This window comes from Solanum lycopersicum, chromosome 3 (assembly GCF_036512215.1).
Source record: "Solanum lycopersicum chromosome 3, SLM_r2.1".
Lineage (NCBI taxonomy): Eukaryota > Viridiplantae > Streptophyta > Magnoliopsida > Solanales > Solanaceae > Solanum > Solanum lycopersicum.
The window spans coordinates 8,909,342-9,048,219 of NC_090802.1; the positions used below are offsets into that span (position 1 = coordinate 8,909,342).

A 138,878-nucleotide genomic window follows, 5' to 3' on the forward strand; every position below is an offset into this window, starting at 1 on the left:
AATTAGAATCCTTGTTTAATTAGGTTTTTATTTTTTATAAATAGTTCGAAAAACCTCATTTTTGAGGTTAGACTCTGCTAGATTAGACATCATATTATTAGACTTTGTGTATTAGTATTTGATTTTTGGAGATTCTTACAAGTGATTTTTGGTGATTAATCAAGCAAATTTTCGGACTTTATTCTTTATCATTGAAGTAAGTACATGAATTCTTATTTAATATATTTGAATATTATGTTTATGGCTATGAGTAACTAAACTCCATAACTAGCGTTGTGGGAACCATAGGCAAATAATGAGATAAACCCTAGCTAAAATAACAATTCTAGAATAGTGTCTTGCATGTATTAATAATTCTTTCGCTTAGAAGTCTTTTTAACGGATGATCAACGTTAGAACTCGCCTTAATGCTACTTGCCGGACCAAGGAGGTAGATAATAGGAAAAGAATTATTAACATAGATTTAGTGTATACTATCTAATAGGCTAGTATTGATTGGTACAAGGTAATAACTTAGTCAAATATCAAATACGATGTTTAATATGAGGTAAAGATAAGGGTTAGGAAAGCAACACACGCAGCCGGACCAAGGTGCGGAGTGAGATTTTCTAGATGTCGGACCAAGGATTTAGAAATACATAATTTATCACTTTGCATGCAAGATACTAGGAAAGAATTGTTATAGTTAGAATTATCAAGTTATGAACATGTGGGGAACATGTAAACCGTAGTTACTTTGATTAATTGATTAAAATTCAACTTTCAAAACTGTTAAGTGTCTCTTTCAATTTTGTTAGTTATTTTTACTCATTAGGAAATACAAACCCCCATTTTTATGTTCTTACTTTCTAAGGAAGTCATCAACCGAACAATAGTAATAACAAATTGAAGATAAGTCTAGACTATTTTCCTTGTGGGAACGAACCCAACCTCACTAGTTGGGTTATTTACTTGACGGGACCGCTTTACTTCTCATTTGAGAAGTAAGTTTGAGCGTATCAATTACATTGGGTATGTAGTTGTTGTTGTTATAGTTATTACCTATGCTGAGGGTCTAGCTAAAATTGCATCTCTTATCTCTACGAGGTAGGGATAAGGTATGCATACAATATACCTACCTTATCCCGACTTCACTTGTAGGATTACACGGGGTAAGTAGTTGTTCTAGTTATTCCCTATGTTGCTTGACTCTCCTAAAATATTGCCGCATCCATGTCTGATCCTCCACAAATGCACTGTTACGTTTTTAAAGAACCCGAGCTACATAGGTTATTCCTATAGGGATGAAAAGTGCATACTGTAGATGATATTCTTGGTTAGTTTATCTTTATCGAAATGAAAAAGGAAGAAAGAAAAATTGGTAACAAGAGATAAATTTAGTCCAACCCATAGAATTTGGGGTTGATTTTGGTGATGTTTCTCATCTGGTTATCGTTTGCTTGGACCAAAGCTGATTGAAATGTGTATACTTGGATGCTATTTATGCTCCAGAGTTGGATAGATCAATTCTCCTAAATATAAAGGGACCATTTTGGTCAAAAGCTGGATGGTTTAACTTGAACATTGTGTTGTAAATGTCTCATCAAATGACTTCTCAGACTTTAGTACTCTCGAATCACTTCACATATTGTGTTATAAATATCTCTCTATCTCTTCAAGGTAGGGTAAGGTCTTCGTACAATCTATACTCTACAAATTTCATTTGTGTGATTACATTGGGTATGTTGTTGTTATGTGTGTTGTTATAGTTATTCCCTATGCTATGCGTCTAGCTAAATTTGCATCTCTTGTAGAGGTAGAGATAAGATATGTGTAACCTTATCCCGACTCCACTTGTAGCCTGTTAGATTACACGGGGTACGTTGTTGTTGTAGTTATTCCCTATGTTGCTCAACTCTTCTAAAATGTAGCCGCAACCAGGTCGGACCTCCAAAAATGCACACTATTTTTGCATCCACTGACATGTTTGAAGAATCCAAGCAACATAGGTTGTTCCTGTAGGGATCAAAAGTGCATACTGTGGGTGATATTCATCGTTAGTGTAATATCTTTACTGAAATAAAAAAGGAAGAAAAGAAAATTGGTAAGTGTAATGTTGGAGAGATAAATTTAGTCCAATCCGTAGAATTTGGGTTTGATTTTGGTGATGTTTCTCATCTGGTTATAGTTTGCTTGGACCAAAGCTTATTGAAATGTATAAACTTGGAGGCTATTTATGCTTCAATATCGGAAAGACCATTTCTCATAAATTTAAAGGGACCATTTTGGCTAAAATCGGATGGTTAAACTTGAAAATTGTGTTATAAATGTCTCATCAAATGATTTCTTAGACTTTAGGACTCTCAAATCACTTCACACATTTTTTTTCCTGTTATCTTTCTTGTTCATATAAGTTGCACTTTCAAATATTGATAAACTAGTTACGAGATATATGTTTGTATGCAGATGTATCCATACGTTGTGAGCATGTGCTTCTTGTCTCAATTATGCTCCACATATACCTTCTTGTAGTTGTGACTTTAGTTTGAATTTCTGTACCTTTTCAAGATAGCAAAGATATAAAATGAGGGTCAAGAAAAAATTTAAGGAATCATTCATTTTACATTGTGATGCAGGGGACAGATTATTTCCAGTTGTTGTAGGGTGCCTTCTTTTCCTTTACCTTTTCTCCTTTGCTCATCAAAGAAATGCGCAAAGTGGGGAGACTCACTTAAGTACAAACCAGCGCGCACAGTTTAGCATACTTGAAGAGGTCGAGGAGGAAAATATACAGCTTCCACAGCCTAGGAAGCGATCCACGCGTGCTGCCAAACAAAAGCCTAAACAGCCAACCACCTTCATTGATGAATTCCTTGACGAGTCTTCCCAGATAAGGCATGTGTTTTTCCCTGATCAGAGGACTTTTGTGGATCCTAGGAAGGATTATGGGAATGATACCTACTATTACTACCTAAGAAGAATATGGTTTGATACAGAGGGGAACCCGATACAGGCTCATGAGGGAGGCATTCTTTATGATTCAAGGACAAAAATGTATTATTGGTATGGAGAGTATAAAAATGGCCCCACTTATCATGCTCACAAAAGAGGAGCAGCAAGGGTAAGTTTCGGACTTGATGCATGGGTTACAAGTTCAATTTTTTTTTGTAACACCATCATTGTGTTTCCTATCACTGCTTCTCTACATCTTGTAGTCTAGGTGATTCTCCTCACTTCTTGTCTGTTATATACGATGTGCTTGAATAAATGATTCTTTAGAATGGGAAAATGTAAAGAGATCTTCAGCCCCTCTACACTCTTTAACAAAATATCTGCATGACGTCTTGCCTGTGTTCTTCTTTAGATAGTGAAGAACATAATTTTAGTCACCTGTGAGGCCTCGTCTGTGCTAGAACACTTGCAGTCCTTTTCTCCATTCATTGCTTATGCATCTGCATCCTTTCTGACTACCTTTCCATCGTTCTATATGTTAATCATTCATTTGTGTCCATAGTGAAATTAAGACAATTATGCAGCAGAGAATACTATTATTTTTTTGTGCGTGTGAGATAAAATCACTATCTATTGGTTCTCTCAGTTCTGCATTTCTTCACTTGGCTCTTCAACAGAGCTAGAGCTAACCCCTGTCCAGTTCCTGGCAGAGCAAAGGAGGCTTCAATCGTTACTCTTTATCCCTATCTTCGTGGTTCTTTTCCCTGGTGTTCTTTGGTCTCAAATGGTTTTGTCAATGACTAATTTCTTGCAACAGTATTAAGGAACTGAAAACATTTCCAATACAGACAGCAGCTCCTGCTGAAGCAATTGTATTAGCTCCTGTGCTGATTAATTTTAAACCTTCTAATCTTACATAATAGTAAAGAAAGTTAGCTGTCAACCCAGCTCTGCTTTAGTTGGTTCCATCAATAATGAACTTACATTATGAAAGCTGTTTAATTGACACACCAATGTGGCCTTCTATTCTCAATATGGGGCTGTTATAAATAATCATAGTGCTGTGTGGAAAAGAAAGATCCATTTGCCCACCAAAATTGAGGATAAGCTAAATAGGAAGGAAAAATAACGAGAAAAAAAAGGAGAAGAAGAAAGTAATGATAGACGGAGCAAGTATGAAGAGACATTTATGCATCTAGGATCCGTGGTCTACGATTTTAGTGTTCTGATCAAATGATAAATGGTGCTAGGATGATAAGACAAGGAAAAAATTGACAATGGAGTGAGAAGGAAGTGATATTGGTGCGTCTAGGATCACATGATCTACAATTTCAGTATCTTGATCTAATAATTCATGAGAGGTAAGGAGATCATTTGTTGTCTTGATCTCTGAAATTTTAAAATACTGTCCCATTCCTGTTTAACTACTGAAATTTAAGAGATGTAACATTTAAATTCGGAAGATAAATTCTATTACCTCTTCTCCTCGTTGATATATTTATCCTATGAATTCTTATGTTGTAACGTGATTATGTAAGGCTTGTACATCTTCTGAAAATTCACTTCTAACTGCTGCTGTGTCTATGTCTACAATTATAGTGTGATAATATTGAGGAAAAAAATTACGGGAGCTTGTATATGATGATAAAGGCTAGCACTTTATAGTCAAAAAGAAAGGAAGCTTGTACTAGTTTTTTGCTTGCTGGGTCATTTTTCATGCTTCGTTTTATAATGGTATAAAGTATTATCTCATTTCCTGCTAAAATGAGATTATTTTGTAATCCAAGAGTAGGTATATCTTGTTGTGCCAGTTGGAACTTTAGGAATCATTGGCAGGCAGGATGCGAATATTGGTAGCTGAGTTTAGGAATCTCAAACATTGTACAGATATAGTTTACAGGCAAATATCACGTACATAAAACGTGGCCTAGGTGTTGCTAATGTTGATTATTATTAGACTAGATTTTGCTATTCTAATGATGACGAAAGTTTTGCATGGCATTAAGTGCTTTGGTGAAATTATGAGAATGTATCTCATGTTTGTAGTCCAGTGAACAAATTCTTCGTATCATTTTCCTCAAATATTGTTAAATCAGGTAGATACTGGGAATTTTGTTAGTTCTCTCACAGCTCATCTCTAATTGATTACTCAACATTGGTGCTCTTATAAGTTGTTTTGACGAAGGCCAAATATTTTTTCTTGGTTGGCACTCACTAAGTATTCAGCTTTTCATCTCCATTCTTTTGTCCTTGCAGGTTGATGTCATTGGTGTCAATTGCTATTGATATATGTTTTATCGAAAAAAATCGAAAGAGTTATTTCGTTTTAAAAGATCTCGACTTTTAGGAGTCGCCACTTAATTTTTAAGAAAGATTAAGAAAACTTGTTTTCAAATAACTTAAACAGAATAATTGTTTTGAACATTTTAAAAGGGTTCGGGATTCTTATTAACGTCTTAGGAAGGTTTTGAAGGCACCTAAGACGTTCCGCTTAATGCGGCTTTTCGGCAACTAACCATTTGACTAATATTTTTTAAGATTTGCGAATTTGAAGTTAAACATCCTAAAGTTTTTACTTAGGCGAACTTGCGAATTTGAAACATTATCGTTTCGAAATTTAGTTTAATTTTAAGTTTGATAAAAACAGTAAGACGTATAATGAGGGGTTCGGAGTTTTTCTAATCCTAAGCTAACGACAATCAACGAAAGCTTATAAACAAGTAAAAGAGGGAGAGAGAGAGAGTGAGAGAGATTGGGTCCAATCTCGGGTTCTGTCCGCCTTGACCGAAATTTGGACCCACCTGCTTTTGGGTTTTAACCCATTTTCTCGTTTGGGTTTTCGACCCATTTCACCTGTCCTAGTCTAGGCATACAAAATAAATACGAGAAAAGTAAAAATGACAAGGGCTTATGCCCATTACAAATAAAAATACAAAAATATAAAAATAAAGAAGTCTTCTAATCCGTCTTATTCAAATTTCTTCAATCTTCATGAAATTTAATTTTGTACATCATGCCTCGGTGGGCTGACTTGATAAAATTTCCAAGCCTTTATGGCTCTTTGGGATGCGAGAAAGAAGTCCACGGGGGACTTGTATGCAATTTATATGCCACCGAAATAAGAGGAGGGAAAAAATGAATTAGCAAAATAGGGTAACTAACTTGGAATATAGAGAGTATGAACAAAGTACACTAACTGGAAGGCTTCATAAAAGCATAGGAAGTAAAACATTTATACACGTAGATACATAACAAAAGGCAAATAAAGAAATCACAACACTTTATTAACATTTAGGCAAGATGAATGAACTTTATAAATCATGCTAATTAAACCTTTATGGCATAAAAATGACATCAATATTGTGCGAACAATAAAAAGAAAATTTAAACCCATTCATGGCAATAATTCATGGAAAACATAGTAAAAAAAATGTTAACAAAAATAAAAAAGAATGTCTTAATAACTACTCAAACATCGATCAATACTAGGGCCACTTGAAACATAGTGAAGAAACAGGTACTTGAAGGTAAAAATAAGCAAATAATATCCCTCAAAACAGACTTTTTATAAATATCCATATTCATTTTTTCTTGAAATAAAGCGTATGACTAAACGAGATCCTAACAATTCAAACAACTAAGGAAATGAATATGAAACTTGAAACTCAAACGAAAATGATTTCCAATCAAATAAATTTGGAACAGAGGAGATGTATTTTATATTGTGATAGATGTGCTGATTGTATGATGTGATGAAGCAACATAATTTGGGAATTATGCTCCATTTCTAAAAAAAATTCTAAATAAAAAAACAGAAGCAAATTAACTATGATGCAAGAACAGAAACAAAATCTTACGCCTAAGTGAAAATGCAAAGTGAGTGGAATTCCTATGGCCATACTACCATTAGACATTTAGTGATAATGCAAGTATGCAAAATAACATATGCCAAAGAATGCTTATTCATATGTATGTGCACAACAAAGTCATACATTTAATTGAAATATAAAATAAAAAGAAAACCATTACAACTGCCACCAGTAACTATAATTATATATATATATATATATATATAAACATAAACTAGGAAACAAACAAAATAAATGTGCACACAAACTTAGAAGATTGAAGCACCGCTCTTATATTTTAACTATGGTAAAGAGAAAAAGATCATAACGAATACCCCAAACAGTAAGGAATCAAAAGGCATGCCAGAAATAAACTCGAGGAAAGAAAGACGAACATACAGGAAACTTCAAGCGTCAAACAGAGGTCAACAAACATAAAAATCTATCAATCGATACTAGGCTATCTTGTTCATTCATCTAACTCTAGGGGAGGGAAACAAAGGATGCAACATCGTATTATCAATCCATGGATCTTCGGAAACATAGAAAACTAAGCCTACTACGATAAGACGATGGTTGCTACGCCATGACAAACTCGGAACAGAGAGCAATACAAAACCAGCAAACATAATGGCACAAAATCATAACACACGATACATCTCGAACTCGAGCCAAACCAACAGATGTTACATATTATATTTACGACAACACAGGCCATGTATACTCAACATTCGAATATTTTAACACATTTGATCCAGAACAAATGAAAGACCAGCCAAATTGATTAACAGCAAACCCAAAGCACTAAAGCAACGGAAAAACCATTTCGAAATGGAAGAAAACGAGGAGATAGTATGAGGTAGGGGGGATTACCTGTTTGAAAGCAGCAACTGGAACTACAACGAGCTAACGACTTCCCCACTTCACACAAAGACTCGAGTTTCCGACAAAGCAACGGAATCCGGCCGAGAACTTAGACCCAAACGTAGAACACTGCCAAGTCTCCCGTCTACCAATCGTTTTCACAATATTTGAAGTATTTTCTCGAATCTCTTAGTGTTTTGACGCTAGGTAAAGCTGTCCAACTCAAAAAAAAGGTTCCCCCCTAAGTAAAATATCTTCTTTGTTTTTCTGTGAAGACAAACCAGACCGGAAATTTTGACTAAAGAAAAAATCCTTACAATGAAATCTCCCCTAAAGTTTTTCCAACCCCCTTTTCTGAAGAAGACGGGGTTTAAATAGAGGAAAAATTTAGGGTTCTTGCGGGAGAGGGCTGGCAAAAGCTTTCAGGCCCATTTGAAATTCAAATTCCAAACCCTTATCCAAAGCTGAGGGAATATACGATTTGATACCAAATTCTAACGGATTGGGAGGCGAGGTGGAGGGACGAGATCAATCTTTTGTACTGGTGAGGCGACGTGGCTCGATCTCGTGCTACAACGACGAATATGCAGCTGCAAGGACGATTTGCTGTCGGCTGGCAAAGTTGAACGATCCAGCCTGCCCTGCTGCGAGACATACTGGAGAGGGAGAGCTCGCATGGGGGAGACGCGGGGGAAGGAGACAAGAACAGGACTGTCTTCTGAGAATTTTGTGCGTAGGGATCGTTTCTGGGGAATTTCACGTTCGAGCTACGCGGGAGAAAAGACAAGAACAGGCTGGGCGTTTCTGGGAATTTCTCTTGCAAATGGGTGCTGGGGGTCGCGGTTTAGTGCGTGGGTTCTGGGGTAAGGGAATTTCGCGTGACTGTGGAAATTTTCTAGTTTCGCAGTGGAAGAGGAAGAAGGAGGGGGGATCGGGTTTGGGGTTGGGTGTTGGGCCTGGGGAATGTTGGGTGTTGGGCCTGGGGAAATTATAGAATTGGGTTGGAATTAAAAATGGAAATTGGGTTAGATTACTAAATAGGAGGGGAATGTTTGGGTTGGGTTTCTGATGGGCTGAAGATTTAAGATGGAAAAGGGAATTTTGGGCTGGGAATTAAATAATTCGGGTTTTGATGTTTTAGCTTAGTGGGCCAGATAGGGAGAAAAATAAAGTAAAAATTTAAGGAATCCCATAGTGTAATTCAATAATTACATTCTGTCCCGATAAAATTAGTATTTACAAAAAATCCCTTAAATTTGTTGTTTCGTGATACTTTAGACTCTAGTGATACATGGTAAATGATACATGGTAAGTTTAAACTGTTGAGAAAAAAATTGAGAAAAAACGGTACAATTAATGTTGTTACTAAAACAACTTAATTTAAGGTAACAGATCATTAATCACCTTAAAATCAGCACGTAATTGGATAACATTCTCCCCTATGTATAAGGTAACATATCATTAAACATTTGGATAATATTTTCCCCTATATATTTTTCAAAGTCCTTTAGGAAATTGTTGTTAAAATTGTCAGCAAACCTTATGAGATGTGTTGATATCTTTTTAATCTTGTACTTCAGTGGCTGCAATTTAAAAATAAAACAACAAATTATAATGATATTGAAATATAAATACTAAATAAAACAACTAATAACTTACTGATACATGGTTTCAGTTTTGAGAAATTCATACTACATGAAAAACATGTGATACATGTCTACTACATGTATCAGTGAATTAACTAAAACATCATAACATGTGATACATATCTAATACATGTATCAGAAACATCGCCTAAACAATATACACATTGATTCTATATGTATCATCAAGTACAGTGGATGAAACATTTATTAAACTTAGTGAATGATACATTATAACAATTTTCAAAACATGTATCAGTTCATCTGCTTGCCTCCAAGAACAAGAAGATTACCAAATTCATCTGCTTTTTGATTGTTCGTTTAATCTTTCCTCTGATTAGAATTTATTTATTCGGTAACTGAACTTGGGGGTTTAGGGTTTTTATTTTGGGAGTTGTTAAGCATGTGGGTTTACGTTGAAGTTGCAATGGCGGAGTAAGTAATCTTTAAGAGAAGGAAGATGATTATGGAAAAAAAAGAACTGAAACTTGATGGAGTAAGAACAAAACGGGAGAAGTTAAGAGAAGTTCTGATTTTTGAAATTTCAAAATTTTTGAATTTTGAAATTCAAAATTTCAAAATTGGGTCTTTTATTTAAAATTAATTAAAATTAATAATTCAAAATCAAAAAAACTGATTTAAAAGGTTGAGTGTTTAAATGGAGAAAATTCAAAATTCAAAAACTGATTTAAAAGAACAAAACGGGAGAAGTTAAGAGAAGTTGTTCTGATTTTTGAAATTTCAAAATTTTTGAATTTTGAAATTCAAAATTTCAAAATTGGGTCTTTTATTTAAAATTAATTAAAACTAATAATTCAAAATCAAAAAACTGATTTAAAAGGTTGAGTGTTTAAATGGAGAAAATTCAAAATCCAAAAACTGATTTAAAAGGTTGAGTGTTTTAATGGAGAAAAAATAGGCATTAAAATGGATAATTGTGTATTATAGGAGAGAGAATGTAATGTATCTATAAACTTACATTAAAATTAAAAAAAAAAGGGAATTATGTAATATTTAAAAAAAGAAGGGAAAATTAGAGAATATAAAACTTATAGTTGTGTATTTAAGTTATTTTTCCAAAAATAAAGGGAAAGAGTTGATGTGGGCTGCTGAAAGGGAGAAATTGGAGTGGGCTTGGGAATTAATTAAAATGGAGTGGGTTGGAAGGGAATAAAAGGGAGAAGGGAATTAGGTTAATTTAATAAATAGTCAAATAGAGTTAAGATGATAAATTTGGCTAAACCTTAAATAAAACGAATTTGTATTAATTAATTAACGAGTTTCTTTATTTAGTAATTTATTTAAATTGTAAAATAGTTATTTTAAAAATATAACCATGTTTTAAATTAAACTAGCTTAATAGAATACTTACCAAACTTAAAATATTCTTTTTAAAATGGTTTTTGAATAATCATAAAATATATCAATTATATACATAACAATGTAAAATATATATATTATCTAAAGTTATGATAAAAGTATCCGAAGTAACATAAAGTTCATGCATTATATTATTATATTTTCGTAAAATTTATAAAACTAATTAATTTAAATTGTTTGGAAAATTTACGAAACTCGATAATTAATTTATACCGACGTGGGTCAAAATTGGGTGTCAACAATATAAAGATTTGTGGACTTGGAAAAATGAAGGCATTGTTTTAGCAGCTGAAGAAAAAAATGAGACACATGATTTATACAAATTGAATGTGCTAGAGAGGCCGAAAGTAATTCACAATGAGAAGACAGATAAATATGTGATGTGAATGCATATTGATGATGCAAACTATGCCAAAGCTTCGTAGGTGTTGCTATTACTAATTTGCCTACTGGCCCTTTTAATTATTTGTATAGCAAGCAGCCTCAAGGATATGATAGCAGGGACATGACACTGTTCAAAGACGACGACGGTGTAGCATATCTGATTTACTCATCGGAACACAACAAGGACCTTCATATTGGTCCACTGAACGAAGAATATACAGATGTTACGGACAACATGAGAAAGATTCTTATCGGACAACACAGGAAACACCTGCTCTATTTAAGCACCAGGAACATATTACATGATCACATCTGGCTGCACTAGTTGGTCTCCAAATGAGGCCCTTGCTCATGCATCTGAATCAATTATGTGGCCTTGGGAGACCATTGGAAACCCATGCATTGGCGGGAACAAGATTTTTCGACTAACTACTTTCTTTGCTCAGGGTACATTTGTGGTTCCTTTATCTGGGGTACCTGGTCTTTTTATTTTTATGGCAGATAGGTGGAATCCAGTTGACTTGAAGGATTCGAGGTATGTGTGGCTACTGTTAACAGTGGGCAGACAATTAGACCATCATCCCGAGTATAGTTTCGGGCTCCCTTTGTGGTCTAGAGTATCTATATATTGGCATAAGAAATGGAGACTTCCTTATAGGTAACAATGAAAAGTGTAAATAGAGGTATTAAACTCTAATTATTATTTTTTTGTAAAACATGTTCTGTATTCATCCACAACATGTGTTGGAGTTACTACTGTTGATTTAAAAAAAGGATCATTATTGGTGTAAATTTGTAGAGTTTGAGCTGATGGACCCAAATTTTTTTCTATGAAATATACACACTGCAATTCTTGAGCTAGAATCACTTTTTTTTTTCTTAGTGTTGGATTTGTTTTCTATAACAACATAATATACGATATGGTCCCACAGCCACAAGTATAAATAGTTACAACAACTAATTCTTTTAGACGCTCGAACTAGTTATTACATATACACGATCTAACTTAGCAATGTCCCGTAAAAAAAGTGGAAAAAATTACTTCTCTCAATTTCAATTCATGTGACTTTTTCTTTTTTTCTGTCAATTTTAAAGCGAATGACATCTTCAATGAAGTTTTGCAAAAGTAATCTTTAATGTTTACATGACTTGAAGAATAAGGAGGTTTTGTTGCGGGGAGAAGTGATTTTGTTAATATATTCATTCCAACTATCTTGTCAAATTTCATATATATATATATTACTTTTTGTAATTATTATTATTTTTTTCTTCAAATGGACAGATTTTAGGTGGGGTGGGGTTCAACCACAAATTCTATACTATTTTATTTTATTTATTTTGTCATATTATTCACGACTTTTAATGAATGAGTAAATCTTACATCCATAATATTAGGACAGTTGAAGTTGGTCCCTACTTGTTAAGTAGTAAACCAATGGATTACATTAATAAACAAATAACATCCCAAAATAGCCACCATGTTTGAGAAATTACTTAAGAATATCACTTATGTTTTTTTTAGGACTACAATATCATCCAACTTTACCTATTTTTCTCAAACTATACTTGACACAAAAAAATATATCATCTCTCTCCTACTAGGATGTCATGTCACATTATTTATTTTTTTATTATTAAAAAAATATGCTCTAAACCTATTTAAACATTAGGTGCAATATTTTTTTTTAAAATTTTTTTTTTTTTTCTATTTATGTTTTTTAAAAAGTGTTTTGTTTTTTAGATATATAAAGATAAATTCTAAAAATGAATAAAAAAGAATTACCCCATTTCTATAACTAACTAGTAGTGGATTGTTTTAAATATTTTTTTTAAAAAAGTTTTTTAATTTTTTAATGATAATTATTATTTTTTAATATAAGTTTTTAAATTAATTTTTTAAATAATAATTATAGGTTTTTTATGGTGCACTTTTTTTCTACTCCTATTTAGATAGATATTTCTACATTCCATTTTGTTGGAGCATTCCCTAAAATCACTGAAAGTGTGATAAATATAAATAGATGTTAGTTTCCATTTTTTAACCTTAAAAATTAAAATTTGAAGCATTTGAAGATCTTTCATTTTCCCCCCTGTAATAGCCATTATTGTTTTTATAAAAAAAAAGTTCAATTTCAATTTTTTTTCTTTTAAAATTGAAATTAGAGGCATTTAAAAATCATCCATTTTTTTGTCGTTACAGTTTTTTTTAACAAAAGAACTTTTATTTTCTATTTAAAATAGTTGTATTAAAAATTCTATTTTTTTAATTATATTTTTAGAGCATATTTAAAATACTTTTTGAAAAATTAAAATTCTTAAATATTTGTGGTGCTGACATGTAACACTTTTTACTTCTCCTATTATATATAGATAGATATTTTTATAAAAAAATAGACAAACCCACATATTATACCCAGTAAAAAAAATTACATCAAGAATTATAATATGAGCTCCTTCGCTTCTTCAAGAAAATATGTGGGTTCCTCCTATTCTTTAAAAGAATTAGAAAAATATTAATAATAAGTTAAAAAATGTGACATGACACCCTAGTAGGAGAGAAATAACGTATTTTCTTGTGTCAAGTATATTTTGAGGAAAATAGGCAAAGTTGGGTGATGTTGTAGACCTAAAACAAACATAAGTGATATTCCTAGGTAATTTTCCAAACATGGGTGACTATCTAGGGAAATTACTCAACTTTTGAACCGCGAGCTAAACTTTAGTACTCCCCCCCGTCTAGTATTGTTTGTCATGGTTTCTATTTTTAGAGTCAAAATATAAAAACTTTGACTAATATTTTAAGATGTACTTTTTCATCATATTAATATGCAAAAAATTGTAATTTATAATACTTTTCATATAATTTTAGAATATCTAATTTTTTTTTGTTTAAAATATCGAATTAATATGATCTAATTTTTCTTTAAAAATTAGTCAAATTGACTTGCGATAATCGTAACATGACAAATAATTCTGGACGGAGAGAGTATCATCTCACTATTCAAATTTAGACACTTTTTAACGTAATTTTTTTTAACAAAAATATTCTTATCTAAATCATGAAAATCCTTATGTACAAATAATATGTCGAAGTTTAAATTTTTTACAAGTGAACTCCACCATACTATACCCTATTACCGTATATCGAAGTTACAACTTGATTTTTAAATAAATTTTCTACTTAAACTCCAGAAATTAATAAACATAAAAGGTTAGAACTCATGACATTATTTTGAACTTAAAAGAAATAGGGTAACTTTCACATATATCAAATAAAAAATTCATATTTGTATGTTATGACAAAGTTTGCATAATTGCGCTCCATAGCAAACATAGAAACTGTATGGTTCGCTATACATATACAGTTGAAGCAAGTTGTATAAAACGAAGTGTATAAAACAAGAAAGAGAAAGACACTTAGGCAGAGAACTATATAAAAACGAATTGTATTATTATAAGTGTATAACAATTATATACAATTTGAATTTGTATAAAATGAGAAAGAGAGAAAGACAAAAGAGACTTGACAAGGAATATACAATTGAATCGAATTATATAAAACGAGAAAGAGAGATCTTAGATACAATTTAAAAATTGTATAAAACGAGAAAGAGAGAAAAACAAAAGAAATTGGGCAGGGGAGTATTTTTATTGTATAATTATAAGTGTATAGGACGAAAATATACGTACTTGCATGTGTATATACAATTTTCCCTCGATTTATACAAACAGAAACACAATTTATACATTTCGCTTCTGTTTGTATAAGTGAGAAAGGCGAGGATGGCGAGCGAAATTTGGGAGAGTAACGAGTGAGATCTGGAAAAAGGGAGAGAGGGGAACAAAAATATATGTATTTATACAATTTTCTCTGCTTTATACAATTAGAAACAATTTTTATACACTTGTGTTTGTATAAAAAGTGAGGAAGTGAGCGAGAGACTGGAGGAGAGTGGCGAGCGAGATATTTGGGAGAGAGGCACCTGACAATTTTTTGCAAACGTTTGCTATGAAGCACAATTAAATCAAATCCTAACTACTCCATTATTTAAGGTTATTAGTTTGCAATTATATACATTTTTCCCCAAAGAAATATCACGAGTGAAATAATAAAAGTTATTATTTCACTCGTGACATTTCTTTCAAATTCCCAGAGTTTTCAAACCCCAATCTTTTAAATGGGCCGAGTCCAATAATGGGTAAATCAAAACAAAGGCCCAATACATAACCCTAGTCCCCAATCTTCTCCCTATAAGAACCAAAAAAACCCCTAAATTCATCTTCTTCATCAGCCGCATTTACAGAGAAAAAGGTGTAGTGTGAGAATCCAATTCTGCAACAATGAAGTACAATCCAAGGGTTTCCTCATCTCGCCGCAAGAGCAGAAAGGCCCATTTCACTGCTCCATCAAGCGTTCGCAGGGTGTTGATGAGCGCACCGCTTTCATCTGAGTTACGTGCCAAGTACAACGTCAGATCTATCCCGGTAAGGAAAGACGATGAAGTTCAAGTAGTAAGAGGAACCTACAAGGGCCGTGAAGGAAAAGTTATGCAAGTGTACCGTAAGAAATGGGTTATTCACATTGAACGTATAACTAGAGAGAAGGTTAACGGATCTACTGTTAATGTTGGCATTAATCCATCTAAGGTTGTTGTTACCAAACTCAGACTCGATAAGGATCGTAAGTCTTTGTTGGATCGTAAGGCTAAGGGTCGTGCTGCTGCTGACAAGGATAAGGGTACAAAGTTCACTGCTGAGGAGGTCATGCAGACTATTGATTAGATTTAAAGTCATCTTTCTTCTATCTCTGCTGAAGAGAGGTTATATCAGTACGTTTTTGGTTTATTAGGGTTTTTGACATCTCTGAATTTTTGGGTTTATTTGATGTTATAATTGAATGTTGCTGAAAGTTGTTAATTTTGGGTTGATTAATATAACTCAAGTTTAATATTTTAACTTGTCTGTCTGTTTCACTTTATTTCTAGTTCTTTCTGCTAGAATGATCGCTTCAACCAGTTTGTGCTTTGAATATAACTTGTGCAATGTTTAGTGACTGAAATGCTTGTTGTTTATTTGGAGGTTCTAGACATGTAGTTTCCGAGGTAGTTAATGAACTGCATAGCTTCTAAACTTGAAGAGATGTTCGTAGTGTATTCTTAGTTTGTACTTTATGAAAATTATGTTAAGCTGCATGTTCAGTTTTGTTCAAGATATGTAGATTTATCTATAGTCCTGTGAGGTTCATTGTAAGCGTTGTAAATTCTTTGTTGTTCACTATCTTGTGATTGAAGTTCTGCATCCTATTCTGTTATAGGATAACCCAAAAAGAGTGGGAGGGATAAATAGGATAGATAGTGTGGCAATGCTAGCTAGTTTGGGATTAAGTCCTGGTGTCTTGACTCCATTAATAGCTTGATATCTCAGGTTTGTGGGATTCTTCCTCTGAAGAAATGACAGGAAGTTAATAGAGTAGGTTTTGTAGTTGTTCCATTAATAGGGTCCTCGAAATAGAGGGGAGGGATAAATAGGATTCGTAGTGCTGATCCTAACTAGTTTGGGATTGAGTCCTAGTGTCCTGAATATATAAGGAGGTTATATCTCTGGCTCATAATGTTCTTCTTAAGAAATGGCTGGAAGCAATTAGAGCAAGTGAAACAATTGTTGGGAAGAGAAAGGAAAACTGATAGAAAAGATGTGTAAATGAGAGTGCACATCATATCTGATCTTTTTTTGCCCGCATCCAACCTGAACATTTTAGTTCCAATGGAGAAAGTGGAAAAGATGGTTTAGGTTGCTTTGAAATTTGACTTTTTAATAGAAAATAGAGCTATGAGTCTGAGAACTACAGCATTGTTTAGTCTGTCTTAAAGTTGAAGGTCTAGGTTCTGGATTTGGAACCGCAGGTGGTTGTTGGTGTAACACTGCTGAAGTACCAGGCGACTTGTAAGGATAAGGGTACACAAATTTCACTGCTGAGGATGTCATGCAGACTGTTGATTAGATTTAAAGCCTTCTTTGTTCTATCTCAGCTGAAGAGTGTATCAGTACATAGTTGGTTTATTAGGGTTCTTGAGATCTTTGAATCTTTTGGTTTTTTCTTCTTTAATTAAATGATGCTAAAAATTGCTAATTTTGGTTGTGATCAATATAAATTTAAAGACTTAAACTTCTGTATCTGTTTCACTTTATTTATGTTTCTTTCGGCAAGAATGATTGCTTTAACCAGTTTGTGCTTTGAATATATATATCTGTGAAATGTTTAGTGATTAAAATTGTTAAGAATGCCTTCTTATTAGTTACTAGATATGTAGTTCCGAGGTGATTAAGAAATAGCGTTAGAGTTGTTTGTAGTGTATCCTTGGCTTGTAAGTAACGAAAGTTAAGTTCAGCCTATGTGTTTTGGTTCAGGGGAATATGTAGATTTAGCTCCAGTCCATGTGGCTGATTGTGCAAGCATTGTAGTTATTTTTGTTTACTGTATTGTGTTCTTAGGTTTGTATTTGTTCTATTAATAGGATCAGCCAAATAGAGGTGAAAGGATAAATGCGATTGAGTTGTAGTGTCTTTTGAATCTAGTAATAGGTTTATATCTTGTGCTTATGAGATTCTTTTTCTGAAGAAATGGCTGGAAGGTCCAATGAGCAAGTTTTGCATTTGTTCTAGTAAAGGTTCAGCCAAATAGGATTCATAGTGTTGACTCTTAACTAGTTAGTGTTTTGAATCTATTAGGAGGTTTATATCTTGGGCTCATAGGATTCTTCTTAAACGAGGCAGGAAGTGAATAGAGCAAGTCAAACACTATAGTTGGGAAGAGAAGACACAGATGGAAAATATGTGTGAATGTGAAGACGCAGCACCATATGTTTTGAATAACAATGTTCCATGTTGTATTTAATCTTTTCTGCCTGCATCCAACCATTTTGTTCTAAAGGATATTGGTAAGTTTAGTTTTTTTTGTTCATATTAGATTTCTTTCAATGAAAAATGGTGCGAACTTTAAGTCGATGACAACTTGATCATTGTTTGAATTGTCTGGTTAACTGAAAAAGTGAGTTTAGGGTGAGATTTGGAAGCAGAAGTGCCTGAGAATTATAGCAAAAGGTGGTGTGTCTTTTGAAATGTGATGCTAAAGCCCTCTCTCTGATCCAATATGAATATTTTCGTTCTGAATCCATGGAGCTGGGGAATGTTAGTGCCCTTTAAAATTTAGGTTACCGATTTATCATCCCACTGATGTATCAAATATCGCGTATTATGTGTTTGACAAAATGATGAGAGTAGTCCTTAATTTTTGTGGGTCTCGGAGTCAAAACACAAAATCATAAACGACATATCAAAAAATTAAAACCAAAAGAGTGAAATTGCTAGCCATGTCTTTGAACAACATTAAGATCGTTAAGATATTCAATTAAAATCACTGTTTTTTTTTTTTTGAAAAAACTGAAATCCTACCCTTTTTCCTCAATTTTTTTTGATAAACTTAAATCGCTGCATGCACAGCAATTTTCCTCAAATTTGATTGTTGATATAATGAATAGAACCCTCACACTTCCATCCCTTTCCTCCTCTTTCGTCCTAAGTTTTCTTTAAAAAAAGAAAGTAGCAATAATTTTAAAAAGCAGAGAGAAATGTCAAATGTGAAGAGTGAGCTATTTCAGTTTTCCAAAGAAAAAAAAATTGGAGGCAAAATGCTCTGCTTATGCAGCGATTTCAGTTTCTTAAAAAAGACAAATAATAAATTGATCAAATTGATGCTCCAACAGCAATTTTAATAGAACTTTTTAACAGCAAGAAGGTGTTAATTTTGTTAGAAAAATATCGCTCTGCCCCTTTTTGTTTTTTATATACAGGTTATGTTTTTTGAGGAAAAAAATTGTTGATTTGTCTCCGGAAAATAAGGCTGTTTGGTTTTGATAAAATGTCATCTAATTTGAACCAAAATAAGGTTGTTTTTCTCTTTTTGATTTTGTTTATTGTTTTGGTGCGGTATTTTTTCGGTTGTATCATATACAAAAACCACATCTTTTGTATTGTATAGTTATATTGGAACGATAAAAAAAGAGTCCATAAGTGTATGTCAAATTGGTAACACATTCACATCACCTGATTTAAAAAGGATGTGCCATATTCGAGGACAATTTCTGTATTGAGGACATACATACCCACCCTCCTAAAGATTTGTTGATCTCTTAATGTATACAAAATAATGTGTAACATTTGCAAAAAAATATGACACTTTTGGTTTCCACATTCTTAAAACTATACGGCTTCCTACCAGGAGCAGAGAGAATGTTCAATTTGATTTTCATTTTTAAGTAAAGATAAATAAAACAAACACGTACTCAAAAGTTGAACAAAATACGTCCACCTCCATATTTGTTTGGATATTTGTGCTCAATTTCAGCAAAAAACTTCTCTTTAAAAGATATTAGCTAATCGCACTTGTTTACTTTTGAAGACAAGTACCAAATATTTTCTTTCATACCAAACAGCACTACGTTTTTCTCCGCTAGGAGGATGAGAGACTAATGCTGTTTATTTGCATTATAACCTATGAGAACTATTGCCTGAAGGTCTCTAAATAATCTTTCATTTAACCAATCAATGTAATTAGATGGATATGACTACCCGACGAAAACAAAAACACTTACTCAGGTAACTGGACTTCTTACGTTAAAAAAAAATTGCTCTCTCAAAAAAGGGTAAAGACAAATAGAAAACTGTGAAATGCCACAAGCTGGTCTATTTTGGGAACCACCTATAGGAACAGATCCATTCCTGAAAAAAAAAAGTGTCTATGAACTTACTTATTGAGCGCCTCCTTTCACGTGCCACCCCAAAGAATTTCCTTTGTGTGAGTTCACGAATGGCAGGCTGCTGTCTTATCAAGGCTTAAGAGCTAGTGCCACGCCAAACTTGGGAGTCTTATCCAAGGCTTTGGTGTCGAATTCACTAGAAATGGTCAACAATGACTTTGGAATCACCTCATGCTGCAACACAGCCCCCAAACTTCCATGATTGTTGAGCTTGAGTTTCACAATTGTCAAGCAATCCACAGCATAGGACCCTCCAACTGTAAATGTGTTCTCATTTGTGGAGAATCGTCTAGTGATTTCACCTGTAGCAGCTGTCGTCTTCAGTGCATCCATATGATGTATATACGATGCCTTTATGGTGTCCCCTTTGTCTCCTCTTAAGGCCAAAAAAAGAGCAACAAATATCACAAACTCAAATCTTTTTTATCAAGTGTGCTTCTAATGGCACAAGTTATGGACATTTATGCTTAAACTTACAAGATTATAGCAGCACAGGAATCTGGTTTTGTCACGCTAATGCCAGCAGTATACTTTGTTAGTTTACTTGTTGCAGTCTCATAACTTGCCTCTGCACCAAGAGCAAAAGTTGGAGTACCAAGTGTGATTGAAAGATCTACTGCAGGACATTGTTTCAGAGCAACAGCAGTGGTGAAGGTTGCGTGATGGTGAAAATATTGAGTCTCTAGCTGAAAAAAAAAGAAAGAGCAAGACAAGTTTTGAGAAGGGAGAACTCTTTTATCATTTCCAGCAATGGACCCAAGAAATGAGCCCAAAAGAGATGGAAAGATCTTACCCTGCCAGAACTGTAGTCAGGGAATTTCAGAGAGGCAATGGTTTTTGTGGATGGGACGATGTCAGTCAAAGTAAGAGTTGTTAAAATCTGCAGGAAGATAGAAATGTGAAGGATATCCAGCAAAAACAAACATCATTAAGAACATCAAGGCGTGAGCAACACACATTTGATCCTGTATCAACTTTGACATCAATCAAAGTGTTCTTATATTTGTAAAGCGCTCCTACATCTCCAGTTGAAAGCCCTCCTTTCTTCACTGCGGTTGATGTAAGGGCCTGCACTAAAAAATCGTGATTAGAGAACATGAAATTTGGTCTCCATAGATCTATTGCTAAAATAATTTAATAAGAAGATAACTACTGCACATAAGAAATAAATGATTGACGGAAAAGATCTGAAACTATGTATTTTTTTTTTTTTTGATAAAGTGAAGTATTATTGAAACAGTACCTAGAAGGTACTGAAGGATACATGACATGAAGCAAGACCCAGCCAGACAATCTGCTATTGTTCTCTACTTAACTCCAGAAAATCCATGTACTGATCTGGATTAACTACATATTGCTATTACACCAGAAGTATAGGTTCTGTACACACTTATATTTTACTCTAGGAATGTGCTCTATGCCCTTCAAAACAAGCGTTGTTCCTTTCCAACCAGATTGTCCAGAAGTTGTAGAGTGAGATAGTCCTCCATCTCTGTTTCAGCCTACTAGGTACCTTTTGAACTTGCCAGTTTTCTATACCTTAAATCTTTTGACATCACCCAAGAGATGCCACAAATACTTTGGAGAAGACATAAATAATCAATCAAACATAAGGCATCACTGTAAGGACAAAACACTAGCAAGGTTTTTGCAATTTCAGAATCATGTCTTGAAGAAAGCGATTATAGTGGAGTTCTTCAATGTGTTGCGCAAAAAGATTTGAATTGAGAAGCTTCTTCTTGGTTTCTAGCAGTAATTACTTGTTAACTTTTTAAGCATGAATTTGCCCATCAAGATCATATTTTTCAAGAAACTATATCAATGGGATTATAAGATCAAATACCAATGTGAGTAGGGCACACATCATGACAACCTTTCTGCTGACTGAAACATGGTATTTAAGTGAAAGCAGGGTAAAGAGGAGGGCCAATATTCCCTGGGTTTCAAACATGTGGACCAACTATGGATGGGAATCTTAAGAATTACTATAAATGCAAACTTCATTACGTATGGGAAAAAAGATCTTATATGAATGCACATTTTCTTCCATGTATGTCTCTAATTCAAATTGGACGACTTGTACAAACTCTAAAATAATGCTGGTTTCATTGAACAAAATGGAATGAGTTGAGTTTTCAAGATAGGAGAAGCAACCTTAAACACAAATATGCCCAGCAAAGATTTGGCAGATAAACAATGAAGAGACAATGGAAGATATTCTCTGTCTCATCAAACAAGGATTACTACTAAAACATCTCGCAGAACACATCAGAGTTCTTTGTCTCTGTTTTAAATTTAGAAGGTGATAACTATAACCAATGCTTCTTCCAAATGAAACTTGGTGAATGAAAAGTTGAAAACTACTGCCAAGTTACTTTTCAAACAAATGGAGGTACAACTAATGGTCTACGTCCCAGGCTCCAACAGGTTTTAAGTATGCAGTCAGTATTAGCTGTTTTTCCTCATAAAAAAGGAACCGATTGATGCACCAACAGTAAGGAAAAATATGCTCTGCATGACATCTAAGTTTAATACAACAAAAACACAGGAATAGAGTGACTGGACCTCACTTTTGAGGAAAAGTGCAATTATTTCTCAAGGTAAGTCCAAGAGAACAACCGAAACTTATATATGATAAAGATTGAAAAGTAATGTATCTAATTACTCTGTCCGTAGTCAAATTGAGAATACTCCTTGAAAGAATCACTCGTATCCTCCAAACAGAAAACTAGAATTCAATTCATTTTGACATAATCAGTTCCCTGGTTATGAAGATCGATTATCTAGTATTACACTATTACTAAACGACACTTCCTATATATCCTCATAGTGTTCTCTTTATTGAGCTTACCAGCTGAATACAATTTTCTATGCATTATTTTAATAGCAATATGGCACAGTTAATTTTCATTTGGCATATACTATCATTACCAAAATGGAGAAAAAGTAACACAATGAAACCAACACAAATATGCTTGATATAAACAAAAATTATTCACATCAATTAACGCACCAAACATCTCGAGATTTTTTCTCGTCAATCTCATAAGATTCCACACATAAATTAGACAAAAGAAAATGCCATATACTGATATATACATTCGAAAGTAGCCATTCCCTTCACAAAATTTGAAAAAAGGAAAAAACACTTGGAATTTCGAAATCTGGACAGATAGACCTCTAATAGCAACTCAAATTGCATATAAAAACTCTCAAAAAAAAAATGAAAACTAATATGCAACAAATAGAGATAAAACAGAACAAACTCATACCACTCCTGTGTCACTGTAGGTAGAGATGGACAATTTCTGATCGGCGATATAATCCTTCGTCAGCAGATCTATCAATTTAAACATCACAAAATTTTATCTTTTGATTCTTCAAAAACATTCCTAGTTGTAGAACATCAATTAAAAATCGAGAAAAAAATACCTTTGGCCTTCTTGCCGATATCAGAGAACAATCCAGGTCCCATAATCGTGAGCAAAGTGAAAATCCAATTCCAATTCGATCGAGAGAGAATTGGTGTTAGCGTTGTGGAAATGCGAAGAAGAAAGCAGAGAGAATGGAAGCTTATTTTAATTTAACACAAGAACCGTGACCCGTTATGCTCGCCATCGTCAACTACTGACCGTCCATCACTCCTATTCCCATTTTTCTATTTTATTAGATTCTATTTTTCCAAAAATATTTTTCAAAATTTTCCTTCACTTTTATTCTTATAAAATAAGAACTTGACTTCACGGTGACTCCACTTACAACCTTAACCTTGACCCCAACTCAAAAACTTGAACGGTGCTATACAAAGTAAGCAGCTAAGCATGATAATAGACATAAATGTCCTTTTGCTTTATACAGGAGAGTACTTTAAGTTGCAACTAAGATACTTAGGGATCGGATCGTGGTTGGCTCCTATGATAAGATAAATTATTTTGGGATAATTTATTTATTATTATGTATATGAGATAACTTATCTCATCACTATGATATAAATGATGGGGTAATTTATCTCAAGCATAGCTACCAAACAACATAAATAATTTTTATTCCATTACTATTATTTTGAATCCCTCAAATCAAACGAGCTCTTAGAGTTCAATGAGTCAAAATTATTTAGCCTAATATATAGGTGTTGAGTTGAATTTAGACGAGTTAAAATGAATTGAGCTGATAAATGAGTGGGTTAATAATTAATCCAAACTCAAACTCAAACAAATTGAACAAATTATGATTTTATGAGTTAATTTTATCACCTCAAATTGACAAGATCTAGCTTAATGACCCAAAAAGTGATATTTCCCTATACCCTTGAATGCAAAGAGATTAGGGTCTACATAAATAAATGTAAAAGAAAAGAGTTCAAAGTTGATCTCGAACTTGGTGAATGAATTTGTTCTACTATGGACCAACATAAGAACAACTCTTACCATTACGCAAACATCTCACTTTTGCTCTTATTTTTCAATTCAACATATGAATCCACACAAGGCATGTTATGTGTAGAAAAAAAAAACAACCAAGATCATCATCAACGTTGTTCTTGTCCGTTACTAGTCTGATCTGGGAAATTGGTTGCTTATCCTCCTGAGTGGATGCTTAAGCAACCTAAATCTCGAGATAAGACACAGGAGTAACACGATGAAGATTAAAATCCTAGTTGTCTTCCCCACAAAACACACTTTATTTGAATCCTGTTAGCTTTGCTTGCTATATTAGTGCAAGTCAGCTGAATACCGTGATTGATTGTGAAAAAAAAGGCAAATGTATGAGGACCTTTTGTTGCAAACTCCAAAGGATATATAGTTAAACAGTTTCACATAGTTGATAGGCAAAGTTGGACTTCTCCCCAAACAAATACATTCAACACTCTTTTTGCCCTTTCATACTCTGGAAAAGTAAAACTAAAAGTTAAAATTTTGAGGAAATTCTACATTATCAGAAAATATTAAATGGCTTATTGGCACCACTGGATCTTGAAAGGAATAACAATCCATCTGGTTTATGACTGCCCCATTTGCAACATGATAATTGGTCTGCACACTTTTCTTTCCTTTCTGTACAACATGAATCCTGCATCTGCAATCTTTAAGAGGTGCACTGTTGGTATGTTCACCTTGACAAGAGACGAGGAGTCTGATATCTTTACCGCTGTCGCAATCTGAATAAATACATCCATATAAAATACATATATTTGGTTAATCTACACTAATATCCAGCACTACTATCCATTCTGCAATGCCCATTTATCCATGACCTCATGTTCTAGGGTTTTGCTAGACATTTCCACAAATCCGTTTAAGATGAGAAAGCAACAACCTACTCTTCTTCATAAGAATTCCTCGCATCGTCACATAAATAACATTTCCAAACAGGTTCAACCAATGCTCTTGCACGATGCAACTCCTGTCTTGCATCCTCATCATTACATGAGTCTTCTAACTCCAGTTGAGGGTAGATCTGCTGGAGGGATGTCAACATCAATGTAAGTTCCTTCCACTCTCTTTCATCATGTCTGACTAGCTTAACACACACAAAATGCAGGAGCCCAAACACAAGATCAAAACTCTTTCTTTTAAGCCCAACCAGCACATTATTCAATATAGTCAGCCCAACTGCATCCAGCACATTATAGTTAGCTCTCAACAGCTGAACCATTAAATTCACAAGTTTCTTGAATGTTTTGAAGTCCCCCGTCTTAGAAATTCTACCAGGCTCCTCATCAGAATTTGTATCTTGCTGTTCAGCCAGCTCAGTCCTGGCTAATGTGGATACCCACAATGGAAGATCATCTTCTGGATTAAAGGAACTAGTTCTGCCTCCTGGAATCTTCTTCATCAGGTCTACAGATCCTAATGCCAGAATTAAATCAGGAACCCATGGTTTGACTGCAGGAAAAAGACGAACTGCATATCCATAGCCCAAGTGCTCTTCAATAGAAACATAAAGGTTTAACAATTCATTGGCAATGTCAAAAGCTCCCCATAGAGGTTGTGATGCCTCAGAGAAACTCTTGAGCGCTGCATTCATCAACTTGGCTACATACGTGAAGGAACTCTTCAGACAGAGATATATCTGTTTCAACATGTCTTCTGTAAATTGCAGCTCCTCATCAGAACTTCTCCTCAAATTTGAGATGATAAATTTCATGTATTGCAGAGCAAAGGATAGGCATTCCTCCTGGCTTTTATGGAAAAGATCCATTGTATGAGCATCAGCAATGAACTTCAGCACTGCAGTTAGCATCTTGACCACATTTAATATCCTCTGTTGTTTAGTAAAATCAGATCCTGGATACATGTTGTATACATAGATCAATTCAGATCATGCATTGGCCAAAAAGAGGAAAAAGAACTAAACTGCCAAAAGGGTTGTAAGTTAAGACATAAATCTTGATGTTATACAGTAATTCCGCAGACAAGGTGGTTCAACAAACTAAAAAGTACAAGCAGGGCCACATCCTGATCTAATGGAGCAGCTAATATTTTTAACAACCTAAGAGTTCAAATGTTGGCCCACTAAGAACATAACAGTGGAAAGAAGAAACACTATGAACATTTTGCACTATTGAAACTTCCATACCATAGAGGTTACCTAAAGCAAACAGGACAACTCAAACTCCTTATCACAAACTGAGCCTAGTCTTTTCTTCAATAAAATTCACCAGATATATCATAATAATCAAGGCAATGGGCAGCATTGACAACTAAGAAGCATCATTATTGATAGATCAAAAAGAATTAAATACTCATCACATTATATTCCCCACACATGAAAAGAAAGCTCTACTTTAAAGTGCATCTCAAAAGGAAAACCAGATGGAAAGGAAAAGCTAACCATTACTGGTGAGGTCAGATATTTCACAAGATGGTGCTCTGAGTAGCTTATTTGTGCAGCGAAGAAGATGATGAATTGTCATTTCCAATGCAGTTCCCTGGAAGATAAGATGGAGCAAATTACCAAAAGATAAATAAGTGCCAAAACCAAATCTCCAATATGTAAAGGTAAAAGCAGTCATTTCTGTGTGTGAAGTATATAGTTTCTCATGAACAAAATACATAGAACAAGAATGATAAACTTTCTCATGTTGTGAAATGAACCTAATTTGCTCGGATTGGGCGTCCGATACGGGTGCAAATCTAGAGATCAGATCCTTCATGATCTAACTTTTAAGATTCGGGGGAACGAATTTAGATACGGATATGGGTGCGGGGATTCAGCTATAAATAATTCAAATATAAAAATTAGTCGTAAAAAAAATATGCCTAAATTATGAAGCACTATTTGGAAGTAAGGGAATGCACATATATTTGAGAGCACATTTGAATTTGGAATCATGATTAAGTACAAGTAATAATATCTCAAATGGTCACTCAACTTTGAATATTTCACTTAGAATGCCACTCAACTCTATTTTATGACTCAAAAGTCACTCAACTTAGAGCAATTCACTTAGAAAGTCACTCAACTTCGTTTTATAACTCAACTTATTGGTATTTCACTTAGAAAGTCACTCGACCAATAAAAACAACTTTTTCCTTTAAGTTATGTTGAAATGTAATTTTTATTTCAAACTAGATTTTTAAGAAACAATAAAATATCCATTTAAATTATTTTATCGAGAACCCACTCCAATTATTTAATCATAAAAATTCCTTGAAAAACGCACAACAACAATTGGCAAAAATTCTTTCCTTTTATATTCTAGTATTTTCTTCATTACTTTCCTCTTATGTCGACAAAATTCCTTTTTCCTTTACTTTCTAGTGTCTTTATCTTTTTTGTTTCTTTACATCGAAAAATTCTTATTCTTTTTATGAATTTAAAATTTTAATACAACACATTTTCCTAGTATGCAAATTTGATTGGTGAAGTGAAACAAGTCGATAAGATAATTTAAATTGGCATCTTATTATTTCTTTAAAAATTTTAATATAAAAATTACTTTTCAACAAAATTTAATTGAAAAAATCATTAAATTGGTTCTGTGACTTTCTAAGTGAAATACTATTAGTTGAGTTACTTTTGAGTTATAAAATAAAGTTGAGAGACTTTTTTGTTTGATGACAAGGGAACCCGCAGCCGCTACCCTTTTGGGTGCGCACAGGGTAAAACCCCCGCTCCTATGCAATAACTCGCAAACCACATAGGAGAGGTAACCGCACTAGGCAAGCCTGGAGCGACGAGCTCGACCTAGAAGGCAAACCCCTTGCTTTCACTGGCAAGGGGTTTTGAACTTGAGACCTCCAACATGGAAGTCCCAAGTAAAGTTGAGCGACTTTCTAAATGAACTACTCTAAGTTGAATGACTTTTGGGTAATAAAACAAAGTTGAGTGACTTTCTAAGTGCACCATCAAAATTGAGTGACCGTCCGAGATATAAACTCTTAAGTACAAATGCATCTCCCTATTGTTTATTATTAAGTTAGAATAAGAAATCATTGTATCTCTCTCAAATTTCTCTATCGATTTTAGTCAAAGTACCCAAAATCTTTTGACTATAGCCGGTATGAATATCACATCCACACCCACACCCACGTTGTGTCGACCCACTATAAGTGAAGAGTCCGCACAACTTAGAGCCTCTTTGGATTGGTTTATTTTAAGTAATTTTTAAGTCCAAATAGCTTTTTAAGTAGTTTTGTAGTATTTAGGTAAAAAAAGTGTTTATAAGCACGTGTTTTAAACCCAAAATAACATAAATAACTCTTCAGGATGGCCTAGTGGTTAAGACTTGTGACTTTCATATTGAAGATCTCAAGTTCGAAACCCCTGGCCAACAAAAGCAAGGAGTTTGCCTCTGGGTCAAGTTCATTCCACCAAGCTTGCCTAATGAGGTTTCCTTTATTATGAAGTTAATGAACTATTGCATACGAGCAGGGGTTTTACCCTATGTGCACCCAAAGGGTAGCAACTGCGGGCTTTTCTTGTAAGAAAATTTTTTAACATAAATAAGCCAAAAGTCATAAGTAGAAATTTCTAACTTATGTCTTTTGGCTTATAAGTCATAATTCAAAAGTCAAAAGTCAATCCAAACAGGCTATTAGTATTGAACTAACAACTAACAAGAAAATTTAACCTATAGCAGGAAGATTTTCACCAAGAAGAGAACTCCAAACAGTGCTACCACAAAATAATCTCCATAAACATGAACAGCATTCCTTAAATAAAGTTACGCATTGATATTATTTTGGTTCAATAATTTAAATCAATAATATCTCTAAGAATATTAATATATGCTGCATAGATAACATAATTGGAAGCCTTGAAGGGTTGAAACCAATCAATTTAAGACAATTACTTTTGCATCTATAGAACCTAACTGTAACAGAAAACAGAATATTTCTGCATCCAGAAACAGGTTATTGAAATCCTAAAGGAAACATAAATATGAGATCTGTTGCGCCAGCCGCCAACAAATAATATCTCAATTATTTTCGCTGGAAAAGTTTGATGCCTCCTTATCCCTTAAGCCTAGTACAATTATATGAACCCCTTCGATACCGAGGATGCACAGAAGACGGAACTCTGTTTTAAATAAAAGATTAACAAAAAAAAGGTAAAACTGGTTTTAATCTTTTGAACATAATATTGAAAGTTGAAGCAGCGATCAATAGGAAAAGACTACTCACCTCTGATGTTTCATTTGCAGATTCCATTCTACGCTTCCTCTTGTTGACATTTTTGCCTCCACCTAAGTTGTTCTCCTGCAAAGATCTGTGAAGAGCAAGAGCTGTGTATGCCAAAATTGGGGACACACTCATATATTCACGTTGTGTACATTGTAAAATGCTAACTTCAGAGATGGCCTTCAAAGAAAGGAGTATAGTTTCTAAGTTTCCACTCTGTAGAAGAGCAGTCCTTGTATTTTCAGACAAAAGGAGGTCCTTAATCTGCCAAGCCACTCCTATAGCGATTTCGTACTCCTCCTTGAAGCTACATTTAACCTTATTGGACATCTTTTTCTCCCTCAGATTCTTTGATTTAGAGGAGAGCTTGACGGAGGACTTATTCTTTACCCCTTTAGTTGATGGAACACTAAAGTTTACCAGTTCCGTCCCAAATATCTCGTGGCACTGAGATGCTGTTCTTTGCAGATGCCTAGCTAGATTTTCAAACATCTCATCCAACCAATTGCAAGATAGCATCATTTTGTGAACAGACCTCACCTCAGCCTGCTTTTCTAAAGAATTGGATAAATCTCCACAATTAGTTACCAAGGTCAAGCAGTCATTGAAAAGGCCATCCACTGCATCTGGACAGACACTTGAAATAATGTTACAGACAGAGACCTGGGCACATGCTGAGGTTGCAGCAGCAAACAAGTGCTTCAGTCTTTCACCAGACAATTCCTCTTTAAGTTTAGTCTGATAAGACCCGTCATGTACAAGATAGATACAGAGATGGGAAGCTGCAATGATTGAACCATCAATCTGCTCCGCCTCCAATTTGCCAGATGATATAATCAAACTGATGAGGTTTTTCAAGAGTTCCATCCATGACTGCATCGAGGTTCCTTCTGATACGGCAAATTCACAGAACCTTGCACCAGCCAAAGGAGACCTTTTTATAAGTGTGACACAGCGATTGCATGCTTCTTTCAGGTTTACTTTTGAGGGGAAGTATGACGGAAGGAGAAGCTTAGTGATTTTCTGACCAATCATTGGTTGATCATTTGCAAGTGTAGACAACAACAGGTCTATATGCACAACCTGCATAAGAAAATGTTAAATTGACATGAGCAGAAACTCAATTGTCCAGGCTTGTGTATGTTTTAGGTTATACAGTTCAGACCATACCTTGTGAAACTGAAATTTTCTTAAATCTGTTAAAGTGAGAAGGAGATCTACAACTGCAGCACGAACTGGAGGAGAAATATCATGAATCAAATGACCCATTCTTGGTAATAGTACTTTGAGGATCTCGTGAGAATGGGGGTTTCCAAGAAGGTATATCACAGCATTTACTGTTGACAACCTGACCTCAGGGCATGAGTCATGTATCATATGTTCAAAGATTTTGGTTAGAGATTTTGTGATTGTTGGTGAAGGGATAACTTCCCAAAACAAACGAAGAATGCGGCAACAACCTTCAACTGCTACAACCCGCACATCAGGACATTCATCCACAAGTAATTTATCCAGAAGAAAGAACTGCTTATCAAGGAGTGTGTCTTTCACCTCTTTTGTTGCATCAGGATCTTCAAGAGGGAATAGATCTAGAAATAAGTGCAATGAATTTTGTCGCACATTTGAGTTTGCAACCTACCAGAAAAGCAGAGGTGTTATAAGTCACAATTATTTGTAGGCATAAGACTGGATAAAAAAGTAGGGATGCCAAAAGGGGAAAAAAATACTAATGCTAAAGATATTATGCATTCTTTAACCAACCCCATTTGGTAATGTAGTAAGCATCAAAGAATTAGCATGTATGGAGAAGAACCTAATAAAGAGATGCATTGCCAATAGCTTCATTTAAGATTACACAAATAAATTCGAAGTGACTTCCACAATCCTAGAGGGCAATCTGAAAAAAAGAATTAGCATGTTGTATTCTTTTATTTTTAGTTGTCTTAAACAGAATATCTCAATTACCCCTTGATTTTCTTATGGCCTCGGTTCATTTTTGAGGGGGACACCTTTGAACTAGATAATTTTTTCATTTTCAGTAGTAGTTTTTATTTTTTAAAGAAAAAGACTCTGCCCAATAATGGATGAAGATAGCCCTTAGGAATTAGGTAGGGAACCTTAGACTTAGGCCCATTTGAATTCGAGGTGCAAGGGTTTAGGAGCTAAATCAACTTAATGGTGCAAGTTTTGTTTTTAATTCAAAAACATGCTGTAAAAAAGTGAATGACTTCTATTGAGACACCTACGCTCATTTTCTTGACTCTTGTGTGATTATATTGGCTTAGTATTGAACTCTTATTGTTGATTGCTTAATCGAGGTTTGATATGGATCTGTTTCTGTCAAACATGTGTCATGTGTGTATTAGAAATTTTGTGATATTTTGTGTTTGCACATTGATATCTAGAACCTTCCCGCATGTTTGCAAAGCAGAATGGTGAACGTTGATTTTAAGAGATGATAATAGTCGTCTCTTAGATTAACCATACTTTTGTACTTCTACTTACCTACCCAGATGTGATATTCCTAATTAACCTTGTTGAGCTTTTATCCTATTTTGTTGGTAGCCACATCTGAAGGTTAATCCCTTGTTTCTAATTGACATTATGTTTGGTCCCAAAACTCCTAAAGCACTTTGACTGAGAAATCAGAGTTTGAAAGGAGTATGAATGAAATAAAAAGGGATAGTTGAAGATGGAAGCATACAGAAAAACTAAGAGTGCAGTTTGAAATCCTTGAAATGACAGTTCTTTGGAAAAACAAGACGGAAACTGTAGATTGAGCTCATATATCTCATTATAAGAATTAGAAATCCAGAAAGTTCCGTGCTTTCAGCAAAGTTTTCTGGTTATTGAACTCAACCCCAATGAAACTAAGTGAATCAATGATGCAAGACACCTTATATCTGAATGGAGAAAACTTCTCTAGTAGAAATCTAGGGGAGGAAGATAAGTTAACAGTTGAGTACGATATACAAGAAGTGGAAGGGTATCATAGAACATGAGACCAAAGGTAAGACAGTTCCAACAGTTCCTGAAACTTGAAAATAAGGAGTAAAACTATGTCCAGTTACCTGCAAGGAGCGGAAAACAACAGGCTCAGCAAGACGAAAAATGAGCTTCTCAACCCCCTCTGTGGTTCTCTGATTAATAAAACCCCCTAAAACCCTTCTAATGGACACAGCAAGTGCCGCTGAACTTGCATGTACACAGCTATCTATCATCCCCTGCAAGAAGTTATTCTCAATCTCATCCTTAGCCAGCCCTTCGGATAGCTTCCATGCCCGAAAAACAATCTCCCCAAATGCCTCCAAGATAGACTTACGCCCGAATGGAATCTGTGATTTAAGCATAGCCAATGCCTCTTTCAGAAGCTGAGCGCTCAAACAAAATGTAAATGCAATAAATTTCCTCCCATCCTCGGTCTTCAGAAACAGAGGCGAAATCACACAGCGCATAATCAAATGCTTCAAATCCTCAATACTCTCATCCTCAAAATCCAACAACGTAAACGCCTCTCTTAACATATAAACCCTATGCACATCCACCTTCTTCTTCAATGTCAAAGCTCTCGACAACAGAAACGGCAATGCCTGAGAAATTAGAGTTTCTTTCCCATACAAACCGTCCTTCCACCACTCCTCACATAAATTAGCAATTTCAGATAACAAAACAGAATCAGACTCAAATAAAATCAAACAATCATGTAACGCCCTAACCGCCGGCAATAATTCAGAATCCCTAAAAGCCTTTCTCGGATGAGAAACACAGAGAAACGAGATATAAACATATATACGAATACCCTCAACGATTAATTGCTTTGCATCATCCTTTTCTTGTTCACTCTTCTTGTTCCGGGTAGACCTACGGACCCTCTTCGTCGGCGGCGTTTGAGGAGATAAAACGACATCGGTTGAGTTGGAATCAGTTAGGGTTTTGTATCTCCTGATGGATTGTGAAATGGAGTGGTGGAGAGCGAGAGGAAGCGTAGTGGTGAGATCTGAAGAAGGACTGAGAGTGTGAATTAGGGTTTTGAGAGAGGGTTTAATGGATTTAAACCCTAGTTTTGCTGTTGAAGAAAGGAATTCTTCGGCTGAAGTTTGCAGAGAAGAACGAAGCCGCTTCTCCATTGAAGCGATGAAAAAGCTCGGAATTTTACCAATGGCCTTTTCTTGATTTTGCGAGAGAGGAGAGGGAGAAGAGTTAACAGTGAATTTTGAATTTGAAGAAAACGGGCATTGGCGCTTCAAGTGTATATTTGCCAAAAAAGTATCAAGTTCCTAAATACAAATATTTGGGAATATTACAAAATTAAAATTATTTAAAATTTTATATTTTATAAAAATAACTCATTATATATTAATTTCAACTAATATTTATTACTATCTCTTTTGAAATAGTTTGATAACTAATTTGAGTAATAAACTTGAGGGGAAAAAAAAGAATAATTTGTGTTTAATGGATTATAATTATAATTGAATTAGTGACAAGTTTGAGTATGTAATTAATGTATTGTCTTGTCTATATTGTTATTTTGTTTTTGTTGATTGTTATCAATTATATTAGGCTATTTTTAAAGAAATACATTCATTATAAAATAATAACATAAATTTATAGAATTTTAAATAATTTTTAGAACTTATGGCATATAAATCATTTTTTTTTGAAATAGTCAATTTTTTTATTTAGAGGAATTTTTAATATTTTTTAGAATTTATGGCGTATAAATGTCACGACCCAAATCGGACCGCGACTGGCACCCACACTTATCCTCCTATGTGAGCGAACCAACCAATCTAACCCCAATCGTTTACCAATAATAACAGAAAATAATGCGGAAGACTTAAACTCATTAATGAAAATCAATTAAATAACTTCTAAAAACTCAACAACTATTATTATCCCCAAAATCTGGAAATCATCATCACAAGAACATCTATCCTCTAATTACTAAAGCTAAGAGTATCTAGAAAGCTTAGAATAAATAAAAAGCTAGTCCATGCCGGAACTTCAAGGCATCAAGACATGAAGAGGAAGATCCAGTCCAAGCTAGAAGCATTAGCTCACTCTGAAATCCGGTGTAATGAAGACTGGCTAGAGTTGCGGTTGAGTTGAAGACGACGACACGTTTGCTGCACTCCACAAATAATCAAAAAGAAAACATACAAGTAGGGGTCAGCACAAAACACAGGTACTGAGTAAATATCATCGGCCAACTCAAAATAGAAAACAGTATATATCAGATAATATCATAAAATCAACTATAATACTCAACATGCGGCATTTACAATTACCATAACCCTTGGTCACAACACCAAGCTCATCAATGAGGACTCACGCCTCTATTCTATCCTGGTGTCGGAACGTGACACTCCGATCCTCATATACTATCCTGGTACCGGAACGTGGCACCCGATCCATATTCTATCCTGGTGTCGGAACGTGACACTCCGATCCTCATATACTATCCTGGTATCGGAACGTGGCACCCGATCCATATTCTATCCTGGTGTCGGAACGTGACACTCCGATCCTCATATACTATCCTGGTATCGGAACGTGGCACCCGATCCATATTCTATCCTGATGTCAGAACATGACACTCCGATCCTCATATACTATCCTGGTACCGGAACGTGGCACCCGATCCATATTCTATCCTGGTGTCGGAACGTGATACTCCGATCCTCATATACTATTCCTGGTACCGGAACGTGGCACCCGATCCCCTAATCTCACTACTTTCGTTCGTCAAGCCTTCTTTTATACCAATGCATCATCATTAACAAAGTAGATTAGGGTTTCTTTTTCAAGATTTAGGATTCAATAGCTTCATCATGCTTATTTTATCACAATTATATAATCACAATATGCAAACACACAATTAAGCATATAGAAGGGTTTACAACACTACCCAATACATATCATTTGCTATTAAGAGTTTACTACGAATAGTGTAAAAATCATAACCTACCTCCACCGAAGATTCGTGATCAAGCAAGCAATTTCCTCAAGATCTTTGCTTTCCTCTTCGTTCCTCTCTCTCTCTCGATCGTTTCTCCCTCTCTTTCTGTTCTTTTCTTTTTCTTATTCAAACCCTCTTTCTTTTACCCTAATTAACATATAATTAAGTATAAAAGATGACAAAATAACCCACTAATTAATTTAAGGTTATCTCCTTTAACCCCTAAGTAATTGAATTATTAATATTCAACCACCAACTTTATAATTATAAGCAGGAATAGTCCAAAACGTCCCTTAAAACATTTAAAGAAATCCGACCCAGCCTGGGATTACGCAGCCTGTGACGGTCTGTCCTGCCATTCCGTCACGAAGTTCAGAGAGTCGATTTCAGTACCCAAATTTTAGAATTCTAAGTGTTTTGGAACGAGACCCCCTCGACGGTCCGTCGTGCCCATGACTATCCGTCGTCTCAGCCAGTTTTTCCAGAAATAAAATCTGCTGCTCAAAACGACTTAACAGGTCGTTATAATCGATACCAATTTACCCATCGTTCGTCCCCGAACGATCACAAGAAGAAAAATAAGGACGAAAAGGAGTACCTGAATCTGTAAACAGGTGTGGGTATCTTTCTCGCATATCAGCCTCCTTCTCCCACGTGGACTCTTCAACTGGTCGATTCTTCCATTGAACTTTGATGGATGCAATCTCCCTTGATCTCAACTTGCGAATTTCTCTATCTAGAATGGCAACAGGTTCCTCCTCATAAGACAAATTCTCATCAAGCAAAACGGAATCCCAACGGATAATGTAGTTTCCATTTCCATGGTATCTTTTCAACATGGACACATGAAATACCGGATGCACTCCTGACAGTCCTGGAGGCAAGGCTAATTCATAAGCCACCTCCCCTACTCGCTTAAGTACTTCAAATGGTCCAATATACCTTGGGCTTAACTTACCTCTTTTTCCAAACTGCATCACCCCTTTCATTGGCGAAACCTTCAGCAAGACTTGCTCACCCTCCATGAACTCCAAATCTCTAACCTTTCGATCTGCATATTCCTTTTGCCTGCTTTGGGCCGCTAAAAGCTATTCTAGAATAGATTTCACCTTCTCTAATGAATCCCTTAAAAGATCAGTACCCCAAGGTCTAACCTCAAATGCATCAAACCAACCAATGGGAGACCTACATCTCCTCCCATACAATGCTTCGAAAGGAGCCATATCAATACTTGAGTGATAGCTATTGTTGTATGAGAACTCTGCTAAGGGTAAGAAGTTATCCCAATGTCCTCCAAATTCTATCACACATGCACGAAGCATATCCTCCAACACTTGAATTGTTCGCTCAGACTGACCATCGGTCTGAGGGTGAAATGCAGTACTAAGTTCCAACCTAGTACCTAATTCAGCATGCAATGTTCTCCAAAACTTAGAAGTAAACTGTGTACCTCTATCTGATATGATGGAAAGTGGAACTCCATGCAATCGAACAATTTCTGAGATGTAGAGCCTGTCTAACTTCTCTGCATTATAAGTCACCTTGACTGGAATGAAATGAGCAGACTTAGTTAATCTGTCCACAATTACCCAAATAGAGTCAAACTTCCCCAATGTCTTTGGAAGACCAACCACGAAGTCCATTGCAATTCTCTCTCACTTCCATTCAAGAATGGGCATTCTCTGAAGTGTTCCTCCGGGCCTCTGGTGTTCATACTTTACTTGCTGACAATTTGGACATTTGGCAACAACATCAATAATGTCGCGCTTCATTCTACTCCACCAAAAGTGTTGCTTTAGGTCACGGTATATCTTGGTTGCACCAGGATGTATAGAATATCCGGAACTATGAGCCTCTGTAAGAATAGTGTGAATCAAATCATCAACACAGGGCACACATACCCTTCCCTTAATCCTCAAAACACCTTTCTTATCCATTATTGCTTCTTTAGCCTCTCCTCGCAACACCATATCCCGAATTCGGCTTAGTTTCTCATCATCAAACTATTTCCCCTTGATCTTGTCAAGAAAAGAAGATCTCGCCTCCACACTGGCCAAAAATCCTCCCTTCTCATTTAATTCTAACCTCATAAAGTCGTTAGCCAGAGTTTGAACCTCTCTAGCCAATGGGCGTCTAGAAACTTGTAAGTGGGCTAAACTACCCATGCTCCCTGCTTTTCTACTTAAGGCGTCTGCCACAACATTAGCCTTTCCTGGGTGATACAAGATGGTAACATCATAATCCTTCAGTAGTTCCATCCATCTCCTCTGTCTCAAGTTCAAATCTCTCTGAGTAAAGACATACTGTAGGCTACGATGATCTGTGTATACTTCACACTTAACTCCATATAGATAGTGTCTCCATTGCTTTAATGCAAACACAACTGCGGCCAATTCCAAATCGTGGGTTGGATAGTTACGTTCATGCACCTTTAACTGCCTTGAAGCATAAGCAATTACGTTCTTCTCTTGCATTAGCACTACGCCCAAACCCGAATAGGATGCATCACAATAGACAATGAAATTCTTACCTTCCACTAGCAGGGTAAGGATTGGTGCAGTAGTCAACAAGATCTTGAGTTTCTGAAAGCTTTCCTCACATTCATCCGACCATAAAAATGGAACATTCTGCTTAGTCAAGTTCGTCAATTGGGAAGAAATGGAAGAGAATCCCTTGACAAATCGACGGTAATAACTAGCTAAACCAACAAAGCTCCTTATTTCTAACACATTAGCAGGTCTTACCCAATTTCTCACTGTTTCAATCTTAAAAGGATCCACCATCACTCCATCCTTAGAAACCACGTGCCCCAAAAAGGACACTGAATCTAGCCAAAACTCACACTAAGAGAATTTGGCATAAAGCTTTTTCTCCCTCAACATATACAATACCATTCTCAAGTGTTCCTCATGTTCTTTCTTGCTCTTCGAGTATACCAATATGTCATCAATGAATACAATGACAAAGAGATCCAGATATGGCTTGAAAATCCCATTCATCAAGCTCATGAAAGCAGTAGGGGCATTCGTAAGCCCAAAAGACATTACTAAGAACTCATAATGCCCATACCTGGTCCGAAAGGCAGTCTTGGGCACATCTGCTGCCCTTATTTTCAATTGATGATAACCAGATCTCAAGTCGATTTTTGAGAAGGTACAAGCACCTTGTAACTGATCGAACAAATCATCAATGCGAGGTAGAGGATACTTGTTCTTAACCGTTACCTTATTCAGTTGTCTGTAGTCTATGCACATCCGAAAGCTTCCATCCTTCTTCTTCACAAATAACACCGGAGCACCCCAAGGGGATGCACTTGGTCTAATAAAGTCCTTGCTTAACAACTCTTGAAGTTGGGCCTTTAACTCTCTTAACTCAGAGGGAGCCATCTTATAAGGGGGTATAGAAATGAGGAGAGTACCCGGTTCAAGATCGATGCAGAAGTCAATATCTCTATCCGGTGGCATAAAAGGAAGGTCTGCAGGAAACACATCTAAAAACTCACGGACCACGAAAACCGACTCAATTGAAGGTACTTGGGTAGTATCATCTCTGAGGTGTGCCAAGAAAGATAAGCATCCTTTGCTAACCATTCTCTTAGCACGAAGAAAGGAGAAGATACGAACCGGATTAGAAGTGTAGTCACCCTCCCACACTAACGGATCTGTCCCAGGCTTGGCTAACGTCACAGTTTTAGCATTACAATCCAAGATTGCAAAGTTTGGAGAAAGCCAAGTCATACCCAGAATCACATCGAAGTCAACCATTTCTAAGATAACCAAGTCTATATGAGTATTGCTCCCCACAAAAGTTACAAGACAAGACCTATACACCTTTCAACTATCACAGACTCACCCACCGGAGTAGAAACACGAATAGGCATGTCAAGCAATTCACAATGTAAATTAAGACCAGTAGCGAATGAGGAAGATACATATGAAAATGTGGAGCCAGGGTCAAATAATACAGAAGCCATACAATCACAAACCAAAAGATTACCTGTGATAACAACATCTGATGTCTCCGCTTCTGACTGCCCAGGGAAAGCGTAACAATGGGCCCTATCACCTGTCCGCCCGTTGCCTCTACCAAGCTGCGTTGCAGTAGTTCCCATTTGTCCATCACCCCAACCGTTTTGGTGACCACCATTACCTCGGCCACCACGCCCTCCAGAATGACGGCCTCTTCCATGATCACCTCTACCTCTGACTATTTGAGGTCTGTAACTCTGTTTTGGACAATACCTCTTAATGTGTCCAGTCTCCCCACATCCATAACACTCTCTGGATTCAAGCATAGGTCTCTGTGAGAATGACAAAGTCTGGGGATAACCTCCAAACTTAGAGAAGTGTTGACCAGTCTGCGGTGGACCCCCAACTACAGTCTGTAATGAAGACTGAATTGGTCGGACTGAGTAACCAACCTCCTGAACCCTATCCTCTAGAGTAAGAACCATTAAACTCACCTCCCTTTCGAAACCTTTTTGATGTCGATGCCATGGTGAAGTCATCTGGCTTCACTCCTTCCACCTCTATCACGAAGTCTACCACTTCTTGAAAGGATTTGGCCGTAGCCGCTATCTGTAAGACCGAAATCCGCAATTCTGACCTCAACCCCTTCACAAAACGGCGAATCCGCTCTTGTGGACTGAAACAAAGTTGGGTGGCATACCGGGATAATGCACGAAACTTAGCCTCATATGCAGTAACCGACATCCTACCTTGCTCTAGGCTCAAGAACTCATCTCTTTTCCTATCCCTCAAGGTCCGGGGGATATACTTCTCCATAAACAAGCTAGAGAATGATGCCCAAGTCATAGGTGGTGCCTCTGTTGGTTGACACTCAACATGTGACCGCCACCACATTTTGGCGTTCCCTTGAAACTGATAAGTCACAAACTCAACACCAAACCGTTCTACTATACCCATCTTGTGTAGTAGCTCGTGACAGTCAACCAGAAAATCATAGGCATCTTCAGATTCAGCACCCTTGAAGACTGGAGGTTTCAATTTCAAGAACTTACTGAAAAGTTCATACTGATAATTTGTCATTGTAGGCCCTGTAGTCAGATGAGGAAACGTGTCTATTTCCAATGAGGCATCCATGCGGGGAGCCGCAGTAGTTGCCTGTTGTACTTTCGGAACCTGAGGTGCTGGTGCAGAAAACACTGGAGGTGTTTGACCTTGATCAGATAACCCACTAAGATAAGCAAGAACCTGATTTATCATCTCTGGGGTAGGTTGGGGTGGTAGTTCCTCATTCTGCACTTGCTCAGTTTCCCCTTCCTCACCCTCTCTTACTACTTCTTCAGTCGGTGGAGGAGTCACTGCCCTAGTACTAGATGGGACGGGCGCTTGTCCTCTTCCCCTAGAGGACGTCCTCCCACGACCTCTACCATGGCCTCTTGCCGCTACTCTTCCTCGAGCTACAGCCCCAGTGGCTGGCTCAGACGCTTCTTGTCTTGCCGGTGTTGGTGTTTGTGCAGTCGTTGCTCTAGTTCTAACCATCTGCGAAATAGAGTGAAGATGGTCAGATACCAATTTGTATCGCCTAGATACCAATTGGACCCAAGTAATAGCACGAAAGCAAGAAAGAATGGAATTTTCCTAAAGTTTTATAGCCTCTCAAAGAAAAGTAAAGGCGTCCCTCTACCGTTCCTTAAGACTCTACTAGACTCGTTCTTGTGTGATGAGACCAACGAACCTAATGCTCTGATACCAAGTTTGTCACGACCCAAATCGGGCCGCGGCTGACACCCACACTTATCCTCCTATGTGAGCGAACCAACCAATCTAACCCCAATCGTTTACCAATAATAACAGAAAATAATGCGGAAGACTTAAACTCATTAATGAAAATCAATTAAATAACTTCTAAAACTCAACAACTATTATTATCCCCAAAATCTGGAAGTCATCACAAGAACATCTATCCTCTAATTACTAAAGCTAAGAGTATCTAGAAAGCTTAGAATAAATAAAAAGCTAGTCCATGCCGGAACTTCAAGGCATCAAGACATGAAGAGGAAGATCCAGTCCAAGCTAGAAGCATTAGCTCACCCTGAAATCCGGTGTAATGAAGACTGGCTAGAGTTGCGGTTGAGTTGAAGACGACGGCACGTTTGCTGCACTCCACAAATAATCAAAAAGAAAACATACAAGTAGGGGTCAGTACAAAACACAGGTACTGAGTAGATATCATCGACCAACTCAAAATTGAAAACAGTATATATCAGATAATATCATAAAATCAACTATAATACTCAACATGCGGCATTTACAATTACCATAACCCTTGGTCACAACACCAAGCTCATCAATGAGGACTCACGCCTCTATTCTATCCTGGTGTCGGAACGTGACACTCCGATCCTCATATACTATCCTGGTACCGGAACATGGCACCCGATCCATATTCTATCCTGGTGTCGGAACGTGACACTCCGATGCTCATATACTATCCTGGTACCGGAACGTGGCACTCGATCCATATTCTATCCTGGTGTCGGAACGTGACACTCCGATCCTCATATACTATCCTGGTACCGGAACGTGGCACCCGATCCATATTCTATCCTGGTGTCGGAACGTGACACTCCGATCCTCATATACTATTCCTGGTACCGGAACGTGGCACCCGATCCCCTAATCTCACTACTTTCATTCGTCAAGCCTTCTTTTATACCAAGGCATCATCATTAACAAAGTAGATTAGGGTTTCTTTTTCAAGATTTAGGATTCAATAGCTTCATCATGCTTATTTTATCACAATTATATAATCACAACATGCAAACACACAATTAAGCATATAGAAGGGTTTACAACACTACCCAATACATATCATTCACTATTAAGAGTTTACTACGAATAGTGTAAAAACCATAACCTACCTCCACCGAAGATTCGTGATCAAGCAAGCAATTTCCTCAAGATCTTTGCTTTCCTCTTCGTTCCTCTCTCTCTCGATCGTTTCTCCCTCTCTTTCTGTTCTTTTCTTTTTCTTATTCAAACCCTCTTTCTTTTACCCTAATTAACATATAATTAAGTATAAAAGATGACAAAATAACCCACTAATTAATTTAAGGTTATCTCCTTTAACCCCTAAGTAATTGAATTATTAATATTCAACCACCAACTTTATAATTATAAGCAGGAATAGTCCAAAACGTCCCTTAAAACATTTAAAGAAATCCGACCCAGCCTGGGATTACGCAGCCTGTGACGGTCCGTCCTGCCATTCCGTCACGAAGTTCAGAGAGTCGATTTCAGTATCCAAATTTCAGAATTCTAAGTGTTTTGGAACGAGACTCCCTCGACGGTCCGTCGTGCCCATGACGGTCCGTCGTGGGATCCGTCGTCTCAGCCAGTTTTTCCAGAAATAAAATCTGCTGCTCAAAACGACTAAACAGGTCGTTACAATAAATCATTTTTTTGAAAATCTTTTTGGGGCCAAACACATAGTAGAACTTCACGAAAAACTTAATGCAAATACGATTTGCCAAGAATATTTGACAACTTGGGATCAAACGTTAACCTAGTTATTTTCATTTTTAGTTGTTTATTTTATCACATCAAGAAAAGGATAATTTATTTTTTTGTAATTATATTTCACTCTAATTATTTATTCTAAATTATTTATCAAATACTGCATGTATATTCAACTAAAAATAAATAATTGTTACAAAATTATTTAATTTCAGATGTTTCAATTCTTTCCATCAACAACCTAACGTAATAAACCTATTTAATGTAGTCTTAATGTTAAACTAACGTATTCGATAAAAGAATGTAAACGTGTGTTTTTTAAATTCTATAAAAATGTATCCTTTACCCTTGTGAAATACACATCTTGATGATATCAAAGAATACTTCTACTTAATATTTTTCATTACCATTTATCTTACCTCCTTGTTTGGTATTATTGTGTTTGGCCTCTTTTTACAACACATTATCTGCACGAATCTCTAACCAATTAAGACCTACTTAATTTGAAATTGTTTGTTTTCTTAAAAGTTGATCAATTTTCTTTCTAAGTCAGGTATACATTTATATATTTATAACATATCTAATAGGACGTACATAAGTCTTTGATCAATGATTTAATTACTGCATACCTAACATGCTTTTAGTATTAGTATGATATTTTACTAGGCATAATAATCAACAAATTTCACGTTTATATTTTTATGTTGTTTATATGCTACTACTTTATAACTCTAAATTAAATACTAAAACATGTGAAAACATGCTAGTTAGAATAATTTTCATGTAATAAATTTATGATAAATATTGTTGTGTAATATAGAAAAACATTATTGTATTAAATATAACTTGAAACTCTTACAAAAAAAAAGATGTTAATTTCAATTGAAACTAATAATAAATATTGTAGAACAAACAAAATTACATATTATATCTACTGTTTCAATACTTCATGAGTTTACATGTTTTTGAGACATTCAATATGCATTCATTTAACATATAATATACTTTATAATCATATTATACTTTATTATTTGAACATTAATTTACCATTTATTATAAAAAAAATCAACATCATAATATTAATTCAATTATTTTATGAAAGTTTTCATCATGTTAAATTTGTCAAAACTTGAATTTATGGCACTTGATATTTTTGAAAAGAACTATTTATCATGGATATTTGATGATGAAATTCACCTTATTGATTGGATCTTGTTGATAGTATAATCGAAGGAAATAAAGCATCAGCGAGGCTATGATTTTCCTTCATCATTATCTTGATGAAAACCTGAAGGTTGAATACTTGACAATAAAAGACCAACTTGAATTGTGGAGAGCTTTCAAATGGAGGTAAGAAGACTTTAAGGTAACAGTATTGCAGGACTTGTCATGAGTGGATGTACTTACGATTTCAAGATTATAAAATCGTAATTGAATATAACTCTGTTGTATTTAGAGTCACTTTCCAATTGAAATTATATGAGAAAACTATAAAAGATGAGGACATGTTGGAAAAGACACTAACCACTTTTCATGGCTCCAATATGATACCACCACAACAATACTCTGAATTGACCGCATGTCTTCTAGTGGTTGAGCATCATAATGACCTTTCAATGAGAAATCATGAAACTCGTTCCACTAAAAGTGCATTGTTAACGAAAGCACACGAGGTAGAAGAATGGTAATCATTGAGGCGATAGTCATAACAAAAGGCAAAATAATATGGATTCTAAAAATCTTCTTTCTAAAGATTGAGCGACTACTGTCATCGTTGTGACCTTAAAGGTCATTAAAAAAATAAATATCGGGCACCTGATTTTGTCAGGCGTATCAAAATTCCTTCAAAAGAAAAAAAGTAAAGACGGTGCTTCCTCTTCTAATATCCGAGGGGAGTAACATTTTCTCAAAGATAATGTTAAGGCGGGGTCTTCTAAAAAGTATGATGAAAATATTGAGTAAAATTTAGTATTGAAAGATGATGCTTTTGATGGGCTCGATAATATTACTAATCTAGAAGATGAAGACTTCTTTGGGCGCCGCAATTGAAGATTGATAATTGAACTGAAAAATGAATAATGTTGTGATGTGATTTAAATGTCTTACTTAAAGTTCTTTGTACTTAAATTATTATTTTTAATTTTGTACTTCTTATTATGTATTTTATTTTTACTAAGAGAAATAAAAAAATTCAGTCTTCAGTTGGATCCAAGATGGGTAATGGAAATATGTGTCATAGTGCCACAACTCGTAGGATTTTGAGAGAAAAGAAATATTTCTCTCATTTAATTATGAAAAAAACATATATCAATACAATATCCGGTAGTACAAAATTGATTCAGGGTTCTAAAAAAGCGTCGTTATTACTATCCGGAGAGACATTTTTGATAATTGATAATGTATTGTATTGTAGTAAGTCTCAAAGAAATTTATTAAGTTTAAACGTTATTCGCCAAAATGACTATCATATTAAGATAACATATGAATAAAAAATTGAATATCTTTATATTACTACGATAAATGATCACAAATATGTATAATATTTACATCATACAAGTAAGGTTGAAATATTTTCACATTTTATACTATTTTTGTGTTTGACTGTCATTTGTTATTAAGCATGTTAATATATTTTTAAGATTAAAAATAACTAGTGAACTTATACGCGCTTCGCGATTATAAAAAATGATAAGTTATGAGTAATTTTATTAAGTATCATATAAATAAAGATGTGTTTGTAATATAATTGTTAGACCTTGATTTTTTATAGCAAAGAATAATATATAAATTTAATGCATAATTAATCTTTCGAGTTTTGCTGACATCCACTCCATAGGTTGATCATAATTCAATAATTTGCATCTTATTTTTTGAGTCAAACTAAAATATGCAAATAATAAACATAAAGAATATAAAAAACAACAAAAAAAATAAATAAATCAATGTGATGATTTCTACATAATCTAACAATATTTCTCAAAAACATAACAACAAAAAAATTAAAGTGATGATTTCTATAAAATTTTGACTATCTTTATTTATACGACTATAATATCTAATATCAATATGATTATTAATTACTTTAGAAATTAGAAAAATAAAAAGTTGTTAATGTAATGAAAATAAATATAATTAAAACTTATATTAAAGAAATGACTTTTAAGTTTCTTAACATTATATTTAATACTCCCTTACAAAGGTAAATTAGATCACATTAATTCGATATTTTAAACAGAAAAAACAGATATTCTAAAACTACATGAAAAGTACTATAAATTACATTTTTTTTGCATATTAATATGATGAAAAAATACATCTTAAAATGTTAGTCAAAATTTTTATTGTTTGACTCTTAAAATAGAAATCATGACAAACAATTCCAGACGGAGGGAGTATAATAATTAAAGAATTGAGTTGTAAATGAAGGGGGAAAAAGAAAATCCAAAAAAGAAAATCAAAAAAACAAAAAATCAATAATTAATTAATAATCAGTTATACTTTTCCAAAAATAAGAAATTCAAAAGCTACCGTTTGCTTACATATGAAAATATATTTCTTAAATATTCTCTTCCTTAAATTTCGTTTATTACCTTTTATTTTTATAGTTTATATATATATATATATATATATACAAAAAAAAACTAAACTCCTGCTACTAAAAAAAAGATGAAGTTTAAAAATTAAAAAGAATAAGTTATAAATAAATATCTGATAAATTACAAAAAAATAAAAATCTTTAAAAATGAGCGTGATAGAAATTTATCAGAATTTAAGAAGTATTTTATTTTTTAATAAATGAAAGAAATTTAGGAGAATGAAAGAAAATTTTTAGAAAAATTAACTAATAGTATTTTATTAATGATAAAAAATAAGATATTTTAATTTTTTTTCCAACATTTTACAACAAATTAAATGAAATTAATTGAGAAAAAATGGGCAGAACATATTCATGGTAATAAAAGGAGACATAAATAAAACATACATATTTATAAAAAAATAATAGGAATAGAAGGTACAATGTTAAATTATGGAAATAAGGATCATAGTTAAATACATTTCTTTTTAGAAAATTATAAAAATAGAAGGTAGAAAAAAGAATTTCAATAAAAATAATAAATTGTAGTAATGATAAAGAAAAATGAAAATTAATAAATTGTAATAATGATGAGAAATTTGATTTTTTTTCCAGATTTCATAGATTAGAGAAAATAAAAAAATTAAAATATGTAACAAAATAAATGACTGCAAATTAAACTTAAATTTTAACTATATTACATGAAATATTTTCTTTTTTTTTTAAAAAAAAAATACAAATGTTCTATCAAGGTTTATTAATCAATAAAAATTAAAAAATAGTACAACTATCAATTCCAAAAGTGGATCGATTCTCAATAATAAAAAAGGAAAATAAATTATAGCACTAGCTAAATTTAAAAAAAGAAAAGTAAATAAACAAATGCAAAAGAATGTCAAAAGCTTCAGAGGTTTTCAAACTCTATATTCAGTCGTCTTCTTCGATCAGCAGCGCAGAAATCCATGGCTATCTCGACACCGTCATATTCATCCGATTTTCATCTTTTACACAAACAATCTCATGTCCAACATGTAGCAATCTAATGGTATGGTTTATATAGTATTCAAAAGTTAATGTTAAAAAACTTTTCAAATTCTCTAATTAAGTGTAAAGAATAAATTTTCTTAAATTTTACAATTAAGAAAAATGTTTTTAAGGCAAGAATTTGATAACTGAAGCTTTTATGTATGATTTAATGAGGGAGTGATTAAATACTATGTTTTAATATTTTATAAAAATATTTAATAATATTTTATATTTTAAAATGAAAAAAGAACTTTACACAGAAAATCTGCAATAAATAAAAAAAAAATCCAGCCCTTAGAGGCAATGCCACATCACCAATTCTTGATTCAGATTTATATATATATATATATATATATATATATATATAAATTGTTATTACGCATTAATGAATCTTAAATATACCAGATCATTAATAGCTTATATAAAAAATTATTTTGAGAAATCAGCTTGTGGTGGCTGGTATTAATTTTTGAAGATGAATTTTGTTAATTTTTTTTTATGGAATTGATTATTTTTCAATTTTTTTAAGATCGATTTATGACATAGTGAATAGTAGTAATTATTTTTGTATATATAGAAAAAATAGTAAATTGCTTTTATAAGATATTGTTGGTCAAATTGTGAAAATTTACGTTCAAATCTTTTCTTTAAAAGATAAGCGATGCTTATTTATGAGGACATCATTTTTAAGTACAATAAATATGAAGAATTCGTATATTTATCATGTTGAATTAATTTATTAGAAATATCAAATAAATCATAAATTAAAGCACTAATAATTTTGTCATGTATTTATTTGGTTATTAGTATAGGTGAAAATATGAAATCACCAGTCAAAAAATTATTAAACTATAATGATGAATAAAATTGAAAGAATATTTCATAATTATATAATTTGTCGAAAAAAGATGTAATTGTTGGAAACATATTCACCATATTATGTTAAGGCACACAATTTAAAGTGGATAGTTTTTTTTAACGTACCAGAATCTAGAAAAAATTTGAACATGAAAAAGATCAAGTCTACTGAATTTACAGTGTCCCCTTAAGAAAATTATTCTCCTCTAGTATCCGAGGTTTGATTTGAAATATGTACTCCCAGGGTAAAATGATCTCAATCACCAGCATATAGATACCGAAAACTCTGATGTCAATGAACCATTCAACAACAATAAAGTACACGAAGTAATTTTTTTATGTAGAAGAAGAAGAAGAGATTAGAAAAATTCGTAAGGAAAATTTTTTGAAGAGTGAATGACATTTATAAGCAAGAGGAACAGATTCCGAAAGGTTGCAACCCTTTCTGAATCCACACGACCATTAATGAAAGTTTGCAACCTTTCAAATAGTATTGACTGTTCCTGAAAGTTGCAACCTTTCAGAATAGTCATTTCCAAACGGCAAAAAATTTAAATAAAACGGGAAAGCTTTTTAAATCAAACAGGTTGCGCGTGGATCCATGTCGAGTCGAGTTATTTTTCTTTTCACCACCGATGAGGGACAAATGCCTTTTCATTAAAGCATAAGAAGACTTTTCAAGTTCCCAACTCTTCAAGTTCTCAACTTTTCAAGTTCCTCTCTTTTCCTCCATTTCGCATCAATTCTTACTACATACCCAACAATCCGCCACATTGATGTGGAATGATTATAACATATGAATGCATGAACAAGTGTGTACTTTACAAGCAAGAATTAATTGCATCTGGATAAGTAAGTTTTTCCTTGGACTTTCCGTAGTGAAATATATTGTATATACTCGGTCAATCAGTAGATGCAATATCTTTGAACCGTCGAGCTTTGATGTATACCTAGACAACCATATGTAACACAATTAACCGTTTACTGTTTAAAGTTCTTACGGTTGTGTTCGTTTCAACCATGAACACCTCCTGGTTTCATGAGTATATAGAGAATAGACTTTTGACATAAAATTCTGTTTGAAGCGGCTTCCACTTCACACTCACATAGGTGATTTCTAACCGTGTCATCTCGTAGATACACTATTTGGTCAAATCTATCAAACATAACAAATCATTAAAAAATTTAAGCTTTATTACCTCATTAAAAAGCCTTAAAGTCTTATCCTTGTTCCTGAACATTGCCTTTATCATGAGAATGGATTGAGTTAATTGATAATGTCGAACCGTCAGCCACAACTTTATTTTTCTCCTTGAATCTAGCTTTTGGTATCTCTAGTCTGCTAGATAGAGTTACCATCATGTTGACTTATCCTAAGCCATAAATCCATTCCCTTAGATGATCTTTCTACTGCCTCTCTCACTAGGCTTTTTGTTAGTGGATCTGACACATTATCGCTTGACTTTACATAGTCAATTGTGATAATTCCACTAGAGAGCAGTTTTCTTACGGTTATGTCTCCGTCGTATATGACGAGACTTCCCATTGTACATGAACCTCCCTGCCCTACCTATAGCTGCTTGACTATCGCAATATATGCAAATAGGACAAACAGGTTCGGGCCAAAATGGAATATCCTCTAAGAAATTCCGAAGTCATTCAGCTTCTTCACCAGCCTTATTCAAAGAAATGAATTCAGATTCCATTGTGGAGCGAGCAATACATGTCTGTTTGGACGATTTCCAAGAGACTGCTCCTCCACCAAGAATGAATACATAACCACTCGTGGATTTTACTTCATTTGACCCGGTGATCCAATTTGCATCACTATATCCTTCAATCACGATAGGATATTTATTATAATGTAAAACATATTGTTGTGTATATTTCAGATACCCCAACACACGTTTCATTGCGATCCAATGAGTTTGATTTTGGATTACTAGTGAACCAATTCAGTTTGCTAATAGCACATGTTATATCTGCTCACGTACGGTTCATAATATACATCAAACTTCTCAATACTCTGGCATATTCCAATTGAGAGTCACTTCGACCTTCATTCTTTTGAAATATATAGCTTAAATCAATTGGAGTTTTGACAACATTGAAATTCAAGTACTTGAACTTATCCAATACTCTTTCAATATAATGAGATTGAGATAATGCTAGTCCCTAGGGTGTTTTGATAATCCTAACCCCTGAGATCAAATCAGCAACTCGTAAGTCCTTCATATCGAACTTGCTGGACAACATGCGCTTCGTAGCATTTATATCGTCAATGTATTTACTCATTATTAACATGTCATCAACATACAAACAAACAATGACTTCATGATTCATAACATTTTTAATGTAAACATATTTGTCACATTCGTTAATCTTGAATCCATTTGCCAACATTGTTTGGTCAAATTTAGCATACCATTGTTTGGGTGCTTGCTTGAGTCAATAAAGTGACTTTACAAGCTTGCACACTTTCTCTTTTTTACCAGGAACTACAAACCCTTCAGGTTGTTCCATGTAAATTTCTTTCTCCAACTCTCGATTTAAGAAGGTTGTCTTTACATCAATTTGATGGATTTTAAGATCATGCATTGCTGCTATTGCTATTAACATCCTAATTGATGTTATCCTTGTTACTGGAGAGTATGTGTCAAAGTAGTCCAGATCTTCCTTTTCTCTGTACCCTTTGACTATCAGTTTAGCCTTATATTTGTCAATAGTCCCATCAGGTTTCATTTTTCTTTTAAAGATCCACTTTAATTCTAAAGGATTATTTTCTGGAGAAAGATCAGCCAATTCCCAAGTGTGATTACTTAAAATTGATACGATCTCACTATTGACTGCTTTTCCCCAATAAGTTGACTCTAATGAAGACATAGTTGCTTTAAATTTATAAGGATCTTTTTCAAGCAATAATGCAACAAAACCTGGTCTGAAAGAAGCAGGTTTTCGTTGGCGAGTACTACACCTAGGATCCTCACTAGTTAGTGTATTTTCCGTTGATTCTTCTCATGGTCGTTTAGGTCTTTCACTTGTCGAATCACATTCAATTTCATACGGATAAATATTTTCAAAAATCTCTGTGTTATCTGACTCAATTATCGTATTAACATGAATCTCAGGATTATCAGATTTGTGAACCAAAAATCGACAGTCCTTACTGTTCACATCATATCCAATAAATACACATCTACTATTTTTGGTCCAATTTTAACCCTCTTCGGTAAAGAAACCTCTACCTTGGCTAAACACCCCACACTTTGAAATATTTTAAGTTGGGTTTCCTTTCTTTCCACAACTAATATGGAATTAATTGTGTTTTTCAATGGGATACCATATTGAGTATCTTATTAGCCGTAAGGATGGCTTCCCCCCAAAAGGTTTCGTGGTGAATCAAAATTGATCATCAAGCATTCATCATTTCTTTTAATGTTCTGTTCTTTCGTTCCGACAAATCATTTGACTGTGGTGTATAGGCTGTAGTAGTTTGATGAATAATTCCATATTCCAAACATATCTTTGCAAAGGAGATTCATATTCTCCACCCCTGTCACTCCGAATTATTTTTATCTTTAGATTCAATGGTTCTCCACTTCATTTTTGTATTGCTTAAATGCATCAATTGCTTCATTCTTACTATTAAGCAAATATACATAACAAAATCGAGTGCACTCGTCAATAAAAGTTATAAAATATTTTTTTTCCATCACGAGATGGTGTAGACTTTATATCACATATCTCTGTGTGAATTAAGTGTAAAGTTTTGGAATTTTTTTCAACAGACTTATAAGGATGTTTAACAAACTTACTTTTCACACAAATTTCACGTTTTGATTTATCGCATTTAAAATCAGGCAATACTTCTAGAGTAATCAATTTTCGCAAGGCTTTGTAATTTAAATGTCTCAAACGGGCATGCCATAAATCATTTGACTCCAATAAGTAAACAAAAGCAGAATTCATATTAATACTGTCAACAACCATTACATTCAGTTTGAAAAGACCTTAATTGAGTTATCCTTTTTCCTATGAACATCTCATTCTTAGTTATTACAACTTTATCACTAACTTGGACATACTTAAATCCGTTCTTAACGTGTTATGCAGAAGATACTAAATTCTTCCTAATAGTAGGGACATGCAGAACACGTTCAAAGTCAACACCTTGTCAGATGTCATTTTCAATATTACTTTCCCAGTTCCTGCATATCTTGCTGTTGTTGTGTTTCCTATGAACAAATCTTCATCGTACTCAGCAGGAGTGTAAGTTGTAAAAACTTCTTTCGTAGAGCAAATATGTCGAGTGACACCTGAATCGAGAAATCACTCCTTGGGATTTCCAACTAAGTTACACCCCGACATCATTGCACGACAATCAGAAGACCTATGACCAGTCTTGCCACAGTTGTAACAATTGATTTTGAATTTCTTCTTGGTTCTGACTTCTGCCCGTTGGACTTCTTTCTCTTTTTTTCTTTGGTAAGAGATTTTTCAATAATATTAACTTCAATGATTTTTGAACTCTTACAAGACTTCTTTCGGCGTTTTTTTTATTCTCCTGAATCTTGAGCCGAATCACAAGATCTTCAGGCTTCATTTCTTTAGCTTGTGCTTTAGATAATTCTTGAAGTTGTTCCACGGAGGAGGCAACTTTTCGATCATTGCAGCTACTTGAAAAATTCCATTTACTACCATATCTTCAGCAATCAGATCATGGAGAATAAGTTGAAGTTCCTGCATTTGTGATCCAATAGTTTTACTATCTACCATTTTATAGTCTAAAAACTTTGTGACCACAAACTTTTTCAAGCATGCATCTTCTGTGTTATATTTCTTTTCAAGTGCATCCTACAACTCTTTTGAAGTTGCTATTGCACTATAGACATTATATAAGTCATCCTCTATAGCACTCAAAATGTAGCCTTTACATAGGAAGTCTGTCAGTTTCCATGCTTCAATAATCATGAATTTTTCTCTGTCTGGCATATCAGTAGCAGACACTAGAGTTTCTTCACTGGTAAATTTCTGCAGACCAAGAGTGGTAATCCATAGAAATACATGTTGATGTCATTCTTTGAAATTCACACAAGTGAATTACCCGGTCTCTCCGCTTGTGGTACAACAGTTCGGGTTGGTGTAGTAACAACCATTGTAACACCGTTGTTTGTCATTTATGATAACAAAATTCGATACACACTTAGTAAGAAATAACTTATAATTACAGACTTCAAGGAGTATAAAATCACGAAGATTTTTGTCTCCACTAGAAACACAGATTAATAATAATAAACTAATTTCCTTAAGATTGTTGCCAATCTGTGTTAGAAAGAATCAAAATTATTCATTCCAATACATTTTGTAGAAACACGAAGTAAACAAAATTTACTGAACCAGTAAGAAAGATGAACAAAAATTAATTAAGAAAAATTAAAATCTGTAACGTACCAGAATTTAGAAAAAAATTGAACAAGAAAAAGATCAAGTCCACTGAACGTATAGTGTCCCTTTAAGGAAATTATTCCTCTTTAGTATCTGAGGTTTGATTTGGAATATGTCATCGTAGGGTAAAATGATCTCAATCACCATCGTATCGATATTGAAAACTCCGGTGTCAGCGAACCACTCAACAATAGTATACACGAAGAATTTTTTTTGTGCAGAAGAAAAAGAAGAGATTAGAAAAATTCATAAGAGAAAAATTCTGAAGAGTGAATGATATTTATAAGCAAGAGGAACAGGTTTTGAAAGGTTGCAACCCATTCTTAATCCACACGACCATTAATGAATGTTTGCAACCTTTAAAATGGTGCTGACTGTTCCTGAAAGTTGCAACCTTTCAGAACAGTCATTTCCAAATGGTGGGAAATTTAAATAAATTGGAAAAGTTTTTTAAATCAAACAAGTCGCGCGTGGATCCGAGGCAGGTCGGGTTAATCAACTAAAAAGTTGAAAACGTTTCTGTTATCAACTAATTGATTGAAAACATTTTGGCCATTTAATTTAATTAATTAATTAATTAAATAATTAATTAAATAATTAAAACAAACTTGTTCAAAAAATAATCTCTCAATTATTTTCAAAAGCAAAAGCAAAAGCAAAAGCCGAGCGACGATGATGGCGCGGGGGGTCCCTTTTCCCAACCCTTTTTAATAATTAATTGAAGTGTTTCTGTATTTAAACTCTCCTATTTTTCTTTCCACCTCCAATAAGGACAAATGCCTTTTCATCAAAGCATAATATGACTTTTCAAGTTCCCAACTCTTCAAGTTCTCAACTTTTCAAGTTCCTATCTTTCCCTCTATTTGCCATCAATTCTGTGTACATACCCAACAGGAACTAACAAAGACGTGGCAAGGGAGGATAACCCCTATTACAGGCTTTCAACTGAATGGAATGGTGTCCCCATGCTAACCATGTTGCTTGTGTTCCTTTCTTATTTCTTTTAATGGGTACATCCATGTCAAACTCTTCTGGACTATGGGCCAGTGGTAATTTTATTGATGTATTTGTGGGATGGCACAACACAAGGTGGGGCTATAGTTGTGTTGTTCTTGGTGGTGGTTTTTAAAGGCATGATTTAACTTTTAGACAAAATGTAGCGACAATCCATGGTTAATGAAATTAGTAGGTATTTCAGTTACGATTTTAACTTGCAAGTAGGTATTTGTTGGTTCTCAAACCATTAGGATGCACCCATATGGAATAACACACTTAGCTTTGGTATATTTGAGTTCCCATTTTCTCAAGGTTCATTTTGTAGCTTGCCTTTTTCCCATGATAATAACTGATTTAATCGATTTAGTGTATAGGTTTCATGAATGCAGTCTTCCACAAGGTAGGGATAAGGGTTGTGTATACTCTATCGTCCCCAGACTGTACCCGTGGGATTAAACTGTTGTTTCGTGAATGCAGTCGATAATCATGTAGCAACTGATGCATTACCATAGTTAATTGTGGCTGATGCATTACCATATTTAATTGTGGCAATTGCCTTTCAAGTAAATTGGGAGTTTCCTCTTCCAATATAACTTGTTATACTAGACAATTCTGATCCTATGGCTTGGTCAATATGTGCTAATGGACTTTAGCTGAATATTGGCTAAATGCAGTCAGCTTGTTCTTTATTAGAGCACATACTGATCAATAGTGGGGTAACATGATTGGAAATTTTCACATTTGGCTGTTGCTAGAAATGGTAAATTAATGTCGTCCTTTTGTTGTAGGAAAATTCAATATGGAGCAAAATGATACAGGTTACTAATATCATCAAGCTCCTATCCTTTGTGTTAAGAATTATGGGTTTTTTAGTACTGCAGAAACAATGAACATTTGCTCAAAGTGCTACAAGGATATGATATCCAAGAAAGAACAAGCAAACTTTACTACTTCATCTATTGATAGATTTGTGAATGGAAGTTCAAGTGCTAGTGTGAAAGCTGTTGATGTTGTTGTAACCGTGCAGGAAGGTCCTGCAGAGTCCCTGGTTATACCCACACAAGTTGCGGCACCAGTAGAGAATGTACAAGTAGAGAAGGCCAAGGAAGGGCCAAACAGGTGCAGCACCTGTAGGAGACAAGTTAGTCTACAAGCTCTCCCCGTAAAGTACAAAATATGGCACGCGTATCTCCTGAACGCCGGAGTTAGTTTGGAATCTTCCAATCAACCACTCCCTGTACCAAGCTCTAAACAACACTTTCGAGAGAGCGCTTGTTATAATGCACAAAATGCCATGGCTTTGGATCATGTACTTGGTGAGTTTAACTCAACAGAAGCTTGTTACACAAACTATATGCACTTTGATACATCATTGCGTGCATTACCTATTACTCAGCATGATAGGATTTGGGAACATTATTTAATGTTTGTTAGTCAAAGGGGAATTCCTATTGAAACATCACTTTGGGTTTGTAGGAGGTACTTGAAGTATAACCCTTCCCATATTGACGATTTACTTGAGTTTTTGTTGAATTATGAGTTGTTCCAGGAGGCGGCAAAGAGGTTAGCTGGTGTATTAAATGATGATCGATTTTCTTCTATTAAAGGAAAGACTAAACATAGGCTTTAGTTGGAGCTGTGTGACTTGTTAACACAGCGTGCTACTAACATATCAGGTTTGAATGTGGATGCGATAATTAGAGGAGGGATTCATAAGTTATCGATGAGGTTGGGGGGCTTTGTATGTCGTTGGCGTATTATTACATTAGGAGGAAGTTGGTTGAAAAGGCGAGAGATATTTTCGAAGAAGGTATGACAACTGTGGTGACTGTTAAGGATTTTAGTGTTATGCTTGATGCGTACTCCCAATTTGAGGAGAGTATGCTTGCCTTGAAAATGGAGGAGATGAGTGATAGTGAGGTGAAGGATGAAGGGAGTAACGGTGAAATTAGGGTAGAGAAAGATGTGGATGAGGAGGATGATTGGTCGAATCTGGCAAAATGGGAGAAGAAGCTCAAAGAGTTTCGACTGAATGATGATAAGGATATTGACTTGAGATTAGCGAGTCTAGAACATCTAATGGATAGGAGGCCAGAGCTTGTGAATAATGTCTTTTAGAGGCAAATCCGCATAATGTAGAACAATGGCATAGAGGGGTGTTATTTGTAGTTTTGATGATGTAACAAACTCAGGGACCTTGTGAAGGTACCCGGTTCTCAATATGAATCATTCGTTGACTGCCAGCTGGATAAGGTACAGAAAGTAGCTTTGATGATGTAGAAACTCAGGGATCTTGTGAAGGTACTTGGTTCTCAATATGAATCATTCGTTAACTGCCAGTTGGAGAAGGTACAGAAAGTTGGTGCACAGTTCCCAACCGCATCAGGAATGTAAAACCTTTCCAACCAATGGCAGGGGTTTAAGGAAAGTGACTTGTCTATACAATGTCATCTTTCCACACATTGCTCTTTAGTTTTTGCAACTTGAAAAAGCACATTCAAGAACTCTTGCAAAGGCTTAAGAAAATCATGGAGAAGAATCATTCAAGAACAACCTAAACTGAGGAGTATATTATGTAGTATTTTGAGAATATATTCTTTCGATCTTACATTGTAAACTGATTCTAAATCTATAAAGGAATCAGTGTGGTTTGATCTGAAATTCTAAGTTAGTTAGTTGAACTAATTTAGTGGGTAACCATTGTGTTGCTTACAAAATTCTAAGTTGTCTAGAGTGATAGCTTAGTGGGTAGAGCAACATCTACTTAGGCTCATCAAGCAATAGAGTTACTGCTTATTGGTGAGATTAAAAACTTTTTCTCATATTTGTGTAACCGATTTACTTTTGCTTGTGAAGATTAGTGAAACGCCTGTGAAAATCCTGTGAGAAAGGTCGTGGTTTTACTCCCTTGAGCAAGGAGGTTTCCACGTAAAACTCCTCTGTTGTTAAACTGCATTTACTTTTTGTTATTTTTATTTTTGTGTCAAGGGACCTGGTCAATTGACTAATAGTGGACGCACAGATTCTAACAAGTGGTATTAGAATAGGTATTCTATATCCGGTTAACACCAAGAGAGTGATTCCTGTTCTAGAATGGCTGCTCCACTTAATCTAGAAGAGGGTCAGTCTTCAACTAGACCCCCTCGTTTCAATGGCCACTTTTATAATTGGTGGAAAGTGAGAATGCAGGACAACCTTATGGCTGAAGATAGTGAACAATGAGACATTGTCTTAGATGGACCCTTCATCCCCATGATTGAAGAAAAAGATGGTGAAAACACTAGGCTTGTTCCAAAGCCTAGACGAAAATATGATGAAGCTGATAGGAAGAAGATCGAAAAGGGGTACAAAGCAAAGAAACTTCTAGTCTGTGGTGTAGGATCTGATGAATTCAATCGTGTCTCAGCTTGTGAATCTGCAAAAGAGATATGGGATTGCTTAAGAACAGCCTATGAAGGAACTGAACAAGTAAAAAAGTCAAAGATTGATATGCTTACATCTCAGTAAGAAAATTTTAAAATGAGAGAAAGTGAAACTATTCATGAAATATTCACTAAACTGTCATCAATCACAAAACCTATCAGTATAGGTAAGCAAGTCAGGAAAGTGCATCGAATTCTTCCCAAGTCTTGGGAAAGTAAGGTTGATGCTATTACTGAAGCAACGGACCTGAAAGTGTTAACAATGGATGCTCTCATTGGAAATATAAAGACTCATAAGATGAACCGAAGTCATGTTCATTCAAAGAAGAAAGTCAAGAAAGATAAGTCCTTGATGCTGAAATACAGATCTGAAGAGGACTCCGGTGATGATGATGATATAGCTTACCTCATCAAGAGATTTCAGAAGATCGTGAGGAAAAACAAAGGTTTTAGAAAGTGAGCAAATGTTCCTCGAACTGCTACTCAAAATGATACTTGTCACAACTGTGGAAAAGTTGGACACTTTATAAGAGAATGTCCATTACTCAAAGCTGAAAATAAAGAATATCAAAAACCAAGAGGTGATAAAGAAAAGCGAAGGGACCTGGTACTCGATAAAAATGATCGGAAAGCTATTTCGTATAAGAGAATCATAACATTTGCTCTAAACATATGACTGGTGATACCAAAAATTTCCTCTCATTCAAGGCACTTCCAGGTGGAGGTGTCTCTTTTGGTGATGGAAAGAAGGGGTATATTTTAGGTGTTGGTAAAGTGGGAAAATTGCTTGGGGAATCCATTGAAAACGTGTATCATGTCAGTGGGTTGAAATATAGTCTTTTGAGTGTGTCTCAAATGTTTTGTTTTTAATAATGGAGAGGATGAACTCGGAAAGTTTGATCCTAGAAGTGATGAAGGAGTGTTTGTAGGATATTCTTCATCAAGTAAAGAATACAGAGTTTTCAACAAGAGAACTCAATGTATTGAAGAAAGTATTCATGTTGTGTTTGATGAAGATGGAAATCTGAAAGGTGCTGCATCAAATGATGAAGATGAGTTAATTGAGCTGTTTAGTTCTCAGAGAATTGAAAGAAGTGAAGCTGATGTACATGACCAATTGGGGATTGACAATGCTGATCAAAGCTCATATGAAAAGGCTGATGAAGTTGAAAAATGTAAAGAGGAACCTGGTACCATTCTGAACTCAAGTCAGAATATCTCAAACTCTCCAGAAAATGAAAAATTCCTTGAAGAAGAAGAGCACACTGATCAGCTGAACCAGTTGACCTTGAGACCAGGATGGAAACACAACTCATCACATCCACTTGATAATCTCATTTCACCTCTGAACTCTGGAATTCACACTAGATCAAAAACAAGAAATCTAGTTGCATTCTCAACGTTTATATCATCAATTGAGCCTAAGAATGTGAAAGAGGAATTAGGTAATGCATATTGGATTAATTCAATGCAAGAAGAGCTCCACCAGTTTGAAAGAAGTAAGGTATGGTACCTGGTTCCTCGACCCGTTGACATAACTGTTATAGGAACCAGATGGGTTTTCAAAAACAAACTTTATGAAAATGGTGTGATTACTAGAAACAAATCCAGATTAGTTGTTCAAGGATACAATCAGGAGGAAGGTATAAACTATGATGAAACCTTTGCTCTTATTGCAAGGATGAAGGCTATCAAAATTCTCAAAGCCTTTGCAGCATTCATGGAATTCAAGCTATATCAAATGGATGTCAAGAGTTCTTTCCTAAATGGAGACTTAAAAGAAGAGGTGTTTGTTAAACGACCTCCTGGGTTTGAGGATGCTGAGTTACTAGATCATGTGTTCAAATTGAATAAGGCTCTGTATGGTTTGAAACAAGCTCCCAGAGCTTGGTATGAAAGACTGTTGAAGTTCCTATTGAAAAATGGGTTTAAAAGGGGTAAAATAGACAATAACTTGTTCTTATTAAAAAGAGAACAAGAATTGCTTATTATACATGTATATGTGGATGACATTATCTTTGGAGCTACATCGGAACATTTGTGTGAAGAATTTTCATCATTAATGGGAAAGGAGTTTGAGATGAGCATGATGGGTGAACTGACTTTCTTTTTGGGACTACAAACCAAGCTATCATCAGATGGAATCTCAATCAGTCATGAGAAGTATATTAAGGAGCTGTTGAAGAAATTCAATATGTTTGATTCTAAACCTATTGATACTTCTATGGGAACAAACTCCAAGCTTGTAGTAGAAAAATCTGATTCTCTTGTGAATCAAACCATGTATAGGGGAATCATTGGATCCTTGTTGTATCTGACTGATAGCAAACCTGACATCGTATATAGTGTTGGAATGTGTGCTAGATTCCAAGCATGTCCTCGTGATTCACATTTGAAGGCTGCAAAATGGATTCTAAGATATTTGAAGAAGACAGGGGACCTGGTCCTCTTCTACCCAGCAGGTGACACCTTTGATCTTGTTGGTTTTGCAAATGCTGATTTTGCTGGTTATCAATTTGACAATAAGAGCACTTCAAGGATGGCACATTTCCTTGGATCTTCACTTATCTCATGGGGAACTAAGAAATAGAATTCAGTACATCTTTCAACAGCTGAAGTTGAATATATAGAAGCTGCTGCATGTTGTTCACAATTTTTATGAATCAAATAACACTTAGAGGACTTTGGAGTAATCATCAAGGCAATACCTCTTATGTGTGACAATACTAGTGCAGTCAGTATTGGAAAGAATCCTGTTCACCACAAAAGAACTAAGCACATTGATGTTAGACATCATTTTTTGAGAGACAATGTTGAAAAAGGAAACATTGTGCTTACATATTGCCCAACGGAGGAACAAACTGCAGACATCTTCACCAAGGCTCTTAGCAAAGATCAACTTGAGAGTAATACGTTGAAGTTGGGCATGATGACTTCAAACTAATTTCCCGTCATTCAATCATTGAATTTCGTTAATGGCTAAACTTGTATTGCAGGTATCCTCTTTGACAATAATATCTTATATATGTTAGATCAATGTTGTACCTATTGCAGGTATACATTCATAAAGGATTAGCAAAGCAAAGACATGGCTAGAACAATTGAGGAATGATGATAAAATTGCATTATGGGACCTGGTCCTAGTAGAGGTTAGCATTCGTACATTAATTTCAAACTTAGATAAAGTGACCATTAATCAAGCCACGTGTCAGTCATCGATTATTCTGACAGTTAGTCCCATCACTTATTTTCAAGTGACGTGTCAAATCAATAGGGACCTGGCACCGTTTCATTTCCTTTTTAAAACCCCTTTTTCTTTCTTTTAATCCGTCATTCTTCTTGCAATATTCCTTCTCTCTGTCGAAAAAAAGGGGGCTAAATTTTCTTTCATCACTAATCCTTTATTTTCCAATACGTCTACTCACTTCTTCTTCTTTATAAAATGCCGGACCCTTCTTCTGCTTCTAAGCAAATGCTTATAGCACTTAGTGAGATTGAACCAATTGTTTTCTACTCTCCGTCATCCACAGGGTCAAGATCTAATCTTCCAGCAAGTTCTCCCTTAGATAATCCCGAAAACCCTTTTCATTCTATAGATCTGAAAAATTCAAGTGTTCTTACTAGACCTGGTCCTCATCATTAAATGCTTTCAGATGCTGTTTTTGAAGGACATTTGCCAAGAAACAAAACTTCTGAGTCGAACATTCTTGCTGCGAGTGAAGAATTGGTGATCGAGAGTCTTGCTATGATACGAGAGGAAGTCAGGTTTGAGGAAAGTGAACCTTTTCATAATGAAAATATCAGAGAGACCCAACCTATCTTTGATAGAACTACAGATTTTGGGAGATATCCATCATCTGATTCCTCTGACTTAGCAAGTGATGAACAATCTATACAGTGGAAGGTTGATAGAAAAGATGTAAGTGCATCTATAAAGGGAAAAGAGAAAGTGGTTGGAGAAGTGTCTAAAAGGAGACCTATTACTAGATCTGACGCTAAAAAGATGATCGCTGATTCTCTGAAAGCCAGTGCTAAGTCTACAACAGAAAACAGGAGTGTAGAACTTTCAAAGTGTCCAATTTTAAACTGCTTGAGTCTAACGTGATAGATGTGTCTACTGAAGATACAGAAAAGGGATACATGAATAAGAGGTCAGGAAAGACAAAACCAAGAGGAACCAAGAAAGCTGAGCAAACAAAATCCACAAAGGAGATTGCTATAGGAAAGAGGAAATGGTCACAGGGACCTGGTACACAAGGGAAAATTGAATAGCAGGTTAACAAACAAGAGATTGTTGACAATCTGAGGAAGCAGTCTGTACTGGCTAGCAAGGTTTTTGATATGGGGATAATTAATCTTCCTGGAATGGACTCACTTTATGACATGGTTGAGATTCAGTCTTAGATGCATCTTTTCAACCAAAAATCTCCCATTCTTCATGAAGAGGAAGTGCGAGAATTTTACTATAACATTCAATTTCAGAAAGATGAAAGTGTCAATACCAGAGTAAACGACATTGTTGTTCTCCTTGACGAGACTCTGCTAGGAAAAATTCTTAGGGTACCTCGAGATGGTACCACGTATATGGTAGGGAAAACGTGTTCTGTTGAATTTGTGACACTGTGTTCGAAGCTTCCTACTACAAAATGTGCAGGGCTGTTTAAGAAAGTGATGAAAAGTGAGAATCAGTTAGTTATTGAATTTGTCAACAAAACTCTCCTACCTCAACAACTTCTGCTGATTTGTATGTGATGGAATTATTGTGCAAGTTCGAACCTCTTAATCTTCCGGGACTCATGCTTGAACATATGTACAAGACTGTCATTGAGTGGAAATGTATACATGGTATGGTATGTGAATACTTTCTGACTGAAGTATTCAAATACTTTAAGATTCCGTTGGGTGTTGGCAAGGTTGGTACAGTGTAGCAAGCCTATTCAGAGACTACCTTGGTTGAATGTGAGTGCATTGAAGGGAAAGGAAATCCCAAGAGCAAAATGGCTAACTCGTTGAATATCAGGACCAACTCAAGCATGAAGTTGAAGAAATGACTATGAGGCTCAGGCAAGGATGTGAAATTTCTATTCTTAAGGCCGAGCTACTCACTGCGCAAACAGAGGGACCTCGTATCGATACGGTTCAAGCCCTAGAGATGGAAAATGCAGAACTAAGGGCCAATATTATTGCTTTACAAGAAAAAGAAAAAAAAGGATAATGATGATTCTAATGCTAGACTCACTCTCATCATTCAGTCTCTTTTCCATCAGTCTACCCCTTCATAGTCCGTCCCTTAATCTTCCCGTGTCTTCTTTGTGTGGCTTATCTTTTCATCCTTGGATTTCAGTTTGCTGTTAATGTATTGAATGTTAATTTTGGAATGCTATTTATATTATTCCCCTAGTGTCTAGATGATATCTCTTGTTAAATGCTTTTTTTTTATGTTTGATTGCCAAAAGACTTTGATCTTCTCTGATATTACTATTGATCCTATTGGTTTACTGTATCTCTTTTTTATGATGCCAAAAGAGAGAATTTTAACTGGTTGTTGTGACTGGACATGTTTGTGAGGGGGAATACAACTAGTGCAGTGTATATTGTGTTTTCTTTTGTGTTCGATTCTTTTCTAGGAGGGTGGATAAGTAATTCAAGGGGAACTTGTACTGAAGCTGGAGTGGAGCCTGGAGTATTGTTTGTAATCATCAAAAGGGGAGAAAATGTTATTTGTAGTTTTGATGATGTAAAAAACTCAGGGACCTTGTGAAGGTACCCGGTTCTCAATATGAATCATTCGTTGACTGCCAACTGGAGAAGGTACAAAAAGTTGGTGCACAGTTCCCAACTGCGTCAGAAACGTCAGACCTTTTCAACCAATGGTGGGGGTTTAAGGAAATTGACTTGTATATAGAATGTCATCTTTCCACATATTTCTCTTTAGTTTTTGCAACTTGAAAAAGCACATTCAAGAACTCTTGCAAAGGCTTAAGAAAATCAAGGAGAAGAATCATTCAAAATCCACCTAAACTCAGGACTATATTGTGTAGTTGTTTGAGAATATATTCTTTCGATCTTACATTGTAAAGTGATCCTAAATCCATAAAGGAATCAGTGTGGTTTGATATGAAATTCTAAGTTAGTTAGTTGAACTAATTTAGTGGGTAACCATTGTGTTGCTTAGAAAATTCTAAGTTGTCTAGAGTGATAGCTTAGTGGATAGAGTAACATCTACTTACGCTCATCAAGCAATAAAGTTATTGCTTGTTGGTGAGATTAAAAACTTTTTCTCACATTTGTGTAACCATTTTACTTTTTCTTGTGAAGACTAGTGAAACAGTTGTGAAAATCCTGTGAGACAGGTTGTGGTTTTAATTCCTTCAGCAAGGAGGTTTCCACGTAAAACTCCTCTCTTGTTAAACTGCATTTACTTTCTGTTATATCCTTATTTGAGTGTCAAGGGACATGGTCCATTGAATGATAGTGGACGCACAGATTCTAACAAGGGGTAAAACTATTCGAAGGGAATCCGGCAAAGCAAATATTAACGTTCACTAAGGCAGTTGGAACTATTGACCAAATGAAAGATGTGGGGAAGCCATATACTTTGTGGGTTGCATTTGCAAAACTGAAAAGGATAAGGATATTGCAAATGCAAGAGTCATCTTTGATAAGTCAGTGCCGGTGAATTATAAAACTGTTGATCACCTGGCTAGTGTTTGGTGTGAATTGGCCGAGATGGAACTACTTCACAAGAAATTCAAGGGTGCTCTAGAACTGATGAGATGTTCCACTGCTGAATCAACTATTGAGGTCAAACGGAGAGGTAATTCTGACTTTCCTTTTGTATTTTTGCTCTTTCTTTTTTTATGACTGTTCCTTTATTCTTGTCACTTGTTGAGTATTTAGCCTACAAACTTAAATAATAGTTCAACATTAGATCTAATTGAGTCATGGAATACAAAGAAGTACTATATTAGTATTACCATTCATCAGGAACTAAAATTTTGAATATGGATTTCGTGTTACTTTTGAAGTACAACAATCTACCGAAGTAATTCTTCATCCAAAACAAAATAATCTACAGAAGTAGCAAGTAGAAAGTAGTAAGAAAAAAGCTTGGTGATTCCATTTTTTTAGATAAGGGTAACTTTGTATTCACAAAAAATTATGTCATCCTAAGAAATGATGAATTGGAAACTTACATCCCACATAGTGGGCACACCCCATAAGGTTAGTCAGATTATAAGTCTCCAAGTAAATCAACTAAATTTACCACTGCGCTTTCCAAATCTTCTTTACACCAAAATATAGAAGGCTAATTTTATTCATTTTTATCTTCTGAAAGTTGATATTTTCCCCTTCAACACGCCTAACATTCCTTTCTTCCCAAATGGTCCGCCAAATACATGCTGGGATAGTCTTCCACCATTTTTCCTTCCTGCCCCTACTTCTAATTCCTGACCAATTGTTTAAGATCCCTAGAGTAGTCTTTTTGCATCAGCCATCACCCAACTAACCCTTAGGGATATTCTCGTGTGAGGGATAAGAACAATAATCATGGGATAAAGAAGTAGTCTGGTATTAAATTTTGATGTCTTGTTTAGTTACCATAGTAATGGAATAAGTTATCTAATGATAGCTAATCCTGGGATAACTTGTTCTCAAATAAACGACCCCTAAGTGTACATAAGTACATGTTCTACAGATTTCTAGCTGCTTGAATGTGCAGGAATAGGTGATTGTTTATCTCAATTTCCCGCTAACACACACCTTGAGCAACGTACCTTTTTTCTATGATGCCTCATGTATAAGACATGCCTTCCTAATTAGCAACACGCAAAGCATGTCTCTTTGAGTAGGCAATTCTTCTTGAAACTGAAACTTAGCAAAGTAAATTTTGTCTCTATTTTACTACACTCCTTGCTATAAAACTAATCATATGCTTTTAATTATTTTCTTTGAACTCCATGACCAATCTAAGTCTTTAAAATTGAAGCTGATTAGTTAGAACAAAATTTAGTATATTTTGACTGAGAAATCTAGATATCTGATTTCATTTTCAGTTGATTGATGTTGTATGGATATTTGGGCCAACTCTTGGTGCTCTCGTCATGTTTTAACATGCAGTTGCTGCTGGTGGAAATGAACCAGTGCAAATAAAGATACACAAATCTCTAAGGCTTTGGTTACTGTTTGTGAATTTGGAGGAGAGTCTAGGAAGCTTAGAGTCAACTCGTGTGGTCTATAAGAGTCAACTCGTATGGTCTATAAGCGAATTTTGGATCTGAGAATTGCTACGCTACAGATTATAATAAATTATGCAGTACTTCTAGAGGTATGGATTTTATTCTTATTATTACTTACATATCATCCTACCTTTTTACGTGCTCTTAAAAGAATGGGGAGTTCTTCTATTTTGCGTATCTAATTTATGAACCGTTTCCTGGTTGTATCTTCGCTAGTTATTTTCCACTATTTACCCTCTAGTCTCAAGTTATTTTGCAGAACTTTAGAAGACTTAATTCTGTTAGGGGCAAAATAAGTGGGATTGTTAGGAAAAAATTGACAAGGAAAAGGAACAAGGGGCCAGTAGTAGAGAAAAATGGAAGGCAACATTAGTAAGCTTAGTAATCTCCAGATTGAAAAAAGATTCCAATCTGCATACTTGTTGATTTGAGAATATTCTTGGGATAATAAATTGTCACTCAGAAGGATTCTTGATAGAAGCTGTGAATAATTGGCTGAGAAGTTTCATTGTGTAGGTAATATAGAGCTTCTGCAATCAAACAACTATTCAAGATCCCATTTGTAACTTCTCTTCACTAGGAAACTAAACAACAAAGTATATGAATTTAATAAAGAACTACTAGATACTTGGTTTATTTCTTAATAGTACTTTTTAGACTTCTACAGAAATCCCATCAGTGGCCTGATGTTGTGTGATGCTATGCTTACAACATGAAATCCTTCAACTCTTACTCTTATGACTCAAAAATCATTACTGTTATTGATTTTCCATTAAGAAGGAGCCTTTTGTATAGTTATTGACGATCTACTGGATGGCTTCACTATTGTTGCTGAGTTAGCCCTTCTATTGATTTTCCATGTGTGAATAGTCTCTCTTTTTACTCTGCCTGTTCTTCTGATTATGTAATTACTATTTTTATCCATCAGAGAATGAGATTTCTATGATTTCACATAGACATTGAAAGATCGAGATGTAAATGATTAAAAAAGCAAAAGGATAAAGTGAAGATAAAAAAATGCATACATTTTAGGTTGAAATGCAAAAACTTGAGGAAAAAAAATCGAATATCTTTTCTCTGGTGCGATTGGATTTAACCTATAATATCTGATATTCATTTAGTCTAGGATCAAAAGTACTTTGAGGATGCATTCAAGGTTTACGAGAGGGTGTGAAGATCTTCAAGTACCCACATGTTAAGGATATATTTGTTACCTATCTTCCCAAATTTGTGAAGAGATATGGGAAGTTAAAGTTGGAACAAGCTAGGGAGTTATTTGAGCATGCTGTTGAAAAGATATGTATATGAAAATATGTTTTATTTGTTCAGTCAACAAATATAACATTAGTTTTCTATGATATAATTCTGAATTGTAAATCGTTCTTTTTTGCTCCAATATGGTAAGTTCATCGATAATGATTTTTGGAATTCAATGATTCACTTTTTAATTGGATGTTAGGTTCTCAAGTGTTGTTTGAAAATCTCATGAGTTTTTCCTTGTTTTTCTCCTACTACCTTAATGATTATGTGGAGATTTTGCCATCTCTCTGATATTGGTACATTTGCTTCTCATTAGCAATATCATTATCCTTGTGCATGTTGAACATATGTAAGGGCACCAACCACTTTTTAGACCTTCTGTACAGATCTGATAGTCATTAGAATTTCTTGGACTTGTGTACCCTTTGTACAACAGGAACATCCCCTTTTTTCGGGTGCAATTTAGTGTCAGTCAATCAGCATCCCCTCGGGCGTAACTTAATATTGTTCAGCCACTGTATATCTTATTCTTCAGTTACTTTCCAAATAATCCTTTTGGTCTTTCATCATCCTCTACCTTTTATATTATAGTATTCTACTTGGATAAGGGTGCAAAAGTGGTTAAACAACTCATTGAATTATTTTATGCATTGTGCTGCATCTTGATTTTTTCCCTTAGGGTTTAGTTTGAGGTCTTGTCATGTCAACCTGTGTGCATTTTATATTTATTTTTAATGCACAATGAATATATACGCAGCTTCACCTTTGTTGCCTGTAATTTGCTGATATTACATAAATCTGTTATTTTAGTCTAGAATCCTACATTGGCCATGTCTTGGGTGATAGTTGCACTTCCAAATTATGGGAGAAATTTTGCTTAATGCTGTTAGCAGAGGCTCTCATCTAATGTCTAACTGCGTCTTGTCTGCATAGTTCCATCTTAAAGCACGTTCTGTAAATTCTGTTTGTCAAATTATGTTTGGATACTCATCTTGTACTGTTTCCATACTCACCAGACCCCTGGTGATGCTGTGAAGCCACTGTATCTTCAATATGCTAAATTAGAGGAAGACTATGGTCTTGCGAAGCGGGCTATGAGGGTTTATGATCAAGCTACAAAAGTTGTTTTAGCAAATGAGAAATTGAGCACGTACAAGATCTATATAGCTCGTGCAGCTGAGATATTTGGTGTTCCAAGAACATGGGAGATATATGAACAAGAAATTGAGTCAAACTTCCAGACAAGGACGTGAAAGTTATGTGCTTAAAGTATGCTGAACTTCAGAAGAGCCTAGGAGAGATTGATCGTGCTCGTGCTCTATACATTCACTCATCATCACAATTAGCAGACCCTAGATCTGACCCTGATTTCTAGAACAAGTGGCATGAGTTTGAGGTGCAGCATGGTGATGAGGATACCTTCCGCGAGATGCTCCGTGTGAAGAGGAGTTATCTGCAATCTACAACTAGGTAAAGAAATGCTCAGTTAATCATTAAGTTAAACTGGGTCACTAGGAAACCTACTGTTAGAGCTACTCATGTCTTATGACAGGAAATTTTAGAAGGGCTCATAATGTAGTATTTAGCTTAAGTAACTACCATTTTTAACTTCTCGGTGTATGAACTATCATGGATTTGGTATATTATATCAATCAAATCAGTCAACTTTACTTAATCTCATACTAGTGGGTTGTAAGAATCCTCTATATACATATTCCCTTATATTCTGGTCCATGTAGTCCAATATTGAAAAAAAATTACTTGTCTTTTAAGGTGAATTTAGGTTTCTCTAAATCTCACAATATCCCTTTAGTGATATAAAAGTCTTTAGCCCAAACCAAAAGGACTTGTGGCAAATATTAAACCTAACTAATGCAAGTTTTCTAACAAATACCAAGCCTTACCCCAACAAGTCCTATAGTGGTCATTTGTTCATTATCTTCTTTATTCTGACCTAAATGTATCATTTATGAGATATTTATTCTGTCTTAAAAAACTTATCAGTTTTGGTTTCTTAACTATACACTTACCGATTTTAATCCATTAACTATAAGCTTGTTGATTTTAGTCATTTAACTTATCAAGTTTGGTCTTTGTTCACTTTTTAATACACTATTACTATTATATTCGATCGAGTAAGATTGTGTATTTTGTTTTTTTGGATTTTAAGGCGACAATCCACCTTGATCAATAATCAAAATGCAGTTAACTGGAGGAAACAACATTTATAAACCACAAAATAATGATTTTATTTTGTTGGTGATGATATATACTACACAAAGATGTATCTAAAAAATCTTTCCCTCTCCCTCACCAAGACCTGTAATCTCCTTCAATTCTTCCTCCTCTTTCTTTTATTTTTTTAATTGTAAATACAATCAAATCTCATTATAACAATATCAATTAAATCGTCTTTTGATGATATAATTTAGTGCATGTAATATACGAAGAAGGATAATAAAGTAGTCCCAGCCAAAGTGGCCACGTGGGGCAATGACACAGTGGCAACACTAGATGGGGCAGAGGCTGGGGCGGAGATCGGGGCAGAGGTTGGGGGCAATATTTGAGCCATGACTGAACTAATTGAGGCAGCAACAATGAGGGTGACACAAACAATCTTCTTCATCTCCATAAAAAAATAATAATAACTATCTATTTGAAATTTGTGTTTGATTGGTGATTAAATGTGGTTAAGAAAAGGGTTATATATAATATATGTGTTAGCTATCTTTTAGCTGGTTATTTGATGCATATTAAGAACACAAATGTGAGAAGAGATGCAGAGAAGAAGAAGAAGAATGAACAGAGAAGAAGAAAAGTAGTTTATTCAAATTGTATATCTCTCCCTTATGATCTGTACATATGAATATATACATACACAAGAATGAAACAAAATTGTTCTAACTAATCTAACTACCTTCTAACTACTCTAACAACTTCCTTGAAGTGTAGTCATTTTAATTATAATTATATTACACAATGATCCTAACACAATCTCTTATGTAATGCCTTCTTTAATACTACTCCCCCTCAAGTTTGTAGGTATGAATAGATTCAATACACCAAACTTGGATAGTAAGTACTCATGTTGAGATTTTCCCAATCCTTTAGTTAACATGTCTGCTTCTTGTTCTTTGGTATTCAAGTATTTCGTTTGCACTAGTCCATTCTGAATCTTCTCCCTTATAAAATGACAATCCAACTCTATGTGCTTTGTTCTTTCATGTAGCACAGGATTAGCAGCTATTTGAATAGCTGACTTACTGTCACTGTATATAGTTACTGGAGTGGATATTTTGACTCCAATTTCTTTGAATAGTTTCACTAACCACACAACTTCAGCTACTGCATTAGTCATACTTCTGTACTCAGCTTCAGTTGAGCTTCTAGAAATGGTTGCTTGCTTCTTGGACTTCCGTGATATTAGTGAGCCTCCCAACTTCACCATGAAACCTGTAACTGACCTCCTTGTATGTAAGCAACTACCCCAGTCTGAGTCACAGTAGACTTGCAGTTCTTTGCTATTTGCACTGGATAATAAAACACCTAGTCCAACTTGATTTTTGATATATCTAACCACTTTGAGAGCAGCATTTAGATGAGACTGCTTAGGCTGATGTAGAAGTTGACTTAGAGTCTGTGTAGCAAATGAAATGTCTGGTCTAGTGACATTTAGATATAGTAATTTTCCAACTAACCTTCTGTATACACTGCTGGATCTGTCAACAATTTATCATCCTTGCCTGTTCCATTTAGTTCATCATATTCTCTAGTTGTTAAATGCACATAAGGATCTAGTGGAGTAGCAGCTGGTTTTGCAGCACTAAGACCTGCCTCAGATATAATCTCCAGTGTATATTTCCTCTGATGCATTACAATTCCATCTTGTGATCTAGCAAACTCAATCCCAAGGAAATACCTGAGGTTCCCTAGATCTTTCATTTTGAAATTTTCTTGCAAGGTGCTTTTAGTTTGTTGAATAAGGCTGATATCATTTCCAGTGATCATCAAATCATCTACATATACTAAAAGTATTACCAGAGATGTACTAGTTTTCTTGATGAATAAGGAGTAATAAAGATGACTTTGTACAAAACCCAACTTGATAAGAACTTCAGTGAGTTTTACATTCCATTGCCTAGGTGCTTGTTTTAATCCATAAAGGGATTTAGTGAGCCTGCATACTGGTTTCTCCCCCTTCACACTAAAGCCCTTTGGAGTCTTAAAGCCAAAAGAAAGAATCATATAAACTTCATCAAGTAAATCACCCTGAAGAAATGCATTAGACACATCCATTTGATGAACATGCCAATGTTCTTTAGCAGCTAGGGATAGAACACTTCTAACAGTCACCATTTTAACAACTGGAGAGAAAGTTTCCTGATACTCCAGACCTTCTCTCTGATTGAATCCTTTTGCTACAAGTCGTGCCTTAAATCTGTCAATCTCACCAGAGACATGATATTTAATTTTAAAAATCCACTTGCAGCCAATAGCTTTCTTGTGAGGATGTAAAGGAACCACCTGCCATGTGTGATTGGACTCCAAAGCTGATATTTTATCTTGCATTGCTTCAACCCACCTAGGATCCTTACAAGCTTCCTCAAAAGATATAGGTTCAACTTCAGTACCAAAGGAAGAAAGAAATGCTCGATAAGAAGAAGACAATATGTCATAACCAATGTACTTGTCAATAGAATACAAAGGTTTATTGGATTGAAGATGAGCAGATGCAACATAATCTTGTAGCCATAAAGGAGCTTTAGTACTTCTTTGTGATCTTCTTATAGAAGAAGTATCTTGAGCTGGAACTATTTCAGTAGACTCAGAATGTACAACTGTGGTAGAAGGATTAGGCTGAAACAAAGATGTAATCTCTGAAGGTTCATCAACATTAGGAAACACTTGCCATGCAGTAGATGAAGAAGAAGCAAATGGAAATATAGCTTCTATAAATAGTACATCTCTGCTAATGAAAAAGGTTCTGTCCTTGATGTTGTATAATATATATCCCTTTGCATGAGCACTATAGCCCATGTGTACAACAATCACACTCCTAGGATGAAATTTATCCTTAATATGCATATTCTTAGCAAAAGATAGACAACCTATCACCCTCATATGCTGTAGGGAAGGTTTGCATTTGTGAAACATTTCATATGGAGATTTGCCATGCATAACAGGTGTAGGCAACCTATTTATAATATATGCAGCATTAAGAATGCAATGTCCCCAAAATCTGATAGGAATATGACCTTGGAATCTAATGGCTCTGGCCACCTCAAGTATGTGTCTGTGTTTTCGTTCAGCTATACCATTCTGCTGAGAAGTGTGAATGCAGGTTTGTTGATGAATAATACCCATGCTTGTATACAAATGTGTACACTCAGTGTTAACAAACTCAGAACCATTATCAGTACGAATGATTTTAACTAATAAATTGAACTGAGTTTTGACTAGAGCAAAGAAATTTTTCAATACAACACAAACATCACTCTTCATCTTTATTAGAAACAGCCACAACATTCTAGTACAATCATCAACTATAGTAACAAAAGTTCTATTGCCATCATATGTAGGAGTATGAAATGGATCTCAAACATCTATATGTATCAATTGAAATGGACTAGAATATATTGTAGAGCTATTTGTAAAAGGAAGTCTTGGTTGTTTAGCAAGAGGACACATAGTGCAGTTGTGAACTTCCTTTAAACACTGTGTAACTGGAAGATTGAAAGTTCTAGCTAGAACATTAGAAGAAGTATTACCAAGTCTTTGGTGCCATAGGATAGTTTGTGAATCTGATGAACCATCATTAACTAAATGAGAGTATGCTTGAGAGGTAGTACTATCTGTAGAAGATGAGGGATGAGGAATGAGGAATGAGATAAAGTCCAGCCTGTTCTCTACCAATCACCTTCACCTGCCCACTGGAGAGATCCTGAATAGTCACAAAGTCAGGATAAAAACATACTGCACACTGTAGATCCTTAGTAATTTTTGAAACTGACAATAGACTGAACTTAAAGTTGGGAATAAGAAGAACATTATTGATAATGTCTTGAGAAGTCATATTACTAGAGCCTGTATGTGTGATCAATGTACTATATCTATTTGGTAGTTTTACACTTCTAGGTGCATCAGTAGGCAAAGGATGTTTATTAATCAATAACTTTGAGTGAGGATTCATATGATTTGTTGCACCAGAGTCTATAATCCATCATGTATGTGCTATACTAGCTGAAAGAGCAGTAACATTACCTGATGAAGGATAGTTTTCTTGAGCTAGATTTGCACTGGAATGTGGATTTGAATCTCTTTCAGTGGTGCCCTGCATATTGGATTGACCAAGCATATGCAAGATTTGATTATATTGTTCATGCAGTACATTCAATCCTTTGTGATAACCAACAGGATCAGATTGTCTAGCACCTCTACCATAACCTTGATTTCTTTGATTCTCAACTCTATTAAAATCATAATGATCAGTGTCACTAATTGCATTATGAGAAGATGGATAAGATCTATCATTATTTGATATTTCTCTTCCTTTACCTCTCTTCTTCCTTTCATAACCAGGTGGATAACCATGAAGTTTATAACATACAGCCTGCATGTGTCCTGTTCTTTTACAGTACTCACAAAATGCATTTGGATCATAGCTTGAGTTAGTATGAGATCTTGGTTTGGGAACTGATGATTGAGCAGTAAACAAGGCATTAAGGTCAGATGAACATGAACTGTGAGAGGTTTGTGACATGATACGCTGACTTTCTCTTTCAACTAGTAGTGAGTAGGCCTTATTACTGTAGGCAAAGGTACCATCATTAGAATTTGACTTCTAGCTTGCTCATAAGAATCATTTAATCCCATGAGAAACTGCAGTAACTTCTGATTGTGCATGAACACTACAAACTCTCTTGAATTCACACATTCACAGCCAGGAACAGGTGCCAAACTATCATATTCTACCCACAACTCACGCAGCTTAGAAAAATAGCTTGAGATTGAATTTGTACCTTGACTGATAGTAGCAATTTCTTTGTGTAATTGAAAGATACGTGATCCATCAATCTTGTCATATCTTTCACACAAATCCTTCCACACAGCAGCTGCATTGGTGGAATAAACAATGCCTCCAAGCAATTCCTTTGAAACACAGTTTCATAATCCACGAAAGCACTATGGCATTGCATCGTTCCCATAGATTTGTCAAATTAGGACCATAGAACTCCTTTCTGCATGATCCGTCAATAAATCCAAGTTTATTGCGACCTATAATGGCAATTTTCATAGCTCGACTCCATACTGAAAAGTTATCAGCTCCAGTTAGTTGAATCGAACTAAGTAACACACATGAGTTGTCAATTGAATGTAAAAACAAAGGATGATTATGGCTCAGCTTCTCAGGCAACTCATTGTAGATAGTTGCCATGGTTGACTGAGATCTTGAAGCTCTACAGTGATAGCTCTGATACCATGTTAGCTATCTTGTAGCTGGTTATTTGATGCATATTAAGCACACAAATGTGAGAAGAGATGCAGAGAAGAAGAAGAAGAAGAAGGAACATAGAAGAAGAAGAAGAATAGAGGAAGAAAAGTAGTTTATTCAAATTGTATATCTCTCCCTTATGATATGTACATATGAATATATATATACACAAGAATGAAACAAAATTGTTCTAACTAATCTAACTACCTTCTAACTACTCTAACAACTTCCTTGAAGTGTAGTCCTTTTAATTATAGTTATTTACACAATGATCCTAACACAATCTCTTATGTAATGCCTTCTTTAATAATATGTCTACGTATAATTTCAACCACATTTGAATATTTATGCTAGCGTGATTTTAGGGTAATTGTTAGAAAATCATCTGTTAGATTTTAAGGGTTCTCAATTTTCTTTTTCTTCTTCTAGAATATAAGATTTTCTTGTTGGTTTTTTTTTTCAGGTCAAGAAATTGCTAATTTGAAAACATTTTAATTATTTTTTATGCTTATGCTAAAAGAGTGTTACATTCTGAGGGTTGTATTATTTCTTGTTCTTTTAAAATTTTGGTGTTTTTTTAATAGTCTATGATATTTAGAGTTGAAATTTTAGTTCATGATTAAAAATTAATTCATACTTTAATGAGTTAGATCACTTATATTGCAATTAGATAAATATGATAACATGTGAGTGTTCATATACAAACTCATTTTTATAAATAGAAAAAAATATTTTCCTTAAAATTTGAGAGAGAACATTTACTCCTTTTAATACCTAACCGAGGAAACAATCTTCTTTAAAATAAATATGATAAATAATGATAAGATACCAAATATAACAAGTGGCGCGACAAATGAATGGATTGAATCAAATTTGTGTAGATTGAAAATGGATAATAAATGAAATGAAATGCGCCATATGAATATGGATAAATTATGAATTGGATGAATCGTTCTAATCCATATTAATCGACCTAGGACTTGACTTGATCAATCCGACCTTGACCTCAATCTGGAATCTAACCTCAATTTCAATTCGAAACCCTACCTCAATATGAGATCTAGCCTCAACCCTACCCCTAACCTAATTCTGACTCTAGATATGAATCATATGGAACTCTAACCACGACCACGATCTCGACTTGAGCTTCAATTTTAGTTCTTGATTAAACCTTAATTTAGGACTTGATCGTGACTCCAACCCCGACTCAGGAACAAACCATGAGTTAAGGGGGTAGGTGGAGATGGACTGGTAAGGGTGAGGGTTGATAGTACGAGGGGTTGGGTTGGGCATTTGTGTGTTTTTATTGATCTTGTCAATTTTTTCTGATTATAGATTAGAGTGTAGACATACTATGGTGTAAAAGAGTGTAGACATATATTGTCATCACAAGTTTGATCATTTATACATGAAATTGATTTTTTTTTCCATTTAATTTTAAGGAAAATAATATTTTAATACAATATAATTTTACAGTTGAATAATATTGGCATAAATTTATTTTCAAATTAATTTTGAATAACACATTAAACAAATAAGGATATATAAAAAAAAACCATCCTATAACATTTAATTATTATTGCAATAAAAAATTTATTAAAAGATAGGTAAAATAGCGAGTAAAAAATTATTGCATATATATTATTTATCAAATTTTAAAGATTATATTTTTAATTATATTAAGAAAAAAAAATAACCAAACATCTCGAACAAATACGTAACACTATTTTAATTTGTCGAAACATTTCTTGAATTTATTCCTTTTTTCTATTTAATATAGATAAATATCCTTGTCTTAATATGAAGTAACAAACGATTTAATAATGACATGAATTTAATCTCCCACTAAATAGTAATATACCAATACAAATTTAAAAATTAATACTATGTATAATTTTTATTTTAAAAAATAAATAAGTAAAGAGAAATCAATAATATAAATCACAAATTACTACTATAAATTAGAATATTTTCATATATATATACATGCATCAACTCCCCATATATATATATATATATATTTCCTTATTTAGAAGAGGAAGTTGTAAAGGACTAACAGAGCTCTAAAAATTTGTACCAAGAGAATTGAAAATTGTGCTATACCATTGAACTCTTATTTCCTAATAAACAAACACGTTTACCACATGTGTCCTTCTGCATTCCACGGTATTTTATTTTAATTCTTTGTCATTTTCTATCTCTTTTTTTTCTTTTTTTTTCCATTCTCACTCTTGGTAGAGAAGGAGAAGAAGAGACTTTGAAAAGGAGAAGAGCAAATTGATGAAAAATTAGAGCACAATGATTCGAATTTCGAGCAGGTGCATAATTTAGTGATGAAATTTTACATTTAGCTATCAAAATTGGAGGTAATTTTTCATTTCGATCATAAATTTTGGGTTTCCCTTCCAGTTTTTGGGTTTAATTATTTTATTTTTTGTCTTTAGTTTTTCTGTGTGTTTTAATGTGGAATTGGAAAAAGTTAACAAAATGGGTGCAACAAAGAAAGAAAGATGAAGTAAAAACCTTGTGAGCTTTTGGCGTTTAACTGAATACACATGCATGTACTAATTCACTATTTTGTCTCAATTTCATAGGCGTATATAATATTAGGAAGAATTCAATGAGAATACAGAAAAGGTCTATGCGCAAAATCACTTTTGGTGATTTTCCTGCCCCTTTCTTTCTCTATAATTTTATCCCGTTGATAAGTTTATGAGAAATTAGATAACATTTTTCACTTTTCTGATTCATTATCTTCTGTCTGCTACATATTCTCGACTTATTATTTAACGAATGTTTGATCGATTAGAATCTGTTTGATTCATTTGCATTATCGATTTAGTAGAGTTGTATTCAATTAGCATTTCTCAATGTTAATGTACAAACATTGAGACGCAACTCAAATATTTTGCATTCTCACAAGTCACATGGAAAAAAATTATGAACTAGAGGAGAATCTGCACGGTTCAAACATTGGTCCTAATTGAGAAACAAAAAATAACAAAAGAAGTTGTCACACTAACAACATCCGGTCAAAATGATGTAGACTTTGTAGCTGAACATTAATTAGGTATCAAACATCTATTGCAATGTTTCTTTTCATGAAGTAATAGATTTTATAGAAAGAACAGAAATTAGATCATTGAACATCTATTGTAGTTTTTACTTTTTTATACAACTATTAATTGGGTTGCAGCTTCCTGGTGCCATAGAAATAGGGGTGTAAACATGCGCTTTTAGTACAAAACTTATATGAGCATATGTTTGTCAGTTTGTGCTTGACACACTTGGAGTGATAAGTGGACAAAGAAATTCTTTGAAGTGGCTGAGAGTTAGCAAGAAACCTTGGCCTCTTGGCAAGAGGTTCGTTGTCCCCGTCCTTACTGGTCCGGCCGCAGTACAACACCTGAACTCGAAGCTACGATCATATCCGCTGGGATATGTGGTCATGTCCGACCCATTAGAAGCTAGGAGATCTTTGGTGTATTACGTGATCTTGAAGAAGAAAGCCTGGAGATTTAAAACTTCAAATTAAATTGTGAAATGTTTAGATTATGTGTTGTTGGATTTTATTAGCAAAGTCTTAATGAGATTAATTATCAAATTTGAGGATGTTTGATGAAGAATTAGGGTGCTTTTATCTAAGACTTCAGCTGCAACTTTGAAACTGAAAATTAAGTGTATTATCTTCTGCTATTGTATAGGCGATACCAAGAATATCTTCTTCATGTTCTTCATTTGGTCAAAGCTAAACAATGAATCGAATACTTTAAAGCTCAGGTATTGCTTTGTTCTTCATTGAAAAAAATTAAGAAGGGACAGTCTTTTAATTTTCAAAACATTATAAGTGAAACAAAAGGACTATATTTTCTTTCTAATTTTCAAATTATATTTTGCTTCCAACTGCTAACTCTTTTAGTTTCCAATTGTTGCTCTTAAAAGTTAACCACCATATTTGCAATAAATGTTACTGTTGTCTGACCAACATAATAATTTAAATGAACTTTGAGAAAATAATCTTCTCTGTAGCATACATGGGTCAAAGGCATTGTTACTTGGTATTTCTGTACTGTTAACAATTTATTATTTACTGTTGTTAAAAATGAAATTTATACACCGATAATCACAAAGAGAATCAAGAGGATCAGAAAAGTTGAACATGCCACCGTAGATAAGACTCCTACATTAATAACATGGATAAGATAGTTAAGAGAGATATATGAGGTTGAAAATACACCAGATATAAATATATTTCTCTTTTAGCTATCATGACGCTTTGATCAACATACACCATAGATTAACCCTTTTGTATCACTTATTAAAAGTGTGATTCATGTAGTTGCTTTTTTATCATTGATCAGGCTGAATTTACTGGATTGGAGCTGCATATTATGGACCTAGACCTTTAGTAGAGTTTATGACCTTCAACTTTTCCAAGGTAAGAGTCAACCATAAAAAAGAGCCCAAACTCTTTTTTTTTAGTTCTACTTTTACTTTTACTTTCTCAAATTTTCTATCTTAGCTTTTCTCATATGACGAAATGGTTGTTGCTATGATGCTCAAAACTATACTTATAACATAAACAATGTATAGAGATCAATTTTATATGACTTAGGTAACACATAAAGATTTTAGTTCCTCTTGGAGAACCTGTTTCATAAGTTGTCTATTTCTGTAATTATCAGAATTAGGTCTATTTTTTAACGCTCAGTAAGCTCTATTCTCCATATATAGCTTAACAGGGGTGAACATTCCGTCGAGAGTTATTGCAGATAAAAAGAATTGAGCATATCAGTCGAGATCATGAAATTTGTCCAGAATTAAGTAATTTTCGAGGGCGACCACCTTCAATTATTAATGTAGTAAGTTCGTTTGGTTATAACTTTAACGCATAATAATCTCCAAGAGCATCATCATTATGATTTCACAAAATGTGATAATGTTATAGCTAATTTTGTGTTTCTCCTTACTTTTTAATAATTCAAGCATGTTCAATCCTTCTTAGATAATGACGGCACTCTTTTATTACAAGATATTTAATTTTAAGTGCTTATACTAAAATTTTATCTAATCAACCGAGTGTTCTCTTTTATTGTGCAAATGTGTTTTCTAGTTGACCTCAAATCATAATTGTTGTGATTCATTGCAATACGGCCTGTTTTGCTATGAGCAAAACTGATAGTCTGATACTGTGTTTTATTTCAATCACCAACCATTAGTGGTTAAATTTGTGAATTAGATACTAAGTTATTTTGTGGAGATCACTAATTAATCAGTAATAGCAATTATAAATTTATAAAATGAGTAAATTAAAATAAAGTCGATACCACCCAACTTAGTATCTTATCATGGTTGGTTTGCTTATTCCTGGTAGTATCTTAGCTTGACTTTGTTTTGATAAATACACAAAAAGTGGAATTCGTTATTGGGAAAAAAGGGAATATAAAGAGATAGTTTGTTGTGACAAACCATATTTCATTCTGTAAATTCTCTTTTAAAATAATTTTTACTTCTAAAATAATGAAGGAAAAGGAACTTTCTTTCTAAAACATAAGCAAACTGACCAGGATCCTACCCTCATCAATACTGTGCAACCATCCTCCATTTGTTCATTTTTGCTACTCGCCCACTTTTTCCTTGCTACTCAATTAAATTTTTAACAGAAACCTACGAAAAGCTATAAAAGGAACAAATGTAAAATTGAGAGACGGATGTTACAACAAATAGTATGTTATAAGCCATTTTGAATGTACCATCTAGTGAGTTCTCCCCCAAGAAAATAGTACTAATAACGGCAGAAATGTTCTCTTGTTGCTCTTCCTGTAACTATGCCTCAATGGCCCTTCCCTTGGGGCATGACACTCAATTATATATGTGAACACATTTATTTATGATTGTGGAGGTTAACTGATATAGTTTTCATGTTTTTGATTACCTCATCATCACTTATTTGCACTTGTATAATCTGAAATAAGAAAATTTGATAAGGTAGGTCTTAACTTTTTTCACTGTTCAGTGAATTTTTCTTGCTTATCTTCTCTGTTTGTTTGTTATTTACTTCTCACATCTCATTTTGATGTTGAATATCCATTGTATTTTGGCCTTTCGTTGCTTCTTTTTTTGTGTTGTATTTGGAGCCGCGGTTTGTTCTGTTTTTTCACCAGATTTCAGTCAATGGTTGCTATATGTTTCTTCTTCAGTGTTCCAACATTTAACCTATATGTTTTGCTGTGTTTATTTGGGCTTTTGTTCTTCTCTCTTTTGGATTATTTTTATTTAATGATGTTATTAGTGTACTATATAAACTTGAAAAATCTGCGTTGTCAGCTTCTCATTCTTCTCTTGCTTCTTCTCTGATTTTTCCTCATTTTAGTATGTTTGATGCTATTTGTTTACTTTTTCAAGTGTTTTAACATCTTTTTATGACGCTGAGAAAGGCAAAGAAGTATTATATGTTATTTCTTCACTTATGCGTAGGTCGCTGGATCTATTTTCTTAGCAATTTGCTGATTACATTTTACAGTTTACACTTTAAGTTTACGTTTTACTTCAACATACCCCTCATTTTATCTTACTTTTAGGCTTATGATTTTGATAGTTGATTCCTTTATATAACTTATAACTAAGATTTAAAACTGTTTAAGTTAAATATTTCTGCAGCCCGTTCATTTGACGTTTTCTATAAGATGATTCAAAATTGGATAAAGCTTAAGTTTAATTAGGATTACAATTTATATATACACAATTTATCCTCCTTGCTAAGCTTGATCTATTTTCTTAATTGTTTTTTCTATTGATTTTAAACCCTTGATGCTCATAGTGCATCCTGAACTTTCATTTTTCTCAATGGTTTTGAAGCACATAGTTATGGTATTTCTACATATTTTGGGGTTAAAATTTAAAAGGTGAAGGAGAGGAAATAGTTAAACTTGCAGATGAAGTTTGACTTTTTTCAGCGACAAAAAAATGTTGTTAACTCCAACTTTGCCAGCGTTGTTGTGACTCTAGACAGATTAGAGTGGAGAGCAGAGTTAAAGATGAAACCCTTCGTTTTATGGATATGCAATAGTTCTCTTAATTAATTATTCTGCTCATGCATGATCTTTTTCTCATTAATTTGTAGTATCAACTATCAACTTCTTAAATACTAATTTTTTTTGGCCAATATGATATTTTTGCAGATAATAGATGTGGTCATGTGTTTGACAAAATTCCCCAATGAAGGCAATACTTACGTGTTATGAAAATTGATTAGTTTCAACAGTTGATTGTCTTGGCAGATGTTAATGATGTTGAACTATCTACTAAGGGTGAGTAGATGTTTATCCTCTTGATATCTTTTTTCATTTAGTACTTTTCTAATAAAATTGATAAATTTTACAACACTCGGGTGATTCGTTCAGCAAGAATTTGAGTAGTCGAATTTTTTGGTGTTGCCATGAAATTACCAATTATATCAAAGGCTGAAACCTCAGAGTAAGCTTTCATTGTTGATCTTTTTGTTGTTGTACTAAATTTTCAAAAAAAATTAGCTACTAATATAGTCATTTGAGAGATATATATCTACAAATAAGAGATGTCTTATTAAATGTGACTATATCTGTTAGCACATCAGTGCGTAAGCAAAAGCCTGAAACATATTTCAAAATTATTTATTTATTCATTATGTAAACTATTTGTTTATAACTAGGAATAAGAGTTGTCTTTTTAAATGTAACCAAATCTGTTAACACAATATTACAGGAAAAGAAACACAAACAGAATACAATGGACAACTAATTTAGTCGTTCAGCAAGAATTTGAGTTGTCAAATTTTTAGGTATTGCGATGAAATTACCAATTATATCAAAGGCTGAAAACTCAGGGTAAGCTTTCATTGTTGATCTTTTTGTTGTTGTACTAACTTTTCAAAAAAAATCAGCTATTAATATAGTAATTTGAGGGATATATATCTAGGAATAAGAGATGTCTTATTAAATGTGACTATATCTGTTAGCACATCAGCGCGTGAGCAAAAACCTGAAACATATTTCACAATTAATTATTTAATCATTATGTAAACTATTTGTTTAACTAGGAATAAGAGATGTCTTTTTAAATGTAACCAAATATGTTAACACAATATTACAGGAAAAGAAACACAAACAGAATACCAATGGACAACTAATTTAGTCATTCAGCAACAATTTGAGTTGTCAAATTTTTTGGTGTTTCCATGAAATTACCATGACTTTAAGTTATTTTTTAGTTTAGAAAGTGTTCATAAACATAAAACCGTTTAAAAGCATTTTTGAAAGTCAAAAAGGTACCAAAAACGGGCTAAGAGAGAAGCTTAAGACGTTAAATCTCTCTGTGAACATCTCCTCAAGTTTTGTTCATTTGGGATGCCTTACTGTAGTATTCTTCATGATGATTTAAGGTAAATTTACATGTTCCTCAATCTGGCTAATATGACCAATTTTCTCTTCAAGGTTTATTATATTCATCAAGTCCCTGATTCTAATATTTAAAGAGTTGTTTTAGCTCCTTCTACTTCTTGTACTATGCTTCAACACAAAAACACAAGACCAGAAAATCCACCATTGTTGATGCAACTTCTTCCATTATTAATTTGTCTTGTGAGCTTTATAGTATGAGTAGGTTCCTTCTCTTTGTGCTTTACTGCTTTTATATATTTTTGTGTACGAGTTTGAAATATTTATTTAAAATTTTAAAATTGGGTGAAGAGAGGAATTCTCCTCCCATATCAGTACCAATCAATGAAAAAATTAATATATGAAAAACGATCTCTCTCCCCCCCCCCCCCCACCCTCTCCTACACTTAATGAAAATTAGAGGGAATTAGATGTTCAATGGAGTAACATGAACCATGAGATTTTTTAGCCAACCCTAATTTATTCGGGTTGATGTTATATGCTCTCATTTTGACAATTGTCAAGATTCCTTTATAGGATTATTTGGTTTAATATAGTTTTAGCATCTGAATGTATTAATTCCTTATTATCCAGCTCTATATACGTTTGCATATTAACATGATTATGTTGATTAATAAGATATCAATTTGCTTTCTAATTTTCTCCTTTTCTCTTTGTTGACAATAGTAACATCAAAATTTATTTGAAAAAAATAGTGTTCCGTCTCCACTTCTTCATTTCTATAATCTATTCATTTGTTCTCACTATATGTGACATTGAGCTCTGTTTTATTGATTATTGAAAACTTGAGTCTCATTACTATATGTCAATGATTTTACTTGATTTTTTGCAGGACTCTATCTTTTCTCAATATCACTTACACATGTTACATTATCTGTTTGCCCATACTCAGAACTTCACACTATTTACGCCCAATATCGATGGAGCTTAGTCTTGAAATTGTAAGTTCCTTCATAGCCGCAATAGTGCTCATCATTTGATAATTCATGTTTTACCAAATGAAACATGTTACATTACATTCATTGAAATGTTGTTGGCCTCTTCCAATGTGTATGTGCCACAATTCAAACTTCCAATATCTAACTTCTTAAAATGTTGTGATCTTCACTTCTTCATTAAGGTTGGGATTTGGATCTAGAATGAATATATTTGTTAAGGAATTGTGTTCATTGTTACTGCTCTATGTCAAAGAGTAATTTTATAGCACATTTATTGATATGTATTTCATATATTTATATGTTTGATTCATGGTATGATCTTATGCGCTTATTATAATAATAAAAAATTCTTATAAGGCAACTATTGCACATAGACTATAAATTATTAGTACTTCAACATGAATGAATGTTTGGTTCTATCATGATGCAAGATTGAAATATGATCAATGTTATTTGATGGCACAAATAACTCATCTCTTTCTCACATGTATATGCAAATGCTCTATTCAGATTACAGAATTCACAGTGAGTTAGCTTGTGAGTTAGTTTCCAGGGAATTTGCATGCTATGTACTTAAATGAATATAAAACTGTTTTTACTTTTCTCTTGGTTACCTTTTGCTTCAACACTTAGACCTCATACTGTTGAAGAATGCAGTCACAATTTCAGTAGAACATTGGACAAATTGAAACATGTCAATCACCAAGTATATCTGACCTAGTTCACTAGCAAATTGTTTGGTCCTTTCTAATTTAAAGAATAAGTCTTACTAATTTTGTTATGTCCAGGTAAGAAGATATCTATTATCTCAAGTAGTAATTTATTGATTTTTACAGACATGAAAGCTTTATGTATATATACATACCAACTGTAAAATTAAACTAGGACATGAGAGTTAAAACTTGCTACACGACCATTTTGTTACCTCAAAAATAATATACTGGTTTTCAGTTTATTTTTATATAGTTACAATAATTCTTAATTCTCAAACAAATATTCAAAAGATCCTAAGAGGCAACTTCATAGCAATCACTCAAGATAAATACACAATACATATACTTGAACAAAGATAAGTGATTTCTGCCATTTATATTTTCTACTCCATATTTATGAAGTTAGAATTCCTTCTGTGCTCTTCCTCAATCAATTCATTTAATAATACAAAAAATAAAAGTAAATATAGAAAATTACACCATCCCAGTCTCATCCACAAACACAAATGACAGAAGTTCCAAATTTATATATCTAATATTATTTATAAAATTATGGAGCTCAAAAACAAACTTGGACCAAAGGCTATTCAAATTCTACTGTCAAATATAATAACTTCTTTTTCTGGCATACATCATCAAATTCTACTATCAAATGCAATAATTTTTTCTCTATTTTGGCACAATCTTATTGGCTGCCAAATCCATCAATTTTAAAGAAGACACATGTACTTTTATATAGTATAATGTGTCTACTTTGTATTATATATATATATACACACACACACACACACACACTATTCATCATTACTCATAAAGCACAAATTTGTCATCCTTTCCATCGAAGAAAAAAACTATTGCTCCTTTTCTAAGGTATTTTTTCCCCTTTTCATGTTTTCCCTCTTCCCATTTTCAATTTTTCTTGCAGATTTTAGTTGTCACCAAAGGAGAAAATCAATATGGGACAATTTTCACTTAAAATTCCAATTTTATTACTAGCAGACAAATTTGAGGATATTATATTTTCTAATGTTTCACTAAGTTAGGGATAATTATGTTCTTGCATGTTCTGAATTTCATTACAAATATTCCTATTGTACTTTCATTACAAATTATATACTTTTAGTATGTGGAGGACAATATGTTCTTGCATGTTCTTCCTAATTTAATTGTTCATGTTCATGCAACCACATAAAAGAAAGGACTTTCACTCAATAGTGATGCTATTTTGCAGATACTACTGCTTAGTTAAATATTTCTAACAAACATGGTACTAAGATTGGACATCGATCAAATAGAATTAACAACACGAGATTGGATTTGTAAAATTCAAATTGTGGAAATCCGATGCCAGAGAGAAAGCCTTGACAAGAAATGTAGATTCCAAAATTTGATTTTGGAAGATGAACAGGTGAGCTCATTACATTTAATCTCATGAATATTCTCCTTTTTTAATATTTACCTCATATGAAAATTTTTGTTTTGTTTTACTCTTAGTAAATAGTTTGACTTATTTTCAGATCTCTACAACTCTTACTTTCAGGAATGTCAAATAAAGGCAGTACTGTATGCCGATGAAATTGAACAGTATGCAAAAATGCTTAAACTCGTGAATACCTATCTCATCTATACCGCAAGAGTCAAAATCTCCCAAACATCACACGGCAAGCCGATACATAAATTTTCTGGGTTCTTGACAAAGAAACAGTAATTGAACATATCACACCATCTAATGGAGTTAAGAAACCACTTCCACCACCAACCAAGCTGAGTATCACAACCTTTAACCGCATTCCTCACATGATGCTTGATTCTGCTGTTGAAATCGGTATGTCCATCCTAATAACTTCTACAACAGTAAAATATACCTGCTTACTGATACGCACACTTACAAAATTTCATTCTTTATTATATACGCAGATATACTGGCAATCGCTCTTCGTTGTGGTTCTCAAAAATACGCAGGTCACTGTCATCATAAGTGTCGAGAAATTATCATTTGTGACAATCAGTAAGCACATTTTGCCTTATATTTTTCCATTTAATGAAAATATTTTGAATAAGTAAACACTTTTATTGTTTATTTAATCGTACCATCACTTATCATCTGGTCGTTATCATGGTACTTCAGGAAAAATCAATTTCTCCTCACTCTATGGGAGGATTTAGGAGAAATTGAAGGAAATGAAATCGAAGCAAAAATGGAATAAGAGACGGATCTTATTGCTTGGCAGGAATATAGGAATCTCTACTTTTCAAGGTACATGCATTGAACTTTTTACCAACATAATTAAGATAATAACAAAACGTTATGCAAGCTTTCTGTCTTACAGGGTTGTCACTGCAGATTAGGTACAATTCAACAATACGTGTGGCTCCTAATTACCCACAGGCAGTAGAACTCACCAAATGGTACTCATATTCCATCACTATTCTCTAGCTTTAATTTGCATTTAAAGAACCTATTAAACATACTATTTGTTGTAACAATAGGGCAAAAGAAAACAAATCAATGTTGTTAAGTCGTGCGTCGGACAAAACCACTACCCACCCATTACTAACTAAACCCCACCCAATTAATAATCCAACTATAATATCAAAATCATCATAAACACTACTAAAACACGATGAAATTATAGATTAATCAAAATGACATCCAAAATTATTCGAGTCCGAATCGAAGCCCCAATTAAATTTATGTTGAGCCGCTTATTTAGGAGGACACTTTCAATTTGATTCACTTTCAAGATTGAATTAGAAATTTATGATTAAAGGTAAAGAAGTAATACATCTCGAATTACTTCCTGCACTTTTTTAAAATATAATTTTATAAATATTTATGATTTGTTTTAAAACCATTAATATATTATTTTAAAAAAAATTACCTATGAAGTAACATCACATAATTGAGACGTACGAATAATTAAGATGAACATAGTCACACTTTTAAGTTTATCGGTATTTTTTATTTAGACACTTGAATGTATCACAATTTACTTCTATAAATATTTTCGTCTCAAATTTTTAAAAACCACTCAATTGGCAGTAGCTTTTCTGTTGTTGCATTAATAATGTGAGTAATTTATTAATTTGAAGGGTTTAATTAGTAATGGGCGGGTAGTGGATTGATTTATAAATTATACTAATAAGTTAAATTATAACAAATAGTTGAGCGCATCTTATTTTAAAAAATATTTAAATAGTTTAAATATAAAACCGTTAAATAAGTGGTCAATTTTGAACCAAAAGGTGGATGACAAGGGTATTTTGGACCCAATAGGTGGGTGGGAAGGGTATTTTGGAGCCAATAGGTGGATGGAGGGTAATTTTGTACCATTTTCAATACTTTGAGAGTATTTTAGACCCTTTTCCGTTGTTGAATTGTACCTACTCTGCAGTGACAACCCTGTACGACAGAAAGCTTGCATAACGTTTTGTTATTATCTAAATTATGTTGGTAAAAAGTTCAATGCATGTACCTTGAAAAAGTAGAGATTCCTATATTCCTGCCAAGGATTACAATAGGATCCGTCTCTTTTTCCATTTTTGCTTCGATTTCATTTCCTACAATTTCTCCTAAACCTCCCATAGAGTGAGGAGAAATTGATTTTTCCTGAAGTACCATGATAATGACCAGATGATAAGTGATGGTACGATTAAGTAAACAATAAAAGTGTTTACTTATTCAAAATATTTTCAATAAATGGGAAAATATAAGGCAAAATGTGCTTACTGATTGTCACAAATGATAATTTCTCGACACTTATGATGACTGCGGCCTGCGTATTTTTGAGAACCACAACGAAGAACGATTGCAGTATATTTGCGTATATAATAAAGAATGAAATGTTATAAGTGTTTGTATCAGTAAGCATGTATATTTTACTGTTGTAGAAGTTATTAGGATGGACATACCGATTTCAACAGCAAAATCAAGCATCATGTGAGGAATGCGGTCAAAGGTTGTGATATTCAGCTTGGTTGGTGGTGGAAGTGGTTTCTCAACTCCATTAGATGGTGTGATATGTTCAATTACTGTTTCTTTGTCAAGAACCCAGAAAATTTATGTATCGGCTTGCCGTGTGAAGTTTGGGAGATTTTGACTCTTGCGGTAGAGATGAGATAGGTATTCATGAGTTTAAGCATTTTTGCATACTGTTCAATTTCATCGGCATACAGTATTGCCTTTATTTGGCATTCCTGAAAGTAAGAGTTGTAGAGATCTGAGAATAAGTCAAACTATTTACTAAGAGTAAAACAAAACAAAAATTTTCATATGAGGTAAATATTAAAAAGGGAGAATATTCATGAGATTAAATGTAATGAGCTCACCTGTTCATCTTTCAAAATCAAATTTTGGAATCTACATTCCCCCCCCCCCCCCCCAGGGGTTTCTCTCTGGCGTCCGATTTCCACAATTTGAACTTTGCAAATCCAATATCGTGTTGTTAATGTTATTTGATCGATGTTCAATCTTAGTACCATGTTTGTTAAAAAATTTTAACCAAGCAGTAGTATCTGCAAAATAGCATCACCATTGAGTGAAAGTCCTTTCGTTTATGTGGTTGCATGAACATGAACAATTAAATTAGGAAGAACATGCAAGAACATATTGTCCTCCACATACTAAAAGTATATAATTTGTAATGAAAGTACAATAGGAATATTTGTAATGAAATTCAGAACATGCAAGAACATAATTATCCCTAGCTTAGTGAAACATTAGAAAATATAATATCCTCAAATTTGTCTGCTAGTAATAAAATTGGAATTTTAAGTGAAAATAACAAGTTTAATTTTGTCCTATGTTCTCCTTTGGTGACAACTAAAATTTGCAAGAAAAATTGAAAATGGGAAGAGGGAAAACATGATAAGGGGAAAAATACCTTAGAAAGGGAGCAATAGTTTTTTTCTTCGATGGAAAGGATGACAAATTTGTGCTTTATGAGTAATGATGAATAATGAGTAATAATGTATGTGTGTGTGTGTGTGTGTGTGTGTGTGTGTATATATATATATATATATATATATATATATATATATATAATACAAAGTAGACACGTTATACTATATAAAAGTATAGGTGTCTTCTTTAAAATTGATGGTTTTGGCAGCCAATGAGATTGTGCCAAAAAAGAGAAAAAATTATTGCATTTGATAGTAAAATTTAATGATGTATGTCAGAAAAAGAAGTTGTTACATTTGACAGTAGAATTTGAATAGCCTTTGGTCCAAGTTTGTTTTTTAGCTCCATAATTTTATATTATTATTATTAGATATATAAATTTGGAGCTTCTGTCATTTGTGTTTGTGGATGAGACTGAGATGGTGTAATTTTCTATATTTACTTTTGTTTTTTTGTATTATTAAATGAATTGATTGAGGAAGAGCACAGAAGGAATTCTGACTTCATAAATATGGAGTAGAAAATATAAATGGCAGAAATCACTATCTTTGTTCAAGTATATGTATTGTGTATTTATCTTGAGTGATTGCTATGAAGTTGCCTCTTAGAATTTTTTGAGAATTTGTTTGAGAATTAAGAATTATTGTAACTATATAAAAATAAACTGAAAACTAGTATATTATTTTTGAGGTAACAAAATGGTCGTATAGCAAGTTTTAACTCCTGTCCAAGTTTAATTTTACATTTGATATGTATATATACATAAAGCTTTCATGTCTGTAAAAATCAATAAATTATTACTTGAGATAATAGATATCTTCTTACCTGGACATAACAAAATTAGTAAGACTTATTCTTTAAATTAGAAAAGACCAAACAATTTGCTAGTGAACCAGATTAGATATACTTGGTGATTGACATATTCCAATTTGTTCAATGTTGTATTGAAGTTGTGACTACATTCTTTATGAGGTCTAAGTGTTGAAGCAAAAGGCATTACACACCAGAATTGAGGAGAACGTATGCTCATTTTCAGCCAAAAGCATTCTAAAGTTGTCAAGGATCATTTCCTTTTGTTGCTTCTACTATTCAAACAATAGAAATGGTATTTCTTCTACTCTAAATGAACAGATTGAATTAAGCTCCTCAAAGTGAAACATTTTTTTAATGAAGATCATCCATCTTTGAAGACCTTTCTGTTCTCTTTTTATATAAGCTTATTGTACGTTCTCAATTTTGTTGGTCTATGATTTAGATAAAAAATTGTTTGAACTTTTAACCTCGAACATTCTCTGTCATTATTTTGAAATTAATTCTGATTTTTTGAAAATCTTAAGTCAAGAATAATATTTAGACAAAGGTAATGAAAAAAGAACGAAGTTTTGCCTTGTTGATATATTACTTTCGCGCCTACATATTTATTGCGATTATTATTGTGAAAAATTCAGCCCAAATATGTACGAGTTCCACTATGGCAGTCACACAAAAAAGACATATTTATACGTAGATGAAATTGATCAAAATAGGATAATTTACCAGATATAACAACATATAGTTGACAAAGTTCAACTCAGAATATCTGTTCCTGGTGATGTTCCTTTCTTTTGGATATGTAATATGTTTAAATAAAGATGTTTTTGATGCAAAATTTAGATTTGCAGCAAAATAGTAATAAATGTTCATAGGTGTCGTTGAACTTTTGCATTTGTCTGTGGGCATTATAAAGTAAAATATTGGGCCCATGTTGTGTGTTGGCATTAAACAGTAAAATATTGGGCTCGTGCCATTCCCCTCTAGTATATATATACACGCATCAACTCCCTTTTTCTAATATTGTGATATTCATCACAAATAGTAATTTTAAAAAGCTTCGTACGTGTGAAAAAATATGAAATGTGATGGTATGGAGAAAATAAGTGGAGAAATGGGTTGTAGGTGGTTTATAACACATTTTTTTTTGTTTAATTTTATTTTTTTTACTTAAATACACATTCAAATAAAAGCTTATAGGTAAATCAAATTTAATTTGTCTGATATTTTCAGATTTATATATATGAAAATATTTTCTATTATAAAATGTAATAATTGAGAACTTTAATTAATTTAGAATTTAAAAAATTCTGAAGGAATAGGATAGTGTGTCAACCTCCATTCACTTTTTAGTTATTTTAAAGCAAGTTTTCAGTTACTTTAAACATGTAAAATGGTAACTTGAAGTAAGAAGATCATAAAAGAACAATAAGGGAAAGTATATAATGATAGTTTTGTGTTTGATATAATGACTTCTGTTATCCTATCAACATAGAATTTCTGATATAATTAAATTTGAAATGAGAAAAAATAAACCATTTAGAGAAAGAACAATTAGATATTAAAGGGAAAATGGACTCAAATATATTTGAACTTTGATTGAAATTGTTATAACGATACTAAACTTTAATGGAGCTGCTATTTAACAGTGTATTTTAAAAGTATATTTGTATCCACGTGGACATCATAAATATTGCACCATTTTAAATAGTAATGTGTCCATATAGACACATATATACCTTTAAGATACACTTTTAGAAAGTGTGGCGTAAAAGATTTTCTATAAAATTTGATATCATAACAACAATTTCAATCAAAATTGAAGTATTCTTCAGACCATTCCCCTATAACAATAACATGCATATCAAATGGCATATGTTTTCCTCATTATCTAATTGTTATAACTCCTCATTTGATACATGAACCTTTTCTCAAAAGGAAAGGATATAAATAAGTCAATTCTTTAATGGGATGATATAGATCATTCTTTTTTCAAAGCTTGACGATATATTATTTATTAATATATCCAAACAAAAAGTAGTGGATTCACTAACCAAGACTCATAGATCCGCCCCTGTCAGTAACCAATTTACATTCCAGAGTATCTATCTTCTACCTTATTCATTAGTACTTGTAATACTTTATGTAAAAGGGCTGCAATTTCTTGAGTCAAAGTTCATCTTTTACAGTCATTTGTAGTTGGTTCTTTATTTTACAATTTCTGTATATTTGAAGAATTGATAAAGTTGAAAAAATATAATATGCTTTTACTTTTGTCTTATTTTTCACTTTTATGATTGCAGTGGGGTCTAAATTTCCAACATTCTTTTCGTAGAATCCACTTAATAAAAACCTTTAAAACAGCTGTTTTATCCTGTATGAAACTATAATTAAGACATACAATTCTGTTGCTCAAATGATAAATATCAAAATCTCAACTTTACTATGTATACAAATGATGAATAAATATAAAACTAGCTCTAAACAGAAATTAGGAATTTAATCTCTTTACCTTATAATGATCATGTTGTTTTTGACACTACCCCAGACTCAGAATGCTGCAGCCTCTTATTCTTATGTGCGCGTTACGTGCTTTGATGGTCCATTATTGAGCTGCACGGTTGAATGCTAATCCTATCGTTGTTGCAAATGTAGCCTGTGATGCTCGGATACTCTTAACACGTGGATTGTAACGAACTTTGAGATCCTAGCATCAAGGTGATGAGCTATCGTCATCCCAACTCCTATCTTGTCTCGCGTTGTATCTGTTTAAGATTGGTAATGATGCAGTTGTAGCTATTCTGAATGATCTGGCAGCACCAACCATTGTTCTATCCTGCATCATTCCGACATCTTTGCAAACGCTATCCAATATGCAGAGGAAGTCTCTTACAATCAGAAATATTCTGAGAGGATGAGCTTCTTCTTTGGCAGCATCACCATGGAAATATTCTGTTACCTCTTTGACCATCGACAAAGCTTTTCTTTCTTCTGCCTTGATCCTCACAATACCATCTTCAGCCTCCTTTAGAAATACTTTCATTGACTCAAAGAACTTCCCTTCCATGCCAGTCTTTTCAAACTGCAAAACCGACCTAACTTTAACAAGTCCTGCCTCAAGCTTTGATACGTAGCCACTTAAGACATCCGAGTCCATTCCTGCTGCTTTTTTGACATTGCAAAGTTCTCTGCTTAATCCGGCAACTACCTGCAACCCTTGCTCTTTGAATTTGATATTTGATGATAAATTAGCAAGGTTATTATCGTCCGAACTCAGCCCTTCTGATCTTATAATCTCCTGAACCACAAAGTGAAGCAACGTTGTCTTTCCATCTGTTCCCTTAATATCTATTAATTTCAAAAGAGTTTCCAGTTTGAAAGCTCTTGCATCACCACGATTAGTGCCAACATTCATGCGGTTTCCTGCTCTCAGAACAGCTTCAAGGAGTTTGAAGAATAGTCTGCTGTTCTTCAGTTCTTGACTTGCTTCCTATTGAAAATTGTCAATATACATGGCTCAAATTTACAAGTGTCGTAAAGATTCTTCATCAATAGACATTAAAATCAAATCCAAATTCAGTCACAACATTACTCATATAAAATTTTCCGCATAGTTAAACTTTGGGAGATCAGTAAATAATGAATGTGTCTCATCCTAATCAAAGTCAAGGACGGAGCCATGTGGGAGCAGCGGGTTGGTGGAAAAGTTACACTATATATTCAATGTTTAATTATTTTCCATGTATAAATAGAAGATGTTGAATCCTCTTCATATTTTGAACTCCCTCAATAAACATTCTGGCTCCGCCGCTAATCAAAGTAATATATGTATGAGCAATACCTCAAGTGTCTGAAAAGACTTCCTCAAATCCTTTACTTCAGCATCAAAATTTGCTCTATATAGCATGGCTTCTACTCTTTTGAAGGCAAATGGAATATCAAGAATAGCCTTGAGGAATCGTTCTGCTGACCCTAATTTTGAAGTATCCCCATTGTAATCTCTTAGTTTTATCTCTTCTTCCTTTGTTGGAGCCATCTTAACCAAACTCTCGAGAAGTTCAGGCCCCAATCCTTCTGCACTTCCTGTTGTCATCAAAATACATTCTCATATATATAAATTTCGAAGGAAAATGTGTTTCGTGAGATATACATTTTCTGGTGTTTGGTTTACTAGAAAAGGTAAAAAAAAATTCATTAGAAGCTGTAAAAACGAGTCATTTTCCTTCCGAGAAAAGTAAAATTTAAACTTCAGACTATCACTTGATCCAACTACTCCATAGATATTATTGTCAAACTCAAACGACTCATCAACATACTCTACAGTTTGTTAATATCATTATGAAATCCTTAATATATATATATATATATATATATATATATATAAAGAATATTTTCCACTAACCAATCAAACGTCGGAAAACAACTTATATAATGCAGAGTAGAAAATTTGACATCATACCATCTAAAAGGGCTTCAGAGACTTCATCCTTTGTTACATTCAATGCTCTCAACATTATGGCAATGTTCTGTGATTTTTTCGGGTCAAGAACTCTGTTCTCCTTCTCAACCGTAGGACGGACTGGTTTCTTAATGACTTCATTTGTTACTGAATTTACAGAATTACATCCAAAGAGTAACTCCATCATGTCTTCATTTAATCTGGAATACATATAAAGGATCTTTATGATAAATGCTAATCTTAATATTCATATGTGCAGACGCTCTTATTCTTAGTGAAAACAAATGAAGCAAAATAAACATCAACTTACTGGAAAGAGCTCGATTTCAATTGATCCCACACCGTGGCTCTTTCAGAAGTAGCTCGTACTTTGTCCCAATGTAAAGGCTTCAACCTGGGCTTTGATTCATCAATAGTCTCAGTATCAAGCATAGCTCCTCCATTTTGTTCTTCCAAATGATTTATCTTCTCACTCACAACATAACCTGATCTTGGTGTGGGACTACTTGATTGGGGCTTGACAGATGAAAAACTTCTTTGTGGTCGTGATCGTTCAATAGAATTGGTGATCTAAAAGCAAAATCAATACTTTAAACTCATTTTCATATATACTAATGAATCACAAAATAACTCTCCGATATCTAATTCAAAGAAATATATGTAACATAACTCTCTTACTCTTGAGCCAACTTTGCCTCCGAGTGCTCGAGAGGTTGATAGTGGAGGAGGAGGCGGAGGCGGAGGAGGAGGAGGAGCTGAAGCTTTTGATGTCACTTGTAATTGGTTGTTTGGTGATTTGAGCCTGGACATATCTGGTGGTGGAGGTGGTTGTGAGAATTTCACCCTTTGTGGTACATAAGTTAGTGTTGGCTTCTTATGTTGCTGCAATTGTGATGGTGGTGGAGGAGATCGTGGTGAAGTTTGCTTAACTGATGGTACAATTATGGCGCGTTTTATATCAGGGGATGAACACGAAAGAGACAATCTAGGAGATGTTCTCTTTGAATGAGGAATCGAGTTATTTGATCTCGTCATTATACTAGTACTACTAGCACTAGTGATATTATATGGCTTGTAAATTTTGGTTTCATCGTCGTCTTCAGATGAATTTATTATTGCAGGAGGATTGAAAAATGTAGGGTTATTTCTCAATGAGGGAAGTGGTTGGAGTTCTGGACTTGGTCTATATCTATCTGATTTCTTAGGAGGACTCAATTTCCTATAAGGGGAAGCAACAATGGAGTGATTAGTTTGGGTTTGTGAAGCTGCTGATGGTTCAACAGTACCAATGTAAAGAAAATTAGAAGGTGGCATTCTTGATTCTTCTTGAAAACTATTGTTGCCAACAAGTTTTTGGGTTTCATCTGGGTGTTTTGTTTTGTGTTTGTAGATGTAAAATCCCAAAGCAGATAACATACCAAGAGTAACAATTCCAACAGAAACTGCAATTGCATATTTCTTGGTTGGGCTTGTTTGTTGAGGAGCAATTGAATTGTTTCGTGAAACTGGTGTCCCATTTGGTTGTATTTGTTGTTGTTGTTGTGGTTGATCTGGGGTTTGTACAGTTGGGACTTCTGGGAAAAATGGGTGATCTGGGGTAGGGAAAATGGGTTCAGAATTGATTTGTGGTGGGGGTGGGGGTGGGGATGATGAAGTAGATGGAAACAGGGGTTGATGAAGAATTCTTCTAGTGGTTAAGGGATTAATATCAATGAGATGTTGAATTTGTGTATGTTCTGCTACTGTAATAGTGATAAAAATTAGCAGTGTTGATAAAAAGTTGCAAATTGGATGAGCTCTCATTGTGTTGTTTTTCTTCTTCTTTTTCTACAATTCATCTTCTTTGTGGTTTTTGTTTCCAAAATCTTGAGATGGTTGAGAGAAGCTTCTAAGAGCAGCTACACTTTTAAAAGGGGGTGTGGTGGAATCAAGATTTGTGCTTCTACTGAATTTTGGAATAATAACAATTATTATTATTATTATTAAAATTAAAAAGAGATTTTGTGATGGGGTTAAAATTAAAGGACCACGTTGATGTCCTTTACAGCTTGTTTGGGTGATTTATACGTATTGTTTAGTAATTTATTGTATTATATCGTATAATTTTGAGAGTTAAATGATTAAAAACATATTAAATTATTACTTTTTCACAAGTTTTACAATTTGACTATTCATTATTAGTGGCATAAGAATGAATTTTTTTGGGCATAATATATAAATATATTTTTTAATTTAATTTCAGTTTACATATAAGTTATTTAATTTTAAATGTGCACATATAGATATTTAAATTTGTATAAAGTTGAACAAATAGACACACAATTCCTACGTGTCACAATACACATACAACATAAGTTTTTGTATTGGATTTCAGGTAGGATGTTTATATTTATTTGATCAATTTTATATAAATTTAAATGTCTATTTGTGTACACCTAAAATTGAATGACATAAATATAAAATAAAATCAAATTAAAAAAAATATTTATGTATTATATTTTTTTTAAGCGGTATCACCATCAAAGGGAAAGAATGATATCAAGAATGAAAATTAATGAATTTGAAGCCCCATTGATAGCTTTGTGAAAAAATATTTTTCTTTGAAAATATAAACTTTAGTTAAATTAAAAAGATTATCTATTCTTTAAATTAGAAGAAAGTATAACATTGTAAATTAAACCACTCAAATAATAGAGTAATAAAGGATTGCGGACAATTATAATTAATTTAATGAATCTTAAATTAATTATAACAAGTAAATAGAAAAAAAAATTATTAGTATGAACATAAAAATAGAAATTCAAGCATATAATAAAAAAAGTTGAATAGTAAAAAATATTAACATGACGTGGAGATTCGAAATGTCGAGTAACAATGATTGATGAACAAGAAGAAAAATGAAGAAACTCACAAGTCGCAAATATACAAATAGAAGGATTTAACGGTTCAACACTATTTTTATTTTACTATAATTCTAATTGCATAAAGTGATTTGAACTTGGCCAGATCGGAAAAATTCTGTCTTTTTAACCACTAAGTCAAGGGTCATACTTGTGTTAGAAGAGTCAAAAGTTAATATATACATATAAAATTTTAAAAACTGATTAAATATACATATATATGCGATGTCGTTTTTCAACGAAGTAGGTTCATGTGAACCCACTGGATCCTTTGCGAGCCCGCCCTTGAAAGCACACATCGATGATAAGTTGACTAAAATATATTTTCACGTGATAAAAAGTGTCTAGAAAGTAGAGACCGACTAAACATCGAAGTGTGTTTTAATCTACAAAAAGTGATAATTTAGGTTATGAAATTCATGAAATATAGTCAGTCATCAGTTGAATGACCTAGAATTGATTATCCATCAATGTCTTCTGACTCGAGTCTATCGTATATGATTTGCCTAGTGCAGTTTACATTCACTGTATGATTTGCATGCACTTATAAAATGAGGATTTACCTAACGATCACAAGGTAGTCACCACTGATAATATAGCGATTATGAGTTATTCCTGAATTGCAAAAAAAAAAACAATTTATTTAGATTTCTTTTAAATCGTCAACATCAAATTAAATTTTCTAGAGTTCTAGACATAGACTCTCAAATTTAAATACTTACAAGTGATAGTATGGAAAAAAAGGTTGCCTTGCATCTAAATTGAACGTTACTTAAAATGCATGTATTAATACTCCAAACTAGCTTTGTCATTTAATAGTGGCGACTTTGTGAGTATAATTTATTTATTTTTTTCATAAAATAAAATAGAGAGTAGCCCACATGATTAATTACTGTACCGTCAAAAAGCTAAATCTACCCAACCATATTTTCAATTTTCGTACAAGGGCGTTTTGTGGATAATTTAAAAATTGATAAAATTTATTTTTAAAAGTATTTAATAAAATATATAAAATAAGTTAAAAAGTATTTATCAGGATAAAAATAATTTAAAATAAGTAAAAAAAAAAATTCTTTCTACTTTTTACGTTTTGACTTAAAAATCATTTTTATTTAACTCTTTACTTTTTACTTGAAAATTACTTTTTAAGTTAATTCAAACGAAATAATTTTATATTCTATCAACCTACGTATTTCTTATCAACTAAGTTATTTGGCCTGGTTTCAAATCAATTCGTTCATTAAAAGATTGTTATAATTTGGCCTAGTTTTAAATCAATTCATTTATTAAAAATGTTATAATTGGAACACACATCGATTCACCTATTTATTTTTTTGTCCTTACAATTATTTGATCTAGTTTCAAATTAGCCGTTTATTTAATATTGTTATAATTAAAGCATGTACCTTTGACCTGATTTCAAACTATTTGCTTACTTAATTGAACTAGGTAAATTACCTTAATGATTATAGTGAATTTATTTTGTTGTCGTTATAAATCTAAATCTAAGAGGTAAAATATAAATTTTAAATATTATATATCAATATAATTTTTTTTTTGGATCAGTTACAAAACTCATGACAATAAAATTTATTTTGAAGCTTATTTAATTTAAAATTTGTGTTATAAAAATATTTTAGGGAATAAATTATTTCTATCAAAGAAAAATTTATATATATTCAAATATCCCACTCGAAAATTTTAATAAAGAATGAAACACAACCCGTAGTTATCCTATAAAAAATGATTAGATGGTGTTCTTATCGGCCTATTACTATAAACTTAAAATAAAATAATAGAAAAGTGACTCTAAAAAGAATTTTTTTTGTCAATTACTCAAAATTTAGAGGGTATTTGGGTTGATTTAAAAACTGATTAAATTTATTTTTTAAGTTAGTTTTTTATTTTTTAAAGTGTTTAACAAATATAAAAAAGTAAAAATAAATTTAAAATAACTTAGAATAAGTTAGAATTATTTGTTAAGATAAAAAAAAAAGACTTCAAATAAGTTAAAAATAACTTAAAATTAATTAAAAATAAAAAACAAGTCTCCTATTTTTTATCAACTTTTTATTTATGAGTCGAAAATACTTGATCCAAATTTTAAATATTAACCCTCTCCCCCACCACAACAGAGAAAACAAAAAGAAATACCATTTCACTTCAAACTCTCGAGGATTATGTAACAACTTTTATACTGCAAGAAACAAGATTTATTTTTTGGAAATCTTCAAACGTAAACCATTTTTGAAAATATTTATGTCAGCTAGATTAATATATATTTGGCAAGAATCATCATACATAATATATTAATCTTATATAAAATGTAAAAAAAAAGGTTTATGCTTAAGTATAAATTAAATTGTAAGTTTATATACAAATTACATGCAACGTGGTATACACATTTTAAAAAATAATAATGTAGTTTCTTTTTTTTCCTTTAAGAATAAATGACATAAATCTCACTTTTAAGTTGTCTTATTCCTATTATTCTTTGCTAGTTTTACAAGTTTCTAAAATCTCTCATTTTCGTATCAGATTAATGTATCAGTGCATGCGCATTAAATTAATATATTTCGTGCATCATATTAGTGTATCGTATATATAAGATGTATATCAGATTAGCGTATTGTGTATAAAATATAATGTATCTTACTTAACGATTAATATATCTGACGTATCAAATTAATATATCAGCACTTATATTATCGTATCAATTTGAGAAATTATTGTAACTATAAAATTTCTGTCCTTTGCCTTTTTTAATTGCCACATAAATCAATAATTGAGAGCCAATACAAAGTCTTACAAAATTGAAGAAATGGGTAGATTATACGTGCTTTCAATTATAACAATGTTAAATAAGCACTTTATTTGAAATAAAGCCGAATAAATCAATAAACTTGAAGAAATAGATAATTATTTGTTGCTTCAATTATTACAATATCGTATAAATGATTAATATAAAATTACATTAGATAATCCATTAAAATGAAAGAAAAGAATAAACTAATTCATATTAAAGTTATAATTATAATAATTATTATTAAAAAAAAAGAATTTAAGTTAGAAGTTGAATTAGATAAACACCTTTTATACATTAATTTATTTTCTAAAAATGGTTTTAAAAAAAAAATTACGTTTAGAATCAACCTGTACAATCTCTTTACTTTCATAACTTATATTCTAACAATATCATTAATCTTATGACTTTAACTCACTATTATCATCTTCATTACTCTTCTTTTTAATAATATCTATTATTACTATGTCTTTCAAAATTCATAATCTAAATAATATGTTACAATAACAAATTGTAGTTTAAATGATTGTACACTTATTATGTATATTTATATTAATTTTATATTTAAAAAGGTAAGCAGCTTAAGGCAGAATCTTTAGATCCATCTATGCAGACCAAACAATTAAGAACAATTTTGAGACAAATTTCAAGAACAATCAATATATTATCTTGCAATATGTATCACTTAAAAAATGTATATCATCATTTTAAAAAATTTATAGTTAAAACAGGTGAGATAATTATACAAAATATTATATAAACACATAAAATTTGAATCGATATCTCAAAGGAAAATTCTTTTTATATACAATTCTTTCCGTAGGTTGATAATATTGTTGTTATATATTGTCTAAGATTATTTTATGCAAAGGGGATTTTAGCTATGTGTTTACAATACTCGGTAATAAATCTTATTGTCAAGAACTTCATTTATATTTATATTATTAATATAAGATTTGAATAGTTTAATTAAAACCTATAAAATATTAGACAAAAGTTCTTTTAAAAGTAAGAAAATCAAAACCTTGAATTTATAATTCTAAATTTATTTTATTGTTTACTGAATTCTGATTTAAGAACTAATTGTATGTTAGTGTTTGATAGGTATGTATATGTTAAAATATTGGAGAGTCTAATAGGTACAATGTTTAATTGAAGTGTCTAAGTAATTAAATCATGTAAAAAACTTCAATAAATTATGAATAATTTCAAGCATTTTAAAAATTACCATGCAATTTGAGATAGAGAAAGTACAATCGAAATATAATAAAGAACATATTGTAACAATCTTTTGGCCCAGGATGTTTGAACGAATTATTGAATTGATATTCATAACTGAGAAAAAAATAAAAGTGAAAAAAGAAGTCTTTACTTTTTTTTATTTTGTTGATTATTTTAGATAATCTATTGTTGTATGACTACGCAAACAGACAGTGGAATCCTTTTCATTGCTCACCACACTCTCTTATCATTATACTTTTGTGATTATAATATGTAAACTTTTTTTCTGTTCAATAATATTTATAAAATATTTACTAATTTATTTTATTTCTGATAAATTAAAAAAAGATAATTTTTCCTATTATATCTTTTAAGTGTTATTAATATCAAGTTAATTTTTTTAAAAATATAATGAGTAAATATATTTGGCAATTTTTTATTAATAGAGATAAAATGATAAACTCATGATAGCAATTATTAGTATTTTCTTTATATGAACTTCCCTACTATTTGTCCACTTTTGAATTTACACACCTATTAAGAAAATAATAATTGACATAGTAAGTTTACCATTTTATCCCTTATTAATTATAACATTGATGAATTAAAAACTTAAGCTTTTCAAGAATTTTAATATTTTCCAAAGTAATAAATTGAGTGTATAAGAGAATTTTTTTTTATGTCCTATCTTAATGAGAAGTGCTAAATGACAGAAAATTTGGCCAAAATTTGGGCAGAAAATTTTAAAAATTATAATATCTTTTTTATTTTAAAATAAATCGATCTTTTTTTCATTTTTATTAAAATGTATTAAAGATAAAAGGGTAAAAATGTTTTAAAAAAGAAAATTACATAGAAAAAATCTCTGGCTAAATTTTCTGGCCAAAGATATTTTTCCTTTCTTAATTTGTTAAAATGACAAGTAATTAGGGCAACTAAAAAAGAAAAAGATGGACAAATAATTAAGGACAAGAGGAGTATGTCAAATCAAAATTTGACAAGTAAAAAAGGATGGAGGCCGAAAAGAGTAATAAAGTTTCTTTCTTCTCATTTACTTCCTTTATCCAATAATAGTTGTCTAATATTAAGTTGACGCACACTTTATACAACAATAAATAATATGCATAATACATAAACATGTCCTTTAACTTGACTTCAAATCACATTTACGCCCTTCAACTTTGGATGTGCACAAATGGACACTTAAACTTGTATAAAGTTGAACAAATAAACACACATGTCCTACATGTCATTTTTTGTCCTACGTAGTGTCCTACATGTATTGTGTCATGTAGGAGTCATGTGTTTATTTATTTAAAAGTTGAATAGTTAAAGTGCATATTTGTGCATTATGAAAGTTTAAGGTCAAAATAAAATTTAGAGTGAAGTTTAGGGTCCAATTAAAGCAACTAAAAATGAAAAATGTGGACAAATAATTAGGGACATGGGGAGTATGTCAAATCAAAATTTGACAAGTAAAGAAGGATGGAGGCTGAAAGGAGTAATAAAGTTTCTTTCTTCTCATTTACTCCCTTTATCCAACAATAATTGTCTAATATTAAGTTGACGCACACCTTATACAACAATAAATAATATGGTAATATTGTTATATTTTCCTTTGAATATAAGTTCAATGTTTCGAAAATTATATTATATATTGAATAATATTTAATAGTAAGGGTAAAATGACATAAAAAGATAAGAGTTTAACTGCTATCCACCGACGGTGGACAAAAAAATTACACGGACATTTTATTTTTGAAAATATTTAATTTTTTTAATTAATATATTTTAATATTATTAATATTAAAATAAAAATAATAACATAGTGTTATATGGTAACTTGAATTATAAATTAATTGTACAAATTTAATTAGGATTCTTATTTGTCTTACCAAAAATAAAAAATACATAATTTCTTGTGTTTTCTTAGTTGGATTAACGTTCTTCTTTTTCTACAAAAACCATTGAAGCAACCAACTATCCACCATTGAAGCAATTTGAAACAATTATCATGGTAGCGTTTTCCTCGTATATCTTTTTTTACATAACTTATTAAGTCTTTTTCGCAGCATGAATAAACGTTTCAAAGAAATATTCTTGTTTTAATGTATGAAGAAATTTATGTTTTGTAGTGATGAAGATATTTAAAGAATACGTTTAAGAACTTTTTAGCAAATTGAAGAAGTTCAATACATTAGCCATGAAAAATATTAAAAATTTTAAAGCTAACTTACCTTATCAGTCTAATATCTAATAATTGTGTATTGTAAGAAACTTTTGAAATCTCTAATTTAGAAGAGCAAAATGCAGAAGGAATTGAAGATTCCTTGGAGGATATAGAAAGCAACATGAATGCAGTTGTATCTTTTGTTCCTCAACTAGGTGAGCAAGAATTAAGAGAGCCTTACATCGGTATGGAATTTCAATCACTTGATACTGGATTTAAATTTTATCTTGATTATGCTCATCGTAATGGTTTTAGTGTGCGCAAAAATCGAATTAGTAGATCAAGAAAAGATAAATCCATTATTGGTCAAGAGTTTGTTTGTTCAAAAGAAGGATTTCGTTTAAAAAAATGTAACCAAGCATGCAATTGTGATTAAATCATGGGCCGTATTTAATAGTGTTTGATTTTGTTTGCTTACTCTTATAAGTTTGAATATGTTGATTTTGTTGCACTTTATGTTTCTGGAATAGTTTCATATTAATATTTTGCTAGCATTGCTTCAATGGCAACAAGTACCGGTTCTTATAAAAAAAAATAATATGTTGGCAATGATTTTCTTTGAAGGATTGAAGTGCTTTCCAATAAGAAAACACAAGAAATTATGTATTTTTTATTTTTGGTAAGACAAATAAGAATCCTAATTAAATTTGTACAATTAATTTATAATTCAAGTTACCATATAACACTCTGTTATTATTTTTATTTTAATATTAATAATATTAAAATATATTAATTAAAAAAATTAAATATTTTCAAAAATAATATGCCCGTGTAATTTTTTGTCCACCGTCGGTGGATAGTAGTTAAACTCAAAAGATAAATTATCTTTGATTTTTTAAACTGAACAATTATTGTTGGACAATTATTTTTAGTATAATATACAAGTTAAGATGGACGAAAGCAGTGGCGCAGCAAGAAATTTTACGAAGAATTTCAAAATTTCGTAACTTCAAAATAATTTAATGAATGGATGTACTTAAAATTTTTAAATAAAACTACGTAATATTAATGATTATATAACAAAAAAATTTAAAATCAAACTGCATAATATTTATCTTTAATGTTTACGTTTATTTGATAGTAAGTGAACAAACAAAAAAAAAAAAAGAGAGAAAATTCAGTTTAGAATGAAATCACTTTACTCTTCAAGATTTCACAAACCTCTAATGACTAAGGAGAAATGAAAAATAAATAGTAGAATTGAATGAGTAATTTTAAAAGAGAATCCGCATGAAGCTTTTTTACTTTTAGTAGATTTATGAAATAAACAAAAAAAATTGTTTGTTAACATTAAACTAAATAATAACATTTAAATTTTATTAAGATTTTTTAATGAAAAAATCAAAAGTCAAATAACAGATTTATTATTTTTGAGCGCAAAATAGGAAGGACTTAGTTTGAGTTGAACTACTGAAATCATTGAACTAAGAAACTTTATTGTTTTTTAAGGTGTTCACAATATGTTATTTAATCATTTTAATATCATTTTACTTATAATTATGGTGTAATTTTTCAATAAAAAGTGTTCAATTAGACACCCTTGATTAAGCAACATTATTATACCCCTTTGTTCCTATTTATGTGTCGTCCCTGGATGGAGGGAATACTTGTGCATCTTAAATAAGCAAGTTATTTGTTATATTATATTCCTTTGTTCTTATTTATGTGTCGTCCTTATTAAAATTAGAAGTTGCTTAATATTTTATCATTTCACAAAACAATGCATAAACGGCATTATTTATTTTATTACCATTTGAATGTTATTAGCCTTGAAACTAGAAAGTATACATTTGCTCAACGTAAAAAAATTAAGTAATCAACTCATATTCATTGATCAAATTAATTAATCAAAGTAACTTAATTCATGTTTTGTATTGAAAACTTGATTTATAGAGAATACTAAAAAATGATACAATAATAAACTTATCCAATTTCTTAAGAAAAGTGAAATTTAAAATAATAACAACTAAATAAGAGCGGAAGAAGTAAGTAAATTACAACTAAAAAAGGTCCATTATTTTATACCTATCATTATACAAAAGCAATAAATATTCATCGATACTTATCATTTCACAAAAATAATATATAAACAATTATTTTTCTTTCTATTTTATCCTTAAAAATTATTTAACCTTATTTTACCGTTTGACTATCACAATTATTTTTTTCTGCCTGGCATACTTAATTCTCAAATTAAACCACACCTGTCATTATCAAAACCTGTTGGAAATTTAACTCATAAGTTCACAATTCGTCTACATTCTCTTTTAAATATCTTACTTTCATAAATTAATACAGAAATGATATTATTTTCCTATTATATTCATAGATTATTAGTTTTAAAAATGCGTATTTAAATCAATTAAAAAAAGTCAAATAATTAACTTATATACATCGAATAAATTATAATTGATATAAATTAATTATATTCATTTATTAAAAATTTGACTTTAAAAAAATATTAAATAAGGATACAATAATAAACTTACTTCATATCTTAAAAATGTAAAACTTGAAATAGTGACAAGTGACAACTTAATAGGAACAAAGGGAGTACTTCATTGCTTGGAGCAGCAAGGCTAAATTTGAAATTCAAAATCGAGTTTTGAATATCAAAAAATTATCATGTTGAAAGTGCTATTTCTAGAATAGATCTTACAACATACAATCAAATATAATTGAAATTCAATACTGATATTAAATATTACATAAAAAAATTTTTAAAAAAATATCAAAATTTGACTTTTTTTTTCTTCTAAAACATCAAATATCCTAAAACAAATATAAGCAAACCAAGGTCACCCAACCAAATAAATTAAAATTGAAAGGAGAAACCTCGAACTATATTATTAGCTACAATAATAACATAATATTTTAAAAATATCCAATTGAAAATAATATTTAAAATAAATGAACAATTTAACACCCAAACTAAATATTACTGACTTATTGCTCTGAAAGTTAAGAAAGTTGGTAGGGCAAAATAATGAGACCAAGGACACATTTTGATATGATAGATAATAGAACATAATTTTGAAACAACGTTTAATTAATTTTTAATTATAACATTTGAAGATTTATTTCAATATTAATAATTAATGCTGAGATAAACAATTCTTACCTCTCGAAGGAAAATAATAATAATACTAATAATAATAATAATAATAATAATAATAATAATATATTCAAAAACTTAATTAGATATAAAATAATTAAAATAATAATATGACCTCTAAAGCACTCCAAAGCCACCTTTTTAATTTGTCGTTGGTCCTCATCTTTAGCTAGGTTACCTCACCAACAATTCATGCGCGATAGATTTTTAAGGCATTATCAAATTGTAGTCCCACTTTATATATATATGGCATTATCAAATTGTAGTCCCACTTTATATATATATATATATATATATATATATATATATATATATATATATATATATATATATATATTTCATAGACCACGTATGTACTTGAGTTATGTGCTTATAGCTAAAGATATGAGCTTCATTTTAATTTAATTCTCTTATTATTTTTTTTGAAAGATGATATGTATTTAAAAATTACATTAAAAGTACTATAAATCACATTAATTAATAACTTAAATATTTTTACAATAAAATAAAAATTAATTGCCAATAAAGTTCTATCAATATGAGAAATAACAATATTATTTAAAAACTACGCAAAAAGGTATTATAAATCACATTAATTAATAATTTAAAATATCCAAACACCGTATAAATATGTGTCACTTAAATTGAAATAAGGAAAGTAACATACTTTATTTTAAAATGGCGTCAATTGTTATAAAATCACAATAACTAATAATTTCAAAAAACATAAAAATTAATTAATTGACTGTGTTGTAAAACTAAAGAAAATTAAGATAAGGATTATAAAAAATCAAAACAATATAAATAGAGAAACAAAAAGATGAGAGTTTTTCTTATTCTTCTAAATATTCGAGTTTATACACTATTAATGCTTATGTCTCTATTTAGAATATTACATAACTACATAAAAAAAAAATTTGTCATAAACACACATTAATCATGAAGATAATGAAGAAGGTTAAAGAGGTGTAAGATTACAAAAATATTGATCATAAAAGGTTGAAATTATATTTCATTATAGAGGAAATAATGAAGATCATTAATAGTGAAAGTAACTTCTTGATAAAGTACCTACATGGATTGTGGAGCATTGTTGTGAACGTTTCGCCCTTAATCAAAGGTTTCGTGTTTGAGCCCTAGATATAGAGAAAATCTTGTTGCAAGCGTTATCGCCGAATGAGCCCTGCAGTATCACACGTGATTCAATTTTTATCGGAGCTCTAATGTGAATGAACATCTACACTATAATATTTTATAACAACTAACAAATCATCTCTATTAGATTGAAATTAATTATTTCAATATTATTTTGTTGATGGTTTGATTTTTTGGTACGAATTTCATTATAACTAGTCGACAAACCACACAACCCTAAGGATTTGCATGCGCAAAACATAGCATAGACGATGGACTCCAATTTAGTGCCACTATACCATTGACATAATTGATGTAGGCATATGTTGTCTTAATCATCAAGGGTGTATCTGATCTTTAAAAAATATTTCAATTTTTTTTCATGTTTAATTAATTCATATTTTTAATTTTTTTTTAAAAAAATAAGTTCTTCAAAAATAAGAACAATAACCTACCTAGGGAAAGTATGGAAAATTAATTATACCTATTTTAAATTGTATTTTTCTAAATTATATATAAATATTTTAAAAATTATTAACCATGTACTGAAAGTAGGAAAATTATTTTGTACCCAGTCTCATCCATAGTGTCTATCTAAATTATATATAAATATTTTTTTAAAAATATTTTATTTATTTATCAAAATTATAAAAAAGAAAAAGAAAAAATGGAGCAACTTAAAAAAATTCTTTCTTTTTACCAAACACAACCTTAATATCCTAAATTTATAAAATCTTCCTGTCAACATAATTACTTTCACATCAATTTTTGTTCCTTTATTTTCTTTTTCTTATGTATTACGCCAAAATATGATTGCCTCTGCTTGCCATCATCACTGCCTCTAATTCTCCATTTTTAAAAAAAGAATTTCCTATCTATTATTTTTCGATCAAATTACATAAATATATATATCTTAAGATATTTTTTTAAATTTTCTATCTTTAAAAAAGTTACTAAATTTCTCTCGTATACAACTCTGTCCTTTCTCGAGTACATTTCTCTCATTACGTAATATATAATTTATAATATATTAAATAAAAAATATATCTAAGAGCAATGAAAAATATGAAATTTTTATGATTAAGAAAACCTTCAAAACAAAATATAATTAACTCTTGAAATTTTTGTGCTTGATACTTATTTTCCTCTCTTTTTTCTCATCCTTTGACCTTAGTGAATAAAAATATAGAGTCATGAGATCACCATACTCATTAATCATTTATTCTCCACCGTCATTTTCATCTTCCTTCTTTTTATGAATGACTTAATAAGAAAAATAACTTAAATAGTCGTTAACTTAGTCATTAAAAATAGGGGGTTGAATGCATATTCTATTATATGATTCAAGTTAATACGTGCAATCATGTATAGTTAATATATAAAAATTTGTGTATATTAATTTAAAAAAATATTGAGGATAAAATTTATTTATAATGGAATCCTAAAATAGAAAATTAAGAAATGTAAATTGCACTACCTGATAGATGACCAACAGAGAGGTATAATTAGAATTTTCATTAAGGAAATTTACGAAAAAATGTCTAAGTTTACAAATATTTTTATTATTTATTAATTCTTCCTATAGTTTTGAAAATTTATATATTGTCACTCTAATTAATAATTTCATATTAAATTTCTAATCAAATACATCTGAAAACGTGTGTATATATTTTTAAAATAGAAGTTAAAGATACGTGTTATCAATTGTATGTTTGTGAGAATATCAACTTTAGATGTTGCCAATCGAATCCAATGTATGTGTTTTCAAACTATATGTGCACAAAAACATCGATTTTCCAACGATCAACTGAAACGTCTAACAAACAATTAGGAACGAGTGAAGTAGGGGTGGATAGTAGAGATTAAGAATTTTTATACACAAATACATGAATAATAAGTATATATATGCTAAAAAATTATATAATTTTATTATATTTTTATAATTATTTAAAAGTATATATATCACTATATCTAAGAGAATAAGTTGGGCTCACTTAACCGAAAGCAAAGATTGAAAGGGACACTCGAAAAAAGATTTCTGCATGGGAATCCATTCCTCCTTTCCTTAAAAGCAAGTATGCAATTTCTTGTTGTATAGCGTGGCGGATTTAAAATTTTCATTAATAAATTTAGAATATTGAAAATAAAAATGTGTAATACTTGATTTTTAAATTTGAAATCTTAAACTAAATTTTAAATTCCTCAACAATTAAGGTAATTTATAATATTATATTCAGGGATTTAATATATTCTATTCTCGTATACATAGATCTTATTTTTTAATTTTTCAAAAAATCTTTAAAGGCATTTTAACCATCTTAATAAAATACTTACATGCATATTTTATCAAACAGATTCTAATTTCTATAAATGTGTTTTATCATAATAGTTGCTTCAACTCAAAAAGATTGTTTCAAAATAATTGTCCATTTAAAAATGTAAGATAAAAATTGACAATTAATTTTAATAAGATGATTTTTTTTTTCTTTTTTTTTTCACTCAGTATTTGGAGTCTATGTTGAAACTTTAGCTAAATTTGAACTCAAGACTCGAACCTGAGATCGTTAGTTAAGGTGAAGCATTCACCACTGCACCACAATTCATGTGCCTTCTTTTTAATACTACTCAATTCTAAATGAATATCAAATAAATAAGAATAACTTAGTAAACTATATCATATATTTATTATTTTCTTAAGGAAAAGGGGTTTGATATACCATCAACTTTGCCATTTAAAGTTGATATATCTTCGTTATGTAAGTGACTCATATATACGCTTACTGTTATACAAATGATTCACACATATACCATTTTCCTCTAATAGAATTGAAAACATTAACTTTAATACAATTATTTGTTTTTTTTAAAAAAGAATGTAATCCATATTGATACTTCCTCTGTCCCTATTTACTTGTCCATATTTTCTCTTTTAGTTGTCCCTATTTACTTGTTCATTTTTGACAAATTAAGAAAGGACAAAAATAAATTTCCTATTATACCCTCATTTAAACTTCTTGAAAATTTCTAAGTCTTAATTCATCCTTTTTGAAATCATATTTAATAAGGATAAAAATTGTAACTTCACCATGTTAATTATTGTTTTCTTAATGTGTGTCTTTTCTAAAGTGGACAACTAAATAGGGACAGAGAGAGTATGTTTGATTCTCCTCACACGTAGTTTGCTTTGACTTTTTTATTTCAACGATTAATTTAAATTTATTATTTTAATGGTGAAATTTATTCATGTTTCACTATTTTTTTTTGTAAAATTCACCATAGATGTCCTAATTTGTTTTAACTAATACAAAAAACTAAATTATCAATATAGCCACAAAAAGTAATTTTAAATTATAATATAGCCACCAAAAAATTAGTTTTAATGATTATTTTTTAATTCTAAAGAATGAAAGAAAAAAATAACAATAAGAAAATCAAATAATGATAATCAAAGAAGTCAAAAAATAATTTATGTTTGAGAAAGATAAAAATATAGCTTGAATTTTGCTAGAAGAATCATATATACCCCCTACATAAATATTTTTTAAATTAAAATTCAGAATTATAAATTTAAAATTATTTTTTTCACTTCTGTTTGATGAAGAGTATATGTGAGCTCCTTTTGTATACGGTAGAATATATATGAGTTATTCGTATAACAATAAAAATATATATGAATACACTTTATAATAAGGGATGTAACCAACTCTAAATGACAAAGTTATTGGATATATCATGCCTTTTCCTTTTTCTTAATGAATGTAAAAAGTAAGTTAAAACTGAAATTAAATATGAGGAAGGGAGTACACATTTCAATACTTTTATCCAAATAATTAATTGCTTAATTATTTGTACTTTGTACAATAATAGTTGTTCACTATCGATGTTCAACAATATTTCTCCATTTTATGAAATCAATGGATAAATTTATATTTTAATTTATCTTTATAATAAATTATAATTATTTTCCTATTATATTTTTCTAGACATTGTATTTATTATATGCGAAGGATGATATAATAAAATTATCCTTCTATTTATAGTTTCTTAAGAAGTGTGAAAGTCAGTAGTGTGAACAAGTAGGTGTTACATGATCGGGTTGGTTCAGGTTTTTCAACTATCAGATCAAATCATTTGTGTCGAATTTTTGAATTTAAAAACCAAACCAAACCAATAAATCTCGGTTTTTTCAACTTCAAATTTTTTTAGGTTTCATCGATTTTTTTTTGAATTTTTGGATTTTTTTGATAAAACATTCATACAAACATATAGTTTACTTGTACTTGAAATATTTCTTTAGTCCTACCAAAATGCAACTATCTAAGTTATTGTCACGACCCAAATCGGGTCGCGACTGGCACCCACACTTACCCTCCTATGTGAGCGAACCAACCAATCTAAACCTTAACATTTCAATATAATATCAACAGAAAGTAATGCGGAAGACTTAAACTCATTAACAAAATCAATAACTTCTAAAACTCAAACATTTATTATCCCCAAAATCTGGAAGTCATCACCACAAGAACATCTATGATCAAATGACTAAACTAAGAGTATTCTAAAAGCTAAAACAAGTAAAAGCTAGTCCATGCCGGAACTTCAAGGCATCAAGACAGGAGGAAGAAAGTCCAGTCCAAGCTAGAAGCGTTAGCTCACCTTGAAGATCCGATGTGACGAAGACTGGCTAGAATTGCGGTTGAGTTGAAGACGACGGCACGTTTGCTGCACTCCACAAATAACAAGAAGAAAACATAAAAGTAGGGGTCAGTACAAAACACGGGTACTGAGTAGATATCATCGGCCAACTCGAAATAGAAAACAGTATATACCAAGTAATATCATAAAATCAACTATGATACTCAACATGTAGCAACAACAAGTACTATATCATTAACAATTACCGTCAAGTTCACACATGAGGACTCAAGCCTCAATACCATACTCATTTGGGAATTAGATTCATTAGATTGAGTATATTAACATCTTTCAAGATTCATTATTTTTATTCCTCTTGTGTCGGTACGTGACACTCCGATCCCCTACTACCATATGTCGGAATGTGACACTTCGATCCCCTACTACTATGTGTCGGAACGTGACACTCTGATCCCCTAATTCTACGTGTCGGTTCGTGACACCCGATCCCCTAAATCTACGTGTCGGTTCGTGACACCCGATCCCCTAAATCTACATGTCGGTTCGTGACACCCGATCCCCTAAATCTACGTGTCAATTCGTGACACCCGATCCCCTAATCTCATTCTATCAATTCATCAAGCCTTCTCTTATACCAAGGCATCATCAATCTCATTACTTTAGTTCATCAAGCCTTCTTTTATACCAAGGCATCATCATTAACAAGAGATTGGGTTTTTATCAAGATTTGGGATTCAATAGCTTCATCATGCTTATTTCATCACAATCATATATAATCACATCATACAAGCATACAATTAAGCATATAGAAGACTTTACAATACTACCCAATACATATCATTCGCTATTAAGAGTTTACTATGAAATAGCATAAAAACCATAACCTACCTCCACCGAAGATTAGTGATCAAGCAAGCAAATTTTCTCCAAAGCTTTATGCTTTCCCCTTCTCGATCGACCCTCTCTCTCTCTTCTTGTTCTTTCTATTTTCTTTATTCAAACCCTTTTTCTTTTACCCTAATTAGCATATAATTAAGAATAAAAGATGGCAATTATAACCCACTAATTAACTTAAGGTTACCTCTTTTAACCCCCAAGTAATTAGACTTATTAACATTAACCCACTAACTTTATAATTAAAGCAGGAATAGTCAAAAATGTCCCTTAAAACGTATAAAGAAATCCGACCCAGACTGGGATTACGCAATCTGCGACGGCCCGTCGTGCCTGCGATGGTCCGTCCTGCAGGTCGTCGCAAGATTTAGAGACTCAATTTCTATCAAAGAGTCTGTGACGGTCCGTCACACATGTGACGGTCCGTCCTGCCATTTCGTTACGAAGTTCAGAGAGTCGATTTTCAATACCCAATTTCAGATTTTCTAAGTGTTTTGAAATGAGACCCTCCGACGGTCCGTCGTGCCCATGACGGTCCATCGTGGGGTCCATCGCCTCAGCCTGTTTTTCCAGAAATAAAATCTGCTGCTCAAAACGACTAAACAGGTCGTTACAATAGATACCAATTTACCCATCGTTCGTCCCCGAACGATCACAAGAAGGAAAACAAGGGCGAAAAGGAATACCTGAATCTGTAAACAGGTGTGGGTATCTTTCTCGCATATCTGCCTCCTTCTCCCAAGTGGCTTCTTCAATGGGTCGATTCTTCCATTGAACTTTGATGGATGCAATCTCCCTTGATCTCAACTTGCGAATTTCTCTATCTAGAATGGCAACAGGCTCCTCCTCATAAGACAAATTTTCATCAAGCAGAACTGAATCCCAACGAATGATGTAGTCTCCATCCCCATGGTATCTTTTCAACATAGACACATGGAATACCGGATGCACTCCGGACAGCCCTGGAGGCAAGGCTAACTCATAAGCCACCTCCCTTATGCGCTTCAGAACCTCGAAGGGACCAATATACCTTGGGCTTAGTTTACCCCTTTTTCCAAACCGCATCACCCCTTTCATGGGCGAAACTTTCAGTAAGACTTGTTCACCCTCCATAAACTCCAAGTCTCTAACCTTCTGATCTGCATACTCCTTCTGTCTACTTTGCACCGCTAGAAGCTTTTCTTGAATAGATTTCACTTTATCTAACGATTCCCTCAGAAGGTCAGTACCCCAAGGTCTAATTTCAAATGCATCAAACCACCCAATGGGAGACCTACATCTTCTCCCATATAGTGCCTCAAATGGGGCCATATCAATGCTTGAGTGATAGCTATTGTTGTAGGAGAACTCTGTTAAGGGTAAGAAGCTATCCCAATGACCACCAAATTCTATCATACATGCACGAAGCATATCCTCCAACACTTGAATCGTTCGCTCAGACTGACCATCGGTCTGAGGATGGAACGCAGTACTAAGGTCCAACCTAGTACCCAATTCCGCATGCAATGTTTTCCAAAACTTAGAAGTAAACTGCGTACCTCTATCTGATATGATGGAGACTGGAACTCTATGCAATCGAACAATTTCTGAGATATAGATTTTGGCCAACTTCTCTGCATTATAAGTCACCTTGACCGGAATGAAATGAGCAGACTTAGTTAACCTATCAACAATCACCCAAATAGAGTCATACTTACCCATTGTCTTTGGAAGACCAACCACGAAATCCATTGCAATCCTTTCCCACTTCCATTCAGGAATGGACATTCTCTGAAGTGTTCCTCCGGGCCTCTGGTGTTCATACTTTACTTGCTGACAGTTTGGACATTTGGCAATAAAATTAACAATATCACGCTTCATCCACCAAAAGTGTTGCTTTAAGTCACGATACATCTTGGTTGCACCAGGATGTATAGAATAGCTTGAACTATGAGCCTCTGTCAGAATAGTGTTGATCAAATCGTCAACTCGGGGTACACATACCCTTCCCTTGATTCTCAAAACACCTTCCTCATAGATTTGTGCTTCCTTAGCCTCTCCTCGCAATACTTTATCTTGGATTCTGCTTAGTTTCTCATCCTCAAACTGTTTTCCCTTAATCTTGTCAAGAAAAAAAGATCTTGCCTCCACACAAGCCAACAATCCTCCCTTCTTATTCACTTCTAACCTCATCAAGTCGTTAGCCAGAGTCTGAACCTCTCTAGCCAATGGACGTCTAGAAACTTGCAAGTGAGCTAGACTTCCCATGCTCCCTGCCTTTCTACTTAAGGCGTCTGCCACAACATTAGCCTTTCCCGGATGATACAAGATAGTGATGTCGTAGTCCTTCAGTAGTTCCATCCATCTCCTCTGTCTCAAATTCAAATCATTTTGAGTAAAGACATACTGTAGGCTACGATGATCCGTGTATACTTCACACGTAACCCCATATAGATAGTGTCTCCATTGCTTTAAGGCAAACACTACCGCAGCCAACTCCAAATCATGGGTCAGATAGTTACGTTCATGTACCTTTAGTTGCCTCGAAGCGTAAGCAATTACATTCTTCTCTTGCATTAGCACTGCACCCAACCCCGAATAGGATGCATCACAATAGACAATGAAATTCTTACCTTCCACTGGCAAGGTAAGGATTGGTGCGGTAGTCAACAAAGTCTTGAGCTTCTGAAAGCTTTCTTCACACTCGTCCGACCATACAAATGGAACATTCTGCTTAGTCAAGTTCGTCAATTGGGAAGCAATGGAAGAGAATCCCTTGACAAATCGGCGGTAATAGCTAGCTAAACCAACAAAACTCCTTATTTCTGACACATTAGTAGGTCTTACCCAATTCTTCACTGTCTCAATCTTAGAAGGATCCACCATCACTCCATCCTTAGAAACCACGTGCCCCAAGAAGGACACGACATCTAGCCAAAACTCACACTTAGAGAACTTGGCATAAAGCTTTTTCTCCCTCAACATTTCCAATACCATTCTCAAATGCTCCTCATGTTCCTCCTTACTTTTAGAGTATATCAGTATATCATCAATAAATACGATCACAAAGAGATCCAAATATGGCTTAAAAATCCCGTTCATCAAACTCATGAACGCAATAGGGGCATTCGTAAGACCAAAAGACATCACTACAAATTCGTAATGCCCATACCTGGTTCTAAAAGCAGTCTTTGGCACATCCGTTGCCCGTATTTTCAATTGATGATAACCGGATCTCAAGTCAATCTTAGAGAAGACACAAGCACCTTGTAACCGATCGAACAAGTCATCAATGCGAGGAAGAGGATACTTGTTCTTTATGGTTACCTTGTTCAACTGTCGGTAGTCTATGCACATCCGAAAACTCCCATCCTTCTTCTTTACAAACAAAACCGGAGCACCCCAAGGAGATGCACTTGGTCTAATGAAGCCTTTGCTCAACAACTCTTGAAGTTGGGCTTTTAACTCTCTTAACTCCGCGGGAGCCATTCTATAAGGGGGTATAGAAATGGGGCGAGTACCCGGTTCAAGATCAATACAGAATTCAATATCCCTATCTGGTGGCATACCAGGAAGATCTGCAGGGAACACATCCAGAAACTCACGGACCACCGAAACCGACTCAATAGAAGGTACTTGGGTAGTGTCATCCTTGAGATGTGCCAAGAAAGCTAAACACCCTTTACTAACCATTTTCTTAGCACGAAGAAAGGAGATGATACGCACCGGATTGGAAGTGTAGTCACCCTCCCACACTAACGGATCTGTCCCAGGCTTGGCTAACGTCACCGTTTTAGCATTGCAATCCAAGATCGCAAATTGCGGAGAAAGCCAAGTCATACCCAGAATTACATCAAAATCATCCAATTCTAAGATAACCAAATCTACATAAGTGTTGCTCCCCACAAAGTTCACCAAACAAGACCTATATACCTTTTCAACTACCACAGACTCATCCACCGGAGTAGAAACACGAATAGGCATATCAAGTAATTCACAATGTAAATTTAGACCATTAGCAAATGAGGAAGATGCATAAGAAAATGTGGATCCAGGATCAAACAATAAAGAAGCCATGCAATCACAAACCAGAAGATTACCTGTGATGACAGCATCAGATGCCTCCGCTTCAGACCGCCCAGGGAAAGCGTAACAATGGGCCCTATCGTTTGTCTGTCCATTGCCCCTACCATGTTGTGATGTAGTGGCTCCAGTTTGCCCATCACCTCGACCATTTTGGTGACCACCATTACCTCGACCACCACGTCCTCCAGAATAACGGCCTCTACCATGACCACCTCTACCTCTAGCTATTGGGGGTCTATAACTCTGTTTGGGACAATTCCTCCTAATATGTCCAGTCTCCCCACATCCATAACACTCTCTAGAGTCAAGCATAGGTCTCTCAGAGAAGTGTTGACCGGTCTGAGGTGGACCCCCAACTACAGTCTGTAGTGAAGACTGAACCGGTCGAACTGAGTAACCTCCGGAACCCTGTCCTCTAGAGTAAGAACTATTAAACTCACCTCCCTTTCGAAACCTCTTTGATGTCGATGCCATGGTGAATTCATCTGGCCTCACTCCTTCCACCTCTACCACGAAATCTACCACTTCTTGGAAGGATTTTGCCGTAGCCGCTACCTATAAGGCTGAAATCCGCAACTCTGACCTCAACCCCTTCACAAAACGACGAATCTGCTCTTGTGGACTGAAACAAAGTTGGGTGGCATATCTGGATAGTGCACGAAACTTAGCCTCATATGCATTGACCGACATCCTACCTTGCTCTAGGCTCAAGAACTCATCCCTTTTCCTATCCCTCAAAGTCCGGGGGATATACTTCTCCATAAACAAGCTAGAGAATGAGGCCCAAGTCATAGGTGGTGCCTCTGTTGGTTGACACTCAACATGTAACCGCCACCACATTTTGGCGTTCCCTTGAAACTGATAACTCACGAACTCAACACCAAACCGTTCTACTATACCCATCTTGTGTAGTAGCTCATGACAGTCAACCAGAAAATCGTAAGCATCCTCAGATTCAGCACCCTTGAAGACTGGAGGTTTCAATTTCAAGAACTTACTGAAAAGTTCATGCTGATCATTTGTCATTATAGGCCCAGTAGTCAGACGTGGAAACGTGCCTATGTCCAATGAGGCATCCATACGAGGAGCCATAGTGGCTGCATGTTGTACCTCTGAAACCGGAGGTGTTGGTGCAGAAAACACTGGAGGGGCCTGACCCTGATCAGACAACCCACTAAGATAAGCGAGAACCTGATTGATCATCTCTGGGGTAGGTTGGGGTGGCAATTCCTCATTTTGCACTTGTTCATTCTCCCCTTCCTCACCCTCTCTTACCACTTCCTCAGTCGGTGGATGAGTCACTGCCCTAGTATCAGATGGGCTAGGTGCTCGTCCTCTTCCTCTAAAGGACGTCCTCCCACGACCTCTACAATGGCCTCTTGCCACTACTTTTCCTCGAGCTACAGCCCCAGTGGCTGGCTCAGACGCTTCTTGTCTTGCCGATGTTGATGTTGGCGCAGTCGTTGCTCTAGTTTTAACCATCTGCAAAACAGAGTGAAGATGGTCAGATACCAATTTGTATCACCTAGATACCAATTGGACCCAAGTAATAGCACGAAAGAAAGAAGGAAAGAATGGAATTTTCCTAAAGCCTTATAGCCTCTCAAAGAAAAGTAAAGGTGTCCCCCTACCGTTCCTTAATACTCTATTAGACTCGTTCTTGTGTGATGAGACCAACGAACCTAATGCTCTGATACCAAGTTTGTCACGACCCAAATCGGGTCACGACTGGCACCCACACTTACCCTCCTATGTGAGCGAACCAACCAATCTAAACCTTAACATTTCAATATAATATCAACAGAAAGTAATGCGGAAGACTTAAACTCATTAACAAAATCAATAACTTCTAAAACTCAAACATTTATTATCCCCAAAATCTGGAAGTCATCACCACAAGAACATCTATGATCAAATGACTAAACTAAGAGTATTCTAAAAGCTAAAACAAGTAAAAGCTAGTCCATGCCGGAACTTCAAGGCATCAAGACAGGAGGAAGAAAGTCCAGTCCAAGCTAGAAGCGTTAGCTCACCCTGAAGATCCGATGTGACGAAGACTGGCTAGAATTGCGGTTGAGTTGAAGACGACGGCACGTTTGCTGCACTCCACAAATAACAAGAAGAAAACATAAAAGTAGGGGTCAGTACAAAACACGGGTACTGAGTAGATATCATCGGCCAACTCGAAATAGAAAACAGTATATACCAAGTAATATCATAAAATCAACTATGATACTCAACATGTAGCAACAACAAGTACTATATCATTAACAATTACCGTCAAGTTCACACATGAGGACTCAAGCCTCAATACCATACTCATTTGGGAATTAGATTCATCAGATTGAGTATATTAACATCTTTCAAGATTCATTATCTTTATTTCTCTTGTGTCGGTACGTGACACTCCGATCCCCTACTACCATGTATCGGAACGTGACACTCCGATCCCCTACTACTATGTGTCGGAACGTGACACTCTGATCCCCTAATTCTACGTGTCGGTTCGTGACACCCGATTCCCTAAATCTACGTGTCGGTTCGTGACACTCGATCCCCTAAATCTACGTGTCGGTTCGTGACACCCGATTCCCTAAATCTACGTGTCGGTTTGTGACACCCGATCCCCTAAATCTACGTGTCGGTTCGTGACACCCGATCCCCTAATCTCATTCTATCAATTCATCAAGCCTTCTCTTATGCCAAGGCATCATCAATCTCATTACTTTAGTTCATCAAGCCTTCTTTTATACCAAGGCATCATCATTAACAAGAGATTGGGTTTTTATCAAGATTTGGGATTCAATAGCTTCATCATGCTTATTTCATCACAATCATATATAATCACATCATACAAGCACACAATTAAGCATATAGAATACTTTACAATACTACCCAATACATATCATTCGCTATTAAGAGTTTACTATGAAATAGCATAAAAACCATAACCTACCTCCACCGAAGATTAGTGATCAAGCAAGCAAATTTTCTCCAAAGCTTTGTGCTTTCCCCTTCTCGATCGACCCTCTCTCTCTCTCTTCTTGTTCTTTCTATTTTGTTTATTCAAACCCTCTTTCTTTTACCCTAATTAGCATATAATTAAGAATAAAAGATGGCAATTATAACCCACTAATTAACTTAAGATTACCTCTTTTAACTCCCAAGTAATTAGACTTATTAACATTAACCCACTAACTTTATAATTAAAGCAGGAATAGTCAAAAACGTCCCTTAAAACGTATAAAGAAATCCGACCCAGACTGGGATTACGCAACCTGCGGTGGTCCGTCCTGCAGGTCGTCGCAAGATTCAGAGACTCAATTTCTACCAAAGAGTCTGTGACGGTCCGTCACACATGTGACGGTCCGTCCTGCCATTTCGTTACGAAGTTCAAAGAGTCAATTTTCAGTACCCAATTTTAGATTTTCTAAGTGTTTTGAAACGAGACCCTGCGACGGTCCGTCGTGCCAATGACGGTCCGTTGTGGGGTCCGTCGCCTCAGCCTGTTTTTCCAGAAATAAAATCTGCTGCTCAAAACGACTAAACAGGTCGTTACAGTTATTTCTCAAGAAAATAACAAAAAATATGATATGATTAATGACACTAAAATATACAAAATAATAATAATAATAAAATCGCGTAAAATAAATATTGCAAATTAATAAGTCATAATCAAATTGATCATAATTTAAAGTACTAAATCATGCTAAAATAAGTCTAGTAAGCATTAGTTACATGACTAAATATTAAAAGAAAGTAAAATCAGATCATATATTTTAATTGTCTATATCTATGTAAAACTAAAAAACAAATATTCAATATTTTGTCATTCTTAGTGTTGAATTGATTTTCTTTTCGCATTAGCATTAATTTATTTTTTCTTTAAACTTTATTATAATTACCAAGATGTATGGACTATAATCTTTATTATGAATTCTAACTTCCAAACATCAAATAAATATATTAAAAGATAAAAACTATAAAAAAAAAAGTATAAGAGATATTTACAAATTATATCAAAGTAAGTATTTTTACGTATAAAATAAAATTTTACAATTATATATATAATGTCGGGTTGGTTTGGTCTCGAATTGTTTTTTTTTAGTTGAAACCAAATCAACCCAACTATGGTCGGATTTTTTTTCCAACACCAACCTAAGTCAAACCAAACCACTAGTCGATTTTTTTCGGTTTGATTCAAAATTCGGTTCGATTTTGTACATCCTATGAACAAGTATTGTCGGACAAAAGGAAGTAGCATCAATTTTAACAGTTTCAAAGTCTTTTTATCACGTAATAAATACTCTATTAAGTTTTTATTTGTCAACAAAACAAATACTTTCCTTGTCCTTTTTTATTTGTCAAATTTTTATTTGATAAACTTATTTAGAAAATATTGATTGATATAATAAGTTTATCATTTTACCTATATTAATTAATAGGATTTCAAATATATTCACTCACTACATTTTTCAAAGATATTAACTTAATGTTAATATATTGAGAGTATAATAGAAAAAAATACAATGTTCTTTCTTGATTTGTCAAAAAGAACAAATAAAATGGGACATCAAATTAGAAAATATTTGACAAGTAAATAGAGATGGAAGAAATATAAATTTACAAGTGAAATTTGAAAAGATATAAAGATTGATATACACAATTTTTACTTCTTTCTTTTTGAAATTGTTAAGCATAAAAGGAATCTCAACCAACTTATCATAACTCATATTCATAAGTGATAACTATACATTATATTTATTATTAGCTAAAATATAACTATAGGAATATAAGTTTCCAAAATCAAAATCTAAAAGATGAAAAAGGTTTTAAGCTGAGAGGTCAAAGTTGTTAAAAGAAAAAGCCAAAAAGGGGGTGATAGTACGTTTTGAAGAAGGCTTTTTTCCTTATATATACACAAGACAAAGACAAAAATAAAGCATGGAGAAATTTTATGGTTGGTGAAAGGCTAAAGCAAACAGTGTCTAATTAGCTTTATTTGGCTCTTTTTTTGTTTTCTTTAGAAAGGTAGAATCAATAATTATTGGAATGTTGAGTTTGTTAAGAAATGCATAATTGAGTGGTGAAGTTAAGGCTTCTCAATATGCACGTCAAGCATCTCTAGTTGTTGCCTTGATTCCTACCCTAAACATGCAACCTTTTTCCATATTACACTCTACCTAAGTTAAGAATCACTTAGTTGGAAGAATCGACACGTACTGATTCAAAATTTGAAGTTTATGTATTTTTCATAATTAAGAAGACGCGTAGATTACATGAGTGTAGTTATTTTGGAGCTAAGGGGTCCATCTGGATCCGATTTGATAGAAAATTAATTACATTATTTTTATGTTTGGTAAAAATTACTTTCTATGTATATATATATAGTGTATATGTTAAATCACTTTCAATTAATTCGTGTATTTACTTTTAATTGTTTTGGTGAAGCGGGACATAACTTATTTAATATTATAATAAAACATAAAGTTATGTCCCTCTAAAAGCCTAGTGAATGTTTGACCACGAAAATTAAGTATCTTTCATTTTGTTTGAAACTTTTAAATTTGTAGTTGAAGTTGGAGTTGGAGTTAAAATTTGACCAAACTTTCTGCAAAGAATATATAGAATTTAAATATATTTTTTTCTAAATATGATATTATGATTTCTAATTAGTATATTTGAATATACATTCTGCAAATATTTAAAATTTAACCAACAAATTTCCCCTAAGAGAATAACATCTTAATATTTTGAATATGAAAAATACCAAATATCCTATAATTATTATTTTTCTCTGTTAAATAAAAAATTACAAAAAAAAAAAAAGAAGAAGAAGGGAGTGACGTGTTTCCAAGTAGGCTCACCGACCTTATTCCTCTTACTCATATTTGCATTTTCCACGACAAATGAAGACTGTCGGCCCAATCATATAATTTGGCCCGTTTCTTTATATAATTTAGAAAATAAAATGATATATATATATATATATATATATATATATATATATATATATATATATATATATCATATGTAATTATCTAATTTAATCTATATTTTAGAAGAAAATAATTATCTATAATTTCTCTATTTAAAATTGTTATATCATATTTAAAGTGAGATACACCACTTCCTACAAAAAACAGTTCAGAATAGCAAAATTGTTTATAATTTTTTTAAAAAGAATTATTCAAAGGCCTCAAATTCACATTCGTCACGCGATTTTCTTTACTAAATCATAAGAATCTTAATAAAAATAAAGCAATTAAATATGCTTATTAAGTTTTGTAACTAATGCAACCATTATCTATGCAATGTGTGTTTGATTTCTTATAGCTTTTAATTGATATTCTCTATTTTTAATAGTTATACCAAATTAATGAAGGGAAAATTATATATAATGACAAACTATTAGTTCAAATTAAATGCTATAATTACAGTTTGATTTAATTTTGCCCCGTAGTAAAGATGTTGCCAGTCGTCTTTGTCCCTTAAACTCTCTCGCTCACCACTCTCCCTCTCTCGCTCGCCACCCTTTCCTTCGCCTCTCTTGCTTTATGCAAACAAAAACGTATAATTGTGTTTCTATTTGTAAAGCGAGAAAAAATTGTATATACACATGCAAATACATATATCTTCATTCTATACAATTATAATTATACAACACAAGTATTTTTTTGTCCAACTTTCTTTTGTCTTTCTCTCTTGTCGTTTTACACAAACACAAATTATACAAAATAAAATGTATAATTTATGTTTGTATAAAGCGCGAGAGAGAACGATATTTGATATACAAATATTTTATTTCGATTCAATTGTATACAATTTTATATTTATACAGATATACAAACACATAAAATTAAATTGAGAGGATGCCAACGATTTATACAAATGAGAGACTGACATCAATTTATACAAATGGTTTGCCAGCGAAATTATACAAATATGAAGAGGAGCCAGGGAATTATACAATTATTTCTTTTGTATATATGTCTAGCGAAATAGCCACTGCCTTTTGTATATATGTATAGCGAAAATAGCATAGCAAAATTTGTTATGAAACACAATTATGCAAATTATAATTATAACATATATATATATATATATATATATATATATATATATATATATATATATATATATATATATATATATATATATATATATATAATTTTTGTATTTGCTATATGTGAAAGTTGTTAATTAATGAAAGCTAAAGATTTCAAGTATTCAACAATGATAGTGCTAGCCGTCGTCCGACAAAAGTCTCTATTATCGATTAAACATGATTTTAAAATTGAAAAAAGTAACTTAAATACACAACTATAAGTTTTATATTCTCTAATTTTTCCTTCTTTTTTTAAATATTACATAATTCCCTTTTTTTAAATTTTAGTATAAGTTTATAGATACATAACATTCTCTCTCCTATAATACACAATTGCCCATTTTAATGCATATTTTTTCTTCATTAAAACACTCAACCTTTTAAATCAGTTTTTGGATTTTGAATTTTCTCCATTAAAGCACTCAATCTTTTAAATCAGTTTTTGGATTTTGAATTATTAATTTTAATTAAAACACCCAATTTTGAAATTTTGAATTTCAAAATTCAAAATATTTGAAATTTTAAAAATTTGGCCAATTTCTCTCCCGTTCAGTTCTTACTCCATCACGTTTTCAGTTCTTCTTTCTCCATAATCGTCTTTGTTCTTCTTAACCCAGCATATTTTATTGGTTTCTTCTTTTTCTTCTTAATCCATCATCGTTTTTTTCTTCTTAATCCATCATCGTTTTTTTCTTCTTAATCCATCATCGTTTAACCCAACATCTTTTTCTTCTTAATCCATCATCAGGTCTTCTTTTCTTTCCTTTTTTGTTTTTGTTAATTGTTCTATTACATCATAGTAATGGATCCGTTAATTAATAGAAGGATATATGATTCCAACGATGAAAATTGGAAAAAAAATAGAAAAAAGTCTTTGTATGATCCTATGAATCTTCAGAAGGATTCAAACAAAGACTCTGGCGAAACATCAAAATCAAAGGTTGTCAAAATACAACCAAAAAAAAGAAAAAAGAAGCAGCAAACATTGTTGTTAGGCCTACATTGTCTTGGGTTAGTATTTTGGTACTTAAAACTGTTGTTGAAATTAGTAAAAATTTTAAGGAATCCAATATGTATCAAAAAATCATGAAAATTATTATCATGTATCGTGAAGTTCTGAAAATTTTTTATAATGTATCATTCACTAAGTTGAATAACTGTGTCATCAACTATGCTTGATGATACATATAGAATCAGTGTGTATAGTGTTTAGTCGATGTACTGATACATGTATTAGATATGTACCACATGTTATAATGTTTAGTCAATGCACTGATACATGTAGTATATATGTATCACATGTTTTTCATGTACTATGATTTTTCTGAAAACTGATATCATGTATCAGTAAGGTATTAGTTGTTTAGTTGATGTACTGATACATGTTTTGAAAATTGTTATAATGTATCATTCACTAAGTTTAATAATTGCGTCATCAACTGTGCTTGATGATACATATAGAATCAGTGTGTATAGTGTTTTGTCGATATACTGATACATGTATTAGATATGTACCACATGTTATAATGTTTAGTCAATGCACTGATACATGTAGTAGATATGAATCACATATTTTTCATGTAGTATGAATTTTCTGATCCACTCTTCCGCTGCACTATTGTCACTCTCAAATCTCAAATCAACCAAACAACAATGGCGTTTTCTTCATCCTCCATTTCTCCATGTTGTTCATCTAAATTCTCTTCAAATCCTACTTATCAGAAACGTATTGGAAGGCAAAGGTGAAAAAAATCGATGCGTGCTGAATTTATGCTGATTAATGATCTGTTACCGTAAAATAAGTTGTTTTAGTAACAACATTAAATTTACCGTTTTTTCCCATTTTTTTCTCAACAGTTTAAATTTACCATGTATCATTTACCATGTATCACTAGAGTCTAAAGTATCACGGCACAACAAATTTAAGGGATTTTTTATAAATACTAAATTTGTCGGGACAAAGTGTAATTGTTGAATTACACTATGGGATTCCTTAAATTTTTACTTTAAAATCCCTCTATATATTTAAAATTAATGTTATGTATCATTCGTTCAAAAAGATTTTGAATCTTTGTTTTATATACGATATAATAACATATATTTGATAATGCTACTTTTAAATTTAATTTCATTTTTAATGAAAAAAATCAAAAGTCAAACAACAGAGTTATTATTTTGGATAATTTTAAATAACAGATTTATTAATTATGATTAAGAAATTAATTAGGAGTTCTTTTGAAAATGTAAAAAAGTCTAGTTAGGGAAATTGAACTATCAAAAACGGAAGGACTTAGCTGGAGTTGAACTACTGAAACCACTGAACTAAGAAATTTTATTGTTTTTTAAGGATATTCATGATATGCTATTAACCATTTTAGTATCATAACTTATAACTACGGTGTAATTTTTCAATTAAGAATGTTCGATTGAACATCCTAAATTAAGGGTAGGTATGCCCCTGGACGGAGGGAATACTTGTACATCTTAGATAACCAAGTGATTTCTTATTTATACCCATTTGTTTCTATTTATGTGTCATCCTTGATAAAATTAGAAATTGCATAATATTTGTCATTTCACAAATTCAATCACGAATGATATTATTCTTTTTTATTTTATTGTTTGAATGTTATTAGCTTTGAAACTAGAAAGTATACATTTGCTCAAAGTAAAAAATTTAAGCAATCAACTCATATTCATTGGTCAAATTAGTCAATCAAAGTATTTATGTTTATGTATTGAAAACTTGATTTAAAGAGAACACTGAAAAAATGGTTAAATAATAAATTTATCTAGTTTTTTAAGGGACATAAAATTTAAAATGGTGACAACTAAATAGGAACGGAGGAAGTAAGTAAGGTATAACTAAGGAAAGTCCATTACTTCATAAATATTCTTGATAATGCTATTTTTTAATATCTAATTTTTTTTGATAAAAGATTTATTAATAGATATATTTGTATTTAATATGTAGTAATTTAATTAAGTCTTTTGTTTAATCTTGTTGACAAAAGATTTATTATCAAATACATGTGTATCCAACAAGCAACACTGTTAATTAAGATCTGAGTTGTATCGATCCCTTCATTAATAGAGTATTCGAACATGTATATGCATCTATTATTAAATTTCCAACACATGATTCTTAACAATACAAGGATGTTCACTTTTGTTGAACTAAAAAAGTACGCAATTATCGGGAATTTTGAGGATTAAAAAAACATTAAGATAAAAAAAAAATAGATTTTTTTTTGAATGTTTTAAATTTTTAAGGAGTTGTTATACCGTGAGATACTCAAAAGTTATTACACGCGCGATTTCCTCCTTAAATCATGTCTTTCAATTACATATTATGCTTAAATACGCTTGATTATATGTATTTGGCTAACATGTATTCAATATACATGTATGTGGATGCAACCAATACAAGATTTGTAATGACGTAAATTCACGGGAAGGAAGGTATTAACTACTAAATTAGTAGATTTGTGTTGTTTATCCTATAATTCAAAAAAAAATTTGCGTTGGTCAGAATTGAATATTCAGTGTATATTTTATGTATAGTCAGTATATACTATATGTAGAGTGTATCATAATGTATAATCAGTGTATACATAAAATATATAAATAAACTATTTAGAGCTCGGTTGGATGAACTTAAAAAGTAGCTTTTAAAAAGTACTTTTGAAAGTGTTGAAACTTAATTTTTAAAATAAGTAGTTATGTGTTTGGATAAAAGTGCTGAAGTTAAAAAAAAAATTGTTGATGTGTTTGACAAATAAGTGCTGGTAAACATTTTTTTAATCAAAATGTCTTAAATATCCTTAAAAGTTGTTAACATGACAAAAGTTGATTAACTTAAGGTTTTTATACTTAAAAAATAAAATAAAATAAATTTATATTTTACATCCATATGTAATTATTTTTTGCTATCATTCACATATTTCTTTATTATCACAAATTATTTATAAAAAATAATAAAAAATATATATTAATAATAATATATAATAATAAATAATAATATGAAAATAATAATAATAATAATAATATATAATAATAATAGATAATAATAGTATAATAATATGAAAATAATAATAATAATAATTATTAATATTATTATAATAATAATTATAATAATATGATACTATATAATAATAATAATAATAATAACTAATAATAATAATAATAATTATTATTATAATATATAATAACAATAAATTATGACAATAGTAAATAATAATAATAATAATAAAATAATATGAAGATAATAATAACAATAATAACAATTATAATATTATAATAATAATAATAAAAAATAATAATAATAATAATAATAATAGTAATGAATAATGAATTAGATAATAATAATAATAATTAATATGTATATACAGTAATAATAATAATAATGATAAAATAAATAATAATAATAATATAATAATATATTATTAATAATAGTAATATATAATAATAATAAAAAATACTAACAAAATATTGATAATACTAATTAATTATAATAATAATAATAATTATTATTATTGTAATATTAATATAATAATAATAATAAATAAATAATAATAATAATAATAATAAAAATAAAAATAGAAGAATTAAGGGTAAAAAAGTAATATACCTGGTCAACATAAAAAGACTTTTAAGTTAAAAAAGAAAAGCACCTGTCATCTAACTTTTAGCTTTTTGCTTAAAATAAGTCATTTTTTATTTAAAATAAATTACTTTGATAATTATCAAACACTCTAATAAGTCAAAAATTGACTTTTAAGTTAGTTTGACCAACTTTTAAGCCATTTAAACACTCTTAATGTATCATAATATATACTCAGTGCATTTTTTTTATGTGCTTAGACTATTTATTTTTTATATATATTTGAAACGATTCCTTTAAAATTTGATGATTTCTTTTATAAACTAGTTACTTTATTGTGTATATATGAAACTATGCCTTTAAAATTTTGATAAAGTTGGCGTTTGTCAATGATATTTGAAACTTTAATCTAGTGTTTTGATTTTTGCATATCAAATTCACTTAAAAGGCAGGCATTTAATTTTAGATTTAAGATTTCAATTTTATTATTATTTAAAACTTCACTTATATATATATATATATATATATATATATATATATATATACTTTATAATTATAAATTTATAATAACAAAAGACTCATATTTAGTTAAACATGAAAAATTTGAATGTATCGTGTGAATAGATTATAAGGGCATTCTAATGATTATATTGTTTATAATAAATTACTAGGTAAGTTTTGTCCGTGTAGATACGGGCCAACAATTTTATGGAGTGATTTTATTTACTGGCAATTTGAACCTTCAAAATACGTATTAATAAATGTCTTGTATAATTTCATGATTTTATAAAAAATATAAGTGAAAATAGGCCTTTTCTTCTAAGACTTCTTCAATTTTATATGACAGTACAAGTAGATTTCACATTTAAGCTGCACCTTTTTAAGCTCCTTATTAAAGGATATTTAAAAACTTTCAAACTGTGAAGCAAACAAATATATATAGATCCTGTCTAGAGAAATATTCATCTCCAATATATGAATGGAGAAAATGCAAGCGAGTAATTTACTCACATCATATTATTAATATAAAAGTAAATCATATAAATAGTAGAGCCCAACTGAATTATCAAAATGTTCAGAATCATAACAACAATATTACAAGCATTCTCTCGTGTTCTTTAGAATGAAGCTGTCTAAAAGATAACAAAAAGCAAAGAATCATTTCTCCATACATCATCTATTTTCACCTTTTGCTCATTTTAATTTTGAAGTACAAACATCATATGACAGAATTGCTTTCAGTTGCTTTAGTAGGCAAAGGAAAAACATATTAAGAAGACACAAGAGAAGATCAGAAAATTTATGAAGTCGAAACTCTCAAACAAATATTATAATTTCATTTCTTTCACAATGGATTGCTCGACCAAGATATGTATCCAAATTTTTATATTTCAAGCACAAATTGCAGGGTAATCTGCCATTCAAATTGCTCAACCAAGATACGAATCCAATTTTTTCCCTACATTATTGATTTTCTCAGCGAAAAAAGAAAATCATCATTATGGGTGCGTTTGGTATAAGAAAATGTTTTCCATAGAAAATGTTTTCCTGGAAAATAAGTAGATTTGGACTTATTTTCTCATGTTTGATTGGTGAGTAGAAAATATTTTTCGGAAATGATTTTTAGTGTTTGATTTATGAATGAAATTTTTTTTGAGGAATATTTTTATTTTTACTAGAATACAAAATAATTTATGAAATTGAAAATATTTTTTAAAAATAATTTTTTGTTGAGTGGTGGTGATAAGGGGTTGTGGTGGTGGTGGTGGGGGGGGGGGACGCACAGGGAGGAGGTAGGAATGAAAAAAAAAAATTTGAAGTTGATAGTATTTTTAAAAAATAAAATTAATTTTTTGGGGTTGGTAGGGGGCTGGCCGGGAGGGGGGGGGGGGTAGGAGCTTAAAAATAAAAATTTGGAGTTGAAAATATTTTTAAAAATTAAAATTAATTTTTTGGGGAGGGGATGGTGTTGGGGGCGGGGGGGGGGGGGGGTAGAGGGGGAGGGTGGTCAGAGATCGATGAATTTCTTTTTTTTTTGAAATTGAAAATATTTTTTAAAAAAATTTATGTTTTTCCAAAAAAAAATGTAATTTAAAATTGAAGGAGAGCTTTGAAAAATGTTTTCCTTAATTTTTGAAGGGAAGTCATTTTCCTTAATTTTGAGGAAAATGAGTTGATTTGGAAAACATTTTCCAAAACTTTTGCCCCAACCAAACATGAGAAAATTGGAAAACATTTTCCAGAAAATGTTTTCCTTCATACCAAACACACTCTATAGCGTCAAAATTTTCGCACCAATTATTGTTAGTAATTACTACTACTGCTATTGATTCTCACTTTGGGTTGAAAATTTTTTGAGAGAACAAGCTAAGATTAAAGGAGGGTTTGGTAGTTAAAGAACTTGAAATGTCAGTTGAATTTATATTTTTCACAGCAAGAATTGATTTGTGTCGTGTGAAGAAGAGGAAAAAATAGTGGAAAAAGTGTAGAAGTTGTAGGGACTTTTTTTTTTTGGAGGAAGCTAAAACTTCACTATGAACTACGTGTCAATTTCGTTGGAAATAAATCCGTAACAGAAATAATATTTGCGGTAATAAAGGCAATAAATGTGGAACACAACAATGCGGTTAATCAACGAGAATAAAAGAGAAATAATGACACCAAGATTTTACGTGGAAACCCTCCTAAATAAGGGAAAAATCACGACCCGAGAGGAGCAACGAATATCACTATAGTAAGGATTTTACACTTGTATGTCTGAGTAAAACTCCAAAGACCACTACACATTCGAAAGAAATAACACTCTTTTGATTTTTCCACCTCACTACAATATCACTCACACTCTCTATTTTTCCTCACAGATTATTTTCCGCTGTGATGCCTCACTCTTCTTTTCTCTCCTTTGTAATTCTTTTTGGTGTATTTAGAATGAAGAATTTTCCTCTCTTTTATAGAGAACAAATACACTACCCTCCAAATACAAAAGGAAAACAATTTTTTCTTCTTCATAGTTTACCTACTCTGCCAAACTTTGAAATTGGCAGAAAACAATTTTTTCTTCTTTATAGATTACCAACTCTACCAAACTTTGAAATTGGCACAAAGTTATTCAAAGTTTGGTACATGGGGATGGACCCCACAAACTCCCCCTCCAGACCCAGTCACCCTGAAGGAGGTAGCTCTAGGTTTCTAGCTTGAGTACATGCCGATAAGTTCTTTGCATAGCTCAAACTTGTCCCTTGATACCACCTTGGTCAGCATATCTGAAGGGTTTTCACTAGTAGGGATCTTCATAACTTGCATAGATTCGTCCTCTATCTTTTCACGAATCCAGTGATATCTCACGTCAATATGCTTCGTCCTTGCATGGTACATGGTGTTCTTGCTCAAGTCTATTGCACTCTGACTGTCACAATAGACGACATACTCCTTCTGATGCAATCCAAGTTCTTGAAGAAATTGTTTCAGCCATACTATCTCTTTGCCAGCTTTTGTAGCTGCAATATATTTTGCCTCAGTTGTAGAGAGTGCGACACACTTCTGCAACTTTGACTGCCATGACATAGCTCCCCCTGAAAATGTAAACAAATATCCAGTAGTGAATTTTCTATTATCAAGGTCACCTGCCATATCAGCATCAATATAGCCCTTCAAGATTGGATCAGAACCTTTAAAACACAAACAATCTCTTGTGGTACCTCTTAGATACCTGAGTATCCACTTAACTGCCTCCCAGTGTTCTTTTCCAGGATTTTCAAGGAATCTGCTAACAACACCAAGTGCATGAGCAGTATCAGGTCTTGTACACACCATCGCATACATCAAACTCCCCACTGCTGAAGAATAAGGAACTTTAGCCATTCCCTCTTTCTCCTCTTTTATTGTAGGACACATCTGTTTGCTTAACTTCAGATGATTCGCAAGAGGCGTGCTAACAGGTTTAGCACTCTTCATGTTGAAGCGTTCTAGTTCACGTTCTATGTACTTCTCTTGAGATAGGCACAACTTTCTTTTTGTTCGTTCTCGAACAATCTTCATCCCTAGAATTTGTTATGCTGGGCCCAAGTCTTTCATGTCAAATGACTTGGACAAATCTTTCTTCAACTTTGCAATCAGCTCTTTGTCTTGTCCTACAATTAACATGTCATCCACATATAACAACAAAATAATAAAATTATTGTCAGAAAATCTTTTGAAGTATACACATGAATCAGAATAGGTCTTTGTGTACTTTGACGTTTCATGAAAGTGTCAAATTTTTTGTACCATTGCCTTGGGGCCTGTTTCAACTAATAAAGACTCTTATTCAATTTGCACACCATGTGTTTCTTTCCAGATACTTCAAATCCCTCTGGTTGCTCCATATAAATCTCTTCTTCCAAATCCCCGTGAAGAAATGCAGTTTCACGTCCAATTGCTCCACTTCAAGATCTAGACTAGCTGCTATGCTCAAAATAGTTCGAATAGAAGTCATTTTGACAACAGGTGAAAAAATTTCATCAAAATCAATACCTTTCTTTTGTTCGAAGCCTTTTACAACCGATCGAGCTTTGTACCTCACCAACTTGCCATTTCCATCTTTCTTGAGTTTAAAGACCCACTTGCACTAAAGTGGTCTTTTTCCTTTTGGAAGTTCAACTAGCTGGTATGTGCCATTTTTCTGTAGAGATCACATCTCTTCGTGTATGGCTTTCATCCATTGGCTCTTTTCTGGATGAGACAACACCTCCTTAAAACTTTCTGGCTCACCTTCATCATTGATAAGGACATATTCTGAGGAAGGGTATTTTGTTGATTTTACCATTTGTCTTTCTGATCTCCTAAGAGGTTGAGATTGTTCTTCTTCTTCTGGGTACTCCATTTGCTCGGTATTATCACCAAGTTGCTCCCCCTTCTCAACAATCTTATCAGGTTGCTCTTCATGCTCAGCAAGTTCATCAATCGCACTTTCTGCACTTATGAGATGGTTAGAAGAAGAAGAACTGGTAACAATATTAGGGACTATACCATTCTTTTTCTTGGCCTTCTCAGATAAATTATCAGCAGTTCTAACTTCACTTTCTCGAAAGATTACATCTCTACTTTTGATGACCTTCTTCTTTACAAGATCCCATAGTATGTACCTGAACTCTTCATCTCCATATACGATGAATATGCAAGGAATTGATTTATCATTTACCTTGGTTCTTTGCTCCTTTGGTACATGTGCAAAAGTTTTGCAACCGAACACCTTTAGGTGCGATAAGACATCTCTCTGTTGGTCCAAACTCTCTCCGGAATGTCAAACTCCAACGGAACTAATGGACTACGAGGATAAGATAGCACGCTATCCGAACTGCTTCACCCCAGAATGTCTTGGGTAATTTAGCCATTCTGAGTATGCTTCTCACTTTCTCAACAATGGTGCGATTCATTCTCTCAGCTACACCATTGTGTTGTAGGGTTCCAGGAACTGTCTTTTCATGTCTGATTCCATGGTTTGAACAGTACTCTTCAAATTCTCTTGAAGTGTACTCACCTCTATTGTCGGTTCGGAGACGTTTTAGCTTTCGACCTGTCTCTCTTTCTATCAGAGTATGAAACTTTTGAAATACTTGAAACACCTGATCTTTGGTTCTCAAGATATAAACCCACAATTTTTTAGAAGCGTCATCAATATAGGTAACAAAGTATTTATTACCTCCTATCGGTTCTATCTCTATTGGACCACAAACATCAGAATATACCAAATCAAGTATATTCGACTTTCTTTCAGATGATGTCTTAAATGAGACAATGTTGTTTACCAAATAAGCAGTAGTTACACGATTTTATTGTTGTACCTTTGGCAAAAGAGATGAGTGACTTTTTGGAAAGAATTTGCAATCCTTTCTCGCTCATATGACCATTATGCCATAAATCTGCAGAATTTTCTTCGTGAGCCGCATTTAATTCACCTTGGCATATTTCTGCATTTGTCTTGTATAACGTGCCACGAGCAACTCCTTTTGCAATCACCAATGCCCCTTTAGTGAGTCTCCATTTTTTATTTGCAAAGTAGTTCTCATATCCATCTTGGTCCAAAGCAATTCCCGAGATCAAGTTCATCCGCAAATCAGGTACGTGGCGCACATCTTTCAACACTAATGTGCATTCAACATTTGTTTTTAAGCAAATGTCTCTGATCCCCGCAATCTTTGAGTAACTTGTGTTACCCATTTTCACATTGTCATAATCACCGGCTACATATCTGCAAAAATGATCTCTTACCGGTGTGGTATGATAAGCTGCTGTTGTGTCGACCACCTATTTCGACTCTATACCTGCCAAGTGCATGCATTCTTCTTCCTCATTTATGAGGAGAACAACATCATCATTGTTTTGCACCATGACAACTGTGTTGTCATCATTCTTCTGGCCGCTGCTTTCCCTTTTGCCCTTTTTTAGATTTGGACAATCTCTTTTGAAGTGTCCTGGTTGATCGCAATTGTAGCAATTTCTGGCTTTAGATTTTGATCGAACCTTGGACTTTCCACGAGCTCCGGATCTACCATAGTTACTTGAGCTCCTTTGGTAACTTCTGCCTTTACTTTCCGTGATGAGAGCGTGTCCGTGTAGACCATGTAAAATGGTTGTTGCTAAAGTATCGTAGGAAGATGGCAACGAATTTAGGAGCACTATGGCTTTATCTTCATCCTCGATCTTTACTCCGAGGTTTTCTAGCTGCGTGATTAGTCCATTAAGTACATTTAAATGAGACAAAAAATTTGTACCTTCACCCATATGTAGCGCATATTACTGCTTCTTTAGGTATAATTTATTTGTCAGCGTTTTGGACATGTATAGATTTTCTAACTTTGTCCAAATGCCACATACACTCTCTTCATCGATGATGTTATTAACTACATCATCTGTTAAGTGCAATCTGATTGCACTAGCAGCCTTTTCATTCATTTCTTCTCAATCCTCAAGTTTCATGGATTCGGGCTTTTTGGATTTGACGCCTAGTGCCTTATGCAAACCCTATTGGATGAGCAAGTCTTTCATCCTTTTCTGCCACATTGAGAAACCGCTATCATTGTTGAATTTTGCTACCTCGTACTTTACTCCAGACATTTTTTTTATTGAGTATAGTAAAATAACCTGCAAAAAATATTTCTGTAAATGAACAGAACCTGTGCTCTGATACCAATTGTTGAGTATAAATCCGTAACAGAAATAATATTTGCGGTAATAAAGGCAATAAATGTGGAATATAACAATGCGGTTAATCAACGAGAATAAAAGAGAAATAATGACATCAAGATTTTACGTGGAAACCCTCCAAAATAAGGGAAAAACCACGACCCGAGAGGAGCAACGAATATCACTATAGTAAGGATTTTACACTTGTATGTCTAAGTAAAACTCCAAAAACCACTACACATTCAAAAGAAATAACACTCTTTTGATTTTTCCACCTCACTACAATATCGCTCACACTCTATTTTTCCTCACAGATTATTTTCCGCTGTGATGCCTCACTCTTCTTTTCTCTCCTTTATAATTCTTTTTGGTGTATTTAGAATGAAGAATTGTCCTCCCTTTTATAGAGAACAAATACACTACCCTCCAAATGTGCTACAGAAGAAAAACAGTTTTTTCTTCTTCATAGCTTACCTACTCTGCCAAACTTCGAAATTGGCAAAAAACATTTTTTTCTTCTTCATAGATTACCAACTCTATCAAACTTTTAAATTGACACAAAGTTATTCAAAGTTTGGTACATGGGGATGGACCCCACAAATTTGATTTTAAAATAAAAGACACATCTATTGAATGCTTGAAAAGTTAAAGATATCCTCAAATTGAAATTTATTCGCATTATAAACTGCGAACACACTTTTTCTATTATAGTAGAAATAAGTAAGAAAATTTTAATAATTTTCATAAATTATAAAAGTTTTATGATTACTAGGAAAAAAATAATTACTCCATAAGTTTTGATATCTAGCATGCATATTTAGACAAACTTTTAAATATGTCTAGTTGCCTATTTATCTTCCCAAAATCCTTTTCTCATAAAAGTATAATTTTTTTTACTACATTGTTTATATATTATAATTAAGAAAAATTTAATAACTTTTATAAATTATAAATTTCTTATGATTACGAGGGAAAAAAAGAGATAAGAATAAGTTTTGATATCTAAAATGCATATTTAGACAAGAACTTTAAAATCATGTCTAACTATTTAGCATCCCAAAATGGATTTATCATAAAATTATACTTTCAAAATAGCGTTTGAATAAAAAATTATCATTATTACTGTACAAAATATATTATATTCTATTGAAAAACATTACTCAAGATTGTGTTCAGGACCAAAAAATTTAATACAAACTGAGAATATAATACCAAATTCATAGAGTAAGATAGTTTTGGTCATAAATTTTCAAAATTTAACTTGAAATTTGATTTTTACAATATTCAAATATTTTTCTTTCATTTTGAAAATGAAAACTTAATTAATTTCAAATTTTTACATGAAAAATTAATGTGGGTCCCACTGAAGGTCTTTGACTGTTGCACCAGAAAAGCAGAGCAGAAAGAATCAGAGCTATCTGAACAAAAGAAAAGCAGAGCAGAAAGAATCAGAGCTATCTGAACAAAACTAACTTCTTT

At 32.8% G+C, this 138,878-nt stretch overlaps 5 protein-coding genes, 1 long non-coding RNA gene and 2 pseudogenes across 24 annotated transcripts; 4 read left to right on the forward strand and 4 right to left on the reverse strand.

Annotated features, from left to right (window-relative positions):
• The first annotated feature begins 10,875 nt into the window (after window positions 1-10,875).
• LOC112940040 (uncharacterized) lies at window positions 10,876-11,957 on the forward strand (annotated as a pseudogene).
• A 3,304-nt stretch (window positions 11,958-15,261) lies between these two features.
• Window positions 15,262-16,006, forward strand: LOC101267290 (large ribosomal subunit protein uL24z). Its single transcript, XM_004234600.4, has one exon. It carries the CDS (start codon window positions 15,392-15,394, stop codon window positions 15,830-15,832), a length of 441 nt encoding a protein of 146 aa, XP_004234648.1. The 5' UTR covers window positions 15,262-15,391; the 3' UTR covers window positions 15,833-16,006.
• A 3,612-nt stretch (window positions 16,007-19,618) lies between these two features.
• On the reverse strand, window positions 19,619-23,643 carry LOC101267584 (mitochondrial outer membrane protein porin 2). Its single transcript, XM_004234601.5, has 6 exons — window positions 23,299-23,643; window positions 23,139-23,206; window positions 20,824-20,934; window positions 20,660-20,746; window positions 20,344-20,552; window positions 19,619-20,242 (listed from the first exon to the last, which is right to left on the reverse strand). The coding sequence occupies exons 1-6, from the start codon at window positions 23,339-23,341 to the stop codon at window positions 19,936-19,938; spliced, it is 825 nt and encodes a 274-aa protein (XP_004234649.1). The 5' UTR covers window positions 23,342-23,643; the 3' UTR covers window positions 19,619-19,935.
• A 997-nt stretch (window positions 23,644-24,640) lies between these two features.
• On the reverse strand, window positions 24,641-33,757 carry LOC101264796 (uncharacterized). The gene is made up of 5 exons (XM_010319474.4): window positions 32,564-33,757; window positions 30,663-31,127; window positions 29,496-30,575; window positions 26,701-26,797; window positions 24,641-26,153 (listed from the first exon to the last, which is right to left on the reverse strand). The coding sequence occupies exons 1-5, from the start codon at window positions 33,617-33,619 to the stop codon at window positions 25,183-25,185; spliced, it is 3,669 nt and encodes a 1,222-aa protein (XP_010317776.2). The 5' UTR covers window positions 33,620-33,757; the 3' UTR covers window positions 24,641-25,182.
• A 21,963-nt stretch (window positions 33,758-55,720) lies between these two features.
• Window positions 55,721-69,464, forward strand: LOC101265104 (uncharacterized; annotated as a pseudogene).
• A 5,075-nt stretch (window positions 69,465-74,539) lies between these two features.
• On the reverse strand, window positions 74,540-75,191 carry LOC138347359 (uncharacterized). Its single transcript, XM_069295479.1, has 2 exons — window positions 75,066-75,191; window positions 74,540-74,905 (listed from the first exon to the last, which is right to left on the reverse strand). The coding sequence occupies exons 1-2, from the start codon at window positions 75,189-75,191 to the stop codon at window positions 74,540-74,542; spliced, it is 492 nt and encodes a 163-aa protein (XP_069151580.1).
• Window positions 75,192-77,373: 2,182 nt separating this feature from the next.
• Window positions 77,374-89,654, forward strand: LOC101267871 (uncharacterized). 19 transcript variants are annotated; one of them, XR_011220377.1, is made up of 13 exons: window positions 77,374-77,614; window positions 78,953-79,028; window positions 79,610-79,686; window positions 79,983-80,110; window positions 82,430-82,558; window positions 82,652-82,724; window positions 82,992-83,113; window positions 84,516-84,624; window positions 86,566-86,742; window positions 86,875-87,159; window positions 87,252-87,342; window positions 87,463-87,591; window positions 87,679-89,654. It is a non-coding gene; the product is annotated as an uncharacterized lncRNA (long non-coding RNA). The 19 variants fall into 19 exon arrangements; XR_011220374.1 differs by lacking the exon at window positions 82,652-82,724 and having other exon boundaries at window positions 77,384-77,614; XR_011220375.1 differs by lacking the exon at window positions 82,652-82,724 and having other exon boundaries at window positions 77,384-77,614; window positions 80,021-80,110.
• A 3,719-nt stretch (window positions 89,655-93,373) lies between these two features.
• Window positions 93,374-97,539, reverse strand: LOC101268261 (formin-like protein 6). The gene is made up of 5 exons (XM_004234602.5): window positions 96,185-97,539; window positions 95,817-96,076; window positions 95,507-95,706; window positions 94,889-95,130; window positions 93,374-94,537 (listed from the first exon to the last, which is right to left on the reverse strand). The coding sequence occupies exons 1-5, from the start codon at window positions 97,307-97,309 to the stop codon at window positions 93,761-93,763; spliced, it is 2,604 nt and encodes an 867-aa protein (XP_004234650.2). The 5' UTR covers window positions 97,310-97,539; the 3' UTR covers window positions 93,374-93,760.
• Window positions 97,540-138,878: the final 41,339 nt, after the last annotated feature.

Bases quoted from the DNA above. Each gene is read 5' to 3' on its own strand.
- LOC101267290 (XM_004234600.4), top strand. From the start codon at position 15,392: ATGAAGTACAATCCAAGGGTTTCCTCATCTCGCCGCAAGAGCAGAAAG.
- LOC101267584 (XM_004234601.5), bottom strand. From the start codon at position 23,341: ATGGGACCTGGATTGTTCTCTGATATCGGCAAGAAGGCCAAAG. The intron at 20,553-20,659 runs GTAAGATCTTTC...TTTTTTTTTCAG, and splicing joins CTGACTACAGTTCTGGCAGG to CTAGAGACTCAATATTTTCA. The intron at 20,243-20,343 runs GTAAGTTTAAGC...TTTGGCCTTAAG, and splicing joins TCCTGTGCTGCTATAATCTT to AGGAGACAAAGGGGACACCA.
- LOC101264796 (XM_010319474.4), bottom strand. From the start codon at position 33,619: ATGGAGAAGCGGCTTCGTTCTTCTCTGCAAACTTCAGCCGAAGAATTC. The intron at 30,576-30,662 runs GTATGGTCTGAA...TTTCTTATGCAG, and splicing joins GAAAATTTCAGTTTCACAAG to GTTGTGCATATAGACCTGTT. The intron at 26,154-26,700 runs GTTAGCTTTTCC...ACATGTATCCAG, and splicing joins ATCTGACCTCACCAGTAATG to GATCTGATTTTACTAAACAA.
- LOC138347359 (XM_069295479.1), bottom strand. From the start codon at position 75,191: ATGGCAACTATCTACAATGAGTTGCCTGAGAAGCTGAGCCATAATCAT. The intron at 74,906-75,065 runs GTATGGAGTCGA...TGTGTTTCAAAG, and splicing joins CTGGAGCTGATAACTTTTCA to GAATTGCTTGGAGGCATTGT.
- LOC101268261 (XM_004234602.5), bottom strand. From the start codon at position 97,309: ATGAGAGCTCATCCAATTTGCAACTTTTTATCAACACTGCTAATTTTT. The intron at 95,131-95,506 runs GTATGATGTCAA...TGATGACAACAG, and splicing joins CTCTGAAGCCCTTTTAGATG to GAAGTGCAGAAGGATTGGGG. The intron at 94,538-94,888 runs GTATTGCTCATA...AATTTTCAATAG, and splicing joins AGTCTTTTCAGACACTTGAG to GAAGCAAGTCAAGAACTGAA.